At 39.6% G+C, this 101,155-nt stretch overlaps 13 protein-coding genes, 2 long non-coding RNA genes and 1 pseudogene across 19 annotated transcripts; 7 read left to right on the top strand and 9 right to left on the bottom strand.

Annotated features, from left to right (window-relative positions):
• The first annotated feature begins 3,111 nt into the window (after nucleotides 1-3,111).
• On the top strand, nucleotides 3,112-3,975 carry LOC126630267 (cation/H(+) antiporter 19-like). The gene has a single exon (XM_050300364.1). The coding sequence runs from the start codon at nucleotides 3,112-3,114 to the stop codon at nucleotides 3,973-3,975; it is 864 nt and encodes a 287-aa protein (XP_050156321.1).
• A 280-nt stretch (nucleotides 3,976-4,255) lies between these two features.
• On the bottom strand, nucleotides 4,256-6,242 carry LOC126630617 (uncharacterized). Of its 2 annotated transcripts, XR_007626057.1 has the most exons (4): nucleotides 5,972-6,242; nucleotides 5,781-5,854; nucleotides 5,204-5,261; nucleotides 4,256-4,441 (listed from the first exon to the last, which is right to left on the bottom strand). It is a non-coding gene; the product is annotated as an uncharacterized LOC126630617 (long non-coding RNA). The 2 variants fall into 2 exon arrangements; XR_007626056.1 differs by having other exon boundaries at nucleotides 4,256-5,261; nucleotides 5,972-6,236.
• Nucleotides 6,243-8,320: 2,078 nt separating this feature from the next.
• Nucleotides 8,321-9,843, top strand: LOC126630614 (uncharacterized). Its single transcript, XM_050300763.1, has 2 exons — nucleotides 8,321-9,455; nucleotides 9,782-9,843. Exons 1-2 carry the CDS (start codon nucleotides 8,372-8,374, stop codon nucleotides 9,808-9,810), a joined length of 1,113 nt encoding a protein of 370 aa, XP_050156720.1. The 5' UTR covers nucleotides 8,321-8,371; the 3' UTR covers nucleotides 9,811-9,843.
• A 5,587-nt stretch (nucleotides 9,844-15,430) lies between these two features.
• Nucleotides 15,431-17,788, top strand: LOC126630268 (cation/H(+) antiporter 15-like; annotated as a pseudogene).
• A 2,616-nt stretch (nucleotides 17,789-20,404) lies between these two features.
• LOC126630611 (laccase-12-like) lies at nucleotides 20,405-23,037 on the bottom strand. The gene is made up of 5 exons (XM_050300758.1): nucleotides 22,828-23,037; nucleotides 22,570-22,721; nucleotides 22,056-22,429; nucleotides 20,972-21,934; nucleotides 20,405-20,861 (listed from the first exon to the last, which is right to left on the bottom strand). The coding sequence occupies exons 1-5, from the start codon at nucleotides 22,954-22,956 to the stop codon at nucleotides 20,731-20,733; spliced, it is 1,749 nt and encodes a 582-aa protein (XP_050156715.1). The 5' UTR covers nucleotides 22,957-23,037; the 3' UTR covers nucleotides 20,405-20,730.
• A 7,924-nt stretch (nucleotides 23,038-30,961) lies between these two features.
• Nucleotides 30,962-32,308, bottom strand: LOC126630616 (uncharacterized). The gene is made up of 3 exons (XR_007626055.1): nucleotides 31,938-32,308; nucleotides 31,757-31,854; nucleotides 30,962-31,400 (listed from the first exon to the last, which is right to left on the bottom strand). It is a non-coding gene; the product is annotated as an uncharacterized LOC126630616 (long non-coding RNA).
• Nucleotides 32,309-41,296: 8,988 nt separating this feature from the next.
• Nucleotides 41,297-43,918, bottom strand: LOC126630610 (laccase-12-like). The gene is made up of 5 exons (XM_050300757.1): nucleotides 43,727-43,918; nucleotides 43,452-43,603; nucleotides 42,947-43,320; nucleotides 41,793-42,758; nucleotides 41,297-41,686 (listed from the first exon to the last, which is right to left on the bottom strand). The coding sequence occupies exons 1-5, from the start codon at nucleotides 43,853-43,855 to the stop codon at nucleotides 41,556-41,558; spliced, it is 1,752 nt and encodes a 583-aa protein (XP_050156714.1). The 5' UTR covers nucleotides 43,856-43,918; the 3' UTR covers nucleotides 41,297-41,555.
• A 4,137-nt stretch (nucleotides 43,919-48,055) lies between these two features.
• Nucleotides 48,056-51,463, top strand: LOC126630612 (sorting nexin 2A-like). The gene is made up of 5 exons (XM_050300760.1): nucleotides 48,056-49,265; nucleotides 49,562-49,771; nucleotides 49,890-50,150; nucleotides 51,050-51,136; nucleotides 51,264-51,463. The coding sequence occupies exons 1-5, from the start codon at nucleotides 48,291-48,293 to the stop codon at nucleotides 51,342-51,344; spliced, it is 1,614 nt and encodes a 537-aa protein (XP_050156717.1). The 5' UTR covers nucleotides 48,056-48,290; the 3' UTR covers nucleotides 51,345-51,463.
• Nucleotides 51,464-52,639: 1,176 nt separating this feature from the next.
• Nucleotides 52,640-55,822, bottom strand: LOC126627748 (probable leucine-rich repeat receptor-like protein kinase IMK3). The gene is made up of 2 exons (XM_050297279.1): nucleotides 53,560-55,822; nucleotides 52,640-53,447 (listed from the first exon to the last, which is right to left on the bottom strand). The coding sequence occupies exons 1-2, from the start codon at nucleotides 55,406-55,408 to the stop codon at nucleotides 52,831-52,833; spliced, it is 2,466 nt and encodes an 821-aa protein (XP_050153236.1). The 5' UTR covers nucleotides 55,409-55,822; the 3' UTR covers nucleotides 52,640-52,830.
• A 3,215-nt stretch (nucleotides 55,823-59,037) lies between these two features.
• LOC126630575 (PRA1 family protein B1-like) lies at nucleotides 59,038-60,030 on the bottom strand. Its single transcript, XM_050300702.1, has one exon. It carries the CDS (start codon nucleotides 59,896-59,898, stop codon nucleotides 59,263-59,265), a length of 636 nt encoding a protein of 211 aa, XP_050156659.1. The 5' UTR covers nucleotides 59,899-60,030; the 3' UTR covers nucleotides 59,038-59,262.
• Nucleotides 60,031-60,364: 334 nt separating this feature from the next.
• LOC126629908 (uncharacterized) lies at nucleotides 60,365-64,499 on the top strand. 3 transcript variants are annotated; one of them, XM_050300060.1, is made up of 9 exons: nucleotides 60,365-60,591; nucleotides 61,327-61,536; nucleotides 61,851-61,918; nucleotides 62,413-62,466; nucleotides 63,001-63,255; nucleotides 63,371-63,433; nucleotides 63,897-63,965; nucleotides 64,051-64,096; nucleotides 64,241-64,499. In XM_050300060.1, the coding sequence occupies exons 1-9, from the start codon at nucleotides 60,558-60,560 to the stop codon at nucleotides 64,300-64,302; spliced, it is 861 nt and encodes a 286-aa protein (XP_050156017.1). In that variant the 5' UTR covers nucleotides 60,365-60,557; the 3' UTR covers nucleotides 64,303-64,499. The 3 variants fall into 3 exon arrangements, with proteins under 3 accessions (XP_050156017.1, XP_050156016.1, XP_050156018.1); XM_050300059.1 differs by having other exon boundaries at nucleotides 60,366-60,591; nucleotides 61,845-61,918; XM_050300061.1 differs by having other exon boundaries at nucleotides 60,366-60,591; nucleotides 61,854-61,918.
• Nucleotides 64,500-65,305: 806 nt separating this feature from the next.
• LOC126629907 (cation/H(+) antiporter 15-like) lies at nucleotides 65,306-68,274 on the bottom strand. Its single transcript, XM_050300058.1, has 3 exons — nucleotides 67,861-68,274; nucleotides 66,740-67,741; nucleotides 65,306-66,647 (listed from the first exon to the last, which is right to left on the bottom strand). The coding sequence occupies exons 1-3, from the start codon at nucleotides 68,098-68,100 to the stop codon at nucleotides 65,430-65,432; spliced, it is 2,460 nt and encodes an 819-aa protein (XP_050156015.1). The 5' UTR covers nucleotides 68,101-68,274; the 3' UTR covers nucleotides 65,306-65,429.
• Nucleotides 68,275-69,338: 1,064 nt separating this feature from the next.
• LOC126627716 (protein EARLY RESPONSIVE TO DEHYDRATION 15-like) lies at nucleotides 69,339-70,286 on the top strand. The gene is made up of 2 exons (XM_050297232.1): nucleotides 69,339-69,752; nucleotides 69,971-70,286. Exons 1-2 carry the CDS (start codon nucleotides 69,473-69,475, stop codon nucleotides 70,132-70,134), a joined length of 444 nt encoding a protein of 147 aa, XP_050153189.1. The 5' UTR covers nucleotides 69,339-69,472; the 3' UTR covers nucleotides 70,135-70,286.
• A 3,170-nt stretch (nucleotides 70,287-73,456) lies between these two features.
• LOC126629680 (staphylococcal-like nuclease CAN2) lies at nucleotides 73,457-75,823 on the top strand. The gene is made up of 9 exons (XM_050299775.1): nucleotides 73,457-73,772; nucleotides 73,953-74,008; nucleotides 74,145-74,259; nucleotides 74,354-74,464; nucleotides 74,575-74,762; nucleotides 74,857-74,913; nucleotides 74,995-75,154; nucleotides 75,236-75,304; nucleotides 75,463-75,823. Exons 1-9 carry the CDS (start codon nucleotides 73,605-73,607, stop codon nucleotides 75,559-75,561), a joined length of 1,023 nt encoding a protein of 340 aa, XP_050155732.1. The 5' UTR covers nucleotides 73,457-73,604; the 3' UTR covers nucleotides 75,562-75,823.
• A 112-nt stretch (nucleotides 75,824-75,935) lies between these two features.
• Nucleotides 75,936-77,197, bottom strand: LOC126629681 (uncharacterized). Of its 2 annotated transcripts, none has more exons than XM_050299776.1 (3): nucleotides 76,695-77,197; nucleotides 76,239-76,350; nucleotides 75,936-76,144 (listed from the first exon to the last, which is right to left on the bottom strand). In XM_050299776.1, exons 1-3 carry the CDS (start codon nucleotides 77,028-77,030, stop codon nucleotides 76,092-76,094), a joined length of 501 nt encoding a protein of 166 aa, XP_050155733.1. In that variant the 5' UTR covers nucleotides 77,031-77,197; the 3' UTR covers nucleotides 75,936-76,091. The 2 variants fall into 2 exon arrangements, with proteins under 2 accessions (XP_050155733.1, XP_050155734.1); XM_050299777.1 differs by having other exon boundaries at nucleotides 76,239-76,308; nucleotides 76,695-77,192.
• Nucleotides 77,198-90,415: 13,218 nt separating this feature from the next.
• Nucleotides 90,416-91,666, bottom strand: LOC126629701 (wound-induced protein 1-like). The gene has a single exon (XM_050299803.1). It carries the CDS (start codon nucleotides 91,106-91,108, stop codon nucleotides 90,722-90,724), a length of 387 nt encoding a protein of 128 aa, XP_050155760.1. The 5' UTR covers nucleotides 91,109-91,666; the 3' UTR covers nucleotides 90,416-90,721.
• Between the last annotated feature and the right edge of the window lie 9,489 nt (nucleotides 91,667-101,155).

Genomic DNA, 101,155 nt, shown 5'->3' on the forward strand with positions numbered 1-101,155 from the left:
CCACACTATTAAGTTTCGAAATTGCCCTGATAGGCCTAGTGCCAATTAATTTGAAAATGCGACTTGATTTAGTAAAAGAATGAAACATGTAGTAAAAAAAGAGTAAACTGTCATTTAACCCCCTAAACTATCACGTGAGTTTCAATTTCCCCCTGAACAATTTTTTCAGCCAATTGACCCCCTAAACTATGTTAAAGTGGCCAATTAACCCCTACCGTTAAGTATCTTTAACTCCATCCAATTTTCTGTTAGAAAGTGTCATGTGCTTGGCACATGACCACCTTTTTACATTTTATGTCTAAATCTTTACAAAGAAAACATATAAAACAATATTAAAAAAAAAACATACAAACCCTAAACTTAATCATTCAAAATAATAGAAAAGGTAAGGCTTTTTATATTAACATCCCACAAAATGTTGAATGCACACCATATTAAAATTTAATATTAAATGACTTATTTACTCCACTATGCAATGACAATTTTGACCTTATTAGGTTTAAAAAAAAAAAATTATAAATAAACCCCAAATCACTTTTAGCATATTATTTATCTTCTCAACTATCAAAATCCTCTCATCCTCCATTGTTGAACAAAATCCTAACCAATGAAACTACAAACATGTTGATTGAGAAAAATTGTTTTTGACGAATGAAACACGAAATTGATGTTTCTGAAGCTTTACATGAGGTAAGACTTCACATTTTTCATTGTTTTAGTGATTTCAATGACATCGATAATTATTTAATCTTGCGTTTGCTGCATTATTTAAACTTATATATTCATATTCATATTCATATTCATATTCATATTCATATTCATCTTTTAGGGTTCATATTGAAAAATAATGCAGCAAACGCAAGATTAAATAATTATCGATGTCATCGAAATCACTAAAACAATGAAAAATGTGAAGTCTTACCTCATGTGAAGCTTCAAAAACATCGATTTCGTGTTTCATTCGTCAAAAACAATTTTTCTCAATCAACATGTTTGTAGTTTCATTTGTTAGAGTTTTGTTCAACAATGGAGGATAAGAGGGTTTTGATAGTTGAGAAGATAAATAATACGCTAAAAGTGATTTGGGGTGTATTTATAATTTTTTTTAAAAACCTAATATGGTCAAAATTGTCATTGCATAGTGGAGTAAATAAGTCATTTAATATTAAATTTTAATATGGGGTGCATTCAACATTTTATGGGGTGTTAATATAAAAAGCATTACCTTTTCTATTATTTTGAATGATTAAGTTTAGGGTTTGTATGTTTTTTTTTTTAATATTTGTTTTATATGTTTTCTTTGTAAAGATTTAGACATAAAATGTAAAAAGGTGGTCATGTGCCAAGCACATGACACTTTCTAACAGAAAATTGGATGGAGTTAAAGATACTTAACGGTATGGGGTTAATTGGCCACTTTAACAAAGTTTAGGGGGTCAATTGGCTGAAAAAATAATTCAGGGGGGAAATTGAAACTCACGTGATAGTTTAGGGGGTTAAATGACAGTTTACTCAGTAAAAAAAACACTAAACTTAATGGTGTGAAGAATGCGACTTCACTCACCACTTACACATGTCTAACTTCACTCACCACTTAAGTTTAATATTTATAAACAAACAAAAATGGGCAACTAACTAGCAACTATGCCACCAACACCGGTCACCGTCCACCAACAACCACGCCGCGACCAAAACGACCACTTCTGCCGATGCCAAATGGAAGCTCTCTCGTGCTGTCACCCACGGAATCACGAATTAGTTGTAACATCAGATTTATATTATTGAGATCGATTTTGATGTGATTTCCATTTGGGTCGTTGAATTATGGGTATCGACCCGTGTCAAACTGAATGTCAAGCAATGGGGCTACGAACAGAACAATGGCATTTGTGAAGAGGCCGAAGTATTGTTTCGTCAGGGCATTAAATAAATGGACCTAAGATGGAGGAAAAGCCCTAAAACGCCCTAAAACATTCTCATTGCTGTAGAAGTTGTGGGTTTGAATTCCTACATGGTTTAGTCAAAAGTTAAGACGTAAGGATGACTACAATGGTGGTGTTGTCAAATTTGTTATTGTTGGATGACATGATTTTCAACTTGTATAGCATGGTTTTCAACATGTTTTAAATTGCCTTGTGGACTTATGCACGTAAAAGGCTTAAACAAACTAAACATAAGCAAATTACAGATCATGCACATTCATGAGCTTAAACAAACTCCAACATGCATGGATGTTAACTTTCTTAATACAAATAAAAAATGGAAAGCTGTTCCGATAACGTAATTAACCAACTCTCTTAATTTAGTTGCATCTCGTCACCTTGTACCAAGAGATTGAAAACTATTATACCCTCTCTATAACGATTAACGACTTTCTTACAGCAGAAGGGCGCGCCATATAACCGCCAAAAACTACCAAATCACGTTCCGTACGTTGCCCTACTATCTCTTACTTCAATGCCTCATGCCGAAAACCACTAAACGGTAATTGAGACACAACTGCCAATTATTCCAATACTGCATGAGATTTCTCAACTTGAATTCTACCGGCTGCGGGGGCTCGTTCGAGTCTTCTTAACGCCTGCGTTTCATTGACAACCACCCTTTCCGATGATTTCCGTGAATATTACTGAGATGGCGGCATGGGATCGATAGTTGTTGCATCTGTGATCCATTGGGGAGGTACAAAATAGACACAATGAACAATGTCACACAAACAATTGGACTATTGCCAGATGAATATTGTATACCATATCAGCCCGTTGACAACAAAGGCATTTGGTTTGGATATAATCCCTTAGGCGATCCATTCGCTCTAACCTTAGCCATAATCATCAAAGTTGTTCTTATTTCTCGATTTCTCTATTATTTTCTCAAGCCATTGGGACAAACCAAATTTTTCTGCATTCTCCTGGTACGTTTTCCCAGTTGTTGTTCATGAGATTTGAACCTTGTATGGTCATGGTCTCACACACACACACACACATTGTTTCTAATAAAGTTTGCTTGTTTTTCTAGAGTGGTATTATCTTGGGGTCCTCCCTTTTTGGGGGCAAAAGGCCACTCGAGGACAAACTGTTCGCAGCCAAAGTGAACCCACTTTTTGACACAATGGCTATGCTCGCCGCTATATACTCCATATTTATAGTCACATTGAAATATGACTTATCCCTCATCAGAAGGACGGCACAAGACTCTATTAAAGTAGGTCTTGTTGCGTCCTTTTTACCTTCTGTGGTCACCTTAAGCCTCCTCTACCTGCTAGGCAGCGCCATTCATGGATTCCCTAACAGTCCCAAGGGAAAATACTTCAAGTACTTTATGACTGTTTTTATATCTTTCTCCTTTTTTCCGGTCATAGCTCAGGCCCTGGATGATCTCAGCCTTATGACTTCTGAGTTGGGCCAATTCGCCATGTCCACCGCCATTGTCAACGATGTGATCCAATGGACCTTAACAACATTTTATCTCATAATGATGCAACAAAATATATCAAGCCATGGAGTTCAGGGTTTTCTTACCTTCTTGGCATTGATAATCTTTGCTGTCTATATCATACGCCCCATTATCCTGTGGATTATCAGCAATACCCCAGACGGAGAGGAAGTAAAGGAAGTTTACGTAGTTGCGATACAACTTGGGGTTTTAGTCATGGCATTTATCTGTGACTCCTTAGGCGCAACGGCTACTATGGGTGCTGTAATTCTAGGGTTAGTCATACCAGAAGGACCGCCTCTTGGAACAACATTAGTCCACAAGACTGAAACCTTGGTCTCCGAATTTCTTCTGCCAATGTTCTTTTTTCGCATTGGCTACAGCGTAGATGTGTATTCGATTAGTGATTGGGTGATCTTTTCTGAACTTCAGATTCTTATTACCGTGTCGTATTTTACGAAGATTGTGGGAATTACGGCAGCTGCATTGTGGTGCAAATTTGGGTTGAAGAATAGTTTAATGCTTAGAAGAATAGTTTAATGCTTAGCATGGCGATGAGTACCAAGGGTATAATTGAGACTACTCTTTTAAATCAATGGAGGAACTCGAAGGTAATTAACTACTTTTTTTTTCATAATTATTTTAGAATTGTTATTAGCACTCTAGAAAGGTAATTATACACTTCGTCCTCCATTATTTTTCTGACACGCCCCGACCCCGATATTCCCGGAATACCAGGGTAGGCACGTGCTGGCCGACACCCGAGGGTGACGAAAGCCATTAATTGATACAAAAGCTAGGAATAAGAAATAAATACGGGTTATGAATTTAAAAACAATGAATTAACAATTTAGGAACGTGTTCAGAGCATATAACTAAACCTAGTCACTAACAAGAATTAAGATAAGATTGAATGAACAAATGAGTGGGTCCTACCCCGAGAGGACTCGAAGATGCCACTGCGGAAGTACCTTGATGTCGAGGTTATGTGCCTTCATCCTAAGTCCTGAATGGGGGCGCAAAACAAGGGTGAGTGGACCAAGTTTATATACATACATAGTACGAAAATAGTTATGAACATACTAACCCCCACAGTTAAGATAATGAAAACTACTAAATACCAAGTGATAGGTTTCTCAAATCCTCTAGCATGCCATAAAAACAATTCATATATCTCTCTGCAAATCAATCTCATAAAATCATATCAGAAATCATATCAGAAATCGTATCAGGAAGCATAACACAAGTTGTGCTGCTAGTGAGTGCACTGAATAATAATACTCCCGGCCCAATGCCTGCACCTCAGTCTCTGTGCCCGTAGCCAGAGATATCTCCCTCCCGGCCCAATGCCTGTCTCCGTGTCCCTCAGCCTTTCGCTAGGGATTATTTCTCCCGGCCTCAATGCCAACACCAGATCCTCGCCCCAGGCGGCATAGTGTTCACTAGGTACGCACAAAACATAATTCATCTCTAAAATACAACTTCGTAGCATAAATTCATCGATCCTCTATACTACGAAGAGGTGTTCGAAAGTCATTTGGAATACATTCTTAGCATCCTATCGTCGTCGATCAGATAGTCTACCAAAATGAGGGTTCTATAGAAAATACAATATAATGAAAATAGTTCAAAATATATATAATCAATCATAATTAAAACATCATGCTTCCTGTAAAGTATTCCTCAAATTAATAATTCTGCAAGGCATGCTATTAAATTATGCAATTCTATCAATAAAACATGCAATTTTCGAAGGTGGTCCACTCACAGATACTCCGTCAAAAGCTGCGCCACTAGCGAAGACAGAAACGTTGCGATAAGTGTCCCTAAGTACAAGAACGTACAGTTAATCAAACTACCCAACAATATAATTCTAGGAAATGGAAATGGGCCTTGGATTTGGATAGGTTAGGATCAAGAGGTGGTTTGGGCTTGAGCCCAACCCATACTTATCAACACACACACACATGCAAAGCATGCACTGCTCACACACACTTGCATATACATATATATATATATATATATATATATATATAAATACACACACACAGACAACATGCATACATATATAAACACACACACAGAGGCAACATGCATATATATATATATATAGATACATACATATAAACACACACGCATGCACAGCATGCATATATATATATAAGCACACACACGCACAGCATCATGCATATATATATAATCACACACACGCACAGCATCATATATATATATATACATATATAAACACACAGACACAGCAAGCATACACGGCATGCACATCATTCTCACACACACACACCACACACTCACAGTACCACCAACAAATAGCAAGGTAAAATAACTACCTGGGTTTAGGTTCGAAGGGATCCGCGCAATCCACAGCAACAAACTCGCCGGAGTTCGTTGTCGGAACCGGGTTCTTGGCATAGAAAAGAGATAAGGTCAAAACCCTCGATTTTGACCACAAAACCAACACAAAAGTGTGTAAAATAGCATGATTAAACCCAGAAATTTGAAGAAGGAACACACTTCTCACCTGGGTTCGAGTTTTAGAGCTTTGAAGCTCTCAGCTTCAATGGCAGAAAAGTGCACAGTGCTCTGATGGCGCATGCAAGGGTACCATTGAGTTCGTTAGGTCTCAAGGAATCCAAATATATGGTTTTTGGGGTTTGATTTGTGTAGGAAGTGAGGTGAAAGTTAGAGAGAAGCTCTCGGAGCTTAGAGAGAGTGTGAGTTCCTGAGAGTTAGAGAGAGAGAGTGTTGGTTTCGGATATTAGAGGGAAAGAGAGACTGGAACCAAGATAGGTGTATAAAAATAATAAGGTGGGTCCCACGACTCACTATTTAATATAAAAAAATAATAAAAAAAACAAGTTTTTAAATAGAAATGGGTGGGGTGTTACATTTTCTATGAGTGTCACCACTTCTTAACCATATCCCCTACTTCCTAATTAATTAGACTCTATATATAATATCAACTGATTTTGATTCTTAATATGTTAATTGTAGGCCATGGATGATCAAACTTTTCTTCAAATTGTGTTGTCGATGTTGGGGATAACCATGGTCGTAACACCATTGCTACAATTCTCATACAATCCTCAAATACGGTTAGGAGCATCAACCAAATCTTTTCGCCTCAGAAGTATCCAATCCATGCCAAGAAACTCAGGAAAATTTTGTTTGTTGTTTTCACAACGAAGAAAGCGTCCGCAATCTGATTACCCTGCTGGAAGCCTCAAACCCTACAGAAGCAAGCCCAATTTGCGCCTACGTTATACATGCAGTTGAGCTCATGGGGGGTGCCATTCCCCGACTTGTCCCTCACAAGAAGTTAAGCTTAAAGACACCAACCCATCAAATGATGCGAGCTTTTGAAAATTACTCACAAAACTCTAAAGGACCGGTCATGATTCATGCCTTCAATTTGATCGCTCCCTATAAAAGCATGCATGAGACGTTATTCCGTCTTGCGCATGACAAGCTCATTCCTCTCATCATCATTCCGTTCCATGATCACCACGGTACGGCTGACCTTAGTTTGACTTCCGCCATACGGCAATTCAACATCAATGTACAAAAATATAGCCAATGTACAGTTGGAATACTAGTTGACAGAGGCTCACCTTGTCGGGTGAGCTTGACACATTTCTCCCACAATGTAGCTGTGTTTTTCATTGGCGGGCCAGATGATCGCGAGTCATTGGCCTACGCTGAACGAATGTTAGGCAACTTGGACGTGCAAATGACGGTGTTGAGGATCATCTTGCGAAATAAACTAAAAGCAGGCAACCAAGAGGAGCGGATAGAGGCCAAGGTTGACGAGTCGTTGGTTGAAGATTTTTGGCTACGAAACAGGGGGAATAATCGCTTGAGTTGGCTTGACATTGATGTGGAAGACAGCGTGCAAGTTATGAGGTCCATTAAAAATATGGAGGGCGATTATGACCTTGTGATGGTAGGGAGAAGACATGCGGAAATCTCATTGAGGGACGAAGAAATGGCGGAATTCGTGGAGCATGCGGAGCTGGGAGTGATCGGAGACATGCTAGCTTCTTCAGATTTCTGTGGTGGAACGGTGAATGTGTTGGTTATGCAAGAGAGCAGGGAGTTAGGTTGTGGGGCTTTTCATAGGGACTGGGCAAAGGTTTTAAAGAAAGAATCAAGCTTCATCGCTATTCGCTAAACATGTCAGGAATGTCAAGACTTGGACCACATTACATAAGACCTTCGGTTTCTCCACCATCGTCATTTGTTATTTTGAGTTGGATGCTCTAATTCCTACATGACGATATTAGAGCAAGAAACTCATGTATCTTGGGAACTTGCGCGACATAATACGATTTTCATGATCATGTCGTCGAATCTCCTTCATGTGACAATCAATTTTTTACGACCGAGATTTTTTTTTTTGTACCCAAGCCTACCAGATCTTGAACTTTCTTGTAAATAATTCGTTGGTTTTACTTGTAGCTTGTTCTTCTTTCCCTGGTTGGTACTGTATCAAAGTTAATTTGTCCATCTTCTGGAAGTAATTATTCACGTACTAAAAAACGAATTCTTGGAACGGTTTCTATTGAATATTATTGAATATTCTTTAAACCCTAATAGCTGTAAAGCTGTGTTTAGCTAGGGTTTAGTGAGCTGTGTTATTCCCTCTTCTGTGTAAAGCTTGTTAATAAGCTGTAAAGCATGTGTTAGAGAATGTGGAGGTCATCATACTCTCATGCTTGCTTAGCTGACTTGCTTAGCTGCCATTGTCCCCCTCTCCTCTCTCTTTCCCGATTATTCTTCTATTTATGCTTAATCTTGTAAACTGTTTTTCATATGAAATATACATTAAGATTTTCTATATGGTATCAGAGCAGTGATCCCTCAAGGACCTGCATCTGTGTTCTTCCGAAATCCTACCAAATTCAAACCAGTTAAAGCCATTATGGCAACATCATCAGAGAAAGTTTCAAAAAACGAAACTATGGATACCAACCCAATTCAACGTTTGAGCTCAGTGCTCCTAAACGAATTCAACTATCTGCCTTGGTCACGAGCTATTTCTCTCGCTCTTGGAGGACGTGGAAAGATCCAGTTCATTCAAAAGGATGATATCATGCCCGAAAAAACTTCACAAGATTATGCAGCATGGGTGTCCCAAGATCAACTTATCATGTCTTGGCTGTTGAATTCAATGGAACCAAAGATGGCTGAGATTTTCAGTTATTCAGTATCATCTCACCACCTTTGGATTTCTGTACGAGACATGTATGGAGATCTAAACAATGCTGCGCGAGTTTTCCAGCTGAAGAAAGATCTTACAGAATTACAACAGGGAAATCTCTCTTTTGTTCAACATCTTGGCAACTTGAAGGCCAAATGGAATGAATTGGATCTCTACAGACCTCATACCACGGACACAACCATTCTTTTAAAGCGTGCTGAAGAAGACAAAGTGTTCCAGTTGCTTGCCAGCATCGGACCAGAATATGAGGACCTTAAAAGTCATCTCCTGATGACACCTGAACTTCCCACCTTCCAGATGGTCTGCAACGTTATTCAACGCGAAGAAATAAGGAAGAAGGTCATGAATGCAGTCGTTGTCGTTGGAGAATCAGATCTTAGGCCATCAGAAGCAAGAGCCTTCACCTCTTTCAGACCATACAAGGGAAAACGACCAGACTTAAAGTGTTCTCACTGTGTGAAAATAGGTCGTCCAGGCATTGGACACATAAAAGAAAAGTGCTGGATTCTTCATCCAGAACTTAAACCCAAGTTTAATGATGATGGAAGAGCACCAAGAAACCAAATGAAGCCTGCCTACACTCCTCAAGGAAACCTTGTTTGCGACAATGTCTCCAAAAATGTGATGAACTCTTCTTCTAGTCCCATTACTCTCATAAATGAATTTGCTAACTTCCTGCAACAGAAACAAGGGACAACAAATCATGAAAATCCTGCAGCCATGCTCGGCAAGTTTGCTGGTTTCCTCGAACAATCAAGCTCAGTGTCACAAAATGATGTGCCAGGTATTGTTGCAACTATTTCCACTGCATTGGATCTTAGTAGTAGCCGTGGTTTTTGGATAGTCGACTCAGGAGCTTCTGATCACATGACTAACGATGCATCTTTACTAAATGATTTTCAAAACTTATCCACTCCTTCTTTTGTCTCCGTAGCTAATGGCACCAAAGTTAGTATAGTAGGCATAGGAAAACTCAAAATCTTCTCAAGTAAAAAGGAATCCCTTGTCATGCATGTCCCTTCCTTTCCTTTCAAGTTGCTGTCAGTAGGAAGAATAACACAATTGCTAAATTGTCTTGCAATCTTTTCCACTCACTGTGTGATTTTCCAGGACCGAGTTTCGAAGGAAACGATTGGTAAAGGTTTCTTCCTCAATGGACTGTACTATGTCAATCTCTCTTCAAGTTTTCCAAAAGGTTTCTACGTAAACTCAAACACAGTAAACAAGGAGCAGCTGTGGCACATGAGATTAGCTCATCCTTCTTCCCATGTTATGTCTTTTATTTTTCCTAGTTTCTGTAAAGAGATTTCAGATTGTGAAGTTTGTCAAAAATCTAAGTCCACCAGGTTACCCTTTCCCCATTCTCTCTCTAGAGCTACCAAAGTGTTTGAAATTGTCCATTCCGACATTTGGGGACCTGCAACCTTAGAGTCTTTTGATGGCTACAGATTCTTCATCTCTTTCATTGATGATTTCTCTAGAACTACCTTTGTGTATTTACTTAAATTCAAGCACGAAGCTTTCCAGTGTTTCAAAAATTTTCATAACTTAGTTCAAAATCATTTTAACTCTAATATTGGCATCTTAAGGTCTGATAATGGCTCTGAGTATACTTCCAAAATCATGACAACTTACTTAAGTGAGCATGGAATCTTGCAACAAACTAGTTGTGTAGGAACACCACAACAAAATGGCATTTCAGAAAGGAAGAACCGAGATTTGCTTGAGAAAACACGATCACTAATGTTACAAGCAAACCTTCCAAAGAAGTTCTGGTCCCAAGCTATACAAACCGCTGCATACATCATAAATCGACTTCCTAGCAGAATCTTGAAGTTTAAATCTCCTTGTCAAATTCTCAAGGGGAGAGATATTGACATAAGTCATCTCCGTGTGTTTGGATGTGTGTGCTATGTGCATATTCAAACTATTCACCGAGATAAACTTGATCCAAGGGCTATCAAGTGTGCATTCGTAGGCTACTCAACTTCCCAAAAGGGATACAAATGCTATGATTCTAAAACCAGAAAGGTGTTTGTATCCAGGGATGTACGGTTTGATGAGACACACTTCTTCTTTCAGAAGCATGATGATGAACCTCAGGGGGAGCTCTCATATGAAGTGTTTCCCACTCCTCTCGTCCTTGATGATCCAAGACTGTCAACACCGCACAATGAAGCAATTGAGATAGAGCCAGCTCATGAAAATATGGAAGCAAATAATGAAGAAGTCCTCCACGAAAGGAGAGAGCCCCTTGAACAACCTACTCCCCCACGAAGGAATCCTTCTCGAAACAGACAACCTCCAGTCAGGCTTGATGATTTTGAAATCTACATGCCTAGATATCCTATTGGACAAATGGTTTACCATAGCAAGACCTCTCCATCTCATGCAGCATTTGTCACTAAGTTATCTCAACACTCGGAGCCTCGATCCTTCGAAGAGGCAAACCAATCTCCTATATGGAGATGTGCTATGCTTGAGGAACTGAAGGCACTCGAAGAAACTAAAACTTGGAGCATTGTTTCTCTGCCAAAAGATCAACGTGTGGTTGGGGCAAGATGGATTTACAAGACAAAATTTAACTCAGATGGAACCATCCAGCGGCACAAGGCAAGGTTAGTTGCAAGGGGCTTCACGCAAACCTACGGGGTAGATTACAAAGAAACCTTTGCCCCGGTGGCAAAGATGAACACAGTTAGAGTTCTTCTTTCGGTGGCTATCAATTCACAATGGTCTCTACATCAAATGGATGTAAAAAACGCTTTTCTTCATGGCGAGTTGGAAGAAGAAGTGTACATGCGCCTACCACCTGGTCATGAACGAGAGAAGGAACAAGGAGTAGTATGCAAGCTTCACAAGGCCATTTACGGTCTCAAGCAATCTCCAAGGGCTTGGTACTCAAAACTAAGCTCTGTCCTTATGTCATCCGGTTTTAAACGAAGCAATGCAGATTCTTCAATGTTCACTAGGCTTGGCACACATGGAAGATTGGTGGTACTTGTTTATGTTGATGATCTCATTGTCACAGGAGATAATCCAGAAGAAATCAATGCTCTCAAAGCCACCTTACATTCAACATTCTCAATCAAAGATCTCGGCAGACTTAGATACTTTCTCGGAATCGAAATGGATCAATCTCCAACGGGGTTGTTTCTAAATCAACAAAAGTACGTTCTCGATCTTTTAGAAGAAGCCAATATGATGCATTGCAAACCTGCTAAAACACCTCTACCAACAAATTTCAAGCATGAAACCTCAGGCATCCAGCTTGAAAATGTATCGGAGTATCAAAGGTTGGTAGGAAAACTTATCTATTTGACTATAACTCGACCTGACATTGCTTATGCTGTTAGCTTTGTCAGCCAGTTCATGCATTCTCCCACATCTCATCATCTGCAACTAGTTAAAAGGATCCTTCGATACTTAAAAAGCTCAATGTCTACCGGGATTTTCATGCAAAACAACGGACACTTCACCATTGAAGGATACACAGACTCTGATTGGGCAGGCAACGTCCTTGATCGCAAGTCCACAACTGGTTACTGCACTCTTGTAGGTGGTAACCTCGTCACGTGGAAGAGCAAAAAGCAATCTGTTGTAGCTCGGTCCAGCGCAGAAGCTGAGTACCGTGCAATGGCATCTACTGCATGCGAACTAATTTGGCTAAAGAGTTTGCTACATGATCTTGACATCATCTCTTCCAAGCCAATTCTCCTCCACTGTGACAATCAAGCAGCGATGCATATTGCTGCCAACCCCGTCTTTCATGAACGAACAAAGCATATCGAGGTTGACTGTCATTTCGTCCGCAACCAAGTCCAGTCCAAGCTGTTACAAACTGCATTTGTTCGCTCCAGTGATCAACTAGCCGATGTGTTCACCAAGCCCCTTCCTTCTTCTCAACTTGATCGTATTCTCTTCAAGCTTGGATCCAGAAAATCTCTCGATCCAGCTTGAGGGGGAGTATTGAATATTATTGAATATTCTTTAAACCCTAATAGCTGTAAAGCTGTGTTTAGCTAGGGTTTAGTGAGCTGTGTTATTCCCTCTTCTGTGTAAAGCTTGTTAATAAGCTGTAAAGCATGTGTTAGAGAATGTGGAGGTCATCATACTCTCATGCTTGCTTAGCTGACTTGCTTAGCTGCCATTGTCCCCCTCTCCTCTCTCTTTCCCGATTATTCTTCTATTTATGCTTAATCTTGTAAACTGTTTTTCATATGAAATATACATTAAGATTTTCTATAGTTTCAGCCCTAAAACAAATTATCCATCTTCTGGAATGTACGTAATAATATTTTCATGTACTAATAAACGAATTCCTGTTCAAAGAAAACGAATTATCGGTTTAAACCCTAAAATATATAATATACAGTGGGCCCTTTTGATAGATTAACAAAGGTTGAATTTTTGTAGTAGTGACTTGCGAGAGGAAGCAGATCTAATTTCCACATATTGCTATAATTCATGCCAATTAGAAATTTTGTCACCAGCGATAGGGATGGTGAAGAAAGGTAAAGTTCTATCATAAAACTCCTTGATAATGTGAGAAGTAGTTCAACAGATGCATATTAATTCAGGACTATATCTGAACGATTATAAGATTACTAGGTTAACGACGAATTTGTGGATTTGCATCCTGAATCCTGAGGGTCTAGGAAGTTGGTGACATGAGACGGGAAGCTCCGGTTAATGGCGGTCGTAACTATAAGGTTCTAAGGCGGCAAATTTATTATGTCAAGTTTTGATACGCAACAAAGGGGATTATAGGATCCATCCCACCCCTTTTCAGCGAGGTGACTCACAAAAGCCCCTGAACAATAATTTTGCCTTTAACCGAGGGCTAAGTAAAATAGACAATAGGGTATTTTTAGACGGATGGAGTCAAAATTCAAAAATAAGGTTCAATTTTATTGGTTTTTTTTTCTTTGTAAGTGAGAGATTTTAGTTTGATTTTTGTCAAAAGCGAATTTGAACTAAATTAAGATGCCTAGCTCATTGTGAGATTTAATCCACTCACCACGAGAGATTTTTCAGTGTGCCCAGAACATGGGCCATATGACATTATACAAGTGGAGAGAGACACTTGAAAAAAGAACTTCCCTTCATTTGTACAATAACTTATGGTGTGCCGTGTACCGCCCCATGTTCCTGACCATTGATAAATCTCTCATCACCCACCAATTAATGTAAATAACATCGAATGTATTAAAAAAGTTTATTTTAATTCAAAAACATTTAGAAACAAGTTTTTATTTATTATTCTATTGGTTGGCTATCCTTTTTTTTTTTTAAAATAAACGAGGCATGTTTGGTACTCCACTTCAATTCAACCTTTTAAACTTAAAATACTTTTCAAGTTTTAGGGCTTAAAAACTTGTTTGGTATAACTATTTTAAAAACTTAAACTCAAGATTAACTTAAAAATATAACTTATTCTCTAAAAACACAAAAAGTAAGTATTTAGAGTTTTTAAACTTAAACACACTGCTTTATTTTCTCTCTCCTCCTTTCTCACTTCAATCTGCTCTCTTCATTCTGTGTTCTATCTCCTCCTTTCTCACTTCAATCTGCTCTCTTCATTATGTGTTCTTTCCCTCTCTTCTTTATCTCCCCTCCGATCATTTCATACTTTATTTCCTCCTCTTTCCTCTTTCTCCCTCTACGACACCCTCTTTTGGATCTCTTTGTCTGATTTAAGTTTTAAGATTTAAAACTTTTAAATTTCATATCAAACAAGTTTTTGAATCTTAAAGACAATTATTTTCAAGAAATGTTTTAAAAATTATGAATTTTTTTTAATAGGATACCAAACAGACCCTCACATTCTAAACAGAATTTTTTACATCGGAATCAAAGTTTCCAACTCACAAACTAGTACGTGAAGACCTGGACAAACGATCATGGTCTACCTAAATAAGGATCGTACCTTCTATTGCAACGGCTCTTACCGCGCTTTATTACTTGTTATAACGGCTCTGATTTGTTCCACCGCAACAAAGTCAGATGTAGCCGGCCAGTTGTTCCAACAGAGCATAGCATCAGCTTCCTGGCTCGGTTTCTTACGTTGCATGGCGATATTCCTCTTATTTATACTGAATTTCACAACCCTAAATCTCCAATTAATCTCGATATTTATTATTTAAGATGGTGATCATCTAACAATAATTGGGAAAACTTAAAAGGGTTTATTGCATTGCATTTCAATTCTTGGCAGGTGCAAAAATGACAAGCTTAAGCAGTATCCCTAAGACTTACAAACCGGGATCAGAAATGGAGTTTTGTGGACCACTTCGCCCCCTATACTCCAAAGGCATCTGGGTAGGAGATAATCCTTTACAAAATCCGTTTTCGTTAATGTTGGCGCAAACCCTCCTCATCGTCATCACGTCCAGGGTGCTCTATTTTTTCCTGAGGCCTCTAGGACAAACCAAGCTGGTCTGCAGCCTCCTGGTTTGTTTTCCCTATTTGTCTTTTTTTTCCTTGGGTGGCAAGCAACCTAATTGATGAAATGCCTAAAGTGCCTCAAACAGCTGATTTGTAGGCAAAGAGCCACAGGCCTGTTAGATTTTACTTTTCGTTTTTACTCCTGTCATATTTCTTGTCTTCCATCAACTTCTTCATCATTCGTTTCTCTCCCATATACTTTCCTTCATCCCTAGCACATGAAATAAAAGATAAAAACGAAACAATTCAGTTAATCATAATTTGAAAGACATTTTCTTGATATAATTATGATTGAAAAGTCCTTACCCATGTTCTTAACTGATTAACTCACGTGTTTCATGACCTGCAGAAGCAAACTTGCATTATACTCTGAACTGATTCCATCTTTTGGTTGATTTTTTCAGGCTGGCATTATCATGGGGCCATCTGTGCTGGGGCGCAACAAGGAACTCAGGGACAGACTATTCCCCAATCAAGATTATCCTTTGTTTAGTACAATCTCTTGGCTCGGCGTAATATACTCTATATTCCTAATGGCAGTTAAATTGGACATTTCCATGGTCAGAAGGACAGCAAATAGCACCTGGAAGATTGGTCTTGCGGGCTTCATTTTCCCGTTGGCAGTCACCTTAACCATCCTTTCCCCGCTGGCCTGCAACGTTCGTGGACTCAGTGGAGGAAAGATCTTGGTCTTATTTTCTTCGCTTTCTCTATCGTACACTTATATCCCTAACATTGCTCAGGCCATGGATGATCTCAATCTTATGACTTCTGAGTTGGGGCAACTTGCCATGTCCTCTGCAATGCTCAGTGATATTATTCAATGGGCATTCACCACATTGCATTATATGTTTATGCAAAAGCATGGAATCCAAGGACTGGAGGCTTTCATTTCCTTGTTGGCATTGCTATATTTCTCTCTTCACGTCATACGACCAGCTCTACTGTTGATTATCAAGAAGACGCCCAAAGATTTAGAAGTGAAGGAAAGCTACATAGTTGCAATACAACTTGGGGTTCTTGTAATGGCATTTATCTCTGACTTCATAGGCACAGCGCCTACAACTGGTCCTTTAATTCTGGGGTTATCCATTCCACATGGGCCACCTCTGGGTGCAGCATTAGTACAGAAGACCGAATTCATGGTCTCCAAGTTTCTTCTGCCGACGTTCTTTTTCCGTGTTGGCTACACTATAGACGTGTATTCGATTCGCGATTGGAGCAGTTTTACCAAACTTCAGATTATCATTGTTGTGTCATATGTTGCCAAGATTGGGGCAATCACAGTGGCTGCATTGTGCTGCAAAATTAGGTTAAAAAATAGTCTCTTGCTCGGCGTCATCCTGAATATCAAGGGCATAATAGATCTTATCGCTTATAATCGATGGAAGACCATGGAGGTAATCAATTGGATCCACTCTTTTAATACCTTCTATTTATTTAGTTTTAATCCTTATTTGAAAATTGCAGATGGTAGATGATCAATGTTTTACTCAAATCTTGTTGTCATTTCTGGTGGTGACGATGATCCTAACACCAATTGTACGATTCTCATACAAACCTCAAATACGGAGCTTAACATCAACCAAATTATGTTCAGCAGTCAGAAATATGCAATCAATGCCAAAAAGCAATGAAACATTTCGAATTCTTTGTTGTTTTCACAACCAAGAAAGTGTTCGCACCATCATCACCCTCCTTGAAGCCTCAAACCCAACAGATACAAGCCCCATTTGCGCCTACGTTGTCCACGCTGTCGAGCACATTGGTCCCGCCGGGCCAATGCTAATCCCTTACAAGAAGCAGAGGAAGACGTTTAAGCGCACAGATTCACCCACACGCCAAATGATGCGAGCCTTTGAGAATTACTCACGAAACTCCAGAGGACCGGTCACCATCCGAACCTACAAAATGATAGTTCCCTATAAATGCATGCACGAGACGATTTTCCATCTAGCGAATGACAAGCTTATACCTCTTATCATCGTACCATTTCATCAAAACCACCACTCTATGGTCGGTTCTACCATGACTGCCGCCATACGCCAATTCAACATCAATGTACAAGCGTATGCCCCATGTACAGTTGGAATACTGGTTGACAGAGGTTTTTCTGCTAAGCATGGCTGGATCAGCCATTTCACCTATAATGTAGGGTTGTTTTTCATCGGTGGACCAGACGACCGTGAGGCGTTATCCTATGCATTCTGCATGTCAGGCAGCCCTGATGTGGGCCTTACGGTCTACAGGTTCACCTTTCGGAATGAATTGGAAGAAGAAGATGAAGAGGAAAAGAAGGAGGAAATGCTCGATGAGTCGTTGGTGGATGAGTTTAAGCTAAGGAATGTTGGGAATGATTGTTTGAATTGGATTGACATCGAGGTGGATGACAACATACAGGTTATGGATACCATCAGGCAGTCGCAGGTCGAGTATGATCTTGTGATGGTGGGGCGACGGCATACGAACAAGGCATTGTCGGAGGAACAAATGGCAGAATTCATGGAAAATGCAGAGTTGGGAGTAATTGGTGACATGCTTGCTTCTCCTGATTTCTGTGGTGGGATGGTGAATGTACTGGTCATGCAAGAAACCAGGGGCTTAAGTCATAAAGGTTTTCGTAACGAATCCGCAAAAAGTTCGCTAAGTATGTTCAACTTTCATCGATGAATCGTTTCGGGAGAAAGATTATTTGGTATCGAGAATTAATCTACAACACTTCTTACGAAATTTGGTAATATTAAAAAATAGATGCATACTCGATATCAGCCAATACTTTTCAAACATTTAGCGCTTGAGTTTTGCTTTTTGTGTTTGGATCTCAAGTTCCGAATGTTAGATCCACGCCCCAAGTTCCGAATTTGAGGGCCAGGCTCGAAGCTTGGGTCTCACTTCGGAGATCCAGGTAGGAGATTTGGGACTCAAAAAGTCCATAATTTAAGGGTTTAGGGCTTGAGGTTTTCGGAGAATTGAATTGGGCATTACTCACCTTTATACTTGATAGGGTTAGACAATAGCTTAGGAAAATCATAACATTGTGTATGTATTAACCGATTGCCATTGATGTCAATGAAATTCTTTATTTTTCTTTTTTTTTTTAAATTAAATTGCTTGTTTTGTTTGTATTGATCCAACATATTTATCTGGTCACCCACTTTTAAATACTTTTATACCTTTTTCTGCCTTTATCTAGTTTGGCAAGAAGATTGTGAGTTTTGGAAATTTAGAAATTGTTGCCTTATCAAGCGTTAGGATTTTCTTGTAAACAAAATGACTTGGGTGTTATACTTGTAGCTTGTTTTCCTCACCCCCTATGTTTTTTTCTTCTCTTTATCTAGTTGTAACCACATTTGCCTACCTATCTTTTGGACTAATAGGACAATTTGATCCAGGTCCAAAAAATTCACCTGTTTTCGGATTGGGTCCAATTTTATTTGATTTTTTATTGCACCTATTTTGCCCCTTGAAAATAAAAAATATTTAATTTCTTTATTTTTGAATTTTAAAATTTTAAAATTTGAATCTTCAAATACCTTTATCTACCCATTTTCTAATTAAAAACATTTTAAAAACATATTACAACCAATCTTATAAGTTTATCAAAAATTAAAAGAAACGTTGTTGAGGTAGATACAAAATTTGTGATGTAGGTAGATAATGTAACATCTCACATTGCTCAGGAGAGTGGATCCTGTAAGCCTTATATGTATATTCTCATCTCTACCTAGCACGAGGCCTTTTGGGAGCTCACTGGCTTCGGAGTTCATTGGAACTTCGAAGTTAAGCGAGTTCGCGCGAGAGCAATTCCATGATGGCTGGGAAATTCTCTTGTGAGCTCTCAGAAACAAAATCTTGAGGGCGTGGTCGGGGCCCAAAGTGAACAATATCTTGCTATGACGGAGTCGAGCCCGGGATGTGGTGGGGGCTCAGGTCAGGATGTAACAATTTGGTATCAGAGCCAATCTCTGGGCGGTAGTGTGCCGACGAGGACATCGGGCCCTTAAGGGGGGTGGATTGTAACATCCTACATTGCCCAAGGGAGTGGATCCTGTAAGCCTTATATGTATATTCTCAACTCTACCTAGCACGAGGCCTTTTGGGAGCTCACTGGCTTCGGAGTTCATCGGAACTCCGAAGTTAAGCGAGTTCGCGCGAGAGCAATCCCATGATGGGTGATCCACTAGGAAATTCTCGTGTGAGTTCCCAGAAACAAAACCGTGAGGGCGTGATCGGGGCCCAAAGCGGACAATATCGTGTTACGGCGGAGTCGAGCCTGGGATGTGGTAGGGCCCAGGCCGGGATGTGACAGATAATATTAATTAATCTATGATATAGGTAGACTATGAATAAAAACCTATTGTATAGATAGATAACACAAAATAATATTTGATATAAATAGACTAATGAGCAAAAACATATCGTATAGGTAGATAACACAATTAATCTATAACATGGGTAGAATAAACAAAATATACAAATAGATTCATTAGAGAAATATATAATACAGGTAGATAAACAAAGCAATGCATTTCCCATAAAGGTTGAAAAGAAAAATATGTATAATCCAAGTTCAAACTAAATATTAGGAAGAAATTAATAGTGTACGCATGAACTCATATTTTCATGGCAATGTTCCCAATCAAAACAACCTAACTACTGCTATTGTGGGAGGACCTGGTGGGGATGACAAGTAGGAAGATGCAAGATTTGATGCTACAAAACCAAAACCCACCACGTACATCAACGCACCTTTTGTTGGTGTATTGGCATACTTCAAAGCTCTATACCACTGAAAAAAAATTAGAAATTGTGACCTTGTATTTCAAAAAGGAGGAAGAAATCATAAGAGCTTGAAAGAAGAAGACTGAACAAGAAGGAAGGGGTAATTTTGACAAAGAATGAAAATAAAATGACGTGGACAATGAGTCATTGGACTTAAACCAATAATTAAATAAAATTGGACTGTATCTAGTAATTGCTTACAAATTTGGACTTATTTCAAGTTTCCCCCAAGTTCTTTATATATGTATTTGTTTTTTTTCTCTTTTCAAAACAACGCTTATTGAATTATATGACTAGAAAGTTAGTGTGGCGATCATATTGACACTCTTAGATGGTGTTATTAATTCAAGTGTTATAACGCACTTAGATTGGTAAGTGGTAACCGTCACACTGTAAAACTTCTCGAAAGACTGATGACTGATGAACGGTGGTTAAAAGTTGTTAGCGTGTTGGGTATGATATTAAGGCTCACACTTGAGTGCCAACTTAAGTAAAACAGAGGAATAACAAGAAAAACAGATCATTTCATTAACCATAGAAGATTTCTTTTAACACTTCGCTTACAAAATACAAAACAATCTATGAGTCAATGAAAGCATGTCTGTCTGTGACTACATCAGATGGTGAGCTCAGTTTACGAAACCCAAGCGCCATCTCCGCTAAACCCGCTTCGATGTATCAAAAAAGAACAGTAAAACAGAGCAAGAACTAGGCCCCCAAATGCAGGGGAGCGCCAGACAACTATGAAATCATACAGCTGATAGAAGGGAAAATTGAAAACTCGGTAGTCGGGTTTTACAGAAGTTTATATTGATATGATCATACGATTCTTAACACAGGGGCAGATCCGCCGGTGGTGGCTCGATCGATTGCAGTGCCCCAACTCCATTGTCCACCAAGAACACCATGGCCAAACCCCAGGTGATGTGAACATCCAAGTGACAATGCATTAACCATACACCTACATGTATCAAACATATATTTAAATATAAACAAATCTTAGAAACATTGCGCTACTGGGTTAGAATAGTTTAATAGAATATCATCGTGTGAAAAAAATGAAATTGTTACCTGGATTGTCAGCGACAAATCGGATGACTGCCCATCCATTGACCGGCACTGCCACTGTGTTCCTCATAGGTGGATCAAAAAGGTTGAATTTTTTCGTGTCATTCTGGGCATTGAAATTTCCAAAACCTTCGGCAAGGATGTAAAAATCGTATCCGTGAAGATGGATAGGATGGTTTTCGGGTGTGACGATGCTTGTGTCCTGCAGCACAATCTGCACCCTTGAGCCATACTTCAACTTGTATCCTCTAGTGCCAGGCGTAGGCTGCCAGAGAGAGCGGCTCACATTTCCTGTGTAGTCGAATGTCAGCGGAGGGTTTGCTGGAAAATCGGCAGTAAAAACTCCGGGAATGTTTTGTTGGTAAGCCTGAAGGATTGAGATGGTTGGAAACACGAATGACACATTGTTCATGCTGGCAGTGAAGCGTGTCCCGTTTGGGCCTTGGCACCTTCTGGCTCTGAAATTATTAGGGCAGTTGTTAAGTCCAAGACCGACTGTGAAGAAGAGGTTTTCGTCGATTTCAGTAGGGACTTCAACTTTTCTTGGACTTCTGAAGCTTCTGGTGAAGGCAGAAGCAGTGTTTGTGTCATTGAAAGCAGGGAGTTGTGGCATAATGGGTTTCACTGTTGGACCGTTTTTGCAATTGGGGCTGCAAGGAGCAGACCTGTATTCAAGAATGGCGGTGGTGGTGGTGTTGTCGAATGCTGCATTTTGAGCGCTGAAATAAGCACTCGCCGCCAAGTAGTACCTGGCTGGTGGCTGGTCACCGGTAATTAAAACATCGGTGGTCTGCCCAGGGCCCAGCATGAGCACCGTGGTAGTGAAAGGTTTGGTGTAGGAGGCATCAGCACTAACAACGGTGAGTTTGTGGTTGGCCACGGAGAAGAAAAGAGGTTGGTTGAGGGCAGCGTTGATGACTCTCAGAAGGTTGGTCTCGCCGACGTCTATAGGGACTATGACAGTGTCTGCATAACAATCACAGTGAAAATTTAGCTGATCACATTATGTGCCACGCAAAATTTACTCGTTACATCAATTATTATGGTCAATTTGCGTTATGAGGGATACAAGCAGTTATGGAATTACCTTTGCTTGAACAATTGTAAAGATCACCAGGTTGACCATTGATGGTGTATGCATCAGAAACATTTGGAGCTGCTCCTGTCCTAGTCGCCTGCCTAACAACGTCGATAGGGTTTGCGTCCCACCATTCACCAAGAAGAATTGCTGTTTCGCGTTTCGGTTTAGTGAACGGGTAGGAGTCTCCTTGTTTAGGATGAATGATGAGGGCACCGTAAACGGTGGCTCTAAGCCATGAACTGTGAGCATGCCACCACAGAGTACCTTCTTGACCTTGAATTGTAAACCGGTAGGTGTAGCTCCCTCCTGGCCTAATCGGGCACTGAGTCACAAATTCAGGCCCATCCGCCCATCCAGTTCTCATCTGCCTAATCCCATGCCTGAAATGAAGAAGATAAGTCATGCTAACTAATTTATTGGGAGAATTGAAGAAGATAAAAGATTATCTTGCGAGACTATCTGGCAACATAAGCATGCACGTTCTCATATTCATGTGCATGCATGCATGCGTGTTAGTTACCAGTGAATGGTGGCATTGTATCGAGCTTTGTTCGTCACTTTGACGACAAGAGTGTCACCATTGTTTACTTCCAAGGTTGGTCCAGGGTATTGTCCATTCACTGTGATGGAGTTGTGGGTTTTGCACAGCCTCTTCACCTTTGTTGCTTGAATCTATAACCATTTCAACATTAAATGGTCACAAATAAGTATATAAGAAGAAGAAAAATGAAAGGGACCTAGACACACAAATATACAGAGATGTAGAAATTAAACTTACAACGAACTCATGCTTGTGAATTTTGGGTTCTGCCAAGGATATCGTCGATGAAGCCAATAGAAGGCAAAGGCTGAAAAGGCTTAAGGAGAATCGGTTTTTGTTGCCGAAAATGGCGTTGAGTGCCTCCATCTCGATCGATTAGCTAGGCAATGAGCTCACTAATCAACCCTTAATTAACCTTTGTTTGAATGATAGAGAGAAGGTACGGTAGTTTGAATGCTGAAGTAAGAGTGGAGGGATGCTTTTATAGTAAAACTCTGAGGAGAGAGGTTGTCGTTAGAGGTTGGCAGATTAGGTTTTGATTCGTAAAATGGTCAGATTTTTTAGCAAACTTAGCTCAACCCTGTAGGAGTTGTTGCACCCACTGGCCTATATCCAAAGTGAATGATTTCGTCAATGCTTGCTTCTCAAGTCTTCTTTCTGGGATTGAATAATTCAATAAAAGCATTAATATTGGTATATTTTTTTGACGTATGTATGTTAATGCAAATACAAAAAGAAATCCCACTGTTTTCCAACGTACGTGAAGACAATAGTAAGGGTCAAAAGACAAAAACTAAATTAGACACATAATTATAAGTCAAACCCATTGTTCTCTTTTTCTAAACTAGACTAATCAACCTTAAACCCTAAAGTAATCATTTGATAAAACGACACTAGTTTGGTGATTTTGTTTGTGTCGTCGGGTCGGAAAAGTTATACGTTGAGAGATTTTTAATGCTAATAGTGCTATAATTATGCTAAACACGTAATGAATCAAGATAATTAAATTGATATTTTGGTTTTTCCTTTGTCTAAAACGAGTACATACATGTAACATCACCAGCTAGCTACCCCTAAAAATAAAGGAAATTTTAACGAAAAACCACATTTTTACACTAAAAAGTCAATCCTGGTACTATTCATGTTTGTACCATACTTGACCAATCCCGAAACTACCGAGCACCGGCCAACACTATACTGTCAAGGACCCAGAAGAGTTCCCCTCCGACCAGGAGGCCAATCACTACTCGACACGTGTCAAGATTAGAAGCCAATCAGAGCGCAGCACGTGTCGACATCAAGAACCAATCATAACATGACACATGTCAATGTGACAAAGCTACAAGTTTTTCTATAAATAGGGGTCATTCCCCCACAATATGGCCTAATGCCATTTGTGTTAAATCATTCACAAGAACTCACTAAATTGAGAGCTTGATCCTTTGTACTTGTGTAAGCCCTTCACTACTAATAAGAACTCCTCTACTCCGTGGACGTAGCCAATCTGGGTGAACCACGTACATCCTGTGTTTGCTTCTCTGTCTCTATTCATTTACGTACTTATCCTCACTAGTGACCGAAGCAACCAAGCGAAGGTCACAAAACCTGACACTTTCTGTTGTACCAAAGTCTTCGCTGATTTTGTGCATCAACATTTGGCGCCGTCTGTGGGAAACGACACTTATTCCTACTCTCTTCAGCTGTGTCAAGCTGGTTTCTATCATTCGTACACTTTCTTTTGACCAGGCATCCCTCTCTAACATGGGAAGCGAAGGAAGCCACAGCACACAGAATGACACCCCCCTTGCACATAGTGCGAAACAACGAAAGAAGGAAGGAAAACGAGTTCTTCTTCAAGCTAAAGTCGATGAGTTGGAAGCTCAGAACAACAAGATAGCAATGAGGAATGAGGTCCTCCAGGAGCAATATGAGAAGCTCTTCGAGACACTCCACGAAGCTAGGCAAGCTTAGACACGCGAGCTTGTTGCCCCCGTGGAAGTCAACCATCAACTGGGTGCCCTCCAACATGGAGGGTCACATGCATTCGACATAGATATCCCTGATAGGGAACAGATTACCCCTCGACTTGATAATCAACATGAGGCTTCTCTTAACCCAGTTGCTTCGACCCGAACCATGAGAAGTGGAGGGAGACACCTCTTTGCTGAAGGGGCAGAAGGATCGAAAGCCGTCTTTCGCGATTGTCGGGATTTCCTGAAGCAACGTCAAGAGAATTCCATCCATATAAGCTCAAAGATTAATGACCCAAGGATTTTTGAGAGACTCGGTCCCCTGCCACGGCCCAAGCCGGCCACCAATTTGGGGAAGGGGCAACAAGTCCTAGAGAGACATGAGGGTACAGGGGACTCAGAGGTGTTCCGACAGACATACCCTGGAAGCCAGTACAGCGAGTCCAGGGAAAAATCACATGCCCTTGATCAAACCTTCCTAATTCCAATAGGAGATGGAGATTTACGAAAGAAAGCTCCAGTGACACATAACTCCGCTCAGGACCCCCTTGTCCTACAACTTCTTGAGGAAGTAAACAAGTTGAAGGCTGAACGTCAGGCTGAAATACCTGACTGGAACCAACCCAGGCCTGGCCCTCTTACAAGGAGGATCCTCAACACCCCCCTTCAAGCAAAGACAAAGCAAAAGCTTGGCTTGCAACTTTATACTGGAAAAGAGGACCCGATTGAGCACCTTAACCTCTTTGAGTCCACCATGGCATACCGGATGCACACCGACGAAGAGCGATGTCTTCTCTTCCCCTCCACCCTCTCTAGTGGAGCTCTAAATTGGTATTGTCGTCTTACACCTGAGACGGTAGACTCATTTGAGGAATTGAGGAAACTATTTGTTTCCCAACACATTTTCCAAACCGATCGCTTGCACTCTGCAGATGACTTGTACACTATCCGCCAGAAGCCAGACGAGTCATTACGTATGTATGCTGGCCGCTTCAGCCATGAATACTCCCGATGTGCCGAGGCAGACGACAAGACTGCCCTCAAAGCCTTCACGGCAGGCCTACGTGATTGGTTCTTTAAATACATGATCAATGCCAATACTTGGAAGACTTACTCTGAGGTGATGGCGCAGGCTTATAACCATGCCTCCGCCGAGGCAAAGACATATCAGGAGAAACCCCCTACAACCATCCTTTATCAACAAGTGGGAGGTGGAAGCCAGACTCACCTAAATGAGAAGACCTCGACTTTCCAAACAGCAGTGGCACCTCCCCATGCCTTGCATAATGCTTCATCGAATCAACAGACATATCAATTTCAAGGCAAGAGGAAGGATTTCCATCCTCACCACTCTCCTTTCAGTAAAAAGAGTAAGGGACACTATCCCGATAACCAAGGGTATCGCCACAATAACGCTCGCCCCCAGGCAGTCAATGCAGTGGGTCAAACCCGCGTCAAGATACCCCCTACCCCAAGGTATGAGACATACACGCCCTTGAATGCCACATGCGCGGCCATTTACCCCAGCATAGCTCACCTGATACCAAAGCCAAAGCCGAGGCACCCAGATTACACGCCCCCGAATAACGCGGGCATGTTTTGTTGCTACCATGAGCATAACGGCCATGATAGCGAGAAATGTATCATCCTCCGTGATCGTATTGAAGCTTTGGCACGAGAAGGAAAAATTGATCAATTCCTCCTTCACCCTCAAAGGGATAACCGTAACCAACGCCAGGTGAATGTCATATATTCCATAAGCGGCGGCACACCCATATTTGAATCTTCCAATAGGGCCATGAAAAACAGTGAACGAATTCTGAGGCCTGGTCACCAAGTGTTTCACGTGGAAGACATCAGGGGAGGAAAGTATCAAAAGCCTAACTGGGATCCGATATGTTTCTACCCTGAGGAAGAAAGAGGCATCATCTACCCTCATAACGACCCATTAATCGTAGAGGCTCACATAGCCAACTTTGATGTTCGACGAATCCTCGTAGACACAGGGGCTTCGGTCAATATCATGTTTGCCGAAGCTTTCAGGGCACTCAGTGTAGCTGAACACTTGCTCGATCGCTCGATTTCTCCTCTGATAAGCTTCTCCGGTGATATCGTGCAACCCTTAGGGAGCATACATTTACCCTTTACTATTGGTACAGGCCCTTACACGGCTACCATTACCACTAACTTCCTAGTGGTTGACTGCCCAACGGCATACAATGTCATCTTTGGGCGCACATGCATCAATGATCTCAAGGCTATGGTATCCACGCATATGCTGTTGATGAAATTTCCAACCCCCCATGGCAACGGCTACATCAGAGGAGATCAGCTTAGTGCACGATCATGTTACAACACTTCAGTTAAGCAACAACACTTGCCCGGACCCAAGGAAACCCTGTCTGTACATGACCAAGTCACAAAGACCAGCTTAGATGAAGCGAACTTGGATCTTCCTGATAGCAACAATCAACCCGATGATCCTCGAGATGACTCTTTCACCCAGCAAGCCCAACCTGCTGAAGAGTTGGAGAATGTACCTATCTCAAGAGATTATCCAGATCGCATGGTGAAGATTGGCACCACATTGTCACCACCCATTCGGTTAGCATTGATATCTTTTTTGAAAGAGAACACTGAAGTCTTCGCCTGGTCATACGAGGATATGCCAGGCATCTCTCCCGATGTCATTTGTCATCGTTTGAGTATTGACCCCAAGATCAAGCCGGTGAGACAGAAGCGAAGATCTTATGACGCTGAACGATACGAGGCAATGAAAGCAGAAGTTGAAAAACTCAAAGGCATAGGCTTTGTCCGCGAAGTCAATTACCCGACATGTGTAGCAAATGTGGTCCTTGTTAAGAAAAATCCGATCAAAGAAAGTCTTTTGCTTCAAAAAGGTCTTGTGGAGAATGTGTGTTGACTACACCGACCTAAACAAAGGGTGTCCGAAAGATAGCTTCCCTCTTCCTCTTATTGACAGACTTATAGACTCTACGGCCGGGTGTGAACTCCTGAGCTTCATGGATGCTTACTCAGGATACAACCAAATCCTCATGAACCCTTCGGATCAAGAACACACAGCCTTCACTACCGACAGAGGACTATACTGCTATAAAGTCATGCCTTTCGGCCTAAAGAATGCAGGAGCGACTTATCAGAGACTAGTCAACTCAATGTTCGCCGAGCAGATTGGGAAGAGCATGGAAGTTTACGTTGATGATATGTTAGTCAAGAGCAAACATGCTGACCAACACATCACCAACCTATCTGAAACTTTCACTATTTTGAAGAGGTATCGAATGAGGTTAAACCCCAACAAATGTGCCTTCGGCGTAGGCTCTGGCAAATTCTTAGGTTTCATGATTAGCCAACGAGGCATTGAAGCTAATCCCGAGAAGATCAAAGCAATCCTCGACATGAAGGAACCGGTAACTTCAAAGGACATCCAGAGCCTTACTGGCAAGGTGGCAGCCTTAACCAGGTTCATCTCTAAGGCCACAGACAGATGTGCTCCTTTCTTCAAAGCACTCAAGGGAAATAAGAAGTACATTACATGGACGGAGGAATGTGCCAAGGCATTCAGGAACCTCAAAGAGTACATGAGTAAAGCCCCTCTGCTCTCCAAACCAGAAGTTGGTGACACTCTCATCATCTATCTATCGGTTTCGGCTTCAGCAGTCAGTTCTGTTCTTATTCGAATGGACAGTGGTGTCGAACGGCCCGTCTACTACGCTAGCAAGGCCCTACAAGATGCGGAGACACGATACTCCAACATTGAGAAATTAGCTCTAGCATTGGTCATGTCTGCTCGAAAACTCCGTCCTTACTTCCAAGCGCACTCCATCATCGTGCTTACCAATTATCCTCTTCGACAGATACTCTAAAGTCCTGACACTTCAGGGCGAATGATTAAATGGGCAATAGCGTTGGGTGAGTTTGACATCTCCTACCAACCAAAGCCAGCTGAGAAGGGCCAAGCAGTGGCAGACTTCATTGCCGACTTCACATATCCGGTTGACATTGCTTCTACACCTGAAGCAGTGGCTTCATTACCCCCGGAAGCTCAGAAGATAGAACCAACAACCCCAGCATGGAGTCTGTATGTTGATGGCTCATCCAACCAACAGGGCTGTGGAGCGGGACTAGTCTTGACTACGCCCGACAAAGTAGCAATGGAGTATGCTCTTCGTTTCAAATTCAAGGCATCAAACAATGAGGCCGAGTATGAAGCCCTTCTAGCAGGATTACGTTTGGCCAAACACCTCGGGGTTAAACAAATTGATATTTTCAGTGACTCCCAATTAGTGGTCAACCAGGTTACCAACAACTTTGATGCTAAGGACAGCTCCATGGCAGCATATCTTGCGCAAACACAACTTTTGCTCAAGCACTTCCACTACCAGATCACCCAAGTTCCTCGAGTGGCAAACAGTCATGCAGACGCCCTGGCTCGCCTCGCCTCAGCTGTGGAAGACAAGATTGGAAGAAAAATTCATGTCGAACTGTTGGCAACACCAAGCACCATGGCCGCAGAAGTATGCAACTTACAACAGGGGGATAGTTGGATCACCCCGATCTATAATTTCCTTGCTCATGGCACCCTCCCAAATGATAAAGTCCAGGCTAAGCAAATTCGATACAAGTCTACCCGCTACCTGATCCTCAATGATCAACTCTATAAGCGAGGTTTTAGCCTGCCATACTTAAGGTGTCTTACGCCTGCCGAGGCGGAAATCGTCCTTCGGGAAATACATGAGGGAGTCTGTGGAGATCATGCTGGATCTCGGTCCCTAGCACACAAGACTTTTCGCCAAGGATATTACTGGCCAACACTCCACCAGGATGCCATCAAAGTATCCCGCTCATGTGACAAATGTCAACGATATGCGACTATTCCTCATTCCCCTCCAGAGCCTCTTACTCCTATGATCAGCCCTTGGCCCTTCGCCCAGTGGGGACTTGATTTGATCGGCCCAATGCCGGCAGGGAAGGGCAAAGTCTGTTACGCAGTCGTTGCAGTGGACTACTTCACAAAGTGGGCCGAAGTAGAACCCTTGGCAACCATTACTGAGGCAAAGATAGAAGACTTCGTGTGGAAGAACATCCTTTGTAGATTCGGCATTCCCAATGCGATAGTCACTGACAATGGGCGACAGTTCGACAACAAGAAGTTCAGGTTGTTCTGCTCTAAGTTTAACATCAACTTATGCTTTGCCTCTCCAGCTCATCCCCAGTCTAATGGACAAGTTGAGGCCATCAACAAAATAATCAAGCGCACTTTGAAAACCAGCTTGGACAAAGCTAAAGGCTGTTGGCCAGAATTTGTACCCCAAGTTCTTTGGTCATATCGCACTTCATATCGGACTTCAACAGGAGAAACTCCATTCTCACTTGCCTTTGGCACAGAGGTGGTTGTCCCTGTTGAGCTCGAGCAAGCAACATTCTGAGTCCAGAACTACATTCAAAGTGAAAATGACAAACAACTCACCCTCAACTTGGATTTAGTCGAGGAACACAGAAACCAAGCTCACTTGAGGAATGTCGCCTACAAGCAGCGCATCTCCAACTATTATGACTCTAGGGTCAAGCCTCGCTCTTTCAAAATAGGAGACTGGGTCTTAAAGAAAAGATTACTCTGCGACAGAGTCCCGAGTGAAGGCACACTTAGTCCAAACTGGGATGGACCGTATGAAGTCATTGGCATCAGTCGCCCTTGCTCTTACACACTTAGAAGCTCCGATGGCAAGACCCTTGGCCATCCATGGAACGTTGATCACTTGAAGTACTACTACAAATAGACTCACGATGTACAAGTGTTGAGCTATAGCCGTTCGGCATCCTATGTAATGAAGGCCATTTGGCAATGAATTCAATAAAGAGGTAATTTAGCCAACTCAGCCCTCACTCTTTTACATTCATAGCAAGCGATGCCGGAACCCTTCTCAATCAGAAAGCAATCCGTCTTCCACAGTCACTACAAAACAAGCAAATGAAGACCGTGTCAAGCGCCAAAAAAAAAAAAAAAAAAAAACAGCTTCATCCAAAAAGCTTCACCCGAAAAGCTTCACCTCCAAAGCTTCACCCACAAAGCTTCACCTAAAAAGCTTCACCCAAAAAGCTTCACCCGAAAAGCTTCACCTCCAAAGCTTCACCCACAAAGCTTCACCTAAAAAGCTTCACCTAAAAAGCTTCACCCACAAAGCTTCACCATCAAAGCTTCACCCAGAAAGCTTCATCTACAAAGCTTCACCATCAAAGCTTCACCTCGAAAGCTTCATCTACAAAGCTTCAACACCAAAGCTTCACCTACAAAGCTTCAACACAAAACCTTGCTCCAAAAAAACAAATTTTGTTCACAAAACCCAAGATGCCCTTGAACTTGTACAAAAACACTTGGGTAAACATAAACATTTTTTGTTTTACACCCACAAGGGCCCAAAATTTTCCTTCTTATTTATTCACTTATATATGTTCCCAAACATATTATAATAGATCCAACAACAAGCCAAAGTCCCAAGTTTCATAATGGACAAAAGTACAAGCAATTCATCAATAATGAAGGTGCTACAAAAATTGGAATCTGCCCCAAAATAGAAATCCAACCCAAGAGACTTTTTCTCTCTCTCCCTCTTCCGCCTCCTTTCATCTATCAAATTTCTGCAACCTCTGCTCTTTTCCAATGGAGCTGAATTTTGGACACCCTATAGTTCTTGAGCATATGAACAACTTTCAAGAAGGAACCATTTCTGTTTGAGCGACGGAAATTAAAGTGTTGAAGCTCCAAACATGACAGTCGGATTCTTGCAGATTTCGAAGCTGCTGTGATGTTTCGAAGATCTGGAAATATTTAACCATTAGTTCATTCTGAATTTTTGATATGTTATGAAAGAGACGATGAGGAACAACTTCAATGAAGAAAGCATGCCGATCTGAACAATAGAAAATGGAGTTTCGAAGCTCACAACAAATCTGACGGGTTGACAGAAAAATAATAACCAGTCATTCATCATACCTGGATTTCTGGAGTTATACTGCTCCGAGGGATCTCAAATTTGGATATGTTGTAGTTCACGAGCTGAGGAACAACTTCAATGAAGAAAGCATGCCGATCTGAACAATAGAAAATGGAGTTTCGAAGCTCACAACAAATCTGACGGGTTGACAGAAAAATAATAACCAGTCATTCATCATACCTGGATTTCTGGAGTTATACTGCTCCGAGGGATCTCAAATTTGGATATGTTGTAGTTCACGAGCTGAGGAACAACTTCAATGAAGAAAGCATACCGATCTGAACAAGCGAAAATGGAGTTTCGAAGCTCACAACAAATCTGACGGGTTGACAGAAAAATAATAACCAGTCATTCATCATACCTGGATTTCTGGAGTTATACTGCTCCGAGGGATCTCAAATTTGGATATGTTGTAGTTCACAAGCTGAGGAACAACTTCGATGAAGAAAGTATGTTGATCTGAACAAGAGAAAATGGAGTTTCGAAGCTCACAACAAGTCTGACGGATTAACAGAACATTGATGAACAGTTACTCATCATACTTGAATTTCTGAAGTTGTACTACTCCGATGGATCTCAAATTTGGATATGTTGTAGTTCACAAGATAAGGAAAAACTTTCATGAAGACGACTTTGCAATCTGAGCTATAGAGAAAGGTGTTATCTTGCATCCACTCAGGCTGATTAGTGGAAACGAAAAGCAATTCCACCAAAGAAAAGATGAAAAAGAGAGAAAAGCTACTAATTGCACTTGATCTTGTCTAGTCAACAGCATGCAGCATCAAACACACAAAAGTTGGAAATATTTTTAGATAAAGCATATACGAATGTGTGACATCGAAACAAGGATTCGTTACTTTGACAAATTAGTAACACGCGAGACACCTCATTCGGCAACTCTCTTCGCCTGAAGACTTGGGGGACTCCCACCATATGCTACTGCACCTTGATACTCGGCAGTCTCACAACCACTCAGTGACTTGGATTTTTCAAGTCTCCAACCGAGAAGTTTTCCTCACTCGGGAAATTAAGGGAACACTACCTCAAACTACATGCTTCACTCACAAAGCTTCAACAATACAGGTTTCAACAAAAGCAAAAATTCAAAGAACTTTATGAAGAAGGCTTTGGTGTATTTAACACAACATGTTGAAATGAAGCAAAGCTTATTTATTAATATTTTCGATAAGCCACAAATATGTACATATACATGAGTCAAAATAAACAAACAAAAGGGAGCCTTCACAAAGGTTGCTTAGGGGAAGTCTAAGCAGTCGGTAGAGCCCCAGAAAGAGAAAGCACCGGAGGGTGGTTATCCGGAGCCTCAGTACTTGACAAAACCCCAGAAGGAGGAGGCATTGGAGGTTCATCATTTGAAGCTTCATTACCAGGTACAGCCCCAGAGGACGAAGGCAATAAATGCCTTTGGAACAAACCCACAAACCGCTGATGATCAAGTAAAACCTTACCATCAGATTCCTTCATCTGGTCAAGCTTCCTCTTCATGTTTGTAGCATAGTCATGGGCGAGCTGGTGCAACTGCTTATTCTCATGCTTGAGCCCTCTAATCTCCTGTTTGAGACTCATCACTTCAGCAGCCAATGATTCAACTTGGCGGGTTCTAGCAAATAGGCGTTGGGCCATATTAGACACAGAACCTGCACACTGAACACTAAGAGCCAGAGAGTCCTTAACAGCCAACTCATCAGACCGTTTGGAAAGTAGTCTATTATCTTTGGGAGTGAGAAGGTTCCTGGCCACCACTGCAGCGGTCATATCATTCTTCATCACAGAATCCCCAACGGTAAGAGGACCAGTAGGGGATATGAAGGATGGGCGCCATATGTTGTCTGGAGAAGGCGTAGCTGTCTCTTCTCCAAGGTTCAAGTCAAAACGACGGTCGGAGGGTCCAGACATTTTCAAATGTGTTGAAGAAGGAAGAGGTCAGACAAATCAAGATCTTAGAAGTGCAAGAAATGAGCTTCTACTGGTAGAGATTCAAGTGTGCTGTGGAACTTAATGCCAGCCTCTATAAAAATCTGCACTCGACGGAGCTTCAGAAATCGAAGAGGCGTTTGCTTTCTCAAAAGCTGGGCTGCTCAGAGACCACGAGGGCCGATCTCAGAAATCGAAGAGGCATTTGCTTTCTCAAAAGCTGGGCTGCTCAGAGACCACGAGGGCCGATCTCAGAAATCGAAGAAGCACCTGCTTTTTCAGCCTCGTCAGCACCTGTCACATGCACAATCAGCTTTGCGGAAATTACGGGCAATCTGTCGAAGATTTCTGGTGAAGTAGAAAGCACGTGAATCTTACTGTTCAATCACCGCTCTCCATATGCACCATCAACTCCTCGGGTACCACATATAACTTTGTCAAAGATCTCTGACAAAGTTTAGGCACGAGAATTTCGAAGTTCCAGCTACCCTACTATTACCCATAAGGGTAAAGGAACAGCACCACTGCTTGACAACTGGAAAGTCCCTATGTGTGTCGACCTCCGTGTTTTGCGGCAAGACAGGTTGGCAAGAACGTCCAACCTTTACTCACATTCGAGAAAAGACTCCCAACATAATTACTTTCTCAAAAATCGGAGTAGCACCGCTTTCCGAATCTCGAGAGTCAGATCCTCGACGGGATTGCTTGTTCGAAAACCGAAGAGGCACAACTCTCAGAACTTCGAGAGCCAGATTTCCTTAGATAAAGCTTGTCTGTAATCTTCACACGTAACATCAGCTTTCCAGATACCACATACCACTTTTTCAAAGTGCTCTGACAAAATTAAAACACGTGAAGCTGGCAGCTCCCACTACATTGATGTGACCAAGAAGGGTAAAGGAATAGCATTACTACTTGTTATTGGGAAATCCCTATATACATTGACCTCCCTCCTCAACGGACAGGCAAACCTGCAAAAATGCTCAACCCTTTCTCGCATTCGAAAAGGCACCCTCAACATAACCTCTCGAAATACTCAGCTTTATTTCCCCCCGATAATACCTCAGCAAATAAGCCACACCAAGAACAAGAGTATCTCATATCATCAGGGTCGAAAGCAAGAGTATCCCATATCATGCTTTCTCCCTATCTTTGTCTTTGTCCTTGTCCACACCTGCAGGACAAGGAGAAAGAGAGCAGTCAGTCGGAACCTGAAATCAAACCTCCAATTTGGAACTGACTGCCTGGAGCCTTTGCCTGGTTGCTTACTTAGCATTGCTCTCGAGTACTCATCCTCAACCGCTGTCAAGGTCACGAATTCCACCGGCAAATACCTCATGACAGTTGATCAGATATTGGCTCTTTACACTGAAGCTGCCAAGCGTGGATGAGTTACTATGAAGGAATGTTCTGAAGGACCATTAAAATGCAAAGGTTGCACACCACTTTTGCCATGCAAAAGATTGAAGCAGAAGGTTCAACGGTGAGCTGAAACAGATCACTACAGCACGACACCTTTCCATACCACATTCATAATTCCGTCAACAGCAAAAGTATCCCATATCAGCAAGGTCGAACGTACTCTAGATTTGATGGACTTGTTTTGACCCTCAAATTTTTGAGTCGGCCTTATACTCTGAAGGGCACCAGAAAACCCTCCAGCACAGTTCAAGAATAAGCCTGTGGAAAGTTACTTCTTCAAAAGCAAAAGTATCTCATATCATCTCTTATCCATTTGCTTCTCCTTATCCTGGCAGTTGAATGAGAGACAAGGAGAAGGAGAACAATCAACCGGAAGCCGAAGTCAAACCTCTGATCCTGGGTTGCTTACTTGGAAGTTTGACTGCTTACCTTGTCTGTCACCTCTTTCGGCAGATCTCCTAGCTCGGCGACTTGGGGGACTCCTACTATAGGGTTTGTATCACACTTGACTAAGCCCGAAACTACAACTAAGCTTTAAGTGAAATTGATACATTACCTTGTGCGTCAACATCAGCTAAGTACACCATTCCCGGATGGAGGAAAGGTACTTCCAGAGAAGGGCAGATGAAGATCAGACCACACTTCGGTACTTAGAAGTTTCGTGATTACTCAAGGGATTGGATCTTGCAAGTCCCCAACCGAGGAGTTTCCCTCACTCGGGAACTTAGGGGAGCACTGTTTGTACCATACTTGACCAATCCCGAAACTACCGAGCACCGGCCAACGCTATACTGTCAAGGACCCAGAAGAGTTCCCCTCCGACCAGGAGGCCAATCACTACTCGACACGTGTCAAGATTAGAAGCCAATCAGAGCGCAGCACGTGTCGACATCAAGAACCAATCATAACATGACACATGTCAATGTGACAAAGCTACAAGTTTTTCTATAAATAGGGGTCATTCCCCCACAATATGGCCTAATGCCATTTGTGTTAAATCATTCACAAGAACTCACTAAATTGAGAGCTTGATCCTTTGTACTTGTGTAAGCCCTTCACTACTAATAAGAACTCCTCTACTCCGTGGACGTAGCCAATCTGGGTGATCCACGTACATCCTGTGTTTGCTTCTCTGTCTCTATTCATTTACGTACTTATCCTCACTAGTGACCGAAGCAACCAAGCGAAGGTCACAAAACCTGACACTTTCTGTTGTACCAAAGTCTTCGCTGATTTTGTGCATCAACAATTCATTTTACCCTTTATTTTGTCCTTATCATTAAAACTCAAAGTTTCCAAGCCCTTTTCATTAGTTTTCCTAAAAAAATATCGATCGGTCACTTTCTGTTTTGACCATGCATTGTCGATCTTTTCCCTTGAAGTTAATTAGATGGAGGGTAGAAGACTAAAGAGGGAAAGAGTATACAAACTAAAAACGTTTGCATGAACTCGTTAAACAATCTTTTTCCTTCCTAATGTGGTACGGGAAATCAAAAAGCAATATGCCTAAAGTCCATGCTAAAGTGGAAAAGTAATTTAGCTTGAAAAAGATAAGTCGGATGGTTTGTTCTTTTAAGATATTTAATTCCCATAAACATTTGTTACCCATGTTTCATTTGATGTTGTAGTAATACAGATATTCAAGGCTCAATTATGCTCGCACGTGTTAAAACTGTGATAGATTATAAATTGTTCTTCAAAAGTCACAATAACTAGGATATTTCGAATGAGGATCATTTTGTGAGGAATTTAGGGACATCAAATTGTGTCCGTTCATTATAAATTGTGCGGTCATAAATTATTTTAAATACTTTTATTTAAAATTAAATATGAATAGTATCTAACGAAAACTGGCCGCACGATGTACGATGAACGGACATGATTTGAGAATCCGGTATTTCAACCATATCTACAAATTTTTTTGTCAAGTACGCTTACGTTTTTTGAAACCGTGACCAGGTCGTACATTAATTGTTTCTCAAAAGTCACTAGATAGAACTAGGTCTGGCAAACGAATAGTTTGTGTTTGTGTCTGTTGACCCTAGAAACTACCAAGCCTACGTGGCGCGCAGGCCGAGTAATCTATAAGCTAACTACGTCATTCGGTGAATGCGGGGCGTGCCAACTCGTCGGCCGAGCTCGGCCAAGGAGTAAGTTTGTTGATGTTGAGTTGGGTGCGCGGCTGACTTCTGCGTCTTGCGATTGCGACCGAGGAAGGAACATGTCTCGACCTCTTAGGTTCTCGAACCTGAAGACAAGGCTACTATTCTTACGAAGTTCACAAATCGTCGTCGTCGGATTTGGTCACAGTGATGTTATTCGTCAGAGTAAACTCACGCCGAATCGACACCAAAGTATAGGGACACAAATACTCAAAGCGAATATAGGTCTTAATAGTGAACGTGGTTCGGCTGTTTGAATGCCGAACTCTAAATCCCACTTGAGAGTATCCAATCATAAAACAACTCGGCGTGCAATGCGCCGAGCTCAGTAAACTGTAACACCTCACTTCGCCGAAAAGGCTAATGAGATGACCTCAATCAATAAGGATTCAAAAATCCTTCTCGATCGAGACTTGGATAGGTAACCAACCGTCCTCGCCGCAGTGCTGTTGATGCCAAAGGAAGATGCTGCGAGATCGGCTGATTCTACGGTGATAGAGCTATCTATGCTGACTTAAGATATCACCGGTTGCTTTCACAGTGATGTTGATGCCAACGGAAGATGTGTCAGCGAAAAGAGAAAATAAAAATCTTAAAGTTGTTAAGAGAATTTGCGCAGGGCAGTTGTGTGTTGAATTGGAGGGGGTTCTGAACGATGCACAACCTCTTCTATTTATAGCAACGGATACCCTCAAGGTCGAGTTAAAACCCTATTCGGACTAGGACTTCTTCTCCTGATCAAACACTACCTCGACCAGTCCTATTTTCACTATGATTGTGAACCTAGTCCTTTATTGAACCGAATTCACTTTCGGATTATTAATTTTGCCGAGACTCCTTATTGCGCCAGGACTCGACTTGTCTTGCAGCATGACCTAACCGACCTAGGTTTGGAGGCCCACGAACTACACGATCCATGGTACCCCTTTCGGGCCGAGAATGATTCTATACTCGGCCCAAACTAATATTTTGGGCCTAAACAGTGTCATATTTGTTATCTTAACGGGTCGTGTTGTGTCAGACCCATTATATTAACGGGTTCTTAACAGGTGACCAAATAAGAACCGATTCGTTAACAGGTTATATTGTTTCATGTCGGGTTAACTGTCATGCAAGAAATTATCATATATAATGTCTAGATATGGCAAACGGTATCTTATCAAGTTCTTAAAGGGTGACCTGATAAAGACCCAACTTGTTAACGGGTGACCTAATAACAATCCGAGGTGACACGTTATTTTGATGTCGTTTCGTGTCGAATGAACGAGTCGTTTAAGAAATTATCATGCCCAGATAGAACCTTCAATCGATTCAATTGAAATCAAAACCTCAAGTATCACGGTTACTTTATAAATTCATCAACTCAACATCCAGGACTATTTAATTAATTATACTCTACTATAGATTAGACTAACACCGCAAAGCCACAGTGATGTTGTAGTAGGTCACTGATCGACGATCAATTAGTTGTTGGGTACATAGAAACAAGTAGAGATGGTCGAGTGCAGGGAATTTGAGCTAAGTAATTATGATTATTAATTAATGTTGAAAGGGGACCAAGCAGGATCAAATCTCAAGTTTGCCGCATTAAGTCATCTCTCGACAATTTGGTAAGCATGTTGCATGCATTACAATACATCAAGATTTTATTGGGTCGACAATTCAGTTAGAGAGTGATCATGGATACTTAAACAGAAAATTTATCTATATTTACTAAAATTCCGTTTACATTAGGTAGCCTATCACACAGCAGAACACAGGGAAGATATCATCCATGTAACTAATGTCTGCATTAGGTTTTGTAGCTTCATAAGGCAAGAATGGGACCATAGCATCTCAAAATGTGAAGATATATAGCAATGCCTAGTTTAGCATACAACATATATATTTTGATTTGTTTTGTTAAACATATGTAGTGCTTTTGTAGGCAAAAATGAAGACTTAAGAAGATTAATATATGTTCTATCATTGATTGTATCAAGACGTAAGTAGAACATCTACCCTATCACTGATTGTTTACATATATGTGAGTCTCTCTCTCTCTCTCTCATTTACCAATATCAATTGGTTAATATAGTATATGTATTAATACCTGTTAATTTAAAAAAAACTATGGTTAGCTATTGGTTTGATCCCAAATTAGGAAGCATTAATGTTATTTTGCTGTATTGTATGGTTGGGTATATGTTACTTTGTATTAATGTACAACATTTTCTCACACCAAATAGAAGACACATACACATATACATGCCTCATCGACCATAAAACTTACGTACTATACAATGATTGGACAAATGTTTATACAACACTCTTCACATGACATGTAATAGGTCAAACTGATGAGTTCTACATCAAGTCACATAATGAGTACTGTAAAAACACTAACGGATGTCCCGTCACTCCCTTATAGATAGGTTGTCCCCTTGCCGGCAAAAGTGTTCAAATAAGTAGGTTTTAAGTGGTAACCGGTGACAAAGCCAAATCGACCAGCTAACTGCCAAATTACACGCAAGACAAGGTGACAATTCCGTTAGTCACTTTGAATGGAAGCATGTCATTGATGTCTATACACCAGAAACTAGATCAGAGAGTGAAAGGAAGAAGATCAAGAGGGAGGGGAGGTGTTGGATAATTGAATTAGATAGGTGAACAAGATTACATGATAGCAATTGACACATGGTTGGTTGAGTTTGTTATATATTGACTTTTATATTCAGAATTTTCAGTTGACAACATCTTAAGTACAATCAGAAGTCTTTATGAAGTATGCATATAAACCAACTTACAATAAAAATTGATTAACAATTTAATTATATATTTTTTTTTTATTTCTCAATTAAATCAATTTAAGAAAGACCTGAACCCGAGGACTTATCAATAGGCAATGCATGCTGCTTCAATACCCAACCAAAGGGCTACTACAATACCAATAAAAATACGGTTGTTGTTGTGGAGAAATTTACAGTGTATTCGGGGTACAAGCTGATAAATTTTTAGTGTACCCAAAACATAAGTTGTAAGTCGGTACACTATGTGTTATAATAGAAGTAGAGAGACACCGAAAAATATATGATATATCCTCTCTTATAACAGGTGATGTACTGACATGTGTTTCTGGTACATAGAAATATCTCTTGTCGCTACAAGATAACATAATAGGCTTTGAAATTTGTTAACATTCTATGGAAAAAAAAGAAGAAGGTATCATTAACAAACCGGAGGTACTAAAACCATTAAAAGAACACCAATAACTTATTTGGCACTGTACAAAGTATTTGAAATACAGGAAAGAAACTACTATTCAAGCAATATTTCGGAAGAAGTTGCAAATGGATCCGCGAGTTCACCAATTAAGCAATTATTTTATGTTCAATAACCAAAAATTACTATTGAAAAAAATAATATAAGAGATCATTTAGTTATCTGGGCTCTCTAACGAATTCCTTTAGCCAAAGACTACATCCATCCCCTGAAAGAAGCAGACATGATAAATTTTAATCATAGATGAACTGATCGAATTAACCAACCAAAAGTTTTAGTCATTATACTAGTGGCATAGTCAAAATTTTCAAATAATGAGGTCATAATATCAACCAAAAAGCTTCATTGGACAATTTCATTGAGCACCTAGTAGGCACATGCAAATTCTTGTCAATACCGAAAGTTTATGTCCTCATATGTCGACAACTACTATTATTTGTGGAGACTTGCTGATGTTGAATGCAAGACACTGTAGAGTAATTTTGAATACTGCTAAGGCTTTTCAACTAAAGTATTTCATCGAGTACATGGTGCACACAATAGAGTTGGACACAAGAAGAGAGAGAGACAAATATGATAGAAGAAGGGGTGTGATATCCACACACCCCATTTTACTTCTCACACACCTTTTTAATTTTCAGCCGTCGGATCGGATGAATTGAAGAAGATCAACGGACATAAATAATCAAGGGTGTGTGAGAAGTAAAATGGGGTGTGTGGATAGCATATTCCTAGAAGAAAATAGAAGAAGTAAGAAGAAGAGGTTGTAATTTAGTTTACCTTAACTGTTTATAAGGGTCAAATACAATACACAAACAAATATAGAGGTTTTTGAAGTTGTTGGGATCAAGGGCAACCAATGACCCTATATTGACTCCGGCACTACATTATATACTGAATAGAAGCAAAGACCTCGTAACGGTCGTACGATAATAAAAAGTCATAGCAAGATACTTTAAACTGAAAAACAAGTAAGCGTAATTGCTTGATTCTCAAGAAGTTCTTCCAACCAATCGTAGTTTTTGTTACGTGAGGATAGGTATACATATCCTAAACAATAAAACAGATCGAGTAAGAACTAGACCCCCAAATGCAGGGGAAACTCAAACAACAGCGAAATCATATAAGTGATAAAGGGGAAAATGAAAACTCGGTAATCGAGTTTTACAAAAGTTGCTATCGAGACGATCTATCGATTCTTAACAAAGAGGCAGATCCGCCGGTGGTGGCTTGATTGACTGCAATTCTCCAACTCCATTGTCCACCAAGAACACCATGGCCAAACCCCAGTTGATGTGAACATCCAAGTGACAATGCATTATCCATGCACCTGCATATATCAAATATTTATTAAATATATATAATTAAAAACATTGATACAGAGTTATAATAGTTTAGAACAGAATATCGTCTTATTTAAAATGTGAAATTGTTACCTGGATTGTCAGCAACAAATCGGATGACTGCCCATCCATTGGCAGGCACTGCCACTGTGTTCCTCATAGGTGGATCAACAAGGTTGAATTTTTTGGTATCAGTTTTGGCATTGAAATTTCCAAAACCTTCGGCGAGGATGTAAAAATCGTATCCGTGAAGATGGATAGGATGGTTTTCGGGTGTGACTATGCTTGTGTCCTGCAGCACAACCTGCACCCTTGATCCATACTTCAACTTGTATCCTCTAGTGCCCGGCATAGGCTGCCAGAGAGAGCGACTCACGTTGCCTGTGTAGTCGAATTTCCGCGGAGGGTTTGCTGGAAAATCAGTAGTAAAAACTCCAGGGATGTTCTGTTGGTAAGCCTGCAGGATTGAGATGTTGTTTGGAAGCACAAATGATACATTGTTCATGCTGGCTGTGAAACGTGTCCCGTTCGGGCCTTGGCACCTTTGGGATCCAAAGTTTTTCGGGCAGTTGTTGAGCCCAAGACCGATTGTGAAGAAGAGGTTTTCGTCGATTTCAGTTGGGACTTCAACTTTTCTTGGACTTCTGAAGCTCTTGGTGAAAGCAGAAGCAGTGTTTGTGTCATTGAAAGCAGGGAGTTGTGGCATAATTGGTTTGGCTGTGGGACCCTTTTTGCAATTGGGGCTGCAAGGGGCAGATTTGTATTCAAGAATGGCTGTGGTAGTGGTGTTGTCGAATGCTGCATTTTGAGCGCTGAAATAAGCACGCGCCGCCAAGTAGTACCTGGCTGGTGGCTGGTCACCGGTGATTAAAACATCGGTGGTCTGCCCAGGGCCTAGCATGAGCACCGTGGTAGTGAAAGGTTTGGTGTAGGAGGCATCAGCACTAACAACGGTGAGTTTGTGGTTGGCCACGGTGAAGAAAAGAGGTTGGTTGAGGGCAGCATTGATGACTCTAAGAAGGTTGGTCTCGCTGGAGTCTATAGGAACTATAACAGTGTCTGCGTAATTAATTACAATTAAAATTTAGCTAATAACATTGTGTGACAGTACATTACATTTATTTGTTACATCAATTAATAACATCAGTTTAACTTAGTTGATCATATTATGTGCACGGCACGTAAAATTTTGTTGTTACATTAATATTATTATGTTTTATAAAGGGTGGAAGCAATTTTGGTATTACCTTTGCTTGAGCAATTGTAAAGATCACCAGGTTGACCATTGATGGTGTATGCATCAGAAACATTTGGAGCTCCTCCTGTCCTAGTCGACTGCCTCAAGACATTGATAGGGTTAGCATTCCACCATTCACCGAGAAGAAGGGTTGTTTCGCGTTTCGGTTTAGTGAACGGGTAGGAGTCTCCTTGTTTAGGATGAATGATGAGTGCTCCGTAAACGGTGGCTCTAAGCCATGAGCTGTGAGCATGCCACCACAGAGTACCTTCTTGCCCTTGAATTGTAAACCGGTAAGTGTAGCTCCCTCCTGGCCTAATTGGGCACTGAGTCACAAATTCTGGCCCATCTGCCCATCCAGTTCTCATCTGCCTAATCCCATGCCTGAAACATTAATTTTTTATGAGAAAGTGAAGAAGATGAATGTTAATTTTCTTACATGACTGTCTGACAACATAAGCAGCATGCACGTAAAAGCTGGTATTCATGTGCTTGCATGCATGCATGTTAGTTACCAGTGGATGGTGACGTTGTATTGAGCTCTATTGGTGACTTTGACGACAAGAGTATCGCCATTATTTACTTCTACGGTTGGTCCAGGGAACTGTCCATTCACTGTGATGGAGTTTCGGGATTTGCACAGCCTCTTCACTGGTGTTGCTTGAATCTGTGTGTTCCATTTAAATGTTAATTAATATGATGAGTAATACTAATAAGTATATAAGAAGAAGAAACATGAAAGGGACTAAAATATACGCAAGTATACAGGCGGTATAGAAATTAAACTTACAACAAACTCATGCTTATGAGTTTTGGGTTCTGCCAAGGACGTTGTTGACGAAGCCACGAGAAGGCAAAGGCCGAACAGGCATAACGAGAAGCAAATTTTGTTGCCGAAAGTAGCGTTGAGTGCATCCATCCGGATTGATTATCTGTTTCGTTGATAGAGAGAATGTGGTAGTTTGAGTGCTGAAGTGATAGAGTGGCCGGGGATGCTTTTTATAGTAAATTTTGAGGAGAGAGATTTCGTTTTGAAGTTGGCAGATTAGGTTTTGATTCGAAAAAACGGTCAGGTTCTAGAGCAAACTTAGTTCAACCCTGTAGGAGTTGTTGCACCCACTTGCCTATACATCCCAAGCGAATTATTTCTTCAATGCTTGTTTCTCAAGTCTTCTTTGTAGGATTGAATAATCCAATAAAAGCATGATTGTTAATGCAAATACGAAAAGAGTTAAATTCCACTCTTTTTTTTTTCCCCAACGTGAAGACAATCGCAATGGTTAAAAGACCAACACTAAATGGGTAGTACTAGGAAGACCATCAAATGACGTGGTTGTGAAGATTGAATTATTACTTAACTGTTGATTAATGTGCTTATTTCTTATTGGTTGACACATCACATGATTTGTAAATGTAAAAAAATTAATCTACCTAACATTACTCAAACTAAATTAAAAGCATAATCATAAATTCATAATAGTCAAACCTATTATTGTTCTCTTTTTCTATATCCAAACAAAGAAATCTATTTAAACACGAACTAGAGTAATGAACCTTAAACCCTAAAGTAACCTTTCGAAAAATGAAATTGGTGTAGTGATATTATTTTACGTCTTTGAGCACGTATGGAGCCTTTGATTATGTTCGACAAAAATTATGTGGCATCGCATATAAATGGAGCTAGCACTCGATTGAAGTGTCCCGTCGAGAGATTTATAACTTACCCCCAAAATATATAACAAATCGATATTGATCATTTTCTGTGTTGACCATGCATAGTCTTTTCTTGAAGTTAATTAATTAGATGAAGAACCAAGAGGGAAAGAGTATAAAAACTCTATAAATCTTGCATGAATTCGTCACACTATTTTTTCCTTCCTGATGTGGCACTCGAAATCAAAAAGCATTGTGCTTAAAGTCCATGCTTTAGGGAAAAATGGAAAAGCAATTAGCTTGAGTAAAATATAAGTGGGATGGTTGTTCTTTTTTGACATCTTTTTTCTCAATAAACAAAAATTATCCACACTTGTTAAATTTGTTATCATATGATACATTTTTTTTTAGAAGTTGCAATAACTTAAATAGAAGAGTGAGATTTTCGTAAAACATAAATTGTTCCTTGTAAATCATTCTCCAGGTGTAGACACTAAGTAAGTCGAAATCAAAGCCTTAAGTATAAAGACTACTAATTAATTAATAACATTATACTACAATATCTAGGATTAGGCTAACACCGCCAAAAAGAGAAAATGGTTAAAGAAAAGGCCCGCAAATCCACAATGATGTTGTACTAGGTCACGATATATCGATGCTAATTAGTTGGTTAGAAACAAGTAGAGATGGTCGAGCATCGAGCTAGCTTATTATTATTAACTAATTAAATATTAAAATTAAGTGGACCAAGCAGTATCAAATCTCAATTACCACGGAAGTGGCCCAGTAGTTAGGGATAAATTCTAGGCACATATTCTATACAACACGTTCTGATTTGAGACCTGACGCTGATGAATCACACGATGGTGATTAAGGGGCTGAAATGTTTCTGTGACTCTTCTCGGCTTCGAAAAAAATGGACTGACGTAACGAAACCACTACCCTCTTTTTTGAAAAAAGAAAAGAAAAAAAAGAATCAAAGATCAACTCTCAAGTTTGCCGTTTGAAGGGAGAATGAGTAGATTAAGTCATCTCTCTACAATTAGGTGGTATGTGTTGCATGCATTACAATGCATCCAGATTTTGATTGGGTCTAAGAACAATTCAGTTACAGAGAGAGAGAGATACTTAAAACAGAAAATTTAATAATTATTTACATGTTAATTGTTAGGGTTGTCTCTATGCCAATAATGGAACCATAGCATCTCAAAATCAGAAGATATTTAGCAATGCCTGGTTTAGCTACAACATTTTGATTTGTCTTGTCAACTCTAGTGCTTTAGCTTGTAGGCCACAAATAAGATGTAAGGTTATCTGCCTATTACTAATTGTATAGAGACGTAAGAGATCTTATAATTAATTGTATATCAATGAGTCTCTCATATTTATCACGTATGTGATTGGTTATTAATTATATATAATCAATTTCATCATAATGGGCATGTCGTTTTGTATTAATGTACAACATTTCTCAAACCTAGTCGAAGGCATGCGAGGATATATATCGGACATAAAACTTACGTGCTTTGCTGTGATGGGATAATTACTTCTACTGTAATATCATGTGACGAGCTCTATATTAGATCGTGACGAGCACTATTAAAACGTTAACAAATGTTCCCTCACTCCCTTATAGGTAAGTTTTTTTCCTTACTTGTAGATTATTCAAATGAGTACATGCAAGTTTGGAAGTGATAATTATTGACAAAGTCAAATCGACCAGACAATATGAAAATTCCGTTGGTCGTCACTTTGAATGGAAGCATGTCATTGATGTCTACACACCAGAAAACTCGATCAGAGAGTGGAAGGAAGAAGATCAAGAGGGAGGGGAGGGGAGGTGTTAGATAATTGAATTAGATAGGTGAACAAGATTATATGAAAGCAATTAACACATAGTTGGTTGAGTTTGTTATATATTGACTTTTACATTCAGAATCTTCATTTGACGACAACATCATAAAGTACAATATTGGAATTCGTAATATGCAAAGAAACCACAAGTTCCTTGTCAAACTTGTCCATGATATGGTGGAACATCATTTTACTTTTACACATTCTTTATTAATTTCGTATTTTTTCATCACGTTTAAATTATTTAATTTGACGATTGAAAATTGAAAAAGTAGAAAATAAAAAAAAAGGTATATAGATAGTGTTATTTATTTATTTTTTTAAAGAAAGACAACTAGTGACAAGTCACGGTTATCCATCATTTCTGGACTAAAGAGGCTATGGGGACCTTGCCCGTGACCATAGTTAAGCAAACTCACCAGCTCTGAGCATCAAACCCGAGACCTCCTGCACTATTTTTCTTAATTTAATAAATTATTTTTTGATCTGCTTGTTTACTTGGGTTTTTGATCGTTTTCATTGGTAGTTGTAGGTGGGTGTGAAGTTAATTACAATTCTAATCTTGTCGTTAGTGCTTCACCCTAAAAAGGGACTTTGGAAGCTTGTCACGCCCTAGATGACGTGTAGGATACTTCCTTTCTTTTTCATAGTTCGTACCATGCAATAAAATCCATCAATGACTAATCCTCTATCTTTTTGTGATTCAATTATATACCTCTTCAAGTTAATCTGCAATTTGAACTGAAAATATGTACTTCCTTATAACTAATAACAAGTTTTTAAAAATCTATGAGAAGCAAAGAGACGTAATGTGACAACTTACAACAGACAGAATTTGAATACCCAAATATCGTATAAAATGTGACAATATCTGAAACAAAATACACATTCGAACAATTTTAAAGAAGCATGTGTTAAATACACAACCTTACTAGCAATTATGTAAATTAAGGCTAAAAAGAGAAGGTGCTTATTTTCTTTTTCTCCAAGGTAAAACAACATAAAAAATGGGAACACCAAAAAATGGAGTTCCAATTAGGGCCTCGTCAAGTAAATCATAATAGTATGGTCTATCAACTGATTATTCATGTTGTCGAATAGACTTTGTAAGTATTAATTACTAAGTTCAATCATGCATTAATACTGTCTCGAATTTAACCACATCAACTCAACAACAATGATAAGTGATAGCTCTCATTAAAGCTTTAAAACATCTCAAAATATCTTGGTACAATTAAAATGTTGACCTACTACTTTTAAATATCTCGGAATAATATAAAACTATTCTTCCGGTTCTTCTAAACTTGTATTGACCCAAACATAAAACGCAGATTGGGTCCTCGTTAAGTCGAACTTGCATGCCCAAACCCCGACAAAAGCTTCAGTTTCGGCCCACATTCTATTTAACTCCCCACTTTTTACGTCGCCCCGGCCCAACCATCTGGCCCGATCCAATTGCCTATCGACAGGGAGGCAACAGACAAATCTTAAATTTCAGGCCTACTTGGGCCTCTTAACAGAAGCCCAATCAAAGCCCAACTTCTCAAGCATTGACGTTAACACGTGGCAGCCTATGTGGCGGAAGCAGCGTCATAACCACCACGTACGCAAAAGAGGTTGCCCATTGGCCCGCCCGAGTCACTCAACTCGCTACTCACTAAAAACTCACTACCTTCCTTGCCGTGTAATCCCCGGTTTCAAATGCTGCACTGCTCCTCCACCACCACCCACCACCCACCACCCATCTCCTCTCTTTTATTCTCCTCCTCCTCCGCCCAAACCCTCCTTCCATTTATTATTTATTTAAATATTAATTTTTAATTTCCCGGCTAAAGAAAGAGGGAAAAATGATGAGGCAGGAAAACCACGGCGACCAGGAGGCCGACCTACACGCATCCCAAGACGACATGGAATCTCTCGTCCTCGACGAGCCACCCTCATCCAACGGCCAATCCTCTCCCTCCGCGTCCACCTCCGTAGACCGCCACTCCGCCACCGCGACAACGGCCACCTCCTCGCAAGGCTTCAATTCCATCCTTGAACCCCCGTCTTACGCTGACGCCATCTTCACCTCGTTCGATTCCTCCTCATCCAACGGCCACGACTGCCCTAAGCCCTCCTCTTATCAATCGGAGCCTCCGACAAGATCCGAATTTCTCAAGATATGGGTCACGGACCCTCAGAAAGAGCTCGAGCTCTCCAATTCGCTTGTTCCCGGCGGGACCTCGTACCACACGTACCTGATCACCACCCGGACCAACATGCCCGAGTACGGCGGGCCCGGATCCGAGTTCACCGTCCGGAGGCGGTTCAAGGACGTGGTGACGCTGGCGGACCGGCTATCCGAATCGTTTCGCGGGTTCTTCATCCCGATCCGACCCGATAAGAGCGTGGTGGATAGTCAGGTGATGCAAATCGAGCAATTCGTGGAGCTGCGGAGGGCGGCATTGGCGAAGTACCTGAACAAGCTCGCGGTGCATCCGACGATCAAGAAGAGCGAGGAGCTGAGGCTGTTTTTGGTCATGAAGGGGAAGCTGCCGCTGACGAGGAGCGTGGACATGGCTTCGCGGATGCTCGACGGAGCAGTGAGGCTGCCGAGGCAGTTAACGGGCGAGGTGACGGCTGTGACGGATGTGAATGAGGCTGCGCAGCCGGCCAAGGGCGGCAGGGACTTGCTGAGGATCTTCAGGGAGCTGAAGCAGTCGGTGGTGAACGATTGGGGAGGCGTGAAGCCGATGGCAGTTGAGGATGATAAGGAGTTTCTGGAGAGGAAGGAGAAGGTGGCGGAATTTGAGCAGCAGCTTAGCAATTTGTCTCAGCAGGTATTGTTCCTAATTTTGAAATGCCGTGCATTTATGTTTGTTGGTAAGATTCAACGTATTTGTGTGTTCAAATCCAAATGTTAGCCAATTATTATGATAGACTAGTGTGATCATGATGATCTTATGATGAAAGAAACATTGCGGCACCATTAGGATCAGTTGCGGGATTTCGAAGTTAAAAGCTTTACCATTTCTGTTAGCATTGTCTGCTCTAAACTTGGCAACTTAGTATACGGTAGAGAAGAATCGGCGAGGTTTTCAGTTACTTAGAACTTATTGAGCTGGATGGTTTGCAGGCTGAATCACTAGTAAAAGCTCAGCAGGACATGGGAGAGACTATGGGAGAATTGGGGTTGGCGTTTGTGAAGCTGACCAAGCTTGAGACGGAGGGAGCCATGTTCGAGTCTCAAACAATACGAGCCAATGACATGAAAAATGTGGCTACTGCTTCTGTTAAAGCTAGTCGATTGTACCGGGAGTTAAATTCGCAAACAGTCAAACATTTGGTAACTTACACAAGCTATCCTAGACATTAAATTTGCGGAAGAGGAGTCATATTTGATCCTTCATAAGAGGATAATCTCTATCGTGTTATCTTAGCCTAATTTTACATGATTATTGCAGGACAAACTTCATGAATATCTTGGAGTAGTGCTAGCAGTCAATAGTGCATTTTCAGACAGATCAAGTGCTTTACTGACAGTTCAGACTCTTTCATCAGAATTAGTTTCGTTGCAGTCCAGGATTGTGAAGCTTGAAGCTGCAGCATCCAAAATATTTGGTGGAGACAGGTCCAGGATGCGGAAAATAGAGGAGCTTAAAGAAACTTTAAAAATTAGCGAGGATGCTAAATCTTGTGCAGTCAGAGAGTATGAACGAATCAAGGTAGCATCTTAAGCCATCTAGAACTTAGGCTATTTGGTTTGCATCCTTGGTTTCGAGATTCATTTTAATCATAAATAGCATCCTCTATATCCTCGCTTCCTTTTTATGACGTAAAAATCTGCAAACAGTTTATGCACAGTTGTAAATTTTGTTAATTTTCACCAGTCTGGTTAAGTATAGCTATGACTGTCCTAGTATACCCTAGGGACCTGTTATTCTGAGTTTCATCTCAATATATTTGCACTGGCGTTTCAAATTTTGAAATCTTGTCAATACCATTACCAACTGACACAGAACAGAAACTATAGGGGACTGAGGAAGGGTGGGTAGGTTACTTCGACACCCAAAGAGAATCCTCGAATCCACCAAGGCCCGAAGTACTGACCGAGAAAGGAAGCAACAAAGAATAACTATTCTAGAATATTTAATTACCAAAGCAACAAGAAAACCTAAGGACTAATCAACAAGATAAGATAGTTATCAGATGGAGCTGTTATTCTTCTTTTGGCAAGATACACCATCATGTATAAATTGCTTTTGTGCATGCGCACCTGACGGTTCTCCATTCTTACTGAACAAACGCGAAAATATTTGTGTTGCTTCTGGTTTCTGGCAACAGTTTTTATTTAACATTCATTCATGCTGTCTTTTGGTTCACGTTAATCTTTGTGTGTTAGAGGCATGCGCTCGCATTGCTGAATATTCTTTATCTAATCATTCGATTGCTAATACTAGAATGCGACTCCTTTGGCCAAGCATATTTGTTTCGGTTCCCGTTTTGATTATTCACAATTCCAAACTAAGAGTTATAATTTGATTGGAAGAAGTAAGATCTCATTTTATACATGATGTGTTTGTGTACGAACTCCAAGCATGATTGTTGGTGAATCTGTATGCAGGAAAATAACAGGAGTGAGCTCGAAAGGCTCGACAGAGAGAGGCACGAGGACTTCATGGGCATGCTACGAGGGTTTGTTCTTAACCAGGTACTTTCAGCCCCTAAACCGCATATTGTTGTTCGCACGCTTGTAAAACTTTCGCTTCAAATGGCATCCAGACTTCATTTTGTAAGTCCTTGAATAATACTTATGGTGTGTTCTTCACATCTTACAGGCAGGATATGCGGAAAAGATGGCGAATGCTTGGGAGAAGCTTGCGGAGGAAACAAGCGGGTATGCTAAAGATGGCAGCTGACATTTTTGGCTGTAAAATTTTCGTGTTTAGCTCCTCATTCTGCTCTCTTTATTTCTGCATGTACACTAGTTACATCCCATTTGTGATATACCCCAATACGGACCTGACATTTTCTTGCACGACTCGTTATCCGTACACGAAACAACACAAAAATAGTAGGTTTTGGGCCAACCCATAAACAAGTCAGGTCGTTATTGGGTCACTTGATAAGATAATCTATGACATGATAAGACAATGGATTTGACACGATATCGACACGAACACGATAAACATGGTCATGTCATTCAAACCAACCAAAAATAGGCTTCAGAAGGATATTTTAACCTTCAGTAGTATAATATCTGCTTGGGTGTAGATCACGTTATCAATATCTCTCTCATCACGTCACGAGAGAATTCTAACATATTGGTGAAGAGATGGATACTAATTTGTGATGTAAAATAACAAAATGGTTACCAGTGGGTAATGTAAAATATAACTCATTTGAATGTCTTTAGAGAGGGGTCTGATTTCTTGCATTGAAAGTATCGAACACAGCATCTTAGCGGATTAATAAGAACAAACAGAGGCTTAATGTGATTAAGACATTAATTATTAAAGTATTAATTAATTTGATCAATTCGATGTGAAACTTTAGCAAAACGTATGTATGCCTTTGTTCTCACTCTAAGTTGGCTTTTGAGGGTGACTCTGTCGTTTGGTGAGATGTACAATTTTCGATGGGATAATACTTCTATCCTCCAATGTGGGATCCATAGATTCTTCATTTGTAAATAACGTATCTTGATCAAATCAACGGTAGGAATTGTTCAATCTATTAATCTTCATTCGAATATCAAATTCTCTAAAGGATCATTTATATTTGAGATCGTTTAATCATTTAAATGTATAAACAGTTTATCATAAATATATTACTTGATACTTACATTGTCAATTTGTTCTATACATTTGAATGACTAAATAATCTCCATTTGAAATTATAGTTTGTAGCCTTGATCTTTAAATGAAGATTAAGAAATTGAATGGTTCCGATTATAAACTTTGTAGGGTCAAAATACGAATTAGCAAGAAAGAGTGAGCTCATGCTCCCCATAGGAGAATGCAAATATTATCATTTTCAATGATTGTCAATAAGTTGTCGATAAACTAGACTGCACCTATGGTTCATATGCAGTTCCACATACAACTTAAATTTTGAATTTTAAAATGATACCTTAGTATGCATTGGTACAATGGTTACTTCATTTTTAGTTGTAAGTGAGACGTCTCAACATTCGAATCTCAGAAATGGCGAGTTCGAAACCAAACATATATTTCATTGGCCAATAGAATTAGAACGATCAACAAAATCGCAACACTCTTAAATTAATCGAGAGAGAAAAACTGTATCTACAGACACTGATGAAGTGTAACAAAACCAAAACTAATATTCAAGAATGAAAGAATCTTAGACTAGCTACCGAACCCCTTTTTCTGGAATCCGCTTTCACTCATCACTTGCTGAAGGGGCTTCAGCTCCGTCGTCGCCGGAACTGGCGGCTGTTTCGGGTCTGATATCTTCTAGCTGCTGCAGGACCTGTTGAACTTCCGGCCTTGCCGATGGCGAAGGATCAACACAATGCAGAGCTAGTTTCAACGTGTTTAGCAGCTCGTCACCGATGATAGAGGCGTCCCTCATCAGTTCCAAGTCGAAAACTTCGTTAGTCCACTCCTCCTTCACAATGGAAGCAACCCACTGAGGCAAATCCAAACCGTTGGTCGGCTCTCCAGGAGACTTCCCTGTTAGGAGTTCCAATATGATGACCCCAAGGCTGTAAACATCAGTTTTCGTGTTGGCCTTCTTGAGCTTTGAGAGCTCCGGGGCTCGGTACCCTAGTGCCCCTGCGGTTGCAATCACATTGGAATTGGCAGCGGCCGTCATGAGGCGGGGAAGGCCGTAATCTGAGATCTTGGCATTCGTGTGCTCATCAAGTAGGATGTTGCTGGATGTGAGGTTGCCATGGATAATGTTCTCATTGGCGTGGAGGTAGGAGAGACCTCTTGCCATGCCCCTTGCTATTCCCATTCTTGTTGGCCAATCAATCGAAGTATCCGGTCCTCGAGCTGCAACGGAACCAACCACAGTGATCAGATTGACAAACACAAAAATACGGTATACCAAAATTGAAATCGAGGCAAAACATATAGTATGCGAAATCGCTTGCATCGTGCTTACCATGGAGAAATGCTGCAAGACTCCCTCTCGGCATGTAATCGAAAACCAGAAGCTTTTCTCCCTTAGGTCCCAAGTAATAAGCCCTCAGAGCCAGAAGATTCGGGTGCCTGATTTTCCCAAGCACATTCACTTCCGTCTCGAATTCCCTCTGGCTTTTCGTAATCTTTTCTCTCAATCTCTTCACTGCAACTTCACTCCCATCCTCCAATGTCGCCTTGTACACAGTCCCAAAAGTGCTTTTCCCCATTATCTCTGCCGTTGCGCACAAAAGATCATCCGCTGTGAAAACCATTGGCCCGTCAAAATGTACCAGTTTTCCTCCAGCATCTCCTCCGGATTCAGCTTCTCCTCCAATGGCCGGAACACCCTTTTCGGTCCTCGCAGCTCCAGCCCTCGCCGCGCCTGCGCCAGCCTTGCCTTTCGATGCAGCTCTTTTTCTTATCAAACAGCAGAGCATAATGCAACAGAGTACAAACAACACTAACAAGAGAACTCCTGCTGCTATAAGAATTTTGTCTTTGGTACCAAGTCTGTGGCGGCGCTTCGCAGTCTCCGGGCCTGGAGCTGGTACACTCTGAGACGGTGCCTTGGAAGGGCATGGAGTAGAAGCACTGTACCCGCACAGCTGAACATTCCCGACGAAAGAGCTCGAATTGAACTTCTGGGAGAGAGGAGCGGGGACAGCACCAGAGAGGTTGTTGTAAGAAACATTGAGGAAAACAAGATGTGATAAACCAGCAAGAGAAGCTGGAATTTCACCACTGACATTATTCAGCGACAAATCGAGGCGGGTAAGCGTCGAAATGTTGCCAAGAGCTGCAGGAATTGGACCCTGCAATTTGTTCTTCCTCAAGTTAAGAACAGAAAGATTTTTCAAACTTCCAAGACTTTCCGGGATTTCGCCTTCGATATTGTTTCCTTCTAGATTCAGCTGGATTAGCGAGGAGAGATTGGAGAAGCTAGAAGGCAAGCTTCCATTGATGGCATTGTTAGGAAAATCTAACATTCTAACTCTCGAAAGCCGCCCTATTTCATTCGGTATAGCTCCATTGAACTGGTTATTTCCAAGTTGAAGCTCTTGAAGCTCATTCAACTGGCCTAAAGAGCTCGGGATCGAGCCGGATAAATTGTTGTGGTGGAAAGCAAGGAATGTGAGGGAATGTGAGTGGGAGATACTATCCGGGATAGAACCCGAAAGCGAATTGAAGCTCAGATTGAGCCTATAAAGTTTGGTGGAGTTAAAAACGCTGCCTGGGATTTTACCAATGAGCAAATTGTTGCTAAGATCAAGGGTTTGGAGCAGAGGACTAAACCCTAAAGAAATTGGGATTGAACCCGAAAGCTTATTGTTAAATAATTGAACTCCTCTGAGGCTTGGAAGGTACCCTAAAGATTGAGGGATTGGCCCTTCAATCTGGTTGTCATGGAGGCTCAGCTTCCTCAGCCCCTGGAGCTGTCCGATTTTCTCCGAGATTCTGCCACCTAACCCCCTCCAGGGAAGCTGGAGCACAATCACCTGCCCCTGAGCGCACTTGATTCCGGCCCATCCGCCGGAGCAGGCTCCGTATCCGCTGTCGTTCCAGCTCCTTAAGAACCCCTTTGGGTCGTCGAGCTCGTGCTTGATTGATTGGAGGGATTGGTAGTCCGCCGCCGTGACAATGACGCCGTCCCAGATTTCGGGCCGGGCCGGGTGGAAGAAGGAGAGGAGGAGGTGGAGAAAGAGGAGGAAGTGGGCGCACTTGGGTTGGAGAAGAAGAAACTTCCATTTTTCCTTCTTGTGGGAAATCCGGCTCCAATTTTGAGATGGGTAGTCGAAAAATGCGGGAAAGTTCTGACCTTTGCTGTCCATGGTCAGAAACAGTGCACCAACAATGGCGAACTGTTTATGTTTGATTCTAGAGAGAGAAAGTGAGAGTGATGAGAGAGAGAGGGAGGGAATGGAACAAGAGAAAAAGAAGTTGGTGGGATTGGGAGGACTGAGATCCTAGAGCTGTGTGTTTTAGAGACGACTAAGACAGGGCACGTGAGGGTTCTCAGAGTTTTAGAGAGAGAGAGAGAGAGAGGGAGTTGCTGTTTGTATTCGGTGGAGAGAGAGAGAGAGAGAGAGTTGCTGTTTGTATTCGGTGGAGAGACAATTCATGTGGGTGGCAGACGCTCTCTTCCTTACAGAAGGCCTAACGGCTACTTTTCGATTGCTGAATTCATACATGGCATTGGCTAGGGTTGGGTGGATTTGGATCCTATCTGGATCCAAACAGCGGGAATCTTAAGAATTCTCACATCTTAGTTATTCATCGTACATCGTGTAATAAAAAATTACTTGAATTTTTTTGTTTAAAATTAAACATAAATAATATTTGACAAAAACTGATCGCACGATATACGATGAACGGTTAGTAAGATCTTCACAAAAAAATCCGAAAAGAATCCTCATCTAGCTAGGGTTTTTATATTTCTCTTCTCCATGCATTATATATATATATATATATGTTTGTATAATGATTTGAACATCTCGATGATCTCGTGGATGGAGGAGGAGGAGGTGGGAAGGTTGAATTGAACTTGTTGAAGTTGGGGTCTTTTTTATTGCTTCGAAGTTCGAATGGCTCCTCCTCCCTCCTCAACGGCTATCTTTCCTTCTGGCGGGTCCTGCCATTTAAACATCGCCAGGTGAAATGCCTGCGGGGAGTAATACTGCATCCGGTAGCTTCTTTTGTCATTTTTTGGTCAAAGGACTGTTTTGCCCTGCTCCTCGACTTTGTTACTAAAATTATGGAACAGTGGTGCAAAAAGCTTTAAGCTCAAGTGATAACGAACGTTTGTTAATGCATTTAGGTCTTAGATTTAATTTTTCATCTTTCACTATCGTTTGTATAAAGATATAGCTACTATAGATGGATGGTGTCTTATATTTTGAGAGAATTTCTTCTATTGCAAATCGTATATAACTATGTAAATGTGACAAGTGACAGACACATAATTGTATACAACTTATAACCCTTCTTAGATACAGCAGTGCATGCTATGTCACATATTTCATGCATTCAAGTCTATGCGTGCCTATTTTGGTTGAACCGAATGCAAGAGGTTTCCTTTGTATATACCTTGAGTTGACTTATAACGTGGGTGGGTGACCATAGCCGTTGTACATAATAATATCTTTTTTTACCAAAAAGCACAAGAAAACTTTAGGTGGTAGCTGGATCGAATGGTTAGCTTGGATTTTTAAGACCCCACGTAACTGATATATGAAGGTGATGAAAGAGGAAGATGACAAAGGGGTTCATCACCTTTCATTTCATCATTCACGTTGGAACTCAATTGGAAAACAAAATCTTGGTTTTGAATATTTGAGGGCTTGGGCCTGATCTCATCGGGCAATAGCAACATGCCACGTAATGGAGAGATTTTTTTAAATATTGGGTATTCAACGGGTACTTCACATATTATGATATAAGTAAAAAACATATTTTTTTTTTGTTTGTCTCTTCACTTATTTTATGACATGTAGAGTACTCGCTTAAATAATGAATAATTAAAATAAATTCTTCACATAATTATCCCTCAAAGTGGAGAAGTATTGGTCGCCATTAGAGTGATGAAATGTAGAATGAGTTCCCTTCCACTTGAGGTTTTACAAAATTAGAAGTAGCAAGTCCACTTTTATTTTCGGGCTGACCCGAACCGCACAATTAGAGAAGGGAGTATGATTCTCTTCCTCTCTTTTTTCTTCCCTAGGATTTTCTTCTCTCTTTTTTCCCCTCCTCTTCCCTCCCCTCCAGTTTGAACGGTTACGGTTATACCACGTCAACATCTTATACTATTTTTTTATAGAAAGAGAAAGACAAAATAGAGAATGTGAGAGGAACGAATGGAAAGAGGAGGAGAGAATCCTAGTCCTTAGAGAAAAGCTTGGATAAAGATGCTTAAACACGCCATTTATAAGACACTACTCACAGACTAATGAAAACACTGAATTTTGGTCCTGCCCTATGTCAGAAGAAATTCTCTTGTACAACCAAGACATAATTCCAAGTATGTCACATGTACGATAAATATTTGTCACATGTTGGAAACGTAAATCGCTCATCTAATATACGCTCAAGGCACATGAAGAATTCATGACAAGAGAGTATCTATTATACGTAAAGACTTGAGAAGTGCCCTAAAAATGGAGGACGGCTTCCGGACTTCCGATAGATAAGAGTTGCTGATTAGCCGAGAAAAGATGAAAGAAACAAATGTTGAGTAATAGCAGGTAATAATTTGGACATCCTACTACTCAATAACCAAATAAGTGAATAGTGGCTGATTCAATATTCAAATATTTGGAAGTGTCAGTGTTAAAAGGTCTAAGTTTTTTACAGAAACAGAAAGCAAAGCGCTCAAAAGATTTCAATTTATTCATTAAAGCATTTCGCCAAACACTCGGTGGACTTGTCATCAACCAACACGTGTCGAACACTTGATGGACTTCTTGTCATCAACCGAACCGTGTTGCACAGATATCAACAGATATCGTGGAGTGGGGACAAACCACCTTGATTCATTATTTGATAATAAAAACCTGACCTTATCAAGACATTAAGACATTCCTTGCATTCATCTGGTAACTACAATTACCCAACCAATGACATAATCAACAAAGCAAAACGAATGAGAACAAGCATCTTTCACATAATGGTGTTCTCGGTGGGGATTTGGTGACACAATGGGACAACTATAATAACACGTTATTAATATGAATTAAAACCTCTCACCTACAAGTGGAGTACTAGACCGCAGTACCAGATATCCATCGGCAGCAATCAGCATAAGATGTTATGATCAGAAATTCTCTAATGCAGGAAAAATCTTGTGGGATAGTTGCTGCACTGCGCCGAATGACCGGCTACTCAAATCCCACAAGATTTATCCCTCGTTAGAGAAAATCCCCAATTACGAGTACTTCCAGTAAAAACAACAAAATCAAAAACCAATCAGTAAAGTCAAGTGCAGATGGCTTAAGAACCCTAAAAGCCTCATAAAAATGGCACAACCTATCTACCAGAAACAAAACATGGACAATGAACATCCCTTCAGAAATAATAGCGCTCCGACCAATCTGGTTACATCCAACTCGAAACTAAAAGAGTCTGACATTTGTGAATCGTAATGAACTTCTATCAACATAAGATGTTAGAAAACCGACATGTCATCAACGGAGGAGCCTCCGACTACAAGCGACTATAGTTTTTATCCCACATCTCCATAAGTAATACCTATTGTCCTACTATAACACAAACAATGTACGTTGCTGCTTGAATTTCTTTTTATCCGAGCAAGGTATTCTAATCGATTTAGTCAAAACTCTCTAGCCAATTTCGCTACGACCGGATTTTAAATCAAAGTCTTCGACAAACAAACCATCATCCAGTTCTATACAAATCATTCATGCAATCTGGAAAATCAATTATTCATAAGCATTAACTCACCAAATAATCAGAATATAAACATGAATTAATATCTAAATTCATCAGCATCAAAATTTGACTACATAAATAAAACAGAAATACAAATTTCAGATCAAATCTACATGAAACCCTAGAATTTCCGCTCTAAAATTCCGCAATCAGATTAAGTTTTTATAATCCTACAAGAATATCAATTGCACAGATCAGTACAAAAAAGATATGGTCTCACCATGGTTGCGGCGAGATTCAATTAAACACGTCCAGGGACGGCAGCGGCGGAGGAGGTAGCGCCACCAAGGAACGAGAGAAATCCGGCGTTGGCGGGCTCTTGATCGTCGAGAAAGAGGTCATCCGGAACCCTAAACGCACCGTGCGCGCAAACAATGGCGAATCCGATCAACAAACCCGAGATCAGGAGCGAGCCGACGCTGGACATGAAGATGACGACCACGGTCAACACGACGAGCCCGATGAGGGTTTCGGCGTCGGAGAAAGTGCGGCCGAGGATGACGAGCGGCTGATCGGACGCTCGAAACAGGTAGAGGAAAGCCCACGCGCCGAGGAGCGAGAGTAGGACGATGAGGGAGAAGGGATGGGTGAGGAGAGAGAGGGCGAGTACGAGGGTGAGTAGGGACACGTAATTGACGCGGAAGTAGGTGAAATTCTTGCGGATCCGGGAGTAGGCATCGGTGAGGGAGTCGGGTCGGGCCAAGGCGCTCCTGTCCACGAGCTCGTACCAGGGGCGGCGCTGCGAGAAGCCGTTGCGGACAGAGGAGGATAGGCGTGAGATGAACACGCGGAAGGCGGGGGTGGCGATCGGAGGCTGTGACTGGGCACCGACGGTCGTTTGGGCGTTGGAGATCGGAAGCGTCGCTGGGGAGGCCATTGTTGGCGCGTGGAATGGCCGGTGTCTTGGAGGAATGTACTCGATTTCAAGAGGGACAAGAGGGAACGAAAGCTGTTTAAATGGAGCGAATTTAGAGATGACTCTCGCCGGATTTTTTGTGGTACAAATGTTTCAATTACATTAGTTCATTATCCGTTTATTATTATAATTAGAAATTATTATAAAAAAATTTATTTAAAATTAAATATAAATAGTATATAGTAAAAACTGACCGTAATATGATAAAAGAATATGATTAAACAATTTTTAAGATTCTTAAAAAAAAAATTCGACGAGGATTTTTATTTTTAAGATTCTTAAAAAAAAAGAATCGAGTATGTGAAGGTGTATGCTGTCTAATCTTAGGTACTCAATGTGTCATAATGCAAGACATCCACGTGGAAGACGCACATATGTAATCCTAGAACCCGCCGCAGCCAGTAACTCGTCAACTTAAACGGAGAAACTGATGTGGGAGGCGGATATTTCGAAGATCAACCTCCCCAACTAACCAGTGGCGCTTCGTTTTCTTCAGCTCTCGATTTTACCCCCCAAAACGTCTCTTTAAATTCCCGTCTCGTACCGATTCCACCATTTCTGGTTCGTCCAAATCGCCGGAAAATCTCTCTCTCTCTCTCGTCTGCATTTTCCTTCCGCCAATGGAGTCCTCCGCCGCTCTCCGATCCTTCAACTGTAACTCTCTCTCTATCTCCATCTCTATCTTTATCTCTCTCTGTATCTGTTCATTCATACATATGTACATACATACATGCATTCATGATATAAACATGTATATATTTGTGTATGTTTGAAGCTTAAGCATTAGTAGCAATTTGATCTAAATTTTTTTTTGGAAAACAATTTTAGCTGTTTATTTGTTTTGATTTTGATTTTGTGAACGAATTGATAGTTGGGGAATCAAATTGTTTTGGATTTTTGGAAAAATAATGAAAGATTTTGAGTTTATTTTGCTTGTTTGTGTAGAACTAAGCTTAGCTGCTATTTGCATATAACGTTTTGGTAACGCTGAAGTAAGAAATTAGGCTCCAATGGTTTGAGATCTGAAGTGATTGATTCTTGTTATCTTTAACCGGTATGGATTTTCTATGATAACGATAACGAACATGTACATCGTTTTTTTTTAATTTCTGGAGCTGAAGGCATCTAATTTAACAAAGCATTATCAATTGAAACTTTTTAGATGCTGTGATAAAACTTGAAATATTACTGTCGTTTGCTTTGTTCCTAGAGGAGTAGCGAATCCAAAAGACATACCGCGTATTTGGAATAATAAAGCATGCATATGATGGATTTGAATCCTATGTGCATAATCTTTTTATGTTTCTCTGAGAAGTGCAAATTATTCAACGACTGTTGAGCTTTGATTCATGGTCGGGTTCTGAGTCACAAGACATTGTCAAATTTCAGGTTCTGTAGGCATGGTTTCCCATGTCCGGTCCTTGCTTGACAAGCCTGGTATGTTGCCTGTGTACAATACCAGAAGGCCCACTCCAAGTAGATCATATTTCCAAGGTTTGATGGTTAGTGAGAAGTTCATTTATTCTTCACAAAAGCGAAAGGGAGTGCTAGTATCATGTGTGAAGACATCTGAAGCTGCTAAGACTGAAAATTCCAGCGGTATGTTTATGTATATACAATATTCAGTAACTGGCAAGTTTGTCTTTGTGAGTGCAATTAAATTAACCAATAACTTGTGATGTTTTCTCTTGGATATTTGTAAAGCTTGATTTCTGTTACATTGTTGCATCTGAAGATCATTTTTGTTTTTGTCAGAATAAATTTACATCTGATTTGATTTCCTTCTTTTTAGTTTCCGTTTCTTAAACATTTGGGTTTTCATTTTTCTTTAAATGTGCTTACACGTGCTAATATAGTCTTGAGTAAAACTCTTAATTTCCATCTTAAATATATTTAATTTTGGGCAGTTTCAGCAGATAGTAAACCACAACGCTCATCAGAGAAAGCTACCCATCCCACAATTTTTCCTAGTGGATTCGAGGTGAGAATATTTATGATTCTACATAAACAAAGAAGTCATAATTGAACCAGGAATCCTTGTTTTTGTTGTATGACCCTCTGTTCTTTGTTGATGAAGCATACTTGACTTTTTCCTTCATCAGTAGATTTGCAAAGGTATTGTTCGTTAACAAATGGTTATACTCAAAGTAATCCTAAATCTTTCTTTGACTATGATTGCTTCTTATATCATGATATCGCAATTGTTACTTGAACGTTTTGATGCAAGATTTTCAACTGCTTTTGAACTTTGAGAATTTGGTATAAATTCAGTCAACTTATACTTCATGCTTTAGCTTTATGCATACTTCATGCTTTATCTTTATGCATTACTGTGCTCTAACTATGCTCCTATCTGATTCATTAAAATTGATTAGATTCTATTAATATCAACAATTTTTTTGTGGATACTGATGCTGCCTCTAATGCTTTTGCACTCAACCTTCCGGTCTGACACAGAGTTGTCTTTATCACCAGGCACTGATGCTAGAAGTCTGTGACGAGACAGAGGTTGCTGAACTGAAACTTAAGGTAAATATCAACACCCATCATGCAAAATGGTACTCTTGAAAAATCTATTGATGTTGCTTCATGTGTACATAAAGCATGCATTTTATGTTAAAAACAAAGTTTGTTCTTCATTAAGAATCTGAAAAGAAGTGGGTACTCAATATGTTAAGGCAATGATGAGTACATTTTTAGTGTGCCCATGGAGTTGAGGCATAGGGGACATAAATCAAACGTTTTAGTGGTAGATCATGGATTCAATTCCTGGTTAAAATTTCATTAGTTCCTCAGGCTTCTCCTGTTTTACTGGGTTGTCTAGAGTTGATTGTCATTAGAGGTGGTAAATCAACCCATTGGGTTGTTAATGGGTAACCGTTCAGACCCATTTAATTTGATATCACCATAATATCAAGGTGAGATTGGTAGTGGTGATGATGGTGTAAGGTGCAATCACCAATGGGTTGATTTTCCACCTCAATTGTCATCAGCAATTTTCTGTTTGTAGTTTACATTCTCTTCTTTCAGTTCTTTGATTGGTCATGCATATCTCTGTGTTAGGTTGGAGACTTTGAAATGCATTTGAAGCGGAATATTGCAGTCACCAGTGCTCCAGTGCCTATCATCTCGCCAGCAACACCACCACCTGTTCCATCTAAACCTATGGATTCAACTCCTGCTCCCCCTCCAGCATCACCACCAAAATCTTCTGAAAAAACCACTCCATTTACAAACGTATCTGTAGACAAGTCATCAAGGTTAGCAGCCTTGGAGGCTTCTGGTGCTAAGGGATATGATCTGGTTTCTTCTCCTACGGTATGTGTTGTTCCTATGTTCGAGAAACAATTTGGTTCGTTTACTTTGTCCAGGACAATAACTACAATATAGCATCTAGGGCTCACTTTCAACTTTCTTTTCTTGTTGGTTCCAGGTTGGTTCATTCCGCAGGGGAAGAACAGTGAAAGGAAAGAAGCAACCTCCCATCTTTAAAGAGGTATCAGTTGCATTCCTATGTTTGGCTCAACATTTTGATTTTGTTATTTTGCCGTAATTTTAATAGGAAATTCACCTAATATGTCATTCTCACCTTATGTAGAAAAAGATTTCGACATACAACATAAAACTTCCAGAATATTCTTCTAAACTCCTCATTTAGTTGAGTAAATCAAGAATTTAACTGATTAGTAAAATACTTATATATCTATCTAGAAGATTGCATTTTTGTTAATAAAATCGAGTCTAAATAAGCCCCATTTTAGGGACTACCGATTCTACGGGTGTTTTCATTGCAACTGCTATTTGGATTTTAGGTAATAAGATCGAGTCCAAATAAGTCCCATAACAGTGTCTCGGAATCTTGATTTCTTTATCCAAATAATGAATGTAGGGTCACAATTTGTATAACCAACTTGGCAACATAACCTCAATCTGGCTTCTCTTGATTCCAAACTTTACAGGGTGATTTGATAAAAAAGGGACAGGTAATCGGATATGTGGATCAGTTTGGCACCGAACTTCCTGTGAAGGTACGTTTTCCATTTCAGTTCCCTTGATGCTAAGTGTTTCCTGATAGACATATCGCTCATGACGGATCCTTGATGTGTTGGGCAGACTGATGTGGGTGGAGAAGTTTTGAAGCTCCTCTTCAACGACGGAGGTATAGTGACTTTTATCATTTTTCGATGCAGTAGTTTAATGTTATCAAGTTTGTCATATCTACGGTTGTATATTGTGACCTTAATCTAAACCCTACAAATGTCAAAGCTCTTATTCGTTTATTTGAATTGTTAATGATTTGCAGAAGCAGTTGGTTTCGGAGACCCCCTTATCGCTGTCTTGCCCTCATTTGCCGGTATCCAGTGAGCTCTCTCTCTCATCCCTGTAATCGTTGTTGAAGAGCTCCGAAGCTTGCTGTTTTCCGGAGTCAATTCTTTCCGTCGTCTATTTTACTTTGTGGAATTAGAGGACACTTGGATTTTGCGATATGTATTTTGATATTTCTGTCAGTAAAATTGACTGTAGATCGATCAAGCAATAATTCGATTGAGCTTTTTCTATAATCGTTGTGTTAAGACATACTGTTTTGTTGGTTGTTAAGTGGTTACATTGGTAGATTGGTTTACTAATGGACAGAAACTTTGCACTAAATTCAGCTTTGTTTGGAAAACAATGAGACGGTTACACCAGCACGTAATATTAATGAATATTTGGTACCATTTAAAATAATTGTATAATCATCTAAATTTTTTTTTAGATTCTTATTTCCATTTATAAACCAATATATTTCAATTCTCATCTCCCTCATCTCGTTTTTAATATTCAGTTTTAAATTAATTTAACTGCGAGAAGGGCAGTCAAACTCGAGTACACGTCGTACTTTTGCATTAGTCAATGGGACTATATACCGGACTTGGATTGTCTGCCCTCTTAGTTATGGTGCCCTTCCATGCCCTTCTATTTTGTGCGGTCACGGTTAAGCCACGTCAATATTTTATATTAATTTTTTAATAAGATAATAAGACAAAAAATAATAAAAATATAAAATATTGACGTGGCTTAACCGTGACCGCACAAAATAGGAGGGCATGGAAGGGCACCACAACTAGGAGGGCAGACAATCCAAGTCCCTATATACCCACGTCTTTTTAGACAGACAAATATGATTAAATGAGGAATGTATATTCTAAATATTTCTTAAACCCCATGTTCAAATTGGCACCACTCAAAAATTGTTGTGTACATAACACTCAGTACTACAGTCTGGTGATATTTCTAAGTCAGAGGTTTTAGGTTTGAATTTCATAGATGGCGAATTCGATGCCAAATTAGGCTGCTCATTGTGTAGTTTAGCGAACTCCCAATCCCCTTAATGTAAAATATATCGTTATAGAAATGAAAAAGAAAAAGCCAAAATAGTATCATTTACAGAAAAAATGAATGGGGCTGAGTTGAAAAAGAAAGCAACACCAGAAAGGAAGAGTTTCTAAACTCTATTTCCTACCATTTTCGCTAACTGTAATCGTCCAGGATCCTCTTAGTGTTTCCTCAGGGGGTGCTTCGTGAATTAGCGGTTCTCTGTCAACTGCTTGATTCCGATTAACCAGTTTCCCTCCAATTCTCTGCTGCTGCAGCACTAGCACAGAAAGTGAGCACTGGAAGTCCGGGGAAGCAAGCATATCCCCGATGATTCCGAGCTCCGGGCACTCACTCCACTCACCGAGCCCCGAAAGAAGCGGGGAGTCCTGGTGGTGCATGCCTACCAACATCAAATCAAAACAGTCCACCATTGATTTGATAACAGCGGACAATCTTGCTCCGTCTCTTACCACCTCTTCCACCACAACAAACCGCTCATTGTCTGCATTAGCTAGCCGGTATTCCTCAACCAGGTCACTTTCCCGCTTCCGGTCTTTGCTGTTTTCGTCACCAAAGAGGAGGAACCGGGCAACTGTTAAGTCCACGCTCGGATGTCTTGCCATGCGAGCGCCATAGGCTAGTGCCTCTGCATCGTCTGCACCACCAATGAAGATCACAGCAACATGGAATGTATACTGGTTGGTTAGAACTGATACCGACCCTCCTAGCAGTCCCCGATCAACGAGAATTCCAACAGAGCAAGGCGCCATTTCGAGGACGTTCATGTTCATGGACTGGAGAGCTCGGTTCACTGTCCCAATGTTGCCATCTACTGCCCATTGCTTGTGAAACGGCAGGATCACCAGGTTAACCCTCTTCTCCATTGCAACGCGGCAAACGTCATCATGCATTGTTATATACTGTGAGATGGAAGTGAATGCTTGGAGGGAGGCACGCCCTTGGCTATGCTGCTCGTACTGCCTCAGCGCTTTGACAATATGGCAGGACATGGCTGTGTTGTTGTCAAAGTTGTCACGGGGTTGGTGCGCCACGAGAATAGGGTTGGTTTGCCCCACAAGCTCGGTGAGGACGAGGCCTATGACTGCAACAGGGTTCGCTTCTGTAGCATTTGTTACTTCCAGGACGTTTATGAGAGTGGGAACACTGTCCTGGTTGTGGATACAGGCCAGGATTCGGAGCTCTGACTCGCGCTTCAAATGTTGGATTGTACTTCTTTTCAGTGCTGCGTATTTCTTTGAAGGATCATACAAAAACTTTATCAAAGGTGTTACAATTGCTGTCATCACTATCACCGAGAACACGGACAGCGCGAATTCTTGATCAGTCAGAATCTGTAAAAGATTTATCATATAATCCCAGGTGAGCATCGTACTGAAAACAATTAGCGAAAAGGAGAGTTTAAATTAGCGATTGAGATTCAGACCTTGCCTTGCTTCCAAATGTTGTACATAACAAGTTCAGTGATGCCCTTGGCGTTAAGGATGATGCCGAGCACAAAAGCGTCATGCGTAGGCACATCAAAGTAGGTGGCTGGTAACATTACTGCTCCTACCTTCACCAGGGCAGAAAAGAGAACAAGAACCCCCATAATCCATGCAGACCGAGGATTAACCCTGAAGATGTTCGTCCTCAGCCCGCTATTGGCAAGGTAGGTTGGGTAGAACAACCCTGTAGCCAAAATTTCCAACTTCATCACCAATGCAGATCCCAAAGGCGGTCCTGCAGGCACGACGTAACCAAGCACTAGAGGTCCCAGCAAGTAATGCTGGCTTATGAGCTCACTGAGAAATCCACACACAAGAACAAACAGGAAAATGGTAATGGTATACGACTCCTTGACAGATTTCCCTTCCTCTATACGGTTGAGCATCCATAGAATTGCTGGCCTGAACAAGTATATAATCGAAAGAACAAAAGCTAACGCTGTTATTATTTCCAAGACTGGAACTAACGCAGTTTTCGTCTTGTTACCCAAAATCGCCATGGCCATCCCAACCATAATGATGCCTATAACATCGGAAAACATTGTTACAGAGAGGGCCAGGCGGCCAAGGTCCGTGTTCATTAGCCTGAGCTCGGTTAGTAAACAACCAACCACAGGGGAACTCGATATAACCTGTGATGTAGTTATAGTTGGGAGAGCCGACCTAAGGGTCTCGTCCATCGCGACATATTTTCTCATCGTCATGGCTAGGCATAAGGGGAGTGCCAAGGTGAAGAAGAACATCGAAAGTGCAATGGAAACTGCTCTTCGTTCAGGCCTTATCGTTCTGCCTGCATTCAGCTTCACTCCGGTTGAAAAAAGGAAGAACATGAGGCCGAATGTTGCAATTGTTTCAAACACATTGGCGCTTTTTATCGGGAAGATGGTGTTTGAGATTTGCTTTTTGTGCCCCAGAAGTGATGGCCCGAATATTACACCGCCCTGAACAGAATTTCAATTTGTTAGATACACACAGAACGGAAAAGCATGGTGAATTAATTCGTATAGAAATGGTGTCCAAATGTATACAAGCTTTGTTAATGCAGAGATTGAAATCGTACAAACATCTGAGAAACGAGGGTGGACTGTCCCAGGGGTTTGAAGCAGAGATTGATCAACTGGGAAACAAGGGTGATGATGGATAACTGCACCAGAAGAAGAGATGTGGAGGAAGCGAGAGGGTTCTCGTGGCGAAATACTCCGCGGGAAGCAATGCTGCCGTAGGGATTTTGGCACACCAAAGTCACATTGTCTATGGCCTGTTCGATGTCTCCAACCAATGCATTTATGTTTAAGCCCATCTCAGCTGCCTCTACTTTTGCTTGCACCTCAAGGAAGAAGAAGAAGAAGAAGAAGAAGAAGAACGAAAGAAAAGAAACCGAAAAACGAAGAACGAAGAACGACGAAGAAGTGAACGCAAACAAGTACCATACACAAGAATTACACACAGAGAGTCGGAGAGAGGAATGTGAGGTGAAGCTGATATTTTGGGAATGAACATTTTTGACGGGTGAGCTATATCCTACAAAGTACAAAATAGATAATCTAAATTCGATCCTTGAGAAAACTGCGGGTGTTTATATTACAATTATTATTAATTAAACAAAATATAAGGTAATTAGCAACTACTAATCCAACCTGAGTTTGATTGAAATGTTCCAAATCTTCCTGTAAGTTCTTGCTCTCATACGACTATTTGTATATATATGTATTATAATTATTATTCTTTTATGTTGGACTGAATGTCTTTCATAAGGAATTGGAGGAATATGTGACGATTTCTTCCGGGAAATCCCCAACAAAAAATACGCACTATGCCCTCTTCTATATTTCCCTCTCTACAGTTTGAACTCATTTTTTTCAACATTCCACAATACTCGTGCCCACCCGGCACAAGATTTAGCAATCACAATTTGAAAAATAACTTACATAGCACAAGTATGCTACTATTGTGACGACCCGTAACAATAGTACAATGTCATGCGAGGATAAAATACAATATGGAAAGAACATTACATGTCGCATTATCATTGGTTCATGACATGATTTCAACCGGTCGTACATTAGAATTGTGGTGATCTATTATGGTTGATATTAGAATCAGATTGGAGAATTTTTTTTAAAATGAATCGGGATCATGGCTCTAATCTCTAGCAAAAAACACAATGACTACAAATAAGCATCCAACGGTTAAGAATCTTGAATCATGATATGAACTATTCATTCTAGGGTTCTCCAACGTGGCTTCCACGTGGCATAAAATAAACAAAAAAACAATGGGCCAGAATCTCGAGCCATATCTCAAAAAAATAAAGAAATTTCTAAGCCTGTGGGCAAAGTCAGCAGTTTTGGATTGGGAAGTAAAAATGTGGGCCAATTTTATAATTTTTGTCGCCATTAAAACCAAAAAGTCAGTGACCGACCACTTTTTTATGTCGCTTTTCAATTAATTAATTTATTACTATTTATCCCCAAAAAAAAAGAAATAATTAATCGTCTGCATTTCCTTTCCACATTAATTTGGCTATTTATAGTAAGTTATTTTCCTCTTATCCTTATCCGCTGATTCATCACCTTCAACCCTTCTACTTCTGCAGGCCTTCTCTCACTCTCGCTCTCTCGGTTGCGACGTCGTTTCGAGATTTACAGTATCAGGCAATTACCAGACCAGAGATGGACGTCATTTCTACGAGCACGACGATGTCGTCGAATCTGAATCCCAACGCTCCGATGTTCGTGCCGCTGGCGTATCGGACGGTGGAGGACTTCTCCGCCGAGTGGTGGGCCCTGGTCCAGTCCTCCCCTTGGTTCCAAGACTACTGGCTCCAGGAGCGCTTCCAAGATCCCCAAAACGATCCCTCATTTTCCGATATTCACGATCCTGCCCTCCTCTCCGATGTCGACGCCCTCTTCGACGACGTTGAGAACATCCATCACTCCCGCAACACTCAGGGTAAGCATCTCTAACTTTAAGTTCTTCTGGATCGCAGAAGCACTTTTTAGATAAGCACTTGTGCTTTCCTAGTAAGCAACAAAAGCACGTCTAGCAAAAGCAGCTGAAGTTGTTTCTGCAGAAGCAGTCCCCAAACGAGTCTTTTGCCTTTGAATCTGAGTCAACTCGCCCGAGTTTACGATCTGAGTCGCTAATTTTGAAATGTTTGTGGTGTGCAGCGGCGGAGGAGGAAGAGAAGGACTTGAACAAAGAGCTGGTTTCGTTGGGACTGCTGAAATGGCGGAAAGGCCGACCCGTGGCGGAGGCTCCGAGGTACATCGAAAAGGCGGCGAAGTTTGTGAACGTGAAAGTGAGTCCCAGGGCGATTCAGCAGCCGAGGTAGACTGAGCCGGGCGGCGCTGGATGACCGAGTTTGAAGTAGTGTTTCTTTGTAGATAAGCATGTATCTAGCTTTCACTGTTTGTTACATGTAACTGTGTTCTACCGTTCGTACTTGCTTTGATCAATAAAGTACATCTAATTTGCGACATAAAATTTTGATTATTTTGTTAAGCAAAGTTAGCAACTAATTTCGTCACTTAGTATGATATTTCTCTTCACTTGTTATATATCTTTAAGTTTCATTCTCGTCAAAAGTGATCGTTTGTTATACAAAATAAAATTTAGCAACTAATTTCATGTGGGAAGGAACGTTTGTATTTTAAAAAATGAAGGTTGTGTGAAGAGGAAAGGGATTCTTTAGCCAACTGAGCAAAAAATTTAGATCCTTGAAATTTAATCAAACGACTAAAGTTATTATAACTTTTAATGGAATTTCTGTTTTTAACCGTTGGATCAAATTTCAAGGGTCTAGATTTCATGCTCAGTTGGCTCAGGTGGAAGGAATCCGGAAAGGATCTCTTTCCGTGTGAAGAGTTCAGAAGGGATTGACCACTCTCACCCGACTTAGGGTACTACTCACAACTTCAAGCAGAAAAAACTTAAGCATAGCACATAATTGCCAGCTACTGTTAGAATGAATTTATGTAGGATTTACAACTCGCGCACCAATAAAAACTGCTGGCAGCGGGGATCGAATTGTCATTGGGAGTTAACTAGAAGCACGCCCTTACCAACTGAACTAAACCCTCGTTGCAGTTAAGAGTATGCATCTGTGCGTTGAAGATCAAGTCTCTATTAACCGTTCGATATAAATATTCGATTCTTTTGTGTTGCTTAGTAACTGAGAAGCTATGCGATTGAACTTGTTTCTGTCGTAACGTTTCCTGTCAGCGTGACCTTGTCGAGTTGTGCATCCACATTATATGTTTGAATATCTGCTAGCACGGAGAGAGGATAAAACCAAACAATTATTGTTTTAGCAGTCACAAAATGGAATGGATAGGGCATTGTTGAAGGGAAATGTTAAGATCAACCCCGCCGTGCACAACTTATTTGGCCGTTCATACTTGTGGAACCTGATGAGTATGAACAACCAGATCAGTTTGCACGATTGATCTTGACACTTCTCTGCGTAGTTGAAGGAGAGACTATCTCCCCTTCTATTCTCATCTCCTTCTCTTCCCTCCTCTCACACATTATTTTGTCTTATTGTCTCTTTAAAAAAGAAATCAATATAAGATATTGACGTGGTTTAACCGTAACCGTTCAAGTAGGAGGTGAGGGAAGGGGAAAGAGATTAGGAGGGGAGAAAATTCTCCGTAGTTTAAAGGATGTCTAAGGATGAAAGTAGACATGAATTACCTTCAATCTTCTTGATGGCCTTCAAGACTTTCTTGATGCATTCTTCACCGTACAATCCCACCTTCAATTCCACAACCTAAGAACAACGAAAAATTGGCTCCATTAGTTTCAATAAAAATAAAAAGTACACAATTTTCAGTCATTTGAGATGGATCTTACTCACATTTCCCATTCAATTTTGATGGAAAACAATACATGTTAGTATACTATGCTATTCGAGCATATTTTTTTGTGTCTATAAAACTCGTGCAGATTATCTCTTGCTTGTTGTAAACACAATGGTATATACCTATGGTTAGGGCATGTTGTCCTCTTATCCTCTTATACGAGTGATGCATTTTTATGGTCAAAAAAGTGGTAAGTGAGATATATCCTTGCTTGTATGGCACATTCTCTCTAAAACACCTAAATAGGGGAACAACCATATAACGAAAAATTCAACAGGATGTCTTCATCAAATACAAAAGGTTAGGGACTAGAGTTGTGGGTGAGACATAGGGATGGTTTGGGAGTGAGGTGTTTAAAAAAAAAAACACCCATGAAAAAAAGCTGTGAGGGTTTTAGGTGTTTGGTAAACTAAAAAAAAAAAGCTTATTTTGGAAATGCTGTGATAATAACCTAAAATCAAAGGAAAAAGCTAAAGTTGTTATTTGCAGCTTTAGAAAAATGATTTTTTTTCAAAGCACACGGAACTACAGTGCTCCTTTAATGAAAAGATCCACTATCAGACTGTTTTTTTTTTCCAAAAGCACTTTTACAAAAAAGTTTACCAAACACTCTCCTGATTTATTTCACAGCCGCTTATTCTCACATCACAACCGCTTATTCTCACAACAGTTTTTTTTTCAAAACACAGCAATACCAAACCAGCCCATAATCCTGAGGAGGGTGGTACGGTGTGTGGAAACAGACATGTCACGTGGTCTAAATACTTTGCACTGAAAGTTTTCTCCAACTATAAAACGAGAATTTCTTAAGAACGGGCAGTGGCTTCCTATCACGGTATCACCTATTGCCCCAAACTCAAAAATTCTCTTTGCGTGTCTTGAGCGGATATGTTATTGTGACATAGCTGCTCGCACCAAAGGGATGGATCCGCTTCTTCTTCTTCCCCAAATGGTGTCTGATAGTGTAAAATGCAAAGCAAAATTAGTTTAAACCAGGGCTCTCACATGGACTCTCACATGTCACCATGTGAGCTCGAAACTAAAAAACTTCACAAATGCAATGAACCGGTATCGTTTCAACACATTCACATTTGGACGGCCATTTCTTAACACAACTCTCTCTCTCTCTCTCTCTCTCTCTCTCTCTCTCTCTCTCTCTCTCTCTCTCTCTCATATGTGCCTGCCTGATTTTATCATTTATGGCGTTGCCAAATTAGACACCTCTTTGCTTTGAATTGCAAACAGTTTTAGATTTAACCAATTTGGTTAAGAAAAAGAGAAAATTGTGACAATCGTCTATTAACTTTAACCTAATTGGAGCATTAGTTTCTCAAATAAAATTTGTAAACATTGATCATTTAACTCATTAAAATGTGCAACTTTAGTCAACGTCATCTAAACTCTTGTCAAAGTGAGTCATGGTGGAAGGACTACTGTTACAATTGGATTAAAATTGAGAAACCATTGCTAAAATTTTCTAATTTTTGTTTTCCATATTTGCCCATTGATTCAGTTTCATGTGAGCGGCATATGACTCATTTTGACGAAAGTTTGATGGAATGACAAAAAGGACCATAGTTAAAGGATCACCATTGCTCCAATTTAGTTAAATTTGATTAACCACTACTACAATTTCTTCCAAGAAAAGTGAAAAACACTGATTTCAGTAACCTATAAAACTGATAAACCCAAAAAAAAAAAAACCGATAAACTCCAACACGCCACGTGTCCATCTATTCAATGATTGGTTGCTTCCTCTCTCATTTTTCATTGCAATTTACTGTTTTGCTTTACCAAAATTCAACCAAAACCCAATTATTCATAGTCTCCTTTTTTTCTCACCCTAAAAAGTCTTTCGCTTTTCTTCCTTCATCAGCATCTGGGTCCAATTCTCTTGCAACTCTGAGCTTCTGGAGGCTCGGACTGCTGGGAAATTCGAGAAATGGGGTTGTTGGGAAGCTTCATAAGGTTCCTGTTGGGGCAATGCTGCAAACCCACCACCACCGGAGGAGACTACTCTGAATCACTTGGCCTTCACGGCGTCTCCGCCGCCACTGTCGGCGTTTCGGCTCTTGCCCAAGACCTCTACAACTTCGAGATCACCTCTCAGGTAACCTTTCTACCACTAATTGAACCATTTAATCAACTTTTGTTTAGGTAAAAGCTTAGTCTGAGTAAATGGATGATGATTTTGGGTGCTTACCTTTCTGGGTTTTGTTAATTTTGATCGCATTTTCTTAAAAGTTGACTTTTTTTTTCTTCTCAATTTTGTATGATTGCGATTGTTAAGGTCCCAGAAGGGCTCGCTCAGCATGTTGTCTCGTCCAGGAAGGCTCAAGCTAACTGGTAATTACTAATTAGCAATGGATTAGCAGTCTAATCTCATTACTATACAATTAAGGGGAAAAAAGGGTAGACATTGGAGAAATTATATTCATGGTTCACTGAACTTGATTTCTTCAAATTTCCTAACTGTGTAAAGGTATAGAAAACTAGTTGTCGCATGGAGGGAAGCCAAACCGCCACCAAGAACACCCGAAGAAGCGGCTAGGCTTGTTATACAAACCCTGAAACAACACCAAAGGCCGGATGTTGAGGTACATTGCCACAAAATTCCGACTGTTACATGTTTCTCACAACTGTGATGAAATATTGTAACGTATATATTCTTCTGTGATTGTTTATCTGTAGGGTTTATTGGCTTTCTACGGCCTTCCTCTTCCACATACTCTGGTCGGTCTTTCTGCTGAGGCCCCAACTTCGTTGCCTCAAGGAGTAAAGTATGAGTTCCAGACGCTGCCGGTAATAGAAACTTTTTGCTCTCAAAGTACTTATTTTCAGTTTTCACCACTGCCAAGTGCCTGCAAACTAGTTCTGAGTTTTGATAGGTGAATCATTTTGGATGAAACCAGGTTGATGGAAAAGCGATTCAAGATGGCGATTCGTTGACAGTCTACGTCAGCACAGAGGATCCGAGGGAGTCGTCCTTTGTTCCAACCGATGTGCAAACAGCTGCCATTCAAAGATCGGAAGCTCGCGCCGTGAGGGACTATACAAAGGCAGATGCACTTCGCAAGAAAATCATTGCTGCTGGATACGGGTTGGATATTCATACGCCACTTGCATAAATTTTGCATAATTAATCATTTTGAACACACAAAAGGTTTCTAATTGCGTTTTCCCCCTCCATTCAGGGTACTGAATATTCAAAACGAGGAGGTCCTTGCCCGAAAGTATAGGATCCGTCTGAGGTAAAATCATCTGCTTGTATGATTCGTACTAGCTGCAACATATTCTACCAATGAAAGTTAATCGATTCTAGGAGAAAACAGGGGTATAGATGCACCTGAGGGTGAAATGCCCTATGGAGAAGAAGCCAAACAGGAGCTGGTTAAGCTTATTCAGGGCAAGCGTTTGAGGGTTCTTATCTATGGGGAAGATCGTTACGGGCGCTGTGTAGGTGACGTATACTGCAACGACGTATTTGTACAGGTATTATATGGCAGCCAACGTCAATACCTGTCTTGTATGTAATACCAATAAGTCTTGATCTCCGTTTACAATCTCATCCAGGAAGTAATGCTCAAGAAGGGGTGTGCATGGCATTACACAGCCTACGACCAACGCCCAGAATTTGCAACAGTGAGTAAAAACATACTGCTAATTATGTTATCTTATTTGATCAAGTGTGATTAGTAGAGAGTAAAACAGCACAATTCTAGCAAGTTGGAAAGTTAATTATTTTCAACATTTCGACTCATGTATCTACGTTTGATTTTCACATGCATCAATCATAATAGTGGGAAGGAAAGGCTCGGGCGAAGCGAGTTGGGTTGTGGGCTTCATCAAACCCTGAGAAGCCATGGGACTGGAGAAGGGATCGGCGTGAAGGCAAATGATGTACTATCGAGATGTATCTGTCTAGCGGATGTACAAACATTGTTTCTTTTGTAATATTAGTGCTGTTCTCTATCAGCTATATGCACTACTCTAGAAAACCGCAAACTAGGGTCGCCAATGTTAAGAACAAACCGGACTGGGAGATGAGCCCTCCATTGGCTTGGCGACCAACGCTTGGCGAAGATGGTTGATAAGAGTTCAGTTGTTTTAGCTCATAACTTAGTCGATGGTGAATTGGAAAGTAAACACTCATTTGTTTTAGCTCGCTGTTATAAACACTAAGCTCATATGTTAATCCAAGACAGGTAAAACAATCATGAACTATCAAAACTCATCTCAAACAACAAAAACAGAATCAAAGGGCAGAGGAAGGTTCTGAAAGACGGTAAATACGAACCCTTCCATTACTAAGAAATGCAAGAAGATCGCATCGAAAACTCATCTGCAAAGTTTCTCCAATAACAGTGGGAATGGAAGAAAATTAATCAAACCCAGAAGTGAACTCAAAAATGAGAAAGAACATTCGGCCTTACTTCGTGTCGTCTTTCAATTCATCCGAGTTAGAGTCACTTGCATTGTAACCTAATCGAGACCACCACGGAAACAATTACAACGTATAAGGTCACTACCAAAACCGTGTCCAGACGCTGAAAGACAGAGGAGCGAGAGATAGTACCTGGAGGCTTATCGCTCACTTTCCAAACCGAAGCTCTACTTTTCGAAGCTTTATTCATCCAAGCATGTCCCTGATTAAGTGCACAACTCACAAGTTCAGACGGCGGAAACAACTGCAAGATTAGCAGAAGGCGAAAACAAGCCAGCGTTCACGTCCTAGTGAGGCACGAAGAACACATGCATGAATGCTTTCGTCATTTTTAGCAATGTCAATAACACCAGCGAATAACAGAACCATACATTTCTGATTTGGAGTTTCGTAAACTGACGCAATAGTATTTAACAATAATCCTCACCCTAATTATGTTTAACAGTTAACTCAATCCTAACTGAGTTTTTTCGATGCCCAAATTAAAGATTAAGTTAAAAATTAAGTAAAATTTAATAAATTGAATTACAAAAATGTACAACAAAGTCGCAAATTTAACAGACAAAAAAAATAAGATAGTGAAAGGACCTTTTTGGGGTCTTTGGGAACACCATAGCCGCTGCAATACATCTGACCCACCAACACCTGCATGGAGCTATCGCCCGCCTTTGCCTCCTTGAGCGTGTCCTGAAACCACCGCCGCACGCAGTCCGACACCACCCGGGCCAGAGGAACCCGGTTCCGCCCCTCGGAGCTCTCCATCCTCAGCTTCACCCGCTCCGGGTCGACCGGTTTCGACGTCTGCGGGGACGAAATTCGAACTTGGGACACTTGCTTTGCGCGTCTGGTCCGCGGGAGCTTGTCGGCAGCGATGATTCGGGTCAAATCTTGGAACCGGGTCGGCGAAGGTAGTGCCTTTCCCATCAATGAAATCAATCGAAGTCAGTAATTTTCTTTTGGGTTTAATGGGTTTGATTTCTTATCGCGATTTCATAGGCGGGGTGCTTCTGGGGATCTGAAACTCCCACACACTTTCAGATTTGGCAGATTGTTTGGTGTTTGCATGTTTTTTTTTTTTTTTTTTTTCCCGACCTTTTCCTTCTTCTTTTTTTCCAATAATAATTTCATAAATAAAAGTTCTGGGCTTCTTACGAACTATTTTGGGCTTTGATGATCCTGAACTGGGCTCACTTACAACAATGAGTCCAAAATTTTTATTAAACTCTTAGCGCTTACTACATTTCACACCATTTAAGTTTTGCGATAATTTTTAAAATTGGTCATTGAGATTTTCTATTTGATCATATTTCGTTATAAAGTAATGAACCCTATCATATTTCGTTATACACCAGCTCATAAACAATTCTTGCATATAAACGTTATTTACCTAACAAAGGATTTGTGAGAATGTGAAGGTAAAAGAGTCATGCATTAGTGAAAGGAGAAATCTTGCAACGGCTTATAAGAGGTTGTGCTACTCTCCATATTACTAATTAGTTTTATGGTAGAAACTCAACTTTCTTCATGGTATCAAAGCATGTTGGCTCACGTGTGAAGCCCAACGATCACATATACTCCATGTCACTCAAATCATGTTGTTCACGTGTTTTGCTTGAAAATTCGTCACACGTGAGGGGACATGTGAGACTGTGAAGGTAAAAGAGTCTTACTTTGGTGAAAGGAGAAACTTTGCAAACGTTTATAAGAGATTGTATTACTCACTATATTGTTAATCAATTTTATAGTAGAACCTTAACTTTCTTTAGGATTAGATGTTAATAAACGAAGTATATAAACTAATACAACTTCAAAATCTCATTTTGAGACCCACCTCGATTTATAATTGATAATTGCGGATAGCTCTTCAAACTTAAAATCTGGTCCGATTTTCAAAAATGACCACAAACAGTGTTTTCAAATCTCTTTTTTGACCCAGGGAAATGACTTGGCCAGCTTTGGACATCAAGGACGTGAACCTGTCAATAATCTGGTATGGATAGAATTAGAAGGTGACATTTTCAATAAGCTTTTGTTGTGTATATGCAGCAAAAGACTAAATCATAGCCTTAGGTGAGAATCCGCCAAAACGCCCTATTCCATCCATGAAAACTGACTGCATACCAAAATGTGGACATCCATAGCAGTCCCCATCTATTTGGATCGAGCTTATTGGCTGCTCTGTTCCTAAACTTGACAATTTAGCAAAAGACCACTGTGGGCAAACGTATAGTGAAAGTACATGTACAATTGGCTTTTAACCACGTGGTCATGGGTTCGATTCCCACAAACGACGCTAAATGTTAATATATAAAATCAAGTCGATCTTGGAACAACGTAGATAGTGGTTCACTTTAAGTTGGGGTTACGTTCACATTGGTGTAAATCTGGTTTTCACTACGCAAACTGAGAGTTACATTGTACATAAGGCTTGTTGCTAGAGACACTAAGGTTTTGCTCCTTTAAATGAGGGTGAAGGATCATTTTTATAGAATAAGAGTTTCCTGCGCTCTTACATACATTTTGAGTTAAGTAAGGAGACTCAAATATTGAGGCCCAACCTATAGTACAACAAAATTAAATTAATTCCAACATTCCAATTTTATTTGCATCCTAATCCTAATCCTAAATGACTAAACCCCATGTCCGAATCAAGATACAGTTAGTTGCTTATATTCTTCTTGAAAAAAACGTAACTAAGCTTCTATCTTTTTGGTTATATTATATATTCTTGATTAATTTAAAAACCAATGCTTATCTGAAGGATAATCAACCACTTGGTTTTGGCAAAATGTGAAACCAGTCAAAACTATAAAATTTAAAGCCTAATTGCCGTCTTCAATAAATTCAAATCAAATCACAGACTTGGTAAATGCCGTAGTGCTTGTAACCAACACGAGCTGACTGAGTAATTGAAAATGAATTTCAGGCTTGTATTTTCACGTCACATCTTGCGTGGTGTATTACGCAAAGCTGGTCAGAGGAATACTGAAATGTCTCTATAAGTTTTTTCGACTACCAAAAGAGTTAATTGCAGTGACGAAGCTACCAACTAGTTCCCTTCTTAAATATAGAAATGTCTTAGTGCTTATATTAAGGGAAATAATTTTTATACCTTATTTTTTTCCTCATCAACGCTTTCTATGATATTTAAATTAAATGGAGCAAAAGAAGCTTGTAAGTAGTATGTTGAAACTTTCACGCGTAGAATACATGATAAATACTTATATAGCCTATCAAGTTTAGTAGCTTGTACGTTAACTTCATAATCTAACTAGTAGAATCCTAGCTCGTGAGAAACATCGTGTTAAATTAGGTTATGAAGGAGACATGTATTAAGACGCATACGCACACTCCACAATTAAATTAACTTAAGATCTATCCTTAACTCAAATATATAAATTGTACAAGAGTTTATAATTCAATTGATTAAGCGTATTTATCGTTGCACCCAATGTTCTGAGTTCAGTTCTCCCCTTCCTTACTATCGCTTGAATCAAAACTCAATCAATAAACTACTTTACACGAACAAGTAAAGAAATATGTGTATTGAAATTTCTTCGATACCTATTTCCAAGGAAATAGGGGTTGAAGTGTAAACTTCACAAAATATCCGAGAAACTTTTAAATTTCGACTAAAATCGATATTTTTCGTCAATAATTTCGACATATCAATTAAATGTCGACAAACTGCCATATGGCATCCCTAAAGTTTCATTTTAAATGTTCACATTTTTTAACAAATTTTCATTATTTACATCAAAGACATCTGATTATCAAAATCTCTCGATATTTCCACAACTTCGCGTATTAATATTTTCATCATCGATATTGATAGTATGTGACATGTTTGCTTATGTTCTCAAAAGTAGAAAGTTCCACAACAATTAATAACCTTCAATTAGTAGATTAATTAGTGATTGACCCTTTCTCATAGCCCACAAAATGCGCAGCGAAATGATTGAAAACAACAAACCATAGTGGAAAAAATGTAAAGAATAATGGAATGACGGGACCCAACTAGTGATTAATTATTGGTATATGATCTATTAGATTGCGTATATGGTGATCATATGATAAAAGGGGAAAGGGATCATATCCTTTCCAGATCCCTTCCACCCAATCCATCAATTCGAGTTTTTAAAATTTGATCATACGATTAAAAACAGTGATTCTTTTTAAAAGTTATAATAACTTTAACTGTTTGATTAAATTTTAAGGATCCGAATTAGTAGATTTCGTAAATTCTCTCTGGATCCCTTTCCGATAAGAGATATTTAAGATGATAATTTTTGTGTGTTTTCAAGTAAATTATCAGTCAATTTCCACGATCGATCGCGTAAACAGCACAAGTGGGAACTAGTCTTTATCTAATAGGAGCACCGGATTATCACCTGCAATTTGCATGGCCCCTCAAACTTTCATCATTTCCTACGTAAACAAAATTTGTGGGTTCCAGGTGGAAAGTCACTAAAAATAAAACAGCCCAAACCAAACAACTTTTATTTATTTATAATATGCATCACTATGTGGTTTTAGAAAAGCAACTGTTAAATTTTACATACAGAAATTTAACGGATTTTTGTAACGGTTAAATCCTGCATAATTGAGTGGTACATACCATTTTAGTTGAAACCAAACCAAAGTCTTTGTGTTTTTTTTTTTCAAATAATGTTGAAATTACCACATTTTTTTTCTTTAAAAAGGGAACTAGTTAGTGGTTTTGCCACACTAGTCTACCTTTCTAAGAGTCAAAAAACTCAGGAAGGCATTTCAACCTCCTTTTGGTCATCATCGCATAATTCACTAGCGTCAGAAATCGAATCCAAAATGTAGCGTGTAGTATACCGGTCTGAAATTTGTCCTCAACTACTAGTCACCCTGTGATTGTTAAATATCACATTTTGTTGGGTTGATTCTCATTCTCTACTATATACTGAAGAGTAATGCAAGCGAGACAAACTATTTAGACTTGTTGATGCACAAAACCGGATGGTCTTGGAACAACGTAAATCCGACCGTGGATCTGCAATGAAATGTAAATGACACAAGAGTTATCGTGGTTCACCCCAAGGTTTGGGCTACGTCCACACTGAATATGTATTTATCTGAGAGTATTTGTGAGAGAAGGAACTCTGTGAGTGAAGAGCTTTGAGAGGGGGTGAGAAGGCTCCAGAAATTGGCCTCCGAGAGTGAGAGTGAGCTCTCCCCTCAATTGTGAGGGTGAGGGGTCCTTTTATAGAATAAGGACTCCTCACCTATTACATATTTGCCCCTTCCTTTATCCCATAATTACATTTAAGTCCCCTGAGTATTTGTACGAGATCTAAATACGAGGCCCTAAATATGGTATAAACAGTAGTCCCCTAAGTCTTCAGTCAAGAGAGTCTTTTGGCTGGAGACTTGAAATTCAGTTCATGTGTGGGCCGAAGTAACTAGATGTCGTCTAGAACTAATGCTTGATATGAGGCGGTGCCCAATCTGAAATGATGCTCAACTAGAAGTAGCACATGTTGTGAGGCCGCTTTGCTTGTAGCTTGTGTTGCCTTGGTTGGCTCGGCTTGTGGTGTTGAAGGTGAAGGAGTCCCTTTTATAGGATAAGGGCTCACTCCTCAATACATAAGTGATGGGCTAGAGTCCCCCAAGTATTTTTCATGAGTGCTCTCTAAAAGTGAAGGAGTCCCTTTTATAGAATAAGGGCTCGCTCCTCAATACATAAGTGATGGGCTAGAGTTGATGCTCGCAGTGAGACGGTTGCTCAGTAGGCGGCGATGCTCTCTAATGGTGGTGAGGGAGTCCCTTTTATAGAATAAGGGTTCACTCCTTAATACATAAATAATGGGCTAGAGTCCCCCAAGTATTTTTCATGAGGCCCAGTTGAGGCCCAATATATGGTACATAATGTAGTCCCCCAAGTCTTCGGTCAATAGAGTCTGTTGGCTGAAGACTTCAAATTGAATCCATGTATGGGCCGAAGTGGCGGTTGTTCGGATGTGGTATTTGTATACTCTGCACTGAAGCTTTGTAAGTGAAGCTTTGCAAGTGAAGCTTTGAAGCTAGAGCTCTGTAAATGAAGCTTTCGAAACTGGAGCTTTTGTAAATGAAGCTTTTAAATCTAGAGCTCTGTAAATGAAGTCTTTGAAGCTAGAGCTCTTGTAAATGAAGCTTTTGAAGCTGATTGACATGAGTGATGCTCATGAATGTTAACATGAGTGATGCTCATGAATGTTGACATGAATGATGGTCATGAATGTTTATGTATGATTGTCATGAGTGATGCTCATGAATGTTTATGTATGAATGACATGAGTAGTGCTCATGTATAATTTGGAGTACTAGGCGTACTTTTGATCATCTGGTTGGAGCTATTTTGAGCTGATAGGCTTTCGCCCTCCACAACATGCTAGCCCATTTGTTTTGGGCTTTGCCTTTTTTTTTTTTTTTTTTTTTTTTTTTTTTTTTGACCCTCTGATGGGGTTTATATATATTACCCTCTGATGGAGTTTATACAGATGTCTCCGAAAGATAATAAAAATAAATTACATTATTCGGATGAGGTGTTTATTCCTCTTTTTTTTTTTTTTTTTTTTTTTTTTTTGCAGTGTTTTTCTGCTGCCCTCTCTCTGTATCTTCACCTGGTAGACAGAAGAAATCATAATAATAGAAAAATCTTTTGCTTTTCTCTTTTGCTTTCTGCTTTTGTTTTTTGCTTTCTCTTTTGTTTTTTGATTTTCTGATCAAGTACCTGACAGCTTGAAATATATTGTAATCAAGTGACCAGGGAGTAGGACTAGTGGATCCCTCTTTTCTGTTTTTCTTTTCCTTTTGGCATATGGCAGACAAAAGGAATGGTAATAGACTTATTATTGAGAAAGCTTATCTTCTTCTTGAGTGTTTCCACTGGTGGATGGTAGGTATTCGCAGGAGGTGGGATCCCCGCAACAGGTATCGATGGCGGTCCGTATAGACCCATCTCTGAGATTAATCAACTTTCTGATATCATCAATATACGCATCTGCACCGCAAGGAAACATGGTCCCGACACCAGGGAATCTAAACCGATCTTCTTCTCCACGGTCAAAATAGGAAATTAATTAGAAGGTCCATTTCCAGATCCTGATCCGAAGATCAACCTTGCACTTGGAGTTGGAAACGGCAGCCACCGACGGTCACTTACCTTTTGGTACAACCCCTTGATTCCTTGACCCGTAACTCTAATCCCCACTTTCTTGCTACTTAGCTTCCCAATCGACACCTTCACTTTGGTGTCTATCTGCAGCTTCAGCGCCACCTCGTTCTGCTTCTTCAGATCCGATCTCAGCGACTTCACCGACTCCATGTCGGGTTTTTGGCCTCCAACTAGGTAATAAGCTCCACCATCTCAGCCCGGGTCTCGCTGGTGGTGCTCAGCCCGTGATAATCTTCAAGGAGGCCATTGATCAGCCCCGACAATACCAGGAGCAACATAATTTGCAGTTCCCTAATCTGGGATTTGAGGAACATCTTCATCTTTCTTTTCACCGACCATGACAGCGAGGTCCATCCCACAAAAAAATCAGGGATCCCAGTAGCGGCCTAAAGCCTCTCATTGAAATCGCCCTGCATATTCTCTGATATGAATGGCGTACGGTCCGAGAACTTCGCCAGTGGCAGAATTTCCTAGATCAAGAAATGTAGCAACAACTGCTACTGTGTTGATCCAACAGATGCTTGTTTAAGTACCCTGAGACAGCTCGCGGCAATGGCGCGCTTCGACGGAGATGTGGCTTGTGAGACGAGCCGAAGCCAGGATGCTGTGCAATGGCATGCTGCCGAGGAGATTACGAAGTGGGGTGTGAGGGAGGGATGAGATCGACGGAGATGACCGTAATGTTAAAGCTGTTGCGGTTAGGATCAGAGACCTTGACAAGGATGACCCAGATCGTCACGCCATATCTTTGCTGGCTGGAAATTTAGGAATTGCGAATGGGGAAATTTGGGCTTGGGTGGAGCCTGTTGGAGCTGTTGCGGTTGACCTGGAAGGTTTCTTTTGGCAGGGACGAAACTGCAGCAGAGGAATAGTGGCGGTGGATCCATTTGGTTGTCTTCGTCTGGTGGTCCTCCACTGCCTCTACCTCTCTTGGAGGATTTTCCAGAGCCCCAATACCAATCCCTCATTCCCATAACAAGTAGAAAAAGGAGAAAAATGCTTTTGATTTTTCAACAATTTACCTGAGGTGGTACTCTCGATGTTGCACAGAGAGCAGGGAGAACTCTGTGTCTGTGTCTCTGTGGTTTTGCAGATCTACGGTGGTAAGATGATAAAAATGAAAGAGAACCGACATGATTTTTTGTGTCGATTCCCACAGACGGCGCCAAATGTTGATGCACAAAACCGGATGGTCTTGGAACAACGTAAATCCGACCGTGGATCTGCAATGAAATGTAAATGACACAAGAGTTATCGTGGTTCACCCCAAGGTTTGGGCTACGTCCACACTGAATATGTATTTATCTGAGAGTATTTGTGAGAGAAGGAACTCTGTGAGTGAAGAGCTTTGAGAGGGGGTGAGAAGGCTCCAGAAATTGGCCTCCGAGAGTGAGAGTGAGCTCTCCCCTCAATTGTGAGGGTGAGGGGTCCTTTTATAGAATAAGGACTCCTCACCTATTACATATTTGCCCCTTCCTTTATCCCATAATTACATTTAAGTCCCCTGAGTATTTGTACGAGATCTAAATACGAGGCCCTAAATATGGTATAAACAAGACTAAATTTTGTAAACTATATGATGCGGTTGTCGGTAATTAAATTTATCTAGTATTAATTAACCATGTTTATTTCCTACTCGTGTGCCATAGTCTAATTTGTAAATTTTGTCTAAAAACTTGGTTTACATGACATACGCTATACTGAATATGATGAGTTGATCAACTACTTATTCCCTTTTTTATTATGGATACAATAAGACTTGGGTAAGATTGAGAGTGACAATTCAAAGAATATTATTTAAGGAGATTGGAATAAATTCCACATAAGATCCTTTCGAATGTTTTTTTTTAATACAAAATCCTTTCGAATGTTGGATTTGGATGCCTAAAAGGGTTCAACTATGTCCAAATTCTCCCAAATGGAATGGTTGTTCAAGAATATACCTCATGTAAGAGCATCATTTTGTTCTTTAAAACTATATTCTTTATTCAAAAAATATGGGAACAAAAGTTTAATTTTTGTTGTGAAAACATATTAAATATTGTGGATGCGGGGCTACGGTTCTTTAGAATCTTCACTGTTTATAGAATGCTTTGATAAAAGCGAAATGATTTCCGCTCACATTTTCTCTTTATACACAATTACGTATAACTTTTTTCTTTTGGTTCTTTATTTAATTGCAAAGCTAAAATTAATAGGAGTATGCAAAAGTGTTGAGAGTAAATCTCACGTAAGAAAGAGGAGGGATCTTGCATTTGTTCATAAGAGATTTGGTTGCTTCTTATATTGTTAATTGATTTTATGGTAAAATCACAACCTCTTCATAGTATCAGAGCATGTTGACCTATGCATGAAGCCCAACGGCCACATGTGGCCTAATTTATGTCGTCTACGTATTAGGCTTGAAAATTTCTTATACGTGATGGGGTGTGTTGCGAGTGAATCCCACATCAAAAAAAGTCCGACATCAAGAAAATGAGCGATGTTGCATGTACTTATAAGAGATTAGGCTACTCCTCGTACTGACAATTAGCATGTTGAAAGTGAATCCCACTTGAAGAAAATGAGGAACCTTTCATGAACTTATAAGAGACTAAGCTACTCGCTATATTAACAATTAATTTTAAGAAAAACTAACAAAAAGTTAAAAAAAAACTTTAGTTTTAATGAAAAATGACAAATAAAGGTGTAGTGAATAGTACCAGAGAAAGGTAAAAATGTGATTTTTCATTAAAAGTGAACAGTGCCTAAAGTGTTTCGTTAAAACTCTTTTAATTTTATGGTACAGCTCAACTTAAAAAAAAAAAAAAAAAAAAAAAAAAGAGATGTGATGATGTGATGATGTGTGCATCCCCCTATTTTGGCTTAATATCTTTGTATATTTATGTAAATTTGTCTTGATATATCATGCATAGACAAACAAGTTATCGCAGCTGCCGATCAAAGACTAAATCAAGGAAAAAGAGAGATCATTCCGAGTTGATGTCGTCTTTTAACCCAAGTTTCACATACAGTAGTTGCAGAGGGTTCGAATGAGACCATGACCAGAGAGGACATCCTAATTAAATTATAATTTTGTAAATCACTCAACTTTCTTCATGACGATGGATGTCACAGTAATGTTACGTTAGATTATAAGAATCAAATTATAATTGATTGTTGTTGTAGCAATCTGAAGTTTTATGTCAAGTTTTGTGTTTTTCCAACCAAATTATTGAATATTATTTTCTTATTATTGAAGAGCTTTAAATAGTTGTTCTTCATTTAACAAATTGTTGAAAAAAAAAATTCTTTGGCTAAAATATTAGTGTAATAAGGGACCTATCATTAAACTATAAAAAATAAATCTGACGTTGATGTCAAATTGACTCCTAATCACAAAGGTTTAAATCCAGTCAGCAAATAAACACTTCAATTATAAGGATTTCTTTATGTCAAATATGCACAGTGACATTTACACCTAAAATTTGACATCTCCTTTAAAAATGCTCTTAGAATGCTCATCAATCTCCGTCATAATATATTAATTACTATGTGTGGTTAAATTATGTTGGATATAACAAAATTTCAATAATTAAGATGAGGTATCATTGTGTGATCATCAAATTTTTTCATGGCAGATTATGATGTGACGATTAAAATTACACAACAATATTGTCATCATGACAGGTTATGATGTGTTAATCAAAATATCCACCTATTATTATTATTGGTTTGAGGCAATATTTGGTCGTGAAACAAAATTTTTATTAGCTGAAATGTTAGTGGAATAAGAGATCTACCAGTAAACTATAAAAATTAAATTGGACGTCGATGTCAAATTGACTTCTAATCACAAAGGTTTCAAATCCAGTCAGCAAATAAACACTTCGATTAGAAGGATTTTTTTTTATCAAATATGCATAATGACATCCACACCTAAGATTTGACATCTTTTTTGAAGATGCTCTTAGAATGCTCCTCAATCTCCATCATTATATTAATTACTATGTGTGGTTAAATTATGTTGGAGATAACAAAATTTTAAATGATTAAGATGAAGATAATATTGTTGTGTGATGATCAAATTTTTTCATGACAGATTATGATGTGACGATTAAAATTACACGACGATATTGTCCTCATGGCAGATTATGATGTGTTAATCAAACTATCCACCTATTATTATTATTAGTTTGGGGCAATATCTGGTCGCATTTGAGGTTGTTTAGTTTAAAAATTGGAGAATTTTTAGTATGTTTCGGGCAATATATGTTCCGTTAAACTATTACTTAAAGATACAATAACTAAAATCTAATAGTAAAAAACTTTGGAATATAGGATATCATTGACCACTGCAACATGCAGATGATGGATTCATTATGCTAGTGATTAAAGTCTTCTTCTTCAGTCCGCTGCGTTCCAGTTGGTTAACAAGTTTATGAAAGGTCGAATCTGGTGCAAGAATTGTTGCGTTCAAACTGTGGCCTATTAGCACGAATACGACACAATCAACGATAATTATTAAGTTTGGGGAACAATAATCCATGGACACAAATTGCTGGCGTGATAAAATTGGCCCCACAAAACAAAGAACACGAGTTACATGTGTGTGTGACGGATTCGCTTTCGGTATCTGAACCATTTTACTCCGACAAGATGGGATCGACGGTCGGATATGTTTCATGTCCGTTTCCCCTCGGATCCCCATTTTGCGTAAAGAGGAACGTCTATCTGGAAAATACCATGCCCCGTGCATGCATCTGATGAAAGATCATGTGGACGAGCATATTCACCGTACACGTGGCTTATGATGTTTGATAAAATGAAATGTTCATTCGATGGCCAAAAATCTTGAGTGCAATTGGATATTCACGAGAAGTCTTTTACTGTGGTGGGAATGCAGTTCGATAACAAATGTTATTATATAATTAGTTGATTTTATTTTTTTCAAGTTTCTGATCAACTGTATTATTACATTTGGTGTCCACGAAAAAATCTCTTGATATTCACCGTGTTCTATTTCTCTCCACATGTGAAACGTATTGCAACTTGGTGGATATTGCAATGTACAGTTTTCTCTTGACGCATGATATTACTTCACTCGGTCGAGATTGGAACAAAAAATTATACAACGAGTCACCTCTAGTTTCGCGCTTAAAAAAAGATACAGACTCTTTTCAGTTACGAAAATTAGGCTAGAATTTTAAAGAAAATAAAAACATTTATTGTTGAGAAATGCTAAGTAGACCCTCTCGAAAGTTACTCTCCATAGAATTCAGCAACCTTATGCTTTTTTGCCCACTATTTTATAACTTGGCATGAAAATTGACGTTAAACATAAGATGACAGAGACTTTATAAAGAGAGTCATTTAACATTTTGTTTTCAAAACGTTTTTAATTTTCAAACCGATGGCAAATGAACGTTTATCAAACTGACGCTACCCATAACAATTTTCCGGTCCTATTTCCTAACTTTTATCACTTAATTTTATATTAATTAGCCATTGAGTCAACAATCAGCGCCAGCCAAGCCGCCACTTCGAAATTAAGAAGTGATAAATATTGACTATTGACTGGCATACGCAATCATTTATCATTCATATTTGACCCCCTCAACTGCCAAGGATTTCCAATTTTCCATCTGTCACATGACGTCATAAATGTTTTATTTAATTCAAAATCACTTCTAATCCATCTAAACCCGGTGGAAAGATATCATCTTCGGATCTCTTCCACTAAATTCACCTAATCAATCAATTAGGATCCTTGAAATTTGATTTAACGGTTACAAACAGGAAACCTCTTTAAAAATTATAATAACTTTAGCTGTTGGATCAAATTTTAAGTGTTCGGATTAGATGATTAGATGAATTTGGTGGAAGGGATCTAAAGAGGATCCCTTCCTTAAAACCGGTGTCTAACGAGCAATTAAAGCTAGTAATTTTCTCTTGTTGGTAGATTTATTTTAAACCAGTGTCACTAATTGAGGATCTTTGAACTCGGATGCAGAAAGATAGATAATGTTCAAACTCGAGTACGTAAACAATGACTATTGTATGAATGTTAACTACGTTGTTAAAACAAGAACTTGTTACAATACGTCCATGCAGTTACAAACATCGATTAACAGTCAGATATACTGCAACAATGTTTAGCGGCCATATATGATTATTAACAAGTGATTATATGTTAAGTAATCTAATGTTCCCTAACCAATCCCGTTAATCAACTAGCTACTTGGGTAATTGTATTTATAGGCTAAACGACAAGAAGATATGGAGGTGCACCATAGTATTCTCTGTGACAGTGTCACAGACTCACCCAGCTTCTCAGGTCAGGAACTGGGATTTACTCCACCTCAGTCATTTTTGTCATTTTCAAAAAAAAAAAATATCATCGTGGATTTTTTTTTTTCTTGGATTCTTGCCGGATTTTTTTTTTAAGGATTTCGGAGATCTTATGATCGTGGTTGTTCATCGTATATCGTGTGATTATAAATTATTTAAAATTTAAAATTAAATATAAATAATACTTAACAAAAATTGATCAAACGATATATGATAAACCGTCACGATCACAAAATCTCAGGATTCCCAATAAAAGGATCCAATCAGAATCCTTTTCCATTTTTTTTCAATAATATTTATTTTTATTTATTAAAAAAATAAATAACTGATGACAAATTACGCTTACTACACTTTTCGAATCTAAAAAAGCTATAAAGAATTCATACTGTTCTTAGACAGGGTCAACCAGCCCACTTGCTATGATTTTTCTTCTCAATAGTATTTGGGTTAGTCCTACACCGCTACACGACAAATCTGCCTTGATATATACGAAAAAGGCGTGCCTTGATATATATAGAAACGGATGCTCGCCGGAGATTTTTTTATTGATCCTTGCAATTATGTAATTGTAATCGTTTATCGTGAAATAAAAAATTATTTTAAAATTTAAAATTAAATATAAATAGTTCATAATAAAAATTGAATGTAAGATGAACGATTATGATCACGAAATTTCTTAAATTACTATGAAAAGAATCCGACTAGAATCTTTTTCCGATATATACTTCTTGTCACGCTTTATTTAACCTTAATCATTTTAGTATTAGTATTAAAATCCAAAAAACTCCAAGGATTATTAAGAAAACACGTCTTTATTGAAATAGAAGAGTACCATAACACGGCTACAGCCGCTTCGGGATATGACCAAAAGAGCCTCGACCCCATGGTTACACCCAACACCAGCACCACACACAAACGAAATTTCAAGAAAAGAAAGAGAAATGAAAAAGCGAGAAAGAAATACGGTAGGATAGGACTTCAGCAGTTCAGCCCATAACGAGTACCGGACAGCCAATGAGGTTATGACACCTCAGCCCCCGCTTATTTAGTAGTATTAGACTCCACTGCACAGGACCGCAGGGGATTAGTGTTATGGCTTTTAGATTGCGAGGACAAGACCCGGCACGGACTTTCCGACCCGATTGGAGACGCTGCTCTCCCAAACGGACGGGCAATGGAACGACGTAATCTCGGCTGTCGACGACGACGACGACGACGACTTGGAGGAAAACCCGGACGGCGAGGATTTAGAGGAGGAGGCGGGAGAGTTGTTCTGGGTGTTGTTTCCGAGGCGCGTGACGGTGAGGGAAGTGTTGAAGTACTCGCGGACCCCGGTGATTACCCCATTGGCGACAGTCCAGGCGTGGACCCAGGAAATGGAGCAGTCGCAGTCGCAGCCCTCGACGAGGACGGTGGGGCCGAAGGAGGCGAAGGACTGGGGGACGAACTGAAAGGGTTCTTTTTGGGAGCCGGTGAGGATGCGCATCAAGAACTGGTGGGTCGGCGGACCATGGAACCACCACTCGAGGTCGGGGGCGACGATCTGGTGAACCGTGTCCACGTCGCGGGAGCTTAGGGCATCATAAAGGGCGAGCACCACCCTTCGATTGCTGGAATCAGTGTCTTCCAGAGCTTCCTGAGAGTTAGCCAGTTCTTGCCTAAGCCTCTGTGGCGGGTTTAGAGCGAGAAATTCAAGGGTTTAGAGAGAGAAAGTAGAGAGAGAAGGCGGAAGTTTAGAAAGAGGGGGGATTTGGGAGGAAATGTGAAATGAGATTTCTGGTGAGCAAATGAAGGTGGGGTTTTATAGCAGGTGGATGGTGGTGGTGCCGGGGGGGTTAGGATTCCCTGCTCCGTTTCTATGTCTTGGTTGATCGACCGACCAATTGGACTACTGCCTTTACTGCTGACCTTTGGAAAGAAAGTTACTTTGACCAAAATGGCCCTGTGTCGCCATTTGGTACTCCAGTTTAATGTTATTTCTCTTCATTTGTGAGTAAGAGATATTCGTTTTGATTCCTTGAATACAGGTTTGAATCACTTATTGCTAGTCTATTGTGAAACTAAACTCATCCCGCGCCTTTAGTATAATAATATTGTTTGTTCATAAAAAAAAATGATCGTGTGTCGCAATTACGCATAGTTATTGACATGATAAGATTTGATTAGATTGAAAATCTTACTTATTGTGCAGAAATTCTTAACAAAACTGAAATAACACGTTAGCAGTGTTATTATCCGAACGGACTCGAGTACTAAGTTTTTAGCATACTAATAGGCGATTGGTTTAAGAAATAAACAAATTGTATTCTCGTTGAAAAAAAACGTAATTACAACAATTTTGATGTTTGAACGAGCAACAAATTGTCACGAGTCTTAACTTTCCAAAATGAAAAAGGTATTTACTAGATTGAGATGGTAAGACGAAGACATCCTATGTCCAAAGAAGTTCTTTCCACAAATTTGAACGGCCTTGTAGTAAATGGATAGAGCATGAGGTCTTGTAGACCGGGGGGATATTGATGACGTGGCGTGCTTTTATAGGTTAGGTGGTGAGGAATAGGTGGCATGCGATGGGGTGGCCCTTGATTTTCAGGTACGCGTATAAGGGGCGTGAGGAAGGTGAGGGTTTAGGGGACACGTGAGGGAAGGGAGGCAGTCAAGCCAACTTTTCTTGACAATTTTGGGCCCACCTACTTTCCGATTCGAGAGCCCACCTAATTCCGTTAGTCGGTTAATTTGTGGGTGGCTGAAAAGTGAAAAGTCTGTTTAATTTATCTACGGTATTGGCTTCGTGAGTTACGAAATGTAAATTTTGGGAAATTTGAATAAAACCAAGGCTCATTTTTAGTTGAAAATCGATTTCAATTTCACTTTGTTTTTTATAATTTAAAAGTTATAATTTTATTTTTTGAAACTCAAAATTTGTAAGGTATCTTGAAGTTTGATTTTGAAATCCCAATTTGCTTCTTGAAACTTGAAAATCGTTTATATAAAATTCAAAATTCGCTTCACATTGCATTAGAAATCAATCAAGCCAACTTTTCTTGACAATTTTGGCCCCACCTTCTCATTCCGATTCGAGAGCCCACCTAATTTCGTTAGGTCATCTCCAACAGACCTGACCAAAGAGTCATAGATCAAAATATAGCTTGTTTTGATACGAAAACCGTCTCTAACAGAGATTTAGGCAAAAAACTTGTGGGCCCCATCTGGCCAAAAATTAGACACCAGGCCAACAGGCTGGCCATAATGAGCTAGCCAGCCAGCCCGATGCAACAACCCATAAACGAGACAAGTTCCATGCTTAATCACAGATCGATTGAAAGAAACAATATTGCAGCAGAACCTCCCCAGGATCTTCCTTTTATTTCGAAACCCTTTAAATTTTAAATAAGGCCCGGTTTAAGTGGTGCATCAACTTAATTAATTAAAGCAGCTTTAGCAAAAAGTTAATTAATTGTTTCTTCTTTTCGTACACAAAATAAACATTTTAATTGCATATTTTGCAAGTAATACCATCCCCAGTATGCCTATTAAAATTTCATAATATTATTTATATATTTTTCTTATATTATGTACTTTTTTTAGTATATTATCTTATGTACTTTTGAAAAAAGAATTATACCATGCTTGCGGACGGACTAATAATTAAACCTTAATTTGGGCTTAAAAAAATTAATAATACAACCGGGACGCATGCAAGAGAAGAGCCAAAATATCGTTGGGGTTTGGTCCATTGGCATGTTGCATATATACGTAATTAAATTTAACTTATTTGATAAACCTAACATTAAACTATTTAGTGACATTGATTTAGGTACAACCTTTTTACTATAGAAAACTAACGAAAAGTTAAAAAAAAAATTAGTTTTAATGAAAAATGACAAATAAATGTGTAGTGAATAGTAACAAAGAAAGGTAAAAATATGGTTTTTCGTTAAAAATGAACAGTAATGGAAGTGTTTTGTTAAAACTCCATTTTTATTATTGGTTATTGTTCGGAGGTTTTTTTCGTTATAGAACATATTAAAAAATAGCCCATTTCGGGTGGAGATGAGTTTTTTTTGTAAAAAGGCTATGTTTTGGCCCATGACATTTTGACCCCCTTCGATTGGAGATGGTAAAAAATATGGTATGACACTATTCATTAAAAAATAATTTCTTGTAGGGCTAGAGGGTTAAACATGATCCTTTAGCCCCCTTTCGATTGGAGATGACCTTACTCGGTTAATTTGTGGGTGGCTGAAAAGTGAAAAGTTTGTTTAATTTCTCTACGCTATTGGCTTCGTGAGTTACAAAATGTAAATTTTGGGAAATTTTGAATAAAACTAAGGCTTATTTTTAGTTGAAAATCGATTTCAATTTCACTTTGTTTTCTATAATTTAAGAGTCACAATTTTATTCTTTGAAACTTAAAATTCGCAAGGCATCCTGGAGTTCGATTTTGAAATCCCAATTTGCTTCTTGAAACTTGAAAGTCGTTTATATAAAACTCAAAATTCGTTCGACATTGCATTAGATATGTTACTTTCTTATGTGGTTTGATTTGGGTGAACCATGTTATCGATTTCTTTTTTATCTTTTTCATCTCTTCAATTTCTTTTAAACTTAATATTCTTTTATTGTTGAATGTTGACGCATAATGAAGATTTATAATAAAATTTATTGCATGTGGAATAGTCTTATTGGGTGTTGGATCCCACATATGTTTTAGGAGATGACCTATAAATTTCAAGGAGAAGATAGTGTTCACAAGTCAAAGTGAAATGAATTTTAGGTTTTAGAAAATAAAGTAGTGACTTTTGAGTTACATAGGGTAAAGTGAGATTAAATGAAGTTCTAGGGGGGTGTAGATAAAAATAAGCCTAAAACTAATATTTGGATCCCAAATGAACTATAGTCACTCTTTCTAAGTTTATAGTGATTATAAACAAAAGTTGATACAAATGGAGATTTATAATTCTTTATTGCGTTTTGGTTTTTCTGAAAAATCTCATTTTCAGGTCATATTAGTACTTTTATATCAAATTTTGGTTATAATTATTATAAACTTAAAAGAGCGACTATAATTCTATATTTGATCCAAAGTTTGATTATTTTTTCCAAATTTTCCGTAAATTTTTTGTCTTCTACCTATTTAATTTAGTCTTTTATTGTCCTAATGTCCAAAATTTAGTGTGGCTATAATATTCTGTAAGAATAAAATTTTTGAATTTATAATTGTGTGGTTTATACTATTGAGTACTCTAACTTTGATAAACTTGCTATTTTCAAAGTTAATATTTATTTTTTTAATAAATATATATTACTACTTTAATTGACAATAAAGAGAGCCTTTGAATCTGCGACGCAGAACAATCCACTACTTGCAAACTTTAGTTGAACTTGAAATGTTATCTAATAGAAGGGTCGATAAAAGCAAATGTAAATTAAATTCAATGGTAAGGGTGGGAGTAAGATAATTTCTAAGAGTAGGTTAGTTTTAAGGTTCAGCACATGCTCAAAATTCTTTAATGTAACCAAAAAAACAAAAGGTCGGTAAAATAAAATGCTAATTAGATCCAGTGGTGAGGGTGGGTGATGGGTAAGAGTATGCGGGTGTTAGTTTTAATCTTTGAAACCTTTAAATGTAACAAAAAAAGCCAGTGAAACCACACAACTTTTAGGTCAATTGTCGGGGCAATTTACTTACACTTTTTGTTTTGGTAGTCGCAATTTACTTACACTTTTGCACTCGTATTTTTATTATAAATTGAAATAACTATAAATATCAGGCTTTTTATCTACAATAGTTCATGAAATTGACATAACTTCTCACATTGGTCTTTGAGATTTAAAATTGATAAAAACGGTTCCTGAGTTTGTCTATCGTCAATCATTTTGGTCATTCCATAAAAAATCTCTATTAAATAAAGATAAAACGACAAAATATTCTCAATTTTTGTCAAATCATTTTGACCCATTGTTTATTAAATTGTTTCTTATTTAACAAAGATTTTTCAAGGAATGATCAAAATGATTGATGACGGATAAACTCAAGAATCACTTCTATCGATTTCAAATCTCAGGAACCAAAGTGAAGAGATACCAATCTCAGAGACCATTTTGGTTAAAAGCCTAAATATTGCTTTGCCAAAAGAAATAGGTTGGTTGAAAGTAATTGGTAATCTAGTCCTTAATGATAGGTTGGTTGAAAGTAATTGGTAATCTAGTCCTTAATGATAGCAATCGTATCCCAATCACATTCCATTTTGCTTAATTTAAAACGTTGTTATAGGTTAACATCAATTTAACATGAAATTAGCAAAAGTTGGGGCGGGGGGTTGAAAATTGAAGCCGATCGATCTCAACTTTATGGTAAAGTTAGGGTGCGTGGGGGAGCAACTCGACCGACCCAAAGAATAACATAGGTTCCTTGAAAGCGAAGGGAACTAAAAGTTGAATCAAATTTTGGGTCCACAAAATGGCGCATGAGTTGCCAAATTGCGCACCAAATGTGAGGGAAGCTATTCGCTTTGGTACCGTTTGGTAAGTGGAACGGAACGGATGGGAGTGGGATGAGACGTTCCGTTCCACGCTTAGTATGCCTAAAATGGATGGAAGGCACTGTTTCACGGGACGAATTTTAGGTGAATTTTCATTCCGCCTCACCCTCCTGGAACAACTCGTTCCATATCCGTGGAATACAAAATTATAACCTCTCAATCTCCTTCTTCTTTCTCCTTGTTTCCATCAGAGGGTATCTTTACTCCCTTTCCGTTCCGTCCCATCTTGTCTGCATACCAAACGATACCTTTAGTCATATGCCTAGGAGGATAGCAATTTGCTTTTATTCAAACTTCAAACTTTCAAGCCAACTAATTCTTTATTTGTGTTCTTAGAAATTGATGTCACAAAACTGATTCGGGACGTCGTATTTATGACCATATGGGATTGTTGCAGAATGTGAATGTTCAAAACGATCGGTTGTATAATGTTTATTGATCAAGTTCCACGCCCCAATGTGTTTACGATCATACGGGATAGTTGCAAAATGTGAGTGTTGATGCACAAAATCAGTGAGGACTTTGGTACAACAGAAAGTGTTAAGTTTGTGACCTTCGTTAGATTGATCCGGTCACTAGTGTGGATAAATATGTAAATGGATAGAGACAGGGAAGTAAACACAAGATGTACGTGGTTCACCCAAATTGGTTACGTCCACGGAGTAGAGGAGTTCTCATTAATTGTAAAGGGTTTACACAAGTACATAGGTTCAAGCCCTCATTTAGTGAGTACTAGCGAATGATTTAGTACAAATGACATTAGAAAATATTGTGGAAGAATGATCTCCTTTTATAGAAAAGAGTTTCTAGCTTTGTTCTGACATTGACACGTGTCGTGTTGTGATTGGCTTCTGATGTTGACACGTGTCGCGCTATGATTGGCTTCTGATGTCGACACGTGTCGCGCTGTGATTGGCCTCCTGGTTGGAGGAAAACTCTTCTGGGTCCTTGACGGTATAACGTTGACCGGTGCTCGGTAGTTTCGAGATTGGTCAAGTATGGTACAAACAGTGAGTGTTCAAACGATCATCTTTATAATGTTTAATGTTCAGGTTCCACGATTTTTATGACATTGTAGAAACCCTAAGGCGTTTATGACCATACCGGATAGTTGCAAAATGTTGAGTGTTGAAACGATTGGCTGCATAATGTTTATTGATCAAGTTCTACAATTTTTCTGATATTGTTGAAAACTCAAGATGTTTATGAGCATACCAAACAGTTGCAGAATGTGAGGTTCAAACGATCAGTTGTATAATGTTTATTGATCAAGCACCACGATTATTCCGTCATTGTAGAAAACCCAAGGTGCTCCATTATCAATAGTTTTGAACTTGGTTGCCCATCCACTAATCAAAATTAGGTCCCCTTTTTGGTGTATGATGACAAATTGATTTGGCATTTTCCATTATCTCATTTTATACAGCAGTAGTAGTACAGTGCTAGACTGGATGTCACTCAGTCTAGACCATCTTGTTCTGTCATTGACTCATTAGTGCTAGGGATTAATATATATATATATATATATATGTTTACCTGTGTCAATCGTCTTATATTTTCTGAATGCCACATAGTTTAATATTTGGTTTTATGAGAGAATCTCTCTTCGTTAAAACATAATCTCAAGTTTTAACTTTCTCACATGCTAACGGATCATTGGCCTGAAACACTTTCATTTGACTTGGCTTTTGGTGACGTGGATAAAGACTTTGTACTCTACGACTCTGGACGAACCATGCAACTCTGATGTCGTTCTGCAGCTATTCCAAGCCATATCACACACTATCACATGTTTTTAACTTTTGTACAAGATGATGCGTGAATGACTTGTAATACTGTCAAAGTAACATTTCAGTTGCATGTAAAATTGTAAATTCATCTCCATGGGTAGCATGGGATCCAAATCAGACAGCTAGAACAGCTTCAAGTTTTACCAAACGTGGAAATGGTTCATCACTCGTGGCTATCCAGTATCCAATGTCCACACATTTCTAATCATGCGCTCTCTGAAAACAACAGGTTCACAGTAAGTAAGAAGTTGAAAGGTAAATAAAGGTGCCGATGATTCATAGTCATGTCACAGAGGATGCCAAAGAATGCCATCAGAGTGGGATGCCACTGCAGGTAAATGTTTTGGAAGACATGGGTGAAGTGACAAAGACCGGCACTAGCTGTGCTTTGAAGGAAGGAAAGTGGATTGTGACATTATTCTTGTCAGCTTCCGTGGAATAGCATCAAATTTGGTAGATTCTCAGAGAAGTGGACCAAAACTTTGTGGTTAATACAGAGATCTTAAATGCTCATTGGACTCATTCACTTGGCCATGGATGATGGAATTAGTAAACAGGGCTAGGTTTTGGTTTGGGGGTTTTCTTTATCTCAGAGCAGTTGAGGAACTACTATCTAAACATGTCCAATTTCCTCTTTTTCCTTTTAACAAAGAAATACACACACACACACACAAACACATTACTGAAAGGGGAGTCCTTAGCTTTCTGCTTGCGTAATGCTATTCACACACCTATTTTTACTTCTCATACACCTCTTTCAATTTCTAATTATCGGATCAAATGAATGGGGGAAAATCAATAGATAAAGATTAACAAGAATGTGTGAGAGATAAAAAAGGAGTATGAATAGCACTACCCTTCTGTTTTACAAAAATATTATTCTCGTCACCAAGTGACTAACACTTATATTTGATATCACATGTGAAGAATAAGTGGATGTGTTTTTAATGTTTTAAACTCAACCATGATATCAAATCCAAAAGTCGGTGACCAAGAGAACGAGATCTCGTGTTTTAATACCCGAAAGGAACATGTGTTTCCAAACAAGTGAAAAACTAGTTGTTGGCCAAGCCACTCTCACATAGTGAGATCTTGTGCATTGAGAGTTGTACCTACATGGGTTCGAATGGTATCCAAATGCAATGGGCCTGCTCCTTTAGGAGAATATCTGACAATCAAGCTAATCATGTTGCCCTACTCAAGTTTTTCTACACAATTAGCTAAGCAATGTTTCTGAACAAAAAAAAAATTGTTTAATTCCCCAAAACTATAGGATCAACTAAACAAAGTTCATGTTTGTGGAGGTACTAAAAATGGTGGGTGTGCTTTTGTTTGTTTAAGGCAAGCATTTAAACCTGATTAAAAAAATATTAAGCATTTCCCAATAGTCTTAACTCTTCATGGTCACATTTGGCAGCTCCAACTCATCACCAAATATTAAATTCTACATCAAAAAATTATATAAAGTTCTCACAACAACTAGTCCATGCTGTCATCTAGTGCAATTTAAAATGGGCACGCATTCTGCAGATAAGAGACTCACAAAACTGGAAAACGAGAGCCTGCACACAAGTGTATCGGAGTATCTGGGGGAGGGCTGATATGGAACTTCATCCGAAAGCGATAAGATATCGAAAACAAGGACGTTACCGGAAAAGTCGAAAGCAAAAGCGAAATAAGAGTTCAAAACTGGGGGAATATAAGCACTTTTTTCAAACCAGCAACTGGAAAACTGAGGTAAAATAATTGAGTTACTACATTGCTTAGTACACTGAAACGAGTTGATTGGTCGAACAACGGTCCTATAGGACAACTATCTGAGGAACAAGGGAAATCGAACTCCCTTTATTTCCCATGCACTAGCCATAATATTGAGCACTAGTTTGGTATTGAGGTGTTTTTATAAAAAAATGGGTATAAAAAAAAGCTGAGCTTAAAAAGATATTTGGTAAACACTTAAAAACGGCTTATTTTCACAGTTTTTTGTGAAAATGAGCTTATTCTCACAGCACAGCAAAAATAATTTTTTTTTTAAATACAGCAATACCAAACCAGTCATGAATATAACAAAGTAGAATTGAGCGACAAAAAAACGAGGAGTACATAACGAGAAAATGGAAGTGTGAAAACGCTAGGCGGGAAACAAACTTATCAGTCTCTTAACCTAACATAAGCAAGCAAACCCCACAAATGACCCGGTGGCCCGAGTGATGCGACATATTGACCTAGTACAAACTCCTCCTTCTCCATCCTCTCAAGCAAATGTGTCCAGGTGCATGTCACTACTTAATCAAAAGCATGTCCCTTTTGCTGCCATAGATATCAGAAATTAGAGATTCTGTACCCATCAAGGTCTCGTTTGGCATCTAGAATTGAATTGAAATAAATAACCCAATATCTCAACGGAGAAATGAAAAAATTGTGTCCAACTTAAAAGTAGAAGAAGAATTACTCATCAAACAAACCTATCATTTCCAATCATTCACCTCAACCTTCGATATATCTTTAAATTTTAAGAGACACCAAATGAGGCCTTAAAAGCAGAAATCTGGCAGACTGCTGGGCGGATCATCATGCAGGCTCACAAAGCTTGTATTGGCAGAGTTAGAAATTTTTCACCGGGTGGGTTAGCTTAAAGATTTAGATCTTTATAAACAAACAAACAAACAAACTTGATACTATATATTTTACTATATCAGCTGTCTTAAATTTTTTTTTCACAAGATGAGCCAAGAACTTTTGTTATTAAAACAAATTCAAACTTGTACATGTACAAGAAGTGATGAGAAAAAGATGGTTTGTAAACTGTATTATATAATTAAACCAAAAGAATTTGAATCAGTGACTAAATATATGGTGGACTTCATTCGAAAATTAATAAAAATTACATGTAAAATTTTGATTCCTACCGAAAGCTACATGTGCTACAGCCCAGAGTAGCCCTTAATGTGGCTCCGCCCGTGCTTGTATTTGCACCCACAAAACTGTTCTACTATACCCAAGGTATAAAATATCGATGATATCGGAAATATCAGTAGTCCAAAAATACGAAAATTTCAATGGAAATATCGGGATATTATTGATATCGATAAAAATTGAATAAAAACCACGGAAATTGTAAGAAAAATTTGGAAATTTTTATTGAAACATTGCAGGATGTTTATTTAGTCAATTATCTATTAGTTTATCACAAAAAAT

Source organism: Malus sylvestris, chromosome 7 (genome assembly GCF_916048215.2).
Source record: "Malus sylvestris chromosome 7, drMalSylv7.2, whole genome shotgun sequence".
In the NCBI taxonomy this organism is placed as follows: domain Eukaryota; kingdom Viridiplantae; phylum Streptophyta; class Magnoliopsida; order Rosales; family Rosaceae; genus Malus; species Malus sylvestris.

Excerpts from the sequence above, each read along its gene's own strand:
- LOC126630575 (XM_050300702.1), bottom strand. The coding sequence starts at position 59,898 with ATGGCCTCCCCAGCGACGCTTCCGATCTCCAACGCCCAAACGACCGTC.
- LOC126629907 (XM_050300058.1), bottom strand. The coding sequence starts at position 68,100 with ATGGGCTTAAACATAAATGCATTGGTTGGAGACATCGAACAGGCCATA. Across the intron at positions 67,742-67,860 it reads CCCTCGTTTCTCAGATGTTT|GGCGGTGTAATATTCGGGCC; the intron begins GTACGATTTCAA and ends AATTCTGTTCAG. Across the intron at positions 66,648-66,739 it reads ACATTTGGAAGCAAGGCAAG|ATTCTGACTGATCAAGAATT; the intron begins GTCTGAATCTCA and ends AATCTTTTACAG.
- LOC126629681 (XM_050299776.1), bottom strand. The coding sequence starts at position 77,030 with ATGGGAAAGGCACTACCTTCGCCGACCCGGTTCCAAGATTTGACCCGA. Across the intron at positions 76,351-76,694 it reads TTCCCAAAGACCCCAAAAAG|TTGTTTCCGCCGTCTGAACT; the intron begins GTCCTTTCACTA and ends CTAATCTTGCAG. Across the intron at positions 76,145-76,238 it reads AGTGAGCGATAAGCCTCCAG|GTTACAATGCAAGTGACTCT; the intron begins GTACTATCTCTC and ends GGTCTCGATTAG.
- LOC126629908 (XM_050300059.1), top strand. The coding sequence starts at position 60,558 with ATGGAGTCCTCCGCCGCTCTCCGATCCTTCAACT. Across the intron at positions 63,434-63,896 it reads AACCTCCCATCTTTAAAGAG|GGTGATTTGATAAAAAAGGG; the intron begins GTATCAGTTGCA and ends CAAACTTTACAG. Across the intron at positions 64,097-64,240 it reads GCTCCTCTTCAACGACGGAG|AAGCAGTTGGTTTCGGAGAC; the intron begins GTATAGTGACTT and ends AATGATTTGCAG.
- LOC126630614 (XM_050300763.1), top strand. The coding sequence starts at position 8,372 with ATGGCAACATCATCAGAGAAAGTTTCAAAAAACGAAACTATGGATACC. Across the intron at positions 9,456-9,781 it reads GTCACAAAATGATGTGCCAG|GACCGAGTTTCGAAGGAAAC; the intron begins GTATTGTTGCAA and ends GTGATTTTCCAG.
- LOC126629680 (XM_050299775.1), top strand. The coding sequence starts at position 73,605 with ATGGGGTTGTTGGGAAGCTTCATAAGGTTCCTGTTGGGGCAATGCTGC. Across the intron at positions 75,155-75,235 it reads GCAACGACGTATTTGTACAG|GAAGTAATGCTCAAGAAGGG; the intron begins GTATTATATGGC and ends AATCTCATCCAG. Across the intron at positions 75,305-75,462 it reads AACGCCCAGAATTTGCAACA|TGGGAAGGAAAGGCTCGGGC; the intron begins GTGAGTAAAAAC and ends CAATCATAATAG.
- LOC126630610 (XM_050300757.1), bottom strand. The coding sequence starts at position 43,855 with ATGGATGCACTCAACGCTACTTTCGGCAACAAAATTTGCTTCTCGTTA. Across the intron at positions 42,759-42,946 it reads TTACAATTGCTCAAGCAAAG|ACACTGTTATAGTTCCTATA; the intron begins GTAATACCAAAA and ends TTAATTACGCAG. Across the intron at positions 41,687-41,792 it reads ATTTGTTGCTGACAATCCAG|GTGCATGGATAATGCATTGT; the intron begins GTAACAATTTCA and ends TGATATATGCAG.
- LOC126627716 (XM_050297232.1), top strand. The coding sequence starts at position 69,473 with ATGGACGTCATTTCTACGAGCACGACGATGTCGTCGAATCTGAATCCC. Across the intron at positions 69,753-69,970 it reads TCACTCCCGCAACACTCAGG|CGGCGGAGGAGGAAGAGAAG; the intron begins GTAAGCATCTCT and ends TGTGGTGTGCAG.
- LOC126630612 (XM_050300760.1), top strand. The coding sequence starts at position 48,291 with ATGATGAGGCAGGAAAACCACGGCGACCAGGAGGCCGACCTACACGCA. Across the intron at positions 49,772-49,889 it reads CGCAAACAGTCAAACATTTG|GACAAACTTCATGAATATCT; the intron begins GTAACTTACACA and ends TGATTATTGCAG. Across the intron at positions 51,137-51,263 it reads GAGGGTTTGTTCTTAACCAG|GCAGGATATGCGGAAAAGAT; the intron begins GTACTTTCAGCC and ends CACATCTTACAG.
- LOC126630267 (XM_050300364.1), top strand. The coding sequence starts at position 3,112 with ATGGCTATGCTCGCCGCTATATACTCCATATTTATAGTCACATTGAAA.
- LOC126630611 (XM_050300758.1), bottom strand. The coding sequence starts at position 22,956 with ATGGAGGCACTCAACGCCATTTTCGGCAACAAAAACCGATTCTCCTTA. Across the intron at positions 21,935-22,055 it reads TTACAATTGTTCAAGCAAAG|ACACTGTCATAGTCCCTATA; the intron begins GTAATTCCATAA and ends ATTGTTATGCAG. Across the intron at positions 20,862-20,971 it reads ATTTGTCGCTGACAATCCAG|GTGTATGGTTAATGCATTGT; the intron begins GTAACAATTTCA and ends TGATACATGTAG.
- LOC126627748 (XM_050297279.1), bottom strand. The coding sequence starts at position 55,408 with ATGGACAGCAAAGGTCAGAACTTTCCCGCATTTTTCGACTACCCATCT. Across the intron at positions 53,448-53,559 it reads TCTTGCAGCATTTCTCCATG|CTCGAGGACCGGATACTTCG; the intron begins GTAAGCACGATG and ends GTTCCGTTGCAG.
- LOC126629701 (XM_050299803.1), bottom strand. The coding sequence starts at position 91,108 with ATGCGCATCCTCACCGGCTCCCAAAAAGAACCCTTTCAGTTCGTCCCC.